General features: G+C 40.3%; 2 protein-coding genes across 2 annotated transcripts; one reads left to right on the top strand and one right to left on the bottom strand.

Annotated features, from left to right (window-relative positions):
- Positions 1-43330: 43330 nt before the first annotated feature.
- On the bottom strand, positions 43331-68009 carry slc9a8 (solute carrier family 9 member 8). Its single transcript, XM_037773098.1, has 16 exons — positions 67687-68009; positions 66290-66468; positions 63369-63449; positions 61975-62033; positions 57216-57299; positions 55790-55891; positions 55518-55552; positions 53707-53850; positions 50534-50675; positions 50318-50423; positions 50097-50213; positions 49915-49997; positions 49702-49813; positions 48341-48561; positions 47380-47526; positions 43331-44683 (listed from the first exon to the last, which is right to left on the bottom strand). Exons 1-16 carry the CDS (start codon positions 67896-67898, stop codon positions 44570-44572), a joined length of 1938 nt encoding a protein of 645 aa, XP_037629026.1. The 5' UTR covers positions 67899-68009; the 3' UTR covers positions 43331-44569.
- A 2452-nt stretch (positions 68010-70461) lies between these two features.
- Positions 70462-112122, top strand: b4galt5 (UDP-Gal:betaGlcNAc beta 1,4- galactosyltransferase, polypeptide 5). Its single transcript, XM_037772487.1, has 9 exons — positions 70462-71268; positions 99573-99692; positions 101858-101971; positions 102555-102682; positions 104599-104715; positions 105410-105597; positions 105688-105810; positions 106254-106355; positions 107658-112122. Exons 1-9 carry the CDS (start codon positions 71163-71165, stop codon positions 107803-107805), a joined length of 1146 nt encoding a protein of 381 aa, XP_037628415.1. The 5' UTR covers positions 70462-71162; the 3' UTR covers positions 107806-112122.
- The last annotated feature ends 8849 nt before the right edge of the window (positions 112123-120971 follow it).

Here is a 120971-nt window from a genome sequence, read left to right as displayed (position 1 = left end):
TCCACTGCCTTAATCGACATGTCTTAGTGGAGATAGGGGCTGGTTCACTGAATCAGCATGCACTACATACAGTATAATCGTTGTCATTTCCATTCCAGGAAGGACTCTATGTGGGACTTTTTTAGAGTGCTTTCACACCTGTAGTTTGGTTTATTTGGTCCAGGCCAACAGATAAAAATGACACATTGCTGACTTTTGGTTTGGGTCCGGATCGTTTTCACACTGGCATTATAAACACACAGTGTTAGCAGTACTCACTGTCAGAAACATCGGTGAAATACCCTTATTTGAGGTAATTTCCAAATAGCCGTATTAGTCGTTTGCTTTGACATAATCACTTGGTAATATAGTAGAGCATGGATTTAATTAGAGTAGGTATTTTGCTGGCGGTAAATTTGTTAGTGTTATAAGTGTTACAACAGGTGAAAAACACACTGAAGTCACGCAAGAAGTACTCGATACAACATCGGCGAAAAATAGGGATAGTCGCTTGCTTTGATATAACCACCGCGGTCATATGTAGAGCATGGATTTAATGAATGGAGGCGTTACTAAGTCCGCAGAGCGTTGAAGCCCCACCCTCGCTGCTGCACAGTGCGCTGGTCGCTTGTTTATTCAAAGTAAATATAAATTCATATTCAGTGTTTCCCAACAATTACCTAGACTCTGGCGGCCCGCTATAGTTTACTTTGTCCTGGCACAGTTTCATAATGAACTGACAATATTTTTACACTTCTTAACGGGTGGGATGGCTAAAAAGTTAAAAGCTAAAAGTAAAAAAGTATTAGCATCAAAATATACGTAAGTACTCATTATGCAGAAGGACTCATTTCAGAATAATATATGCATATATCATTGGATTATAATCATTGATGCATTAATGTGTTTATCACTTTAATGTTGCAGCTGGTTAAGATGGAGCTCATTTCAATTTCCTTATACTGTATACTTAATAATTATATACTATTTAATAGTTTATTTATATTTTCTTTTTAGAATCAGAATCTACAAAGTAGCTTGTAACTAATATTGTCAAATACATGTATTGAAGTTAAAAGTACAATATTTCCCTCTCAGGTGTATAGAAGAGGGCTATAAAGTTACATCAAATGGAAATACTCAAGTAAAGTACAAGTACCTCAAAATTGTACTTAAGTACAGTATTTGAGTAGTCTAAATGTACTTAGTTACATTCCACCACTGCTAGGTCACATTTTTTTTACAAGAACAAAATGTAGATAATAGAAAATATTTCTTTTGCTCGGTCAACTTTGAGATTCACTTTAATGAATAAATGTTTCAGGAAATGTTGAATTCAACAATAAAACTAATTACCGGAAATCTTAGAAAGAAAAGCTCAAATAAACTTCTTTAGTTACAGTAAGTTAATTTGCATTAGTCTCTACAACTGTCCTTGGAACAGCACAGCACTTTGACCACAGCAACCTATCAGGTGAAAGCATCCACGGAGCGATTGCAGCTTCATACCTTAATAGAAAAGTCTTCCAATAATAATAAAAAGAGCCATTTAAAAAAACTTTTTAAGCCAACACGTCATAGAATTTAAAGATTTAAAATACTTAAAGGCAACATTTAAATAGCAATTTGTTAATCATTTGTTAGCTGGTTGTTGAAGATGCGGAGAATGTTTGTGAGCTTTTTTGTCATAGTATTATTTTCCCTTTGAGATAAAGTGGGGAGTCAGTTTTGATGTGCAGAGCAGCTACTTGCTGGTTTTGTTTGTTTTGGGGTTTGCTCATCAGTGGGATGGCTTTCTCACTTCTCCGACCTTTCCTCTGCGCATGTAATTTGGTGAGAGCTACATGACCACTGTTCACATCCTAAAATTAGCCACTTTACTTGTTACTTGACAAATCCCATAGGAGTTCTAACAGAACAAGAGGTCACATCTTTACTGCACTGTCACATTGAATGCGTTTTCAGACCGGGCGCAGCCACTGTTTGCATACTGTGCTGGTGCCTGCTGGCTGTTCAGTCCAAAAATAGCACTGCATTGAGAAATAGATCTATAGGAAGTCCAGTTTGAGTAATACATCCACGAGTTTGAAGGCTTATCAAATGGCAAAACACTGCACAGTAGTTTATAATACTTTGCAGAAGAATTTTACAACTCTGGAGAGATGCCATGGCAACAATAATTATATCCTTTACCACCAAGATTGCAGGGTAGACCACAGTACCACATGAATGTATAGGGCTGTGTATTGGCAAGAATCTGGCAATAAGATACGTGTAATGATACAATGATTTTTTTGTCACAATAATCACGCTATCACGATAATGGATTGGTACTCGGTACTGGCCGATACCGCAAATTCAGGTATCGGAATTGGTATTGGGAAGGGAAAAATGGTATCGGAACATCTTTAGTTTTTGAGAATCGATACGGTATTACAAAACACAATATTGCAATATTCAATATTTTTTATATTTTCTTACACCTCTACAGAAACGTGGGCTAGCACATATTTGATTGGTCAGTCCAGTGCATTGTCGAATAATATTGCCTTACAGCCAAAGACTTGGCTGGCTGTGCCATACCAGTATGTGGGTTCACACATGGGAGTGCAAATATGTGTGTGTTTGTGTGTGTGAGACACAAAAGTATGCTGTATATGAGAGGAAGTGAGCCAGCTGCCAGCGGGTCGGTGAGGCATTTGATGAATGTGTTCCTCAAACTCTCAATGAAAAGGTCACAGGTCCAGCCTGACCTCCCTCGGAGAGTCTCTGACTCTATACCACTCTAATGGTACCACTCATGCCAATAGAGCATATTGAATGGACTATGCTGCCCACTCACACTGACTGCAAGAGTCATGTATTGATGTATTTAGAACTCCATATCGTTCTGTGCGGTTTGTCCAATATATTGAGCAATGGCTCGAAGAAAACCAACTGCCATTTGGCAAAAGCACTTTAGCTAAAGAGCAATAAGCTAATGATACTAAATAGTAAACAATGCCAACATGAATATAATGTTCTCCAATGAGCCATCTGTAAACACTATGAATAAATCCGTGTGCCGTTTGTGTAGAGAAAGAGTTTTCCCTTTTTTCAAGGCAACAGCTCAGCAAGTCAGTGTTTTCAGCACAATGCAGAACTTGAAGGACCACATACTGTTCTCAGCTCCAGTGTGTGTGCTGCTTTCGAGGTCATCCATAATGTTCCGGAAATATAGCAGACAATAGAACTAATGTTTCCACTACTACTTCCTCTACCAATTACCAGTGTGATCGGCACCTCAGCTGACAGGAGCAACTGAAACCATGAATGGCGCTCCACAATGCATCAGGCTTTTATCACCAAACAATTGCAAAGCACGCTTTCTTTAACTGTGTTACAATTGGTGTTTTCTTATTGTATAAACTGATATAGTACTGTGAGTTGCCATCCATCATAAAAGAATCAGTTTATTGTTTTGGAGCGTATAGTGTGAAGGCTTTGTTGGGATGTAGAGACACCTATTTGACAAAGAAAATGTGTTCAAGGGTGAGAACACACTAATGATTGTGTTTTTGTATCATATTTTTTGCCTAAACCTGCAGGCCAGACCTACATCCATTACAGCCGGGGGTTTTCTCAGTTATAAAAACACTGGTTGTTGGAAGTAATGTACACATAAAGAGGGCTTTCCCAGAGGGACACAATGATGAATTGGCATTTAAAGTCATCGTAAATCGTCATCGTAAATCGTGATAAAGTAGAGTAAGGGTAAAAGTCTCAAGTAGGGTTAAAAACTCTAGCAACACTTGTAGTATAAATAACAAATTTATTATGAGACCAATGCTTTTCAGCTTGAAAAAAGGTCCTGATCCATGAGCCATTGGTCTCAAAATAACGTAGTTCTTTATACCACACTCTATACGCTCTATGCTTCAAGTGTTTCTGGAGTTTTTACCTCAGAGAGCCATGTTTATTTCAGTGTTGCCTCAGGTGCTGCAGCCTCACAACATGGGGATGAGATGACATTGAAATCTTTAGGAAGACATACTGTATGTGTGATATTTACATTCAATTAAATGCCTCCCTTTAATGCCGAAGTTGGTACTGTGGATCCCAGTGAAAATCACCACCAAACTATGCAGCTTTGCACAGCTTTTAACCACTTTTAGAGGTCTTTACATAAAATGTGGTTCCCATTAAACTGAACCATTTTCAGCAACATGCTCAGACAAGCCAGGGATCTTCACTACTCCTTTCCTACGACCCTCTTCAATTATGGCCTATTGCTAACACTAATATGTCTCTCTCCAGCTCACTAACCTTAATTTCAACCAATACTAATGTCTTTACTATTTTACTCTTACCTAACATTACGCTCTACTTCATTTTATATCCTATTTTTTAAGCTAAATCCATTATTTCATTTATTTATATTATTTTCCTATTATTATTATTATTATTATTATTATTATTATTATTATTATTTCTTTTCTTTTCTTTTCTTTCGTGTGACCAAGACCAACATGGGGTGGGCGGTCCTCTTTCTATGTTTTTATTTCATGTCACAGACACTCAGTTATGTTCTGCATTTGATATGATGACCTTTGCCATGTCTGCAAAAAAAAAACAATAAACAATTTGGAAGACAAGCCAGGAGCTGGCACAGGAAGTATAAAATGAGTGACTGGTGGAGAAAGACATGCAGCTAGCATGCTGTGGAGACAGATATTCGTTTGTAAATTGCTGAACCAAACAAGACATAAACGGAAGTAAATATTGGATTTTTATTCATTAGGTGGCCAGAATCCCAACTGTGTTAAATGTGTGTTAAATGGTAGTCCACTATAAACCCTGCCCTGCCCCAAACTTCAACTACGATTATTGTCTCTTATGCAATGTCCTGCTTGTAAATCAATTGTGCCACGGGACTGCGCAGCGTCTCTACTCGTCTGTGCACGACTGAGCACTATTCCAACAGCTGTCAATATGAAGAAGAATCAGCAGACATTATTAGGTCGTTATTATTCACCGTCACTTCAATTATGTAATTTGTCAGTCACACGGATGCTGGAAAAGACTACGCAATACCACATGAGTTCCGCCTCATGCTGCTTGTCATCTAGTATTTAATGCCACCATTAGTTGGGATGATCCATGTGGCAGTGGCTGAGACAACTCAATCATTTGATCAGGTTCTAAACTGCAAATGGTCTGTGCTTAAGTACTTATAATACTGTCTATATAACATACAATATCATATGCTATTAATAAAGTCAGTTGCATAAAAAGTAACGCCGAGATTGAGTATCTGTATCGCACAATCAATGTGACAGATGCAGTGATCCATCCTCTTGTGCTTTCACTGTTGGATGTTTAATAACTGGTGATGTAACCTTCATTATTAAACCTGGCAACCGACTGGCAAGAGAAAGGCCCGTTGCATGAATTAGGTGACAAGTCGATTAATCTCAGACGATTCTTCAAGAATTCAACCGTCAACTAGATGGAAAATATTCTACGTTGTACAACAGCCAAGTTGATAAGGAGAATTTACCATACCATTGACCACATAGCCATTACAGTATATTATTGTCTCGATGAAAATCATAAATCATTTTGCTGTAATTGTTTTGCTGTCATATATATACACATATATAGTATTTTAAATGTTAATTCAGTCCAAATCCAATTCACCCCTCTCAGGAAGTAATGACGTATATTACTGCTCAGTGTTTCTGAAAAGACAGTATATATTGAACAATATGGTGCCTTCAAATGAAACTTGTGAGCTTGTGTTTATAACATGGGAAGTCGTGTACATGATATGCTTGGCGTTCAATTGGTTAAATCGTGAAGAACACCGCTGTTAAGCAATGGCAATATTAACATTACTGTCGGTGTCTAGAAGCCATAGAGGCTAACAATTTAGCAAGCATGGTAGCGTAATGCATTAATGCAAAGGCATAATGAGGAAAAGATGAGATCGTTGGGAATATCAACATTTTCCTAAGACATTTTATAAAATTACGAAGGAAAAACAATATACAACTAAAATTACAATATATTAACTTCTTATGCGCCGAAAAATGTACTTTCATGGCCTCCGCCATTTCAGACAACGTCAACAAACACGTCACAACTCCTAAACTCAGAGCTTTCAGAAACTTTCCACTTACGATATTGTGAATACCACAAGAGAGGGGCGTTCATATGGACTTTTCTAGTGAACACGGTAAACACGACCCCACTTGAAGGCACCAATAGTACACACAGGAAGTAAACATGGCCCCAAGTTGTTACCTAGCAATGCAACGCCGTTGAAATGGTCTATACTACTCTGTTTTTTCTCTGCTAATAGATAATAGATTGCTTCTCATGACAAAGTCTTTGCTACTTTTACGTTTGTGCATATAAATGTGATTTAGCAATTAGCAACATCACAATCTACATCCTATCCTTAGCCTCAGAGTGGACCATAAAGTGACTTGAATTAAAAGTATTTTATCAAAGAATCCATCCAGGAGAATAAAAGGTAGAGGAGTGGATGAAGCAGATGGAGGGAGGGAGGAATGGTATAAACTGAATGTCAGTCGAGTGAGTTGTTGAGCATAAAGAAGAGTAAAAGTAGTAATTAAAAGTGTGTGTATGATTTAGCCTAAGGTTTCGGCTCTGGCCAGTTTAATGAAAAATGGTAGTTTGATTAAAGAGAATACAACAGTATTACTTTTACCCTTAAATCCAAACCGGAGGTTATTCACTTCCACCCTGCGTTCCTCATGAATAATGAGCAGCAGATTTCATTTCAGACGTGAAGGTAAAGCAACATCTGTAGTCAATGTGCAGGTATCGGACCAAAAGGCGTAATGCATTTTTAGCAGTCTTTGAAAGGAGAAATTGATTCAATCATGCAACCATAAAGCAGTGTCGGCTGGGAAATGCATGTATGTGACACGGACATATATCATAGGCTTTCTCCTTTCTCCATCCCCATTACTCCTTCACACTCGGAACATATATACACAGTTTGCATGTTTATCGCATGCATCTCCAGAGGAATTCTGTAAAGGCGGACGCTGCTTGGTGGTTAATCGCTGTAAGGCACCAGCTGCTGAAGGCGAAATATAGAAATAGCATGCTTGAATTGCGTCCCAACCCTCTTTCAGCACATAGTGGACGCATTTTAATTATGGCACATTTTCTGTTCTAATCCAACGAGCGACATTAAAGGAAAGGCGCCTATACCGCCACATCAACTCTGAGACTGTGTCTATGTGAAAATGTGTGTGCACGTGCACTATATTATTATATACTGCATGTATTGGGCCTATACGTACATGGTTATGGCTGATTGAAGTGACAGACAGTGGGAATTCAGTAACCAGGCCACTCCGAGGATGTGATGACCTTTAATACAGCAGCCATGCTATTACCTACAGATGGATCGTGGGACTTTAATCAAAATGTAAGAGGTTTAAAGGGCTCTGGTGAATAAGGTGCAATAAGCCCTATCTCAACTGCCTCAATCACTTACCTCCTGCTACACCAAGCTGGTGTTGTACTGCCAAATAGTCGAATAGCTTAAAGGATAGAGGTCGAGTGTGTGCATGAGTGGTACTGTACACTTGTGCCTGTGTTTTCTACTTCACTTGAAATCAGATTTCAATTGCATTATACAGTACAGTGTGTCGATGGGGTCGGGTTTTATGCCTGTTTATGTGATGAATATGATATAAATAGGCTTGACGGCTGCATTGAACGTATTCCAAAAAAACATTTTTCAGCTTGTAAATTGGTTCTGCATCCTCTTCGTATTGTGTGTGGAAATGAGTGCGTCTATAAGCGACGCGCGATAGAGAGGTTCTTTGGTTGCAGTCATTAAAATAGACATTTTATTTAGCTGTTAAAAAAGATGGCCCACACCCGTCACAAGGTAAATGGCCAGGGGTGTCAAATTCATGCTGGCAGGTCGACAATCACGTATTCATGCAGGACTGGAATGGAGTCCTATTACGCTGGAGATTGAAATCTATTCCTCACAGTCAAAACTCCCTCTGGCCAATACAAATGTAGATGTATGAACATGCAGGTACGATCAATTTACAAGCAATACATGAACTGACGCCATAAGGTTCAAAAGTTTAAATACGAAATTTAAATGCAATTTATTATTTATTTTAATTTGTATTCATGTAAGATAAGAGCAAAAAGCACTGCACATTACTCCCGGTCTCTGTATAAAAAAATCTTTCTCAAACTCTCCTCATCACTATTTAAAGCTGAAGTAGGCGAGATTGGAGCAAATATGATTAAAAAAAGTTATTTTTATAAAACAGACGCTATATCCTGACAGTAGTACATGAAACAGGTAATCTGAAAAAAATCATGTGCCTCCAGTGCTTCTATCGGCATCTGCAAGATTTCACAGACCGGAGGAAAACAAGCAGTAAGAGCCGATCTGAGGTCCGCTGTCCATCTGCTGTCTATGAGAGCCAGCTGTCAATCACTCGCGAACTCCCACCAAACGGTCAAACTAGGCAGCGCTGATCAAATATGAATCAATATTCTGTCGCTGTAATGCCTATTTCTCGCCTCAAATGTTTTCAGAAAAAACTTGTAGTGTACTGTTTAGCGGTGAAATGAGAAAGTTTGGAAGCCGGAGTGACCGGAGCACAGCCAGTAGGAACGCTCTGTCAATAATGACCTGTGATTGGTCAAAGTCTTTCGTCACGGGCTAGATTTTTTAAAGCTTGAAAACAGAGCCATGAGGAGGTGCAGAAGTCTAGTCATCTCTCAGAACACTTGAATTACAATATGCTGAAAGGTTACTATGGAATTGTTGCCCAATGATGCCAAAAATATACTGCCTACTGTCACTTTAATTATGGCTGTATTATACTGGGTGATTATTTGTGTCTGTAAAATAGGTGAGGTGAACTTTTCAGGTCGATTTTACTTTCCTGCAGGGTCTCTGACAAACCCAGCCTTAATCAAACTTTCCTCTTTTTGCAAAGTTTTATAACTCCTCCAACGTTTACACCCCACTGAGTTCGGAGACGGATGAGGTGCAGAAATATTTTGATATCGAGACATCTCCCCACGTTGCTAAATATCAGTCCTGGAGGCAGGATATGTGACTCAGCCCCCGACCGATAACTCAAATTGAAAACCAACATGGCAAAATCCCTATTGACAAACTGTCACCTCTAAAATACACACTGAGCCAGCGTGGCTGTCTTGCTATTGTGTGCCAGTGCCTCGGGGCATCAATTGTTTCACATTTTATTAAAGCTGTCCACTGTTTACACAATGCCGATTTGATGTTTAGTATATCATTTATAGAAATGCATACAATATATCAGCACAACAAGACTGTAGAATACATGGGCATGCTGGTTCCCCTGCAGCTCAAAATCCAGATCCACTTTGCTCCAGTCTGTATTCAGTTCCAAACACACTCAATACAATACACATTAAAGGTGCTAAATTAGTTATACAGAGCATTCATATAAAGCCAAACAACTATTTGCTTTGTAAAGATATAGGGGAGTCATGTCTACCTGAGCAGAGAATGAAGTCGCTCTCCCTCTGTGTGTGTTGTAATGTGCTTTGCACAGAGAAGCTCTGAGGGAGAGCCGGCCACGTGTGCTTTTAGTCCATGTTCGTGCATGTGAGTGTGCCCCACTAGGTAGCTCACAACCGCTGCTCTGCACTGCTCTCATACAGCGGTTACAGCTGATAACATTGTCCCGACCGACGGCGTCATCGCGGAAGCGTAGCACCCACCCTGCGATTCTCCCTCAGGTAAACACTGTTATCACTCTGTCAGCGCTTTCGCCGTTGTTAGCTGCAAGCAGCCAGCTCTCTGTCGCCATGTTGAGAGCTGTTGAGAGGCAAAAGAAATGCTCCCAATCCCGTATTTAGCACCTTTAAATTAAGCCGACACTTACAGAACTTACTCATGCAGCACTGTAAATGTGTCCAACAAGTAGGGGAGTCACGATTCTCCAAATCCACAATTGGATTTAAACTTTTTTTTTCGGCCGCCGATAGCAATGCGAATTTCAGACTATTGAGTCTTGATTTGTATATATAAATAATTTATATAAAATGAATTCAAAATAACTTATTTCACACAAAAAGAAGAGGTACTTTACAACAACAGCTTGAGTTTCCTCACCTGCAAAAAGCCATCAGATCCTGGTGCCGTTGAATCAGTCAAATCTATTTGTTTGTGATGCCTGCAAATATGTGCTGCCATATTTGTCGTTGCCTGTTGCCTGAGGTATGGTATCCGCATGTAGCTTAGTCTGTTTTTCTGTCAACGACGCCTTCGTTGTTTTTATAACTCACTGGGAACGCAAAATTTTGCCACAACGGTGAGTTCAGAGTAACAGGAGAATTTTCCAGTTCTGTGTTTTTCTCCGTCATCTCCGACTCCGGCAGTGGCCACGATGTATCGAAAAGTGCAGCTGCAGGTTACCGGTAAGATACACTGTGTTGAATTTTTGATTTAGAATGAAAAAATCGTGGCACCCCTACCAACAAGCTTATCAGAGTCAGTTATGTGGGATTTCAAAATAAGCAGGTGATTACAATGTAATGATCTGAAGCACATTGAGGATAAATGGCAACTCAATAATCTGTCCAATCAACACGTTCATTATGTCCTCTCACTGCCTACAAGATCAAGACGCACAGTAACTTTCATACGTCTTTTATTTTCTGAGGAGGGAGGTGAAAAAACAGACTACAGTGGAAACACGGAAAGTGTGAAGAGGGTGTACAGAGCTGATTGGTCAATTAATCAATTAGTCCATCAACAGAAAATCAATAAGAAAACACTCGTTCTCACCTGTCAAATGTGAATATTTGAACTCTCTGGGAAATTGTGGTGGGCATTTTATGTTAGAAACAATTAATCAAGAAAACAATCTGCAGATTAATCGATAATAAAAAATAATGAATAAGTCCTACTGGTGTGCTCAGTGGGGTTTAAGATGGGAAATGGTATTCATTAAAGGGTAACTTCCGCATTTTTCAATTAACTTTCATGAAGTGGAAATACTGTGAAAAAGTTAAAGTTGCAAGACAAAAACACAAGCATACCCTGTTTTATGGTCTATTTGACTCTAAATGGGACCATAATTTACTAAATGAACATCATGCTGTATTGAAGAAGACTTGAAACTAGTGATTGAGACCACAAACTCATGTTTACAATGTTTACTGAGGTAATAAATCAAGTGAGAAGTAGGGTCATTTTCTCATAGGCTTCTATACAATCAGACTTCTTTTTGCAACCAGAGGAGTCGCCCCCTGCTGGCTATTAGAAAGAATGCAAGTTTAAGGCACTTCGACATTGGCTTCACTTCTCAAACCAAGAGGTAGCCCACTGTTTTGTGTGGAAATGTTCATGTTCTCAGCAGGATATCTGCTCTGACCCTGCACAGGGTCTAACCCTCAACCTTTATCATTTGAAATATCAAAAGAGGAGCCATCGTGACTTTTCACCCTGGAGAGATGATAAAGATTTCAATAGAGGCTTTACACAGAACTTGTGTTCTCTTCTAATCAGCGTCATCAATAGCAGCCATTGATGATTAATTTACTATAAGCCTACTTGCAAATTGAAAATAATTTTTGCATGGTATTTCTGATTCCCTTTTGATATACTGAAAGATTAGGGAGCAAATGAAGGGCTGAAAAAGCAGGCTTTGATTTCCAAGATGAGAAATGAGAGCATTCCTTGTGACGCCAGTCAGACATAAAACAAACTAACATTTTGTACATTATTTCTCCTTTGATGACCCCAGGGCCATAAATGAATAATCCTGCATGTTCTTTTGAATTGTATATGTACATTTGAGATATTTATCGATCTGTTAAAAACTGTTAATTCTGTGTGGGCATGTTATCATGCTGCCCTTGCTATTTATTTTTGTTTAATTTTTCATTCTAAAATAATATAATTATATATATATATATATATATTTTCTTTTTTTTCCCTCACTCTGTGAACTCTTTGAACATAGTCTCCTGGGGCTCCTATTAGTACGCCATGTGAAAGGAGAGATGAGGGGAAAAGAGCATCAAGGTCTTATGAAAATCACTCCTCTGTTGGTGAAAGGATGGAGAAGGGAGGACAAGACGAAAGAAGGCATAAGAGTATAAAGACGGATGCTGACAGGAGGAAACAGTTCAGGACTAATTAGAGGAGAATTCATATATTCTTACTCTGATTAAAATGAATAGATTTATATGCCAAGATAGGTTAAGAAAAATATGGTAAAAAGTAAATGAGGGAAAAAGTCATTAAGATTGAATGTGTACAAAAAGTAATGCAAAGTTCTGACACAGGGAGACGAAGGAGCTTAAAAGGAAATATTCATCCTCAAATTCTCTTATGGTACGTATCCACAGCCTTTCCACGCTTCCCATTCATTGTCTATGGAAGCAGCCGTGCGATGCATTCTGGTAGGGTAGCGTTTCAAGAGATGGACCGTCACGTTGGCTGCTCCTCATTTGCATAAAGTTGAGGTCTAGGCTACTGTATGCAAAACAGGGGCGTCCGGCACGACTGTGGGCACGTACCATTACTCTTAGAAACTCTTGTAATTACTATTCCCAAAGAAATACTCCCAATTAAAACTATTGACATTGAAATCTGCAGATTATCCATTCGGGATGTCCTGAGTCGATTGTACGGATCGGTATCGGGGCAGATCCGGGGATATTTTAATGGATCGGTATCTGCTAATATAAACATGAACAAATGCCGAACCTCTCTTTACTGACTTTGTTTTGTCCACCTCAGCTGCTCTCCTGGCAGCCGGGCTCTATATGGAGCGAACAGGAAACGCAAATTGTAATATCACTTGCACTTGAAGAGGAATTATGTAGCGTTTGAAGTCCGTATAAACGGAATATGAGATCAGGGTGTCATTAGACATGAAAGTCGTGGTACTATGTGAAGTAAAATATTACGTGTAAAGTTACAAGTTGCATTTTGTAGAAAACAGTGACTTCGGAGTGTTAAAAGATGGTCCATTTAGAAGGAGTGTGTCCTGCTTGGGGAGATGACCTCTTTGGAAAATAACCCATGTCTAGATGTAGGTTTGCTTCTAAGGCTTGCTTATCAGAGCATGTACCTCTCAATTTATCCTCATTCTCTCTCCTTGCCTCACTTCCCCCGAAATCCCCCTGTTTTTCCACCTTATTAATGTCTTCCTCTTCTTATTTTAAACCCATTTCATCTTTAATATTTTTACTTTAATCCCAGACTAACTGTTAGATCAATTTGCACCTTAGCACATTAGATAAAGCTGCAATTTGGTTTAACACTGACCTTATAATTATATATACTTTCAACATATTACTGTAATTCTGTTATTCACAATAATCATGAAATATTGATAAGCACCACAGAGGATAGTAGGGAAACTGAATAATAAGTCAATCTAAAAATCTCACCTAAAGTAACATACGTATGTGTGTGCGTGTGTGTGTGTGTGTGTATGTATACAGTGTGTACATACTTGTTAGTAAGCCCCACATGTGACCGTGTATGTGTGTGCTTTCTTGCATACAGTATGTGTCACTATAAGTCACATCTCTATCTATGCTCCTGTGAATAGAGTTACGTAATCACAACCCCAACGGAGGGAAATAAAAAGAGGGGAAAAACATAACAGAAGTCATTATGAGATGAGGCTCGTTCTCCTCCTGGCTTAGACCGCTGGTAAGGCTGCGAGTTACTTAAAATAGCCCCCTCTGTGTTGTTATTCACATTAGAGAGCCAACAGCATCCCGCTGTGGAATGAGGCCAAAGACAAATCAGTAGCCTGATGTGGGACATTCAGATTAGTGGTAGGCTAGATGCCAGGCTGCAGAACGGTGTGTGTGTTTACAGTATGTGTGTGTGAAAACAATAATATGGATATGAGCAAGGTATCAAATCTTAATCTTAATCTTTTTTGGTATAAGCCGAAATGTGTCTATACAACATAGCAGTATCAAGCCGGTATCAATATTTGACAGTTTAAAAAATCAGAGTGATATGTCAACTGATATTAAAGGTCTTACTGATAACATTTTTATGTAGATTGATATTTTTAAAAAAAATAATACATTCACAGAGCTTTTAGAAAGGTGCCGATTAAAAGTATGGCTTTTCCTGAAAAAAAATATTATGATTGTGAATTAATCATTTAAAAAAATGGTACAAAATGAATGTTTTGTTTATCACTGCTGAAAATATCCGACCACTTCTAACAAGGCTTGTGAGCCAATAGTAAAACAACGTTGGTATCACATGGTATCTCTGTGTCGTCAGTGATCAAGGAGCAAGTTAGTGTGGAAAAATACTGGTTGAGTTTGACGGTAAGTGTTTGGCAACCACTTGTTGTGAAGTGAAAGCAATGGAACAGAGGAGGGAGAATGCGACATCTAGTGGCTGAATGTTATCAATATTATCGATTGCACCTTTAATTAATCTACATGACCACAACATGAACAAAATATTTTTTTGTGCTCCCCTACATACACATTTCGATATTTGGTAAACAAACAAAATTACTTTTAAGCTGCCACATTATCGGCGACGGCACCAGAGAATTGTGATTGGGGGAGCTACAAAGGGGCTGGATTGTTAATAATAGGTGTTAATGAATTTAGACACAACAAACACTTACAAATAATACTACTACAGAAAACGAGATTGAATGATCCCGGGCTAATATGCTCCACAATTGCACGTTACTAAATGTTTAGCGTTATATAACAGCACAAGCACAACTAATTCTGTGCATTTAGAATGAACAAATTAAATGCATACAAAGAGTTTATGAGAACAAGCACAAACAAACGATGACAATCCAAATCATAGTCACCACAGAAAGCATCTGTGGATTTACAAAACACTGTAGTTGTGAGCCAAAACCACTGTAACACCAGCTACAGTTGAATGTGGTAACGCAGAGCCGTCTTACGTTACTGTGGAAACAGGAATACACAACTCCTGCTCTCAGCTGCCTGCCAGCTGTAGCTCACGATATGCTGCGTGAGCTAAAGGCTCACAGTGACAATGCTAACATGTTGATGCTAAGCAGGTGTAACGACTATGAACATCATCTTAGTTTAGCATCTTATCATGCTAACAATTGCTACAAGTACAGGCTCATGGGAATGTCATTTCTTTTGCAAGTATTTGGTAACAAACCAAAGATAAATAGACAAATTTAAATGTTAACCTAACAATGGCACTAGATGGAACGTGAATGGATCGCCAAAGTTATTACAATTCATCCTGATGGGGACATGAATGTATGTAACAAATTATATGGCTATCCATCAAATAGTTGTTGAGATATTTTGCTTAAAACCATAAAACCATAAATGTCTTAAACTGTGGGAGAGTGATTGGCATTACATGTGTAGAGCAGAACAAACTTCCAATAACTCTAAAAGACGGAGGGATTTCAGATAGAAGAATTCAATCTGTTTTTTTATTACACCCCATAAAAACACACACTTACACATAAAAAATGAACAATTGGGTGTAGCAACAGTGCTGGCGATACTGAGCGCAGATGAATGTCAATCACTCACATATTATCTGGTCATGTATAAAAATACAATCATTCTGGGACAGGGTTATTCAGATACTTGAGGAGATTTTATGCTACAAGATTCCCAGGGCTCCCAAGGTCAGGTACCTGGGATTGATACCCAGCGATATGATTCAAAATCAGGACATCTATTCCTTCAAAATCCTGATACTTGCATGTAAAAAGGCCATCACAAGGAGCAGTAAGGAGGGGTGTTATTAGTGCATTGTGTGATGTGTACTTTATTGTATTTCCATATTTGTAATGTATTGTTGTTTTATCATATAGAAAGCTGTATATTTTAATTACACTGTACATGTAAAAGCCCAACTAGGACAAGAGTTGAAAATTAGCAATAGCTATAAACTCTCTGTGCAGCACATCAGTTTCACGCCCTGTATTGGAACTATGTTAAATTGCATCGTCCCTACCAAATAAAAATAACATTAAATCAATCAAGCTGGTTGAAATGTGATCCTGCAAGACCAGGACAGTGGCTGGACATTGTAGAGGAAATATACTCCATGGAAAAACTGACTCATTATCTAAGGACTAAAGCAAGGACCCATGAACAACGCTGGGGAAAATGGATGTCATACAAGAGAAAAGAGGAGTCGTGTTCTCAGCTGGTCTGAAAAGAATGGATCAAAGGTTGTAAAGAGAGAGCAGTGCCGCCCTTTTGTGTTTTTGTTTTGTTCCTATTTTTGTTGTGGAATTTGTTCAGTGTAATAAAAACTGAAAAAAGTCAACCTAGAGGAAAAACACTGGAGGAAAATTCAGGGGATCACCTAAGTCTGTAGGATTCCTCCTTGCGGAGATATTTCATCCACCTATCCATCCATCCATAACCACTTATCATTAGAGGTTCGCAGGGGTGGAGTCGATCCCAGCTGACATTGGGCGAGAGGCAGCGTACACTTTGGACAGGTCGCCAGTAAATCAAAGTGCTGACAGAGACGGGCAGCCATTCACGCTCACATTCACATCTATAGTGGTAGATCGAACGTCTAACTATAATTTTGGCATTGTGTCAGCACTGCTATTGAAGAACTTGAACCATTATTCATCCATAAATATGAATGCAATGAAAAATACTGTTAGTAGATGGAACAAATGTGTAATGCCAGCACCGGGGCGCGGGAATAAAACCGGGGGGGGGGCGGGGAGGTGAAGCCACGGAGAGGAGAGACAAATCACAGAGCAGAGCAGTCCTTGTTCTGCCTGATATCCTCCTCTGTGACACCTTCTCCCTCAGGGTATTGTGACATCCAGAGGACATGTCCAAGCAACTCTTATCAGCCTTTGCAACACACACACACACACACACACACACACACACACACACTAACACATACTCACACAGGATGATTCCCACTCAGGTCCCAGCTTGAGGAGCCCTGTGTAGGTGTGCGGTGACTAAACTGTTCTGGGTGATTTATTAACGTCTTACCCTTTCAGTGCCGATCCATTACTGTAACGGTCTTTGACACAAGCTCACGTTCCCTTTTCAATTCCAACACACAATTAAGTAAGAAAGATAATGACCTTGATATAAGCTCTTTACAGTCCGTGCGGACTTGCATATGTGCGCCGCTTCATTAGGAGGCCCTCTCTATCTTCAGACTTCCAGTAAGCCAGGCGCTGTTCATGGTTCATTTAAAGAGGGGCTATTTCTGTCCTGCACATGATGCGGAAAGCCCTTCAGTAACGTATATGAGAGGGCACTCACGTGTGGCCATCATGTGCTCTGTACATACGACAGTACATGGCACTATGGGGACTATAAGTGCAGATAAATGTCAGAGCGGTTTTCAGGTAGCCTGCCATGTAGACGCGTAAGAGGTGATGACGAGGTGATAAGTAAAAGAGGCGAAGTATTTGTTGTTTTTTGTAACGCTGGAGTGTTTGCGGTAAATGGTGAGGGAGTGATTATACTAAAAATAGCAGGAGGTGGAGTCAATTGTTCAGCTGTTGAAAGCCGCGGAGTAGCTGCGGATGTGGGCTGTGAACAGTTTTCATTCTTCCACGCCGCATTGTGTAATCTGACCTTGTGGCCCGACTCTGTCTCAGCACAGTTCAGTCGGACGATCTGTTCGTCTTGAGACAGAGAAATCACTGTCCGCACTGGTTTTCTTTAAAGTAAGTCTGCATTCAGCCATATTCTGCATGCACACACAGCTGCATTTCCAAATCCAACACTGCCAGATTTTTCTACTGTGTGTGTTAGAGCAACTACAACAGCTGGAGGGAGCAGATGTTACATGGTGTCCCAGAGGTAGCACAAGGCCACGCACCATCTCGCCCTGTCAGAGCGCTAACACAGACAGGCTGGCTCAGGGTGAGGACTAGACAGGCCGGGTGCTGCGGGGCGTCGGGGCAGAGGAACCCGCTCATCACTGACGCTAATTAATACTGAGAGGAGTACTGCCGCATACTGTAACTTCAGCTTACCTCATTAAAAATGGTTGATCCCATGTCCTGTCTTGCTTCCTTCTGCTTGGTCTTTTTTTAATTTTTCCTCTCCTCTGTAATTATCAACCGTTATATTGGTCCAAATCTTCATTCCCTTCACAGCTTCATTTCTGTACATGTGCCTCTATGTCCCTCCAGTTCCAAGTATCTGCTAAGATTTTCTTGTGAACATAATTTTAAAGTAGATAATGTGGAATGAGAAGCTGAACAATGAAGCCTTTGCTCCATTTGTAATTTAATAGTTCTGAAAATCGACACAGCCTGAACATAAACATTAAAAAAGAAAGCAGTATATGTCATTGAGATTTTTTCCAGGAAAAAAAAATGGACTTCTTAGAACTCCTGGTACTCGATGTCTCCCTGCTATGTAAGTGTCTGTCTCCTACTTTGTCTGCTTTCCTGCATAAGGCTTTTCCATTCAGCACATTAGTCAAAACTGTCTCTTAGTTGCAAGCTGCTGCATGTATCCATCTCTCTGTCCGTTCTGCCTTCCTGGTGCTGTGTTGTGTCCTGCCCACCCATCTGTCCAGACTGCTGGGCGGCCTGTCCGTGGGGAGACCAGGTGGAGGGGGCTGGACACAGGAATTTTCAACGGACAACGTATTTTTCTCATCCACACACCTTATAGGGCAACTGCACACACCTACTGTGAACACACCATATGTCTAACGCATCACATACTCAAAAAAAAAAATATATAATCTTCTGAAATCTACAGCCCAAACCACCTTGAGCAAACTAAGTGAAAACATGTTGCAGCCATGAATCTCAGTAGCTGGGTCATATGATGTGACACGTTGATGCTCATAAATGCCTACTTTCATTAGATTAGATGACTAGCACACAACCCATCCTGGTAATGTGAGGCGCCAGTGCTAACCACTGCACCACCGTGCAGCCACCCTCCCTGCAGACGCCTCAGTTAAATTAATCAATCATTCCCATGTTCTTTGATCTCGCACCAGCTAGTGAACCTTTCGGCAAGTGAAGACCAGATTTTACTACACAAGAGTTGTACCCATAGACTGTGTATGAGAAGTGGACGTAGTCACTGCGATGTCACCCATTGGTGTGTGGATTACAGTTTTGAAGCCTCGAGTACGCTATTTTTAGCCGTCGCCAACTTGGTTTTTGCAAAGTACAACCGAACGCTGAATAAGACATTTTTAGGCGACCAAAATGTTACAACAAACTTTCATGAACTGAAAACACACTGTGAAAGGGTTTAAGTTCTGAGACAAAAACACGGAGCCATGCCCTAAAGCATACCCAGCTTTTTGAAGTAGGGTCATTTTCTCATAGACTTCTATTTTGCAACCAGAGGAGTCGCCCTCTGCTGGCTATTAGAAAGAATGCAGGTTTAAAGCACTTCAGCATTGGCTTCACTTTTCAGACCCCGGAGGTTGCCGCCTTGTTGTACCCCTATTGATATGACGCCATATGGCGCCGTGACATCTCCTTTAACCCTCCTTGATTCAAGTTGCCTGCAGGTAGAGATGGGAGGTGCCATCAAACCTGAGGTAGGCTGGCTTCAGTTATTTAGGCTGGTTCCTCTCTCTCACACACACACACAAAATTACATTCAACATTGCAACCACAACTGATTTACAGACTACAGATTCATTTTTTTTTACATTGCTTTGTCTTAGTTCCAGGTTTAAATTAACTGAAATTCTGTGTGGTCCCCCTCTTTAAGCTCACTGACCCTGGGTCGTGGCAGCAACGGCTTATTTCACACCAATTTTGCCTGGGTGGTGCCGTTCACAAATGTCTTTGCAAGTCTGTGCAAAACATGGGATCTCACAGTATAGTGTGTGTGTGTGGGGGGGTCGGGGGGGACTTTCTGTGCACCTGGCTTGTAGCTCATTGAAAGTCATGTCACACCTCATGGTACTTAAAGCCCGCCAGCACCCTGCACTCATGGTCAATTATGATTCCGCTGCTGCTTTACGGGGTGCTGTGTGGTAGGAATGCAAGGGGTGTTTATGTTCAAGGGCAAGTCCCTGAAGAGTGAATGACACCAATACCCCCCACCCATCCTCCCATCTTCCCTCCTCATTGATCCAGAGTGGAGGCAGTAAACAGCCGTACGGACTTCTCTGTGCCGAGTGACAACTTCCAATAAATCCGGTGGGGTATAATCTGACTTCAATGCAAATATGGGCCTAAAGCTATAACAGTCTTTATGAGCGATCCTTTAAATTTCATTCGAAGAAGGAAAACATTTTAACCCAAAACTGCACTTTTGTGTGAAAAAGTTTGAACGCAGCATCTGTTGACAGAAAAATTTCCAAATGGAAGAGAGCCTGACAGACGCATGTTATAGCTACTTTAGGGAAGAGATGAAAAGTCATTTCACGAGGGCTGTGTGATAAATGCCGTTGTTACGCTCACAAATCTGCCATAATACGAGAAATCTGATTGTAATTTACAGCACCGTGTGACACGCATGAATGTATTCAAGCTGTCTTCATGCATCTTTTGCATTGAACTTGCGTTGAGCTTGTTTTTGTGCAGTGTGGTCTCCGAGAGAAGCTGCTGTGCTTCAAGGATAACTACAATTCTAGCTTAATTTCCTCCTTTGAGACTAATGTCTTACCTTTCTCTCATAATTCTTTTCTTGAAGTGGGATTATAACACTTCAACTGCTGCGGCATGTCATAGAAATCGAGGTGACCTTGAGAGGAAAGGTGGCCTTGTTAGACAGAATAGATTCAGTCCTGTGTCATCACTAGCCATGTGTCCTTCCTGAGCATCCTTCAGCTACACACTGCACTCCTTTCTGCTCGATTCAATTCAAAAAGAGCATCAGCTAGTCCTCAATTATACATCCTTTCTACAACACTTTCTCTCACAGTTTGAGGACTCATTTTTATTTTAAATTGAGTAGATTAACCAGTGTCGAAATTTAACCAAGTCATAAATCTTGCTCTCCATCCCAGACAGGCCAACGTTGACACTGTACAACAGTTCATTTCATTTATGTTTGAGAGCGCAAGATAAAGAAAAAGCAATCCCAGAACTGGAGGAGTGTGACTGTTGGAGCAGTAATATGCATGCTGTTTGCAGTAGACTCTCACTTTCATTTAATAGAATGGGTCCACTGCATTACAATTTTACATTCAGTTACCTGCTCCTAAAAGTGAGAAAGAAAAATGCGATGTCACCCAGATGCAGATACATATTGATCCTAGCTGCCAGAAACAAATGGGCTACTTTCAATGAGCATTAACAGATTTTAATAGAACCGATTTTTCATCTCATTCAGACAAAAAAATTACTGGGGCCGACCATTTTACACTGTTCAATTCCAGCTTTTAATGGCCCGTGTTATATCAGAACCATCTGTCCTAACTAACCCGCTTCCTTGCGCCCGTGGAAAAGTGGTGAAATATTACTTCCCAGATCCACAGATATGAGGTAATTGCAATATGATTGAACTTTGCAAAGATGTCTCAGTAATGCCAGGTGAAGAACACTTGGACCGCGATAACGGATGTTGCAACATTTCTGACACAACTGTACAGCTCATCAAGCGAAAAGTAATAGCTATAGTTTTCGAATAAAGGTTCCCCTGAAGTAATAGGGCATGTACCAGGTTAAGGCTCTATAAACATTAAAGAAATCCAGAGTGAATCTTTATAATTAAAGTCACTGGGATGAAAAGCCCTTTGTTTTACCCACAGCCCTTCCCCAAGGGCATTCATGTCACATGTATTGCTGCAATCTGCACATTTTGTATGGGACATAAAAGCCTTTTTATTGCTGATTGTGTATGGGGATACTGACATCATGGTTTACAGTGGTCATCTTGTGACACTAGACAACGCAGAAAACGCTTACGGTTCGGACAATGTAAGAAGAAATGAGCCAAAGAGAAAACAACAAGCCTTGTGTATCGGTAACAAGTGTTGTCATGATTACACAAGTATGTGTCAATACATTTTCTTCTCTGCAGTTAAACCACAAATCAGTAAATCATTATCATTAGCCATTTATTTTTTAGAGCTATAAGAAGCAAGAATAGATCACTTACACACACACATGTGTACATGAACACCAAAACAAGTTTTAGGGCTGTAGTTTTTATGTTCTATCAGTAGTTATTATGATGACAAGTTCTCTACGAAGGAAACTCTAGTGCCAAGAAGGCCAAATTAACTAAGGCGCTCAGCAACCTACACATTCATCACTCACAGTATGTATAATGAAAACAGGTGCAGTCTATAATTCACTAACAAGCAGGTAAATAATCACACATGGCCAATCCCCAAGCTGTGGGCTAACCAGCGATGGAAAAGGTGCTGAGACTCAAAGTCAGATCAGCACCATGGACAGCAGCCAGTGAAGCCCCTTTGGCAAGGTTTCCCTAACATGAACACGGCAGCCAGCAAAAGTTTGCTGACACATCGGTGCAACAAAGTACGAGGAGAGGTGTAGCAGGGGGTGTGTCATTGGCAATCTAGTGGCAAAGGGTGATTTTGTTGCCAAAGATGAAGCATAACTAAACAGACCGGTCTAAAATCACATCAAATGCGTTTAATGTAGGCAGGTTATGCTTATCTGATTCATTTTGACCACTACCGGGGCCAAAACTAAGGCCAGCTGTGGGACCACTTATATTAACTCTGACACCAAATGCTCATTTTAGCTGTGGAGTATTTAAGAATTAAGCTATGAAGTGGGACAATGTGTAATTTTATCTGCAAAGGTAACAATTTCAGGTTTGCTGTACCGTTCCATTGGGGTGTAATACAACAAACATTCAAGTAGTAAACATATAGTAAACACATATACTGTTCACATGGTAGAGAAACAGTGCCTAGATAGATACAACCTGCCTGCATGTTTCTTATGTATTCTCTTAGCATATAAAAAATAATACAGCAGCACTACAAAGCTTATACTCTGATAGGTATAGATCAATGTTTTACACTGAAAATATCAATGCATGTATGAACATGACTTACACACTTGTATCTACTGAAACAATAACACTATTCTAGTTGGTCGTTAAATCAGGGCTGTTCAAATGGGGGCCTCGGGGCAAAAGTTGGCAGAGTGACACTTTGCGCAGGAAGTCAGTTTAGCACCAGTGAGATAAGAAAAAAAAGGAGAGGCAGAGACAGTAGCAGATGGACAAAAGGCATTTCAATTATGGGAACTTGGCATCCTAGAACCGTTTTGCATCTTAACAATACAACCGTGTTTGCTTTTGGCCCGTGGCCCACCACTATTAAGTTTCAGCTTTGGCCCTCCAAAGGAAAAAGGTTTGGGCATCCCTGCATTCAATTTAATTACTCATTATACAGCACAGCTTCAAAAACAAAACAAGAATGAAGAAATTTGCACAGGCAACCTGGCAGACATTCAACATGGGCTCATTCACAAATCACACACCCTCAACAGGTGACTAATGAATACAAAATTGGGGAAATCGCAACTTATTCTAAGCCTGGCAGGGTCTGTCCCTGACACTACAGGCTATCTATATGCAGACAGCACACTGTAACAGAATCACACAACAATAAGAGAAACCCTGTTATATGATATCCTGCTGTTAAATTAAAGAACACACCCTGTAGGCTGCAACATTAATTGCATTAAATGTCAAGGTATGTGGAACAACATCTTGCAGCAACATGAGCCCTTACATCCAAACCAACAATAAATCCAATTTATAGACAGGCACTTTGCAGCCTGTGCACACACACTTGATTAACAAACATAACTGGCTTCCTCAGTGTATATATAGCCTCACAGGAATAAACCAGAAAAGACACAACTCAGACAAATACACAAGAATGACCGACAATGAATAATAAGTTGATGCAAACCACAGTGGGTGCAATAAAAAGCATAATTTAGCCAAAGCAAATTAATTATATACTTCCTATATAAACAGCAGAATAAAACATAAGCAAAGCAGATAACTCAGAGATGTATTAAACAATAGAAACTCCACAAACACACATAACGCAGTGGTAGTTGACATTCTCATCTGTTACATTCATCAGTGAATGAATATTGTTGTACTCACTATTGTTGCACTGGTTGTTGTCTGTATGGCATCCTGGGAGTCCTGACTGCTCCTTCATAATGTCCCAGTCCACCCAATCTGTCTCTCTGTCCCACGGCGCTCCACCATGTCTCCAAAAAGTTTGGAGACAAGCTCTGCAGTCACAACACGACAGAAATAAACAGTCACAAACAGCAGAAAGTCTTCAATGAAGGTAAAAGTTCTTCAGTGAACGCAGAAGTCACCGAGCCACCACGACCATTTTAGCATTTAGCATCTTAGCCAGAGCCAACCTGTTGATTGCACCACCTGTGTTTGATTCACTCTGCATCCAATCAGTGATCAATATAGGTGGATGCAACCATAAAGCTGAGGTACAATAATGCTAACCAACCATAACTATGCTTATTCTACTCCACTACATTTCAGAAAGTCAAGAAATATTACACTTTTTACCCCACTATAGATTATACACTAGAAAATAGAAATAAAGCAGTAGTTAACATGTAATTTATGAACATGATGCTAAAATATAAACAAAACATATGAAAAGAAATATAAGTACTCAAATTAAAAAATAAGGAAATGAGAATATAAAAATGAAATACGTACAAATATTTGCATTAAGACGTGCAATAAAAAAGCATATAACCACAGTACAAAAAAGTAAATACAAAATGCTTATAAGTACAGAAAGCTATTCACTTTTCAGAGTAAGGTTTTATATTAAAACATATGGTGAATTTATAAAATAATTATGGTTGTCAATCGATTACAAAATTGAATCGCGATTCATCACATGATTGTCCATAGTTAATCGAGATTAATCGCAAATTAATCACAATTTTTTTTATCTGTTCCAAATGTACCTTAAAGGGAGATTTGTCAAGTATTTAATACTCTTGTCAACATGGGAGAGGGAAAATAAGCCTGCTTTTTTGCAAATGTATGTTTATAATTGTTATTGGAAATCAATTAACAACACAAAATAATGACAAATATTGTCCAGAAATGCTCACAGGTCGTGAATTTAGCATAAAAAATATGCTCAAATCATAACATGGTAAACTCAAGCCCAACAGGCAACAACAGCTGTCAGTGTGTCAGTGTGCTGACTTGACTATGAGTGGCCCCCAAACTGCATGTGATTATCATAAAGTGGGCATGTCTGTAAAGGGGAGACTCGTGGGTACCCATAGAACCCATTTTCATTCACATATCTTGAGGTCGGAGGTCAAGGGACCCCTTTGAAAATGGCCATGCCAGTTTTTCCTCACGAAAATGTAGCGTAAGTTTGGAGCATTATTTAACCTCCATCGCATCAAGCTAGTATGATATGTTAAACCAATGAATTCCTTAGGTTTTCTAGTTTCATATAATACCATTATCTAAAACTGAGCCCGGTACAATCTCCGGAATATCGATTACATAAATGTGTTAAAGAGATTAGTGGCGTTAAAACGAATTTGCGTTATTGCGTTAACTTTGACAGCCCAAAGATAATACATTGTTAAAGATTAAACCATTTGTTTCCAACCAAGAGAGCAGTGTATTTTTATTTATTTTTATTTTAAATTTTTGCATCCTTGTAACATCACAACATCGCTCTTGGGTGAATTATAAAAAGACAAAGAGTTATGACCTCACTCAGTCTCTAATGGCTTTTTTTTTTTTTTAGCTGCCGGATGATGGAGTTATGATATAATGATAATAATAAATCATATTTGTAAAGCACTTTTCGAGACCCAAAGCGGCAAAATTTTGAATACTGATTTATTACCGATGTGCACTTCGGTGTACGCCACATGACAGTAAAAGAATACACTAGCTGCAGGGGTAGATTCCTGACTTATTGCTAGATCCCTGATTTATTGCTCTGAAAAAAAAAAACCAGCTTTGTCTCAATAATGTCAGTAGAGAGTATGACCGTGTGACACTGTGGCCTTCAGAGTGAGAACAAATCTCTCTCACACTGCGTTCCTCTCTTTCAGTCTCATTTAGTTTTTCGTTATTCCTCATTCTGTCACTCTTCATATTCCTCTCTCCGCCACCTCTGCTTGCTACTGACTCAAATAGCTCTGCTGTGATGCACACTATAGCACTTTCTCATCCCGTTAGGTATGGGCAATTTGTTGATGATGCAATATCCAAGGTAACTTTACCTCTCAGGATGCTTGTCAGAGGACATTTGAAATATTCAGCTGGGGACACTGTTCTGGGGAAAAAGCAATGGATGCACATCTCTCTTAATTTATTTACATTCCTGTAATGCTACATATTTACACACACATACGCGCACACACAAATATTCTGCTTTGTGCTCTGGAAGAGAAGGTCGACATGCAATCTCCAGCATTGTGATGTCAGGGGGAATGAAAAGTTTAACATGCATTGAAAATGTGTTTGTATGCGTGATTACAAGCCTGTGCTCAACTGCACACGGGGAGTGGCTCATATTGTGCTGCTTTATTTATGTGCAACCATATAAGCCATGCAGCTTATAGCCATAGATTGGGGCTGCCGACCTTAGGAACGACTATGCATGCCAACCGTGGATGAAATTGCTGCCTAATCAATGTCTTACATGTCGCGCTATGTGCTCACAGAAGGACACAATCATGAATTATCCCTGTAGGCTGGAGATTAGGCCGTAGCTGGATTTCAAAATAGGAAATTGATGAATGTTTTCTGTCTGTCTATAGTGTTGATATCCCCCCCCCCCTCCCTCACTTACTGCCTCTTACTGCTGACAAGTAGGATTTGTATCTGTCGTGTTTCTGAACCAGAACATTGTTAATACATAATAAGACATTTACCGTAGACAGGGCGCTCCCTACTCTGCGATTACAAAATGCTGATTAGCCTGTCATGGTTTGTTGTTGCTAGATGTTCCCGGTTGTCAGTTACCAATAAGTCTGTTCAAAACAGCGCCGGCACACTAATAGAAAAAACATGTGGTTCAACTTAAAAACTTAAAAGTTCAAGGGCTGCCTTAAAGTTTCAAGTAAAGTCAAATTGGATTTACTAATTGTTTCAACTCATTATTTTGAGTTCACTTTAGCTTTGGATTGCTCACTGTACTGTAAGTTGACATGACTGTACTTGTTGTTTCAACTTAGCAATGCCAGTTCAAAATATAGGTCACTTATTAACATGCATTCTGTTCACTTGTCCCAATGAGTAGTTTCAACTTACTTATTTTAGTCAAAAGGAAGCTTTGACTTTACTCTTTTAGTTAAGATTATTTAAAAGTATGTATTGTTTTAACTTATAAATTGTAGTTAAAGCAACACACCATGTCGTGAGGCAAAAACCTAATTTTTTTTTTAGGATTATAATAACGTAATTTTCGATAAATTTGGAGGTAAATATTGAGGTAATTTGGCAGTAATTCCAAAGAAATTTCAAATCGGTTACTTGCTAATTATCACCTAATTACCATGAAATTTGCGGACCTGTAAAATGAAGTGTTATCATGTACTGCTGTAGTTATTAGGTGATGATCATCACCTACCCTATGGGAAGGACATTTGTGCTTTACATAAAATGAGCATTTTTCTACTGTTCTTCTGTTGTTTGATTGTTACTTTGTCTTTCCCACTGACCTCGTTGTCAATCTTCATTCAGATATTGATCAATCAACTATCTCATCGCCTCCTATCAACCAATCAGTTGGTGGATGCTGGTCTTTATAGATATCGCTGCAATTCTTTTTTCAGGCTCTGTATCATATAATCCTCTACCTCCGTTATAACCACCATCATCTTTTGTTTGTCTCCAGAGATTTAATGATGTCTCTGCGCCACTAACTGCACTGTACACTCATGCTCTGAGTGTGTTTATCTGTATCTTAATAGATGATAAATAGTGTTATTCACTTCTAGTTGATCTCTTCTAATCAAAATTTTGAAGTGATATTTGACTGAAGTGGGTATTCAATGACATACTCAGGCAAATAATTTACTTGGGAAGAAAATACCAGCAAATGGCTCCTTAGTTACTACAAGAGTTGGCATAGCAACCACTAAAGCACAGCAAGCCGTACTATACCGGTAGGTTAATTAACAGCATGGAATATATCAATAGACATCAGACTGCTTAGACAAAACTACTCACAGTACTATAACAGCTGTTACATGGCAGGATACATGGACATAGTCTGATTAGAGTCAATCAATATCATTAATTAATGAGAGGTGTGTTCAGAAGGGTCTTCAACCTGTTGATCCTAACTATTGATCCTCAAGGTATTAGGCGTCAAGTTCCATGAAAAGGTGACTAACAAGTGAGGTGGACAAATTGGAATTACGAAACTGGAAAAAGTAAAAAAAAAAAATCTATAATCTGAAAAAAAAGAAAAGAATAATTGACAACAAATTTGATTAATTTCAAACACGACTGCCTAAATTATAATCATTACTACAAGTGGAAACCTCTTGTAGTGATCACGGTTACAGTGATCAACTGCTTATATGGATCAAAAAGCTTGGGACAGAATCATTCTTGTATAAATGCTGTTAAATAATTCACTTATAGTGACCAAGTAGTGTGCTTACAGTGTTCATTTTGGATTTTTTTATACATGACAACACTTAACTCCCATGATAATTTGCCTCATGGTAACCCGTCTGCTTCCAGCTGGCTACCTGAGGCTGGTGCTGCATGCACATTAAAATTATGACGGGAGAAAGAAAGTCATTTTCTCTCAATGTTTTTCAAAACCGTAACCTCGAAGCTTATAAAAAAAAAGGAGCCAGTGAGAAACTTGGTGTTCCTCAGGCTACTTTGTGTGGTCTACTCAAACAACTGGCTAGTCATGGCTGCTAGTGATGGAGACTAATGCACACGGGGATAGTATCTGTAGTTGAAGCCACATTTGAAACAGCTATACTATATCTTGAAACAGTCAATAAAATTCAGTAAATAGCAAATAACTCTCCAATTCATTACTTCATATTCATGTAATAAATATACAAATATCAATAATCTGCATGAGAAATAAAGAAAAAGGTTATAATAATCATCTTATTTGACCCAGCGAGACGTGATCACTATAAGGTTTCCACTGTACTTACATTATGTTACTTATGACAAAGTACGAGAAACACCTTTCAATATAATACAAAAAAAATATGTAACAACACCACTTACTCAAAAATGAGTTGATACAACAGCTCTCTGTCTTCAAGAACTGAACATGACAAAGAAATGGTTTGTTGCAAAGATATACAAGTGTACAGTATATATTAACTCCTAATGTTGTCCTTAATGCCATTGGGTCATTGTTGATTGTTTCCAGACTGTAGTTTTAACAGTGTGTCTGGCACCATTGCCACTAGTTGACTATTCTGCCTATTGAGTGCATGTTGAATTGGTGACAGGTTGTGAGAAAGAGCTGTTTGTTAAGACATGAGATTCAGCAACTTTAATACAGATTTTGTTATTCTTTTGCTGCTCAGTGTTCTTTCTTCTTCCACAAGCAATGCAAAGTAAAACTGCTTTGAGTGCTTTTGTGGTTTAACCGACCACGACAGACAAAGATGTCTTTTGTGCATTCCTGATGCTTAATTAATTATGCAGACCTCACTCCAGGGCATCTGAGAGGCACACTGGAGCCTGTTTGTATATCATTCTGCCATTCAAAGTGAATTACATTATACGTTAATGCTGCTGCCTGCTGCTCTGTCGCCGGCCGGTAAATGAATGAGCAGCGACCTGCCGGATAAGAGGCACCTAGTTAGCTTGTTTTGGAGAACTAATGTGGCTTAAAACATTTCTGTTAACATTGCTCTCTACATGCTGCCTGTTCGGACATTAATTCACCAGGTGGCTAAAATGTCCGTGTATCAATATCACTGCCAGTAAATATCTCACAACACCTTATGTTCGAAAATCTGAACATAGCTTTTAGCCATGCTTGCGGCATGGCTCTAAGGATGGCAATGTCGGTCCACCACTTTGGTTCGGACTGAAATATCTCAACAACTACTTGGGTGGATTGACATGGAATTTGGTACAGATAGAAACAGAGGATGGCTTTGGTGATCCCCTGATTTTTTGCTTAACGCCACCTGACATTTGTAGTTTTAAGTCAACAACTATTGGATGGATTACCATCAAATTTGGTACAAACATTAATATCCCTCTAAGGATGAATTGTAATAACTTTGATGATTCATTTGGTGCCATCATCAAGTTCAAATTTCAATTTGTCCAATATTTTGGTTTATGATCAAATACCTGCAAAGTGAATGACAATCCGATCAACCTCAGTTATAGCCTGATTTGTGTTTAGTGTTAATTTGCATGTGTAAGCATGCTAACACGCTAAGCTGGTGGACATGGTAAACATTATACCTGCTTTGCATCTGTATGATAGCATCGTCATTCTGAGCATGTTAGCATGCAATGTTAGCATTTAGCTCAAAGAACTGCTATGTCTGAGTACAGCTTCATAAAACCGCTAGCTTGGCTGATTCTAATGCTTAATTTATACTTCCGCGGAAAAGCTTGCGCAGAGCTCCCACAGAGCCACAAAGATGATCTGCGGAGCTCGCACCGACTCCACAGAAGTTTGGTTGGACATCAGAGCCTGGAGGTGGTATTTCCAAATAAGTACCTCACATCTGTTACAACAACAAAAACAACAATCTTATTAATTTTAGGCACAGGAGCCCCTGCTCATCATCCAACTACTGTATTCCATATTTTTTTTCCAGCCATGGAGTTGTGTTGGACCAAACGTATATGGAATTTTTGAACCATGCCTATCAAATAAATCAAAGACCGCCTGACAAAGGATTTGAAAACTGCAGGTCCAAATCGTGCACAAGAGGTGCCCGCACCAGCCCGCACAGAAGTATAACTCAAGCATTAGCCTCATTGTTGAACCATTAAGAAAATACAGCCCATAATATCTCCAATGACTGGGCTTCAATGGTGTCTCATCCCAGGAAAACAGAGGTTATAGATAGCGTTAGTGATTGTGGGTGAGGGGGCGAAGACATTTATGTTTCCATTCAGTACACAACACACAGGGTGCAGCTATTGATGTTCCATATACTGTCGATGAATGTCCAATGAAATGTCAATGCGGTTAGTCACCATAAGCCTCTTAATCGTATCATCTAATGACCACCAAAACGTTAATTATCAGTCTGTACTGTGTATTATTGATTGCTCTCATTGCCACCATTGACTTTATGCCTCTTTTTGCTGAGTGGGCAATTCAACCCGCTTACATCCACTCCCTGTTGTCCCTCTCCAGTGTACATCAGTTTTTCAAGTGGGCACACATGCACACACACACATGAACACATGTGCTAACATGCTCACACACTTACACACATTACAGACTGGAAGATGTATTGGAAAAGTGACTGATGGAACAAACACACATTCACACATCACAAAACCCATGTCACCTTCAAGCCAGGGCAATTACAGTCTCACTCGGCAGTTTCCTCACAGCTTCTGTGAGACCCCTATCTGACAATAATGCAATACTTGTGTGTCACAGTAAATGTATTGTCCCATTTACAGCTGAACGTTTGTTTCGGTGCAGAACCACCATGTGAACCATAGACTGTTAGAAGTGGACGTAGTCACCGTGACGTCACCCAGTGGTCTGTGGACTGCCGTTTTGAAGCCTTGAGTTCGTTATTTTGGGTGACGCCATCTTGTTTTTTGCAACCAGAAGTGACACGAGAGGGTGGAGCTAAGAACCGAACGCTGAATAAGGCATTTTAGGCAACCAAAATGTCCCAATTAACTTTCATGAACTGAAAACACACTGTGAAAGAGTTAAAGTGGTAAGGCAAAAACACGGACAACTCCCAGACCGAACGACTCCGTGGTAGCGACCTGCCAATCACAAGGTAGTCAAGTGAGAACAGAGAAACCATTCTAAACAGTTGTTTCTACATGCCTCCCCCCAGCTGATTTTAAGTAATTATTGTGAATGCTCTAGTTAATAAATGTAGCCTAAACAAATAATGCTTTGTTCGTGATGACAGTTTTTTTTTTCTAGCACCTAGGCGTTGTCCAATGTGCTCTATATGCACTGTGGATTTCTGATGCATTCTGTGACGTTTTCTCTCCGCCTGACCAGCCAGAAATCCTCCGTCAGAAACCCATGTGCACGCACGCTTTGACTCTCAATAAAACTGAAACTCAATAAAATCTATTCTAAAGCATTGAAAATTATAAAGAATGGATGAAATGGATTGCGAGTTTCTCAAAAATCCCCAACAAACATGTTCTCCTTTTGTACATTGAATTGGTCAAAATTGGTTATCAGTTTTAACATGTACAACATTTATAAATTTAACACAATCTGATAAAGTAGATTTTACTGGTAAGTAATATTAATAAAACCACCCATGTAATATCTAGTATCACCCAGAACAGAAAACGCTGTGGTAGCGACCTGTCAATCACAAGGTAGCCACACCCTAAAGCATACTCTGCTTTATGGTCTATTTTACTCTATATGAGACCATAATTTACTAGATGAACATCATGCTGTATTGAAGAAGACTTGAAACTAGCGATTGAGACCATAAACTCATGTTTATAATGTTTATAGAGGTAATAAATCAAGTGAGAAGTAGGGTCATTTTCTCATAGACTTCCATAAAATCAGACTTCTTGTTGCAACCAGAGGAGTCGCCCCCTGCTGGCTATCAGAAAGAATGCAGGTTTAAGACACTTCCGCATTGGCTTCACTTTTCAGACCGAGAGGTTGCCCACTGGAACCAAAATAGTATTTTTAGTCGAATACAGTCTGATTACATCCCACAACTTGGTGTGAACTTAAATCCAAAAGTGCAAGTTCCAGCCTAACAGCTTTGGCAGCGTGTTGATTGTTGTCTGTTAGCTAAATAATCAGTCAGGTTGGCACCAGCCATGTGGCATCATCAATATGGAGGACAAAAATGAGAAGTGAGAGCTGAAGAATCCTCCCACTGACCTGGTCGGTGTCCAGTAGCCAAAACCAAGCTTCATTTGGCAAAGCCCTCCAGTCAGTCAATAATTCCTTTAAGCAAGTTTTTTTTTTGTTTTTTTTTTACAATATTAACAAAATGCCTAAATGGTGATATGTGCCAGGATAGTAAAATTATAATAATATTAAAATGTATCAATGCAGCACCTTTCAAAACAAAGTTACAAGGTCCTTTAGTACCAGAAACACCTTCCAACATCAACAAGAGGAAAAAAAAAACTCATAATGTTTTTTCACATTACCTTCTAAAATGAAGCAGCAAGTGAAAAGTGGTTTGTCTGGCTTCAAGCTGTCTGAGGCCGCTTCAGACACAGTGTGGGACCTCATCATCACAGACCTACATGTGTGGCAAACATTTCATAAAAGGTCAGACTGAGCTGTGGATTTGAGAAACAGTGAAGCAGAACAATGTATTTGGAATTTAAGTATTATAAATAATCTTACCTCTATAGCTCTCCACCTTTCTGTGTCTTCTGATGCTGAAGTCATGAAAGTTCAATTGGTTAGTTAGCTTTCGCTTAAAGCAGCAGTGGGTAGAAATGGAGCAAATGTGATTAAAAAAAGTTATTTTTATAAGACGGTCGCTATATCGTGACAGCATGAGACAGGTAATCTGAAAAAAACATGTTGCTCTGTGTCCTCTGGTGCCATGTTGAGATCTGCTGAGGAATTACCAAGCACCGCCCACCAGCCCGGAGCACAGCCAATAGGAATGCTCTCTCTGAAATGACCTGTGATTGATCAAAGACTCCCTTCATGTACTAGATTTTCTAAAGGCTGAAAACAGAGCCATGAGGAGGTGCAGAAGTCTAGTTTTCTCTCAGAACACTTGAATTACCATATGCTGAAAGGTTATTATGGAAATTTTGTCCAATGATGCTAAAAACGTGTTGCCTACTGAGGCTTTAAATATGTGTGGTCATTTATCATATCACATCTCAGAATCGTTGCTGAAACAGATAGAGCTAGATTTCTATTTAGCCACAGCAACGTATATATGTTTTTTAAGAGACCAGATGGATTCACCAAGCTTGCATCTCCCTGTAGGGTACAGGCAGTGAGAAAGACCCACTGTGATGAATTTGCTGGACCACTAGATCATGCAGCCCGGGAGCTGAATATGTAGTTTCTGAAAACATTTCATGCATACATAATGGGTTCAAATATGAATTTATGTGGGAAGAATTGCTACGCTATTTGATGTTTTCAATTACATTCTATGAGCAATGACGGTAAAATGTGGCTAAAGCATCGACCTCGATGCTGTCAGTCAGTACATATTCACAAGTTAGTGTGTTGAAATGAGGCCTTTCATGCTGTAGAATCTGTAGCTTCGGGCTACTGTAAGATGTGTCTTTGTTTAAATCCAAATCTTTCACTCCAGAATCTCCAGAGATCCATCGCCAATCGAGCGACACAGGGGTTCTGCTTTGGTCATCCCGGCTCCCCGGCTGTGCAGCAAGCCCCCCTGCAGATCCTCTCAGGGCGTACACTCAGCACTCCTCTGCAACAAACACTCAGCCTCTATAGCTGGGATTACACTAGTAACCAATGCATGCATTTGATAATATACTGTGACAACGGTGTGTCTTAGCCCCACAAAGCACACATTAAAACACCGCTAGATCCCTGCTATAGCACCCACCCTACCCAGTGTAGAAATATTCTTAACATTGTCATTTCCTGTGAGTCAGAGTCTGAACTCTATTTTATCTTCTCTTTGAGGCTGTACAGTTCTGCTCTCCTCCACACTGACAGAGAAAAGAAAAACCTTCTGCTCGGAGGATCACAGGAGGTAGCTGGAAGTAGTCGGACAGTTAGCTTTGCCTGATTAAGTTCACTTTATTGTGCCTCGATGGTGAGGACTAAGTAGTCCATTAAAACGCCCTGCATTAGTTTGCTTGGTAACGCTTTATATTAAGGTTCTGTAATAAGTGTTAGTTAATAGGTAATAAGGCCCTTAAAAGTACTTATAAGATGCTTATTAACATTAATGTGTTAATAACACTATATAAGTGTTAATAATAGCATGTTTATTGTTAGATTATAAGACATTTATAAGCACTTACTAAGAAACTTGTTAAGAGTTTATAGACTGCTTAAGAACATTAATAAATGCCTTATCAGTTTATTATAATTGTTCATATTAGCATTACAAACACATTTATTGAGTTTAACTAACTTACCTATTATATTATTGTTAAACCTTTCCTAACCTTTTTTGTTGCTTTATTAAGATTAATACACTCTTTATTATGCATTTATTAGTAATTAACTATGCAGGAATTAATCGTTAACTATGCTTTTTTGCAGGTACTGGATCTAAAGCGAGAACAATGCTTATTAAGGTTAATGAATCCTTTATTATGCACTAATTAACAGTTTATTTTAAGATTATTTTTGGGCATTTTTCTGCTTTTATTAGATATAGCTAAAGACGACATGCAGTACCTCAATATAAAGCGTTACTTTTTGCTTTATAACTTTTGTGAAACACAGTAGCATGAGATGACATTTTTGCTGGCACAAACTAAGGCACCGGTGGTAACAACCATGTCTAATGTATTTAACACAACTGCTGCAGATATAGATAAATTAAACTGAATCCAAAATTACGTCTATGAACCCTTTAACATCTATTTTTCCCCTTTTATTTCCCTTTAAGTAGTAGAAGTGAATCATTTTATTCCACATTGCATGGCAGTATTCATGCTGTATTGGCTTGTTCAAGTGCAATATTCAAACCCAAGAGTCCATGATTTAATATGGCTGCACCATTCCATCAAACGGACATATTCAAGATGTCATGATGTGCATCATTTCATTCACATTTCCCCAAAATTCAGCCTGATATATTTGGTATATTTGGTATCTTTGGGATCTCCGCTAAAATTTGCAGTACTGCTCTGGGATTCAAGCAAAGTTTGGCCCCACAATATGAGTTTGTGGTGACTGACCCACCGGCAGGTCAGTGGGGTTTCAGAGGTTAATGACAAATCAACATAAAAAGTATAAAAAAGTTTAGTAAGTAGAAGAAAACAAAAGACAATTTAGTCATTTTAAATTATAGGCAGATAGCTTCGGGCTAACTGAATTCCCAGCATTGTGCCATTGATTTAAACACAAAGGACGCCAGGCGGACAGCTCCTCTATTAGAATGAGCCTTTTATATTTATATATATAAATAAATTCCACTAACAGCAACATTCAGACAGCTTCAGGTTACCATCAGCAAAACAGTTTCAAACAACTCCCGAGACAAGACATTGTGCTGAAAGCCTCCTGTGTCTCAAGAGGAAGTGGCTGTTGACAGTATCCCACTCAAAAAAACGTATAACTGACCTCAAGTCTGTTCCCATGGCAACCTATTGGACTTAAATCAGAGAAAGTCTTTCACATCCTCAGTGTCCGCTGGATATATAACCGACTACATCTGTCTGTGGACATGGTGAGTTCAGCTCAGGGCTCGCTCACACACACACCGACCAGTCAGATATGCATATACTCAATAGGCCTACCATATGATATGATGACATAGTACATAGAAATCTCACAACTTCATTCAGTTACAGTAAGCTGCTCAGACCTCTGAATCAAAAATGAATGATGTGAAACAAAACGACAATTCAGTCTGAACATGAAGATACCTTGATGCTTACTTTCTGTACAAAGGGGCCCAGTAAGACTGTTTATGTTGTCAAGTTTGAAAGGTCTATACAGTGAACAGATTAGACTGATTTCTTGCAGTATATTCTTTAAAGGAAAAGTTCAACATTTTGGGAAATATGCTTATTTGAAGGAGGTTAACTCAACTTAGCGCAAAGACTGGAAACAGCCTTGCTCTGCCCAAAACATAACAAGAAATAGTTCGACACATAACCCCAGTAACCGTGAAGAAATTCAGTTTTTACACTTCGGTTTTGGTACAGGTTAAACAGACAAAATACTAGAATGGCACTCAGAGAGCGCAGACCTCCGCCCCCCCCTCCATTCAGCTTGCACCATCATCGACGTGTATTTTTGTTCATGTTGAGATCAGCTGCACGTAGCGGAGCATCGTAAAACACCTCAATCTGGACAGAGAGAAAATTAAACTCACCTAAACCGTCGTCGTTACTCTTTCCAACAATCACCAAGTGTGCTTTGGTCGAACTCAACTGTAATTTCACAGAGTTTAATGGGAAAAAACGCTGATTCTACAGTTGTTCTCCCCCACCAACCCACCCCCCGCTCTCTCTCTGTCTCTCTCTCTGAAGGAAGAAGGCGGGGTCATGCGTCATCAATGCGCCATCAGTTACACTGCGCATATGTTATACCCAGATGTCTTAATGTTCTGGCTGATCGTAATGCTTAAAAGATTCCTGAATCCGGACCATGATCTGGATCGCCACCAAAATCTAATGGATTATTCATTGTACCACACCCCACCCCTTCAAAAAAATGTCATTCAAATCCATCACGGACTTTTGGAGTAATCCTCCAAACGGACAAACCAACAAACCAACAAACCAACACCTGTGAAAACATAACCTCCTTCCTAGGCCTTCGGCCTTGGCGGAGGTGATAACGTGTTAATTAGTGACCTTTAGAGGTGCTGGTAGAGGATTTTGTTACTGTTGGACAGAGCGAGGCTAGCTGTTTCTCCATTTCTACTGTAGCAACCCGATCTCACGGGTAGGCTTACATCCATCCATCCATCCATCTTCAACCGCTTATCCGGGATCGGGTCGCGGGGGCAACAGCTCCAGCAGGGGACCCCAAACTTCCCTTTCCCGGGCCACATTAACCAGCTCTGACTGGGGGATCCCGAGGCGTTCCCAGGCCAGAGTAGAGATATAATCTCTCCACCTAGTCCTGGGTCTTCCCCGTGGTCTCCTCCCAGCTGGTCGTGCCTGGAACACCTCCCAAGGGAGGCGCCCAGGAGGCATCCGTGCTAGATGCCCGAACCACCTCAACTGGCTCCTTTCGACGCAAAGGAGCAAGGACTCTACTCCGAGTCCCTCACGGATGACTGAGCTTCTTACCCTATCTCTAAGGGAGACGCCAGCCACCCTCCTGAGGAAACCCATTTCGGCCGCTTGCACCCGTGACCTCGTTCTTTCGGTCATGACCCAACACTCATGACCATAGGTGAGAGTAGGAACGAAGATTGAACGGTAGATCGAGAGCTTTGCCTTCCGGCTCAGCTCTCTTTTCGTCACAACGGTGCGGTAAAGCGAATGCAATACCGCCCCTGCTGCTCCGATTCTCCGACCAATCTCACGTTCCATCGTCCCCTCACTCGCGAACAAGACCCCGAGATACTTAAACTCCTTCACTTGGGGTAAGGACTCATTCCCTACCCGGAGTAGGCAATCCACCGGTTTCCTGCTGAGAACCATGGCCTCAGATTTAGAGGTGCTGATTCTCATCCTAGTAGGCTTACATATGACACAATATTACACAGACATTCTACGTGTCACAAAGACGCATTTTAGCTTTTTCGTGTGTCATTTGTACAGTAATGTCCACTGTTAAGTTCATGCAACAAAACCACTTAGGTAGATTTAAGACAAACGTCATGGATGGGCTTAAAATAAGTATGTAAACTAAGTAAAATACATTCAGAAACAACGTAATATAAGTACGGAAAACACGTTACAAAAATCGCTCACGTAACTTACAAAACAAAACACCAGTTTCGAATACTGGTCTCCTAGTTGAAAGTCCTGTTTACTTTATATTCTACATCACTAGCTCTGAGTATGGCATATTCATGCGGATGCATTTACATTACAGTCAGACTACATGGTGTACAAATGACACGCCAAATGCAAGAACAGCGTTCTTATTGCGCGCTTTTGCCACGCGTATTATCGTGTCATTCATGCGCCTTTTCGTGCAAACCGGGCTGACTGTAGTCTTTGTGCAAAGCTAAGCTAGCAGGCTGCTCATGGTAACTTCATATTTACCTTACAGACATGAAAGTGTTATCAATCCCACAATGTTGAACTATTCCTTTAAACAAATACTGAGGTCCCCTGGTAGCTGGGTTAGAGTCAGGGAGTGACCATTGTTACCACATGAAGAGTGGAGGCGACTCAAATTTTCTAACTCCAGCTGCCTGAATTTCAAATGTCTGCTCTGCTTTAGCTGACACTCAATTACTTTAGCAGTTTTCTCAACAGTTAAACTCCTGACAGGCTCATTTATTGAGACAAAGCATTCATGAGAACATTAACGGAGTGAATTCAAAGATGATTCAAAGAATCAGTAAGTGAAAACAGAGTGGATAAAACAAAGACAGATGGCAAAGAGATGGTATTAGGAGGCAAGCAAGTGAGTGTAAAGGGAAAGAGAGAGAACTGGAATGGACTGACTATATCTGGTTGACTTTTGTGGTGACCATACTGGGTGCCAACAGTCAAACCATGACCCCAAAAAACAGTAAAAAACACTTTAAAAGTCATCACGCCACACTGAGAGTCTGGGCAGTACAGTGTTTTTTCTTTCCTCTGTGTACATACTGCCATCAAGAAAATGATCACATAGGGTTGAGGTGCAGAACTACTGCAGTAAATTCATGTATGACAACAAAGAATAAGCCAAATAATTGATCATCTTTATGGATGAAGAGTTCCATACAGGGCAGAGAGTCCATAGGTGTTCATTTCAACTGATCAATAGCTTCTGATTTCACAGAGGAGTTACTTATCTCCGATATAAGGCTTGTTAATCAGTGAAATCCCCTGCTGTTACTGCATATGTCTGATTTTAACCATAAAATCCATCACACATGCACGTTTGCATGCATATACAAGTACATGTTCATAATCAGAAGCTCTCCGGGTGCCAGTGTGAGATATTAATTCATCACCTGCGGAAACCAGTATGGCAATTACATTCTCTCATTTATTCAACCAACACATTTGCATATGCTATTTGGCAGGGGATCTGGCTGGATTCACTCACTGTGTGCTTCTTAATCTGCCATTTAATCTCTAAAAGAACATTGCAAGTTGTAAAACAAGCGATGATATCTTGACTTGTGATATTCGTTTCATCCATAGGCCTATTTAGGAGATTTGGCTCAGGTGAGGGATAGTGGATAGATCCTAGTTTAGGATTTGGGGATTTAAAGGATTACAAGAACTGCAACCCCAAAACATGATAACATATCTGTGTTTAAACAGGGAAAAAACAAACACCTAAACTGTGTGTCTTTGAAGTACAACATTAACATTCATTCATTTCAATATGATAAATGAGAGGAAATAAAAATACTTAACACCTGCTAGGAGATTATGTTTATGCCAGGTCTATTCAATAACTCCTTTAGAAGGGCCAGATATGAAAAACAATGAAGTGCCCAGGGGCCGGACATTTACATTTCCTATCTGATCTGCAAAGCTAGGAATTTAAATGTGAAACCAAAACACCTTTTTAACTTCAGTAGATTATTGTTTTAATAAACACAATGTTGCATTTAAGATCTTTTTTTTATTCTGTTTGACTCTTCCCTCTGCTTAAACAGCCTGCATTTTAATGAAATAAGTATATCTGTGCTTAACAGGACACGACTAATGAACGGGCTAATTAGCCTACTAATAAAATGATGATCTTCTAATAATCAAATAATGTAAACACCCATAAACTTGGTGTTATGTTAGCAGGTTATTTAAATAAGAACTAGTGCTGTCAATCACATGATCTTCCATAGTTAATAGATAATCCATAGTTATCCGTTCAAAATAAACCTTAAATGGAGATTTGTCAAGTATTTAATACTCTTATCAACATGGGAGTGGGCAAATATGCTTTATAAAAATCTATGTATATATTTATTACTGGAAATCAATTAACAACTCAAAACTCGAAACCCTCACAGGTACTGCATTTAGCATAAAAAATATGCTCAAATGATAACATGGCAAACTGCAGCCCAACAGGCGACAACAACTGACAGCGTGTCAATGTGCTGACTTGACTATGACTTGCCCAAACTGCATGTGATTATCATAAAGTGGACATGTCTGTAAAGGGGAGAGTCGTGGGTACCCATAGAACCCATTTTCATTCACATATCTTGAGGTCAGAGGTCAAGGGACCCCTTTGAAAATGGCCATGACAGTTTTTACTCGCTAAAATGTAGCGTAACTTCGGAGCATTATTTAACCTTCATCGCGACAAGCTAGTATGACATGGTTGATACCAATGGATTCTTTAGGTTTTCTAGTTTCATATGATACCAGTATTTTCACTCTAGCTTAGAGAGCTTCTCTGTAGCTCCCGCTACAACCTAAAAATTGCATATTGCATTAATGCGTTAAAGAAATTAGTGGCGTTACAATAAATTTGCGTTAACGGTTATTATCGCATTAACTTTGACAGCCCTAATAAAAACACAATAATACTGCTTTTACCAGTCCATAAAAGCCCCAATAGCGTGAGTGGCAACGTTGATGAAGGCGATTAAACTCTCTTATTGGAGGACATTTAAAAAAAAAAAAAAAAAAAATTCAGATATATAAATTATCAAAGGGCCGGTTTCAGTTTGTTAAAGGGGCGCATTCGGCACACGGGCCGCCAATTGAATATACCACAGTATACAAATCATAATGAAGAAATATGTTTTCTATGTGTATTATAGCTGTCTATCTTATTAGAAACTCCAGATGGGAAACTACACTTTCAGAGAAATGTGTCCAAGGTGTATGCGTATTGTTTGATGGAGGTACCGACCATAGAGTATAAACTTACAAAGAATAGAGTGACTTCACATATACAGTTAAGAGTGAATAAAGGCTGAGCTGCGGTGAATGCTCCATGACTGTAGTCACTGTAGTCAGTTCACTAGCCTATACACAGAATAGGTTGAGCTCTGTCAGTATATGATCATGCAAAAAATGCCTGGAAATTGTAATTAACTCATGCCCCTCCACTATTACATGCATTTCAACCATGTAGAATTACATATAATGGACAGTGGAGGAGTTACTGGGTATAAACGAGTAAATAATGTCACACTGTCATCTACTGGGATTATTAACTTTTCATGGACCAATGCTGTGGATTTAGACCTCCCCCTACTGGTTGTAAATTATTATTACAAAAATCAATTTACCAGACATAATCTAGTGAAATCATTGCGTATACTTAGCACCAAGTGCTTTACAAAAAAATAATAATACTGGACATACTGACCTCTGTAAGCATTCAAAGTCAGCTATGCACTGTTTTCAGATTGGTGTCCATTCAGTACGGGCTGGTTAGTGGTGGCAATATGTCACTTTCTTTAGTTACAGCAAACAGTGTTAACAGTGTTTCTAATTAACTGAATTGTTTTATCTGTGCTTGCAAAGCATTGCATTACAGTCTGCTCACCTTGCATAGACTTACTCTACTACCAACATGACCACTGGCCACTGTGATACGATTTCCTCCTTGAGTTCAACACTCTGGTCTCCTCATCAATATGCCTAATGAGATCCCACGGGACGCTTCAAGGATATGTCAGTCTGGTGTTCCTCAGGGTTGGACACGAGAGCTTTGCCTGCATGTTACAGGATACTGTCCCCAGCATGACCACGCATTAACCTTTTTATGTATTCCAATTACTCTCATGGACTGGTCTGGCTTCCTGTCTTTGACATTAATCTCCCACTTTACAATCTATGGACTAATTAGCTCATGCTGCTTATGGAATAAGTAGGAACTAGTGACATTATCACTGAAATCACATTGAAATTATGTTATATAATATAATAAGTGTTGTTCTAAATATGTTTGAAAGACATCAAAGTCATGAATATTAAACATACACCAGGTGATTTTATTTTAACTCACGTAGTATCGTATAAGAGGCGTTTTATGTTTTGCCTTTCTCTCTATCCTAAAGTGCTTTTATGGACTACATCCAATTTTAGTTTGTCAGATTTGATATATTTACCTATACACTTATGAAGAACAGACTTGTTTAGGTGATTTGCTGTTCCTGTTTATATTCAGTATTCTAGTACTCTTCTAAATTAGCTAAGGTTTATGCATAAAAACATGTAGTGATGTCTATATTGATTTAAAGTCCTCTTAAATGTGCTCTTATGTTGAATTTGCATTTAAAAGACAGCGAGACAGATCATAAATATTGTAACTACTTCTGTGTCCTTCAGGTATCTCAAAAATGTAAAGAACTGTTACATTTTTTCACAAGATATTTGTGAAATTTAGCAAAAGAAAGTTTAAGAGGTGTAGCCCTTCTCCCATGAAAATAGCGTCAGATACAACATATAGGATGTCAATATGTTTTATTATAGATTTTTTTAATCTATGGTTCTGCAGTGCTCATAGAGCTTGTATAAAAGCTTTTATCCCACAAACAACACAAACATTTTGATAAATAAATAGACAAAAATAGATCAACATTCACAGGACATTTTTCCCCACACATTCATTGGTGCGCCTATCTTCATTAGGAATCCAAAGTGAAAAATCACAAAAGCAACAATTTCAAGTTCTACTTTACACACAATCGAGTGGCATGACCCTCACCAGAGACTGAAAATAAACACAGGGAAGTTAATCTAGGGAAACCGAACTGGAGCCGCGAGTGGAAATGAGAGCAATTTCCAATTTTCTGGAGCATAATTATTCTCCTGTAAGCTAGGTGTTATGTTTTTGAAAATTATTAGTTCTACCCGAGACGTTTCATTAGCTTTAACTCTCTCCTGCATTTCTCTTTGTTTGCTTCTTTGCTGGAGGGTGTCGTGGTAGCTTGTGCGTCACTTCTGATATTTTATCTTCATTACATATGTATGAATATATGTGTTAGCTCAGAATCATTAATGCATACAAATGTGGAGACCCGGAGAGAATTAAATCTAGTTCAACAGGAAGCTAGTCAAAGCAGCAACCTGTGGCTTATTACAAATCCCACTTTAAAAATGTAACCTGTAGCGATGTTATGTTGCATCCTTCCCCTGACCAGACCTTAAATAAGCTAGTGCCACATAAAGAAGAACAATACAAAAGTGAAGAGAACAAAAGTGAAAACGTGCTCTAGTATTGCTTTACTTAGAAACTGTCCCTCTGGGCTTCTCTCTCATCCTCCCTTTAGACCTAAACCTTTATGAAAGAAACACCTGGGAAAAGATTCTCAGGATCAACGAAACTTCCTGTGTTTTGTTAGCCAGGAACAATATGGCATTTATATGGGAAATATTATTTTCACAGATTTTTGTTTAGCTTCATTCAGTGTTACAGTTTTCAAATCCAGTTTAACAGGAACTCCATTGTGATTTGACACATTCACGCTCACTTTGTGCACTAAAAAACGCACCGAAGGGGCCGACAGACTTCTCTTGTCACATAAAAATTAGTGGCAGGTGAACAAACAAGAAGTGCACGTGACTGACACTGAAAAGAGGGCTTGTCTACACACAGAGACAGACAGACAGACAGACACCCTCCGCCCAGGACACACAATGTCCATTCATTGTTTTTCTTATGAACTGAAAGTGTCTGTTCAGCTCACAGAAGTTCTGCTTCATCCTCGTCATTCTCAGAGCCCGAGGGTCCCTGGCGAACTTCTTCATACCACTTGTTGGTCAGGGTCTTCATCTGGATCCGGCCATGTAACAAGTCCTGTGAGACACCACATGACACGCACAAATCGGCACGTCAGCACACGTGAATGAACCTACAGGAATAGTCACATGAACGGGGCAGAGGTGTAGACAAAATAACACATCTAAGAATATAGTAGCCCAGCAGCTACATCCAATTAGGTGAAGCTCTTAATGTTCTGTTTTTCTTAATACCGTGAGAGGTTTTTGATTTAACATCTAGTTGAGGTTTTTTCTTTTTGGCAGAGTTTGAAACTTTCCCCCTTGCCAACTTACATCATTTAGCACTCTTGTGCACCAGCAATTTGGGCAGAAATTACTGTAAATCATAACTACAATAGCTGCTACACAAGAAAGTGATATTAAACTACAAATGGTATACTGTATGTACCCTCGACAATCACCATTTTACAGGTGAATTTTTGAAGTCAGCAACAGGAAATGAACAGAGCTGGCTACAAGATATTTGCTAACGATAAACTACGGGGGATATTTACCTTCAGGGACACAAACTTTTGTGTCACCACAATGCTTTTATTGTGAAAAAGTCATAGGAAATGCAATGTGTTGGTCGCCAAGTTAGCGGAGCATCGTTAGCGTTGCTATTCTTCACTTAAAAAAAGGTTTAATCAACCAGATAAGGACACAGTCAGCAAATCAGTTTATAATATTACAGGCAGCAATAGTACAAACAGAAAGAGCCAAAGTGGGCTGTAGGCGACAGGCTCTTACTGGGGTTTGTCACCAGCACACCTTCAACACAGTTAACAACTTCACCTTACCTTGTGGTGCAGTGCGACCGAGATTTGACACAGATTTACACCTGCTTTTCCTGGATGTTACATCTCACATGCAGTGTCTTCTGCCACAGTGGTCAGTCAGCAGGGATAAATTAGCTGCAGCTGATATTTCAGAAATTGACATTCTCTTTGCATATTTTTTGCTTCTAAACAGGAATGCCTTAAAATTAGAGGTGTCAAAGTTAACGCGATAACGCAAACTTGTTTTAACACCACAATTTATTTTAACGTATTAACACAAGAGGCTCCATTTTAAGGGTAAAGTGAAGATATTGGCATCATATGAAACTCGAAAACCTAAGGAATTCATTGGTGCCAACCATGTCATACTAGCTTGTCTCAAAGGGGGCTTAAGGGGTCCCTTGACCACTGACCTCAAGATATGTGAATGAAAATGTGTTCTATTGGTACCCACAAGTCTCCCCTTTACAGACATGACCGCTTTATGATAATCACATGCAGTTTGGGGCAAGTCATAGTCAAGTCAGCATATTTGTATGCTAAATGTAGTACCTGTGAGGGTTTCTGGACAATATTTGTCATTGTTTTGTGTTGTTAATTGATTTCCAATGGTAAATATATACATACATTTGCATAAAGCAAACATATGTATCCACTCCCATGTTGATAAGGGTATTACTTTACAAATCTTCCTTTAAGGTACACTTTAATCAGATAAAAAATGTGCAATTATTTTATGATTAATTGCGATTAACTATGGACAATCATGCAATTAATCGCGATTAAACATTTTACTCGATTGACAGCCCTACTTAAAATACATATTGCGTGAGCCCAAACAGTTACAGTTTGGGCAGTTACAGCAAAGCTGCTTTTCTTCTATTTTACCTGTTCAAAACCTCAATGCAGTCATTCTCTTCTGAGAAGAAGTCAGTCTTTGAGTGCTTAAAAAGGGGCCACAAATACTTAAGTATCCCTGTATGGCTTCAAAAGTTAGGAACGAACTGAACGAAAACAATTACAAAGTTCATTACGCAGTATTGACATTTACTGTGTGGTTATTGTGTTATTTGTGAAGCAATTCTGTTTATTGGATGTCAAACACAAGGGGCCCTATCTTATAACGCAGCGCAACTGTAATTGCTAATTTCAGACAGACGTAGTTGTCATTTTCACGGCCAGCGTCCACATTGTACGAGCAGCAAATGTACTTGCGCCCATCTGTGCACCCATGGGCGTGTTGGTTTTACAATGAGGTGTGGTCAGGCACATTGTTGGTGCAGAAAGCAAATGCACCATTGACCAACAAAAACCAGGTCTAAAGTCAATGGTGCAGTATTTTCCTGCTACTTAAAGGGCACATTATTCAAATAATAAGATGCATCTACATAGGCAGATTCCCAACATACACTCTGCTTGTTACACACTCAGGGACGTGCAGCAGTCCTCCTCCTCAATTAAATAGGTTAGGGCTGCATTTGCTCATACACGGTCATTTGCAGTTATTGATGGGACAGAGGATTGGGAGACAACGGAGACAGAGAGTCCACCAGCCAAGGACCACATACCTGTCCCTTCCCTCCCTTCACAATATGCCACAGCAACATTAATTCAGCGCACCCCCCGTCAATGGACCGCGACAAATAGTAAACAGAGTGCCCTCCCAATCAGTAAACAGAATAAGAAACTCATCAATATAAGACAATTCTAGGGCTCTACTGAATAGTTGGAAGCTTCATTCATAATGTTGACATATTATTTCTAAATCAACATTTGCATGACTATTCATTCTGTCTAAACCCGGTATTTCTGCACAGATGCAGATAAAGATCCGGCTACGCTAATATTATTAGTATTATACTATTTGTAGAAATAGATTCCAATGGTGGCTGCGTTGGATTGTTATTATGCGGCTTCCCAGGTGACTTATAGGATTTCTGTCTCCCTCACTTACCTCCTGGGTGAGCCTGCGAGTGAAGAAGGGGTTGAGGTATTTAGCATCAAGCCACATAAAGCCCTTCAGATCTTGTCTCTGGTAGATATGAGCCTCGTACTCCTCCTCTGTCAGCTCCGATAGGTGCTCTGACTCAATGGTATTACCCTGGAGAGAAGGGAGGAGCAGAGAGAAGGGAAGTCAGATAAATAAATATATAGAAAGACATGAAAGGAGAGCGGCCAACAAACGAGGCAGAGGTGAATGAGGTGGAGGAGAGGAAGGTGGGTGCAGGGAAAAGTCCAAAATGACGGGAGAGCGGTGAGGGTGATGAGGTCGTACAGAGAAGGACCAGAGTTGAGGAAGAAAGAGCAGCGGGAGCAAAGAGAGGGAATTACAAAGAAGGCATGAGAGCATAAGGAAAAAAAGGAAGGCTGATAGATCTAGCTGCTGGAAGCCCCGGCGTGTAACACTAAGCTTTGGAAGACATCAAATACTGTACACAAAACACACCACCACACGCCACCAATGACCTCAATGGTTTGATGTACTTCAAAAGAATGACCGAGAGCAAACGGAGTCATCTGAAATATTAAACACAATGGCTTGTATTCTGGTGTGTCTGGGAAATTGTATTCATTCTAGCTGTTAGGGTTTATTTATTATGTGCTTGTCTGAGTTTTACAGTCACTAAGTGTGCAGCTGTGATGAGGGTGGTCTGCTCCCCGCTGATTCAGTGTCCTTCACACAAAAACATCAATCGACGCTTTGATGTTTTTCCCTCTGAGGAGAACAGTAAGTCTGATGGCAGATGAGAGGACGACACAGCTACTATCAATGCAACCAATAAACTGTTCGTGTGCATGCGTGCGTGCGTGCGTGCGTGTGTGTGTGGGTGTGTGTGTGTGTGTGTGTGTGTGTGTGTGTGTGTGCGTGAGTGTGTGTACAGATCGAGGTGAAACCTAAGTGCTTCAGCCGTTACCATTTTCTCTGTCTTGCTGAGAGTGATGTCTTTCTTGCTCTTACGCCGCGACTGGCTTTCCTCAATGTCCATGATGCGGATGAGTGGCATGGTCCCGCCCCCCATGAGGAGGATGGTGAAGAGGACGATGATGATGGTGGTGGTGCCAATGAGTTGCCGTTTCTCAATGGGCTCCAGGTTCAGATGGAGGCTCAGCGCGTAGGGGATAGCACCTCGCAAACCTACCGGACAAAGAAAAAGATGAAGGAACGGGAACTATGAATCGGCGTGAATATGAGAACACGTACTTGTAAATGTTTTATCTTCAGAAACATTGTAAATGTTATTATGTACGGTGTACTTATTTCTTATTCATATTAAAGATATATAATGTAAACTGAAATCTGGACACTAGTACGCTTGATATGTTTTAATCGTTTCATTTATATATATATATATATATATATACACACACATATAGGGCTGCAAATAGCAATTATTTTTATTATCAAATAATCTGCGGATTAATTTTCTACTGATTGACTAATCGTTTTGTCCATAAAATGTCACAAAATAGTGAAAAATGCACATTTTATCAATGTCCCACATAACATACAGTATGACATAGAAAAGCAGCATTTTTTTTTACATTTGAGAAGCTGGTATCAGAGAATATCTGCATGCCAAAACAAACGACTTTTTTTTTTTTTTACTGATCATTAAAATAGTTGTAATTATCAATTAGTGGTTCCCAACCTTTTTCCTTAAGGGACCCCTTTTCTATCATTGAGTAGACTGATGACCCCTGACTAAATGACGTATTTGATGGATATTTCATATCATAATCAATACATAATAATAACAGAACAGAACAACTGTTATGTTTTAACAATCATACTTAATAGACTTCTTTTTTGACAAATGCACCGTTTTCTTCTCCCTGACGCTTGGCCATTGTTCCATTAGTTCTTTGGTTGTTTTAACTGTGCCCTTCTCCCGTGAGATTTGTTTTAAGTTTACATCTGAAATAATAATCTAAACTGTAAAAATTAACAATTTCATTTGGTGTTCTTCACAGAAATTAAGGAAATGCTGATATAGGCCAACTGTATTTTTTTTTTTTTTAAGTTTTCTTACACCCCTTAAAATTAAGAAGGCCTCGTGACCCCTTGTGAAGTTTAGGTGACCCCTAAAGGTGGTCGGGACCCCCAGGTTGGGAACCAGTGAAGAAATTGACTACTTCAGCTCTGGTTGTTATTATACTTTCATTTGCACCCAGAGACATGCACACTGTGTTAGGGCAATGATCATTCTTAGACAGCAACACATAGCCTGTCGTTCTTATGACACATTAGACAAAAAGGTTCACTGTATCATCTCACCACTAAACCACATGATGAACATCATTTTGGGTGTGATCTTGTGGTCTCTGAAAAAGTTCAGCAGGAACGACAGAGGGAAGATGTTCACTGCTCGGCCGAGAAGAACCAGGACCTACGGAGAGGAAAAACAGCCGTCACGCTGACAATCGTGGGAATGATCACCAGGAGTTGAATCAACATTCAGACATCATTTAAAAATGTAAGAGCACTTACTATGCACCAGATGACGAAAGATATTTCAAAGTTATGAGGGAAGCTGAAGATGGAGAGACCAAGGAAGGCAAACACACATGTCTCTGGAGAGAAAATTTGAAAAACAGTGAGGAGAAGTTATTGTAAAATGAAAACAATTAGGGGAGGGGAGTTATTAGGGGGAAGAGATTAAGTTCACTGACCACACATGAAGGCCATTGTGCGCAGTGTCTGCTGCATGAGGATCTGGGTGACAGGAGACAAGTTGTGATGGGTGTAGTGAGACATTGCGATTCCCGCAAACAGGATGGACATTATTCCTGTAGGTGGAGAGAAATAATGGCATTAAAAAAAAAGTCATAAAAGTAAAAAAATCTTTTTGTCATGCGTTGAAGAGTATGTGCCTGTGTATGTGTGCACCCACCAGACAGCTTGATGCCTTCTGCCAGACCGTATGGAAGGTACGCGAAGATTATCATCATACCAAACTCCAGTGAAGGAGTCTTCCTCAGATCAAAGTGTTTTAAAAACTAATCAGTGAGTTAGGGAATTCAAAACAAGATGAACACACACACAGGATTTTTAAAATTCTCTCTCTAACACACACACACACACATACACACAATATGAGTCTGGATACAAGAGCCGAGATGAGTCCAGTGAGGGTTCCCAGGGCAGCAGAACCAAAAAACATTTTAAGGAAATAACCCAACGCTTGCAAAAAAGTCTCCCAGCCTGTAACCATGGAGTTGTCTGAGCGGGAAAAGAACCCCTCCGCCGTGCTGAAAGACAAAAAAAAAAAAGAAGCCACAACATTACAGTTAAACAACCTGTGTTGTAGTATCTCTATCTGACCCTAGAGGGCAGAAAAACTCCACCATTGAATCCTACAAACTCACAAGTATGCGAGATTGCCTGTGAGAGATTAGAGTGTGCAGAGTTTGTAATCATGCTTGCTGAAAAGAGGTTGGTTGTGTTGTGTCACCCCAGTGACTTAACAGGAAACAGCAACATAAAGGGATTTATTGTGAAATTTGGCCACACAAGGGATACATTTAAATACTCTGAGTAGAGCTGCAACGATTAATCCATTAGTTGTCAACTATTAAATTAATCGCCAACTATTTTGATAATGGATTAACCGGTTTGAGTAATATTTTAAGATAAAAAAAAGTAAAAATTCTCTGATTCCAGCTTCTTAAATGTGAATATGTTGTGGTTTCTTTCCTCCTCTATGACAGTAAACTGATTATCTTTGAGCTGTGGAGAAAACAACACAATTGAGGACGTCATCTTGAGCTTTGGGAAACACTGATCGACTTTTTTCACCATTTTGCAGACCAAACAGCTAATCAATCAATTAATCGAGAAAATAATCGACAGAGTACTCGACAATGAAAATATCGCTAGTTGCAACTATACTCTGAGCCACAATAACTTATTTTTAAATGTCAAATGTACATCTTAAAGAGCAGCATGACTCTCAGGCACATTTAGACACAGTAATGCTCAAGCCTTTACTCGACATTCTCTCACTTGATTTATTCTTTAGGTGGGTGAAAAGGATTTATCATCATGTTTACATCCCTAAAAAAACTAACTTTTTGGATGTTTTATAGTTATTGATGTAGTAGGAACACAGCCAATCTATTTAATCGTACAATTTAAATCCTTTTTTATAAAAAACAGTTATTCAGACAAACAGCCAGGCCACATATTGTCATTAATAATCTAACTTATAAACAAGCTCCAAGCATGCATGGCTGTTATAAACAACTGGGCCAAACTGTAAAGGAGCTTTCTAAGAAAGGCGGTCTGTGAGGTGCTAACAACAAGCAAACTGCCAGGGCTGTTCAGCCTATCCATTATTCATGCGTTCATTTACTCTACGGGGGCACGCCGACACTTGAGATCACTTTGCACATTTAGCTGGTTGTGAGTAGGAGAGATAAGGCAGCAATAAAGTGAGTAGTACAGAGACAGCAGATAGGGTGACAGTGATGCAGACAAACAAGGAAATCCTGCCAGCTGTCTGTTTCCGTCAAACTTGTCTGTCAAGATTTAGTTTGTGTGTTGGTGTGTGTGGCTACCAGTTTGCCGATATAGGACAATCCTGATAAACACTGATGACGGAGTGATACTCGAAATATACTACAGTGGGTTTCGCAACACTTGTACTGAAACATATGGGCAGCAAAGGGAGTGTTTTATAGATACTATGAAAATAGTACTATACTAGATGCTATGCTTGCTGGTCATGTTTTGCTTTCTACGGTTCTAATTTTATATGTTGTGTGTTTTATTTGTTTTTTATAATGACCAATTTAACATCAGGCCGAGGGACAACAGTGATGTTGATCAATGGGGATTGTCCCGGAGTATAAAAACATGAAAAAAAACAACAACAATCCTCATCTGTGAATGTTCTAAATGTCATCCACATTCATCAGATCACCGTTTTAAGTGCCAGTTTTTGGACTTCACCTTTAGCAAGTTTCGACAAAACATGTGACCACATCCTCTGCATTTGAAACCATGGTTTTGCCACAAAGTGCACGTCATCGAAGGCGATAAAATAGGTCAGTGGTTCTTTTTTCTCCCCCTCACATCCTGTTATAGAGTAATAAGAAAAAAGCAGGTGGGGTTCAAAGGTTGGAAGATGCCTGACTACACTCCGGCTGACATTCACAATACTGAGGAACCGATGTGTCACTGTTTTTGTGTTTTTGTGTTTTTGTGTGTGTGTGTGTGTGTGTGTGTGTGTGTGTGTGTGTGTGTTTTACTGCACCAGAGCAGATAATTAAACCCTGAGGTGAATATAAGTCAGACACAACAGCAGGTGATGAAATAAAGATACAAATATAGAAAATTACAGAAAACCTTGGCCATGTCTTCATCGTGCTATTTAAAGGAACAATGTGTAACATTTCAGGGGATCTATTAGCAGAAATGGAATATAATATTCATAACTATGTTTTCATTAGTGTATAATCACCTGAAACCCCCAAAAATCGTTGTGTTTTAGAATGAGCTTAGAATGAGCCGTTCAGATTTAAATAGTGAGCGGGTCCTCTTCACAGAGTCCGCCATGTAGCCAAGAACAGACAAACCAAACACTGGCTCTAGAGACGTTACCTGAAGGCCACCGTAGTTCTCCGACACACTTGTGAAACTGCGGTAACGTGAGCCGTAGAATGCAAAACCGTGGTACCGCCAGCCCCCGTCTGTCTTCTGTTGCTCTTAAAGTAGTGTTATTATGGTACGGATGACCTCTGAGTGAGGCGAATAGTGTTACCACAGTTTTGCACACGGCGGCTCACGTCACCACAGTCTTAGAAAGAGAGGAGTGAGCGGAGGAGTACTCAGTTGGTCACAATCTGCAACCGCACCACTAGATGTGGCCATATCCTACACACTGTACTTTTAAGGCACAAAAAGGTAAACTGAATTGTAAACACTATGGTTCTTTAATTCTTAGATTAGAACTAACATGTAAGAAAGTATATTGGTGCATCACAGATGCCTTCTTCCACTAAATTACATCTAACAGGGACATCACAGAGTGTGCACGTACCTGTGACGTTGAGAGTGTTTTCCTGAGTGTGCAACATTTTGGATGGTGGTACCGTATGCCTGAGCCTTTCATAACTGATCTAATATAATCTAAACTAATCTGCAGACTTTGTACACATCGTCCTTAGGGTTGCTGGTGGTGAAAAGCTGTGTAAACATCATGCTTGGGCAAATGAAAAATGTGCCATGGATGAATAAACGAGAATAAACGAGCCCTGTGGGCCGGCTAGAGACTCTTACTTCGTGAGGACAATGGAGACGGCGTCGTTGAGGATGCTCTCACCGAACACCAGCATCTGGAGGACCGGGTCCACGTTGAGGGCGTTAAAGATGGCGATGGTAGCTACAGGGTCCACAGCTGAGATCAGTGAGCCAAAGGCAAAGCTACAGCAAGGAAGAGTGAAAAAGAGTTACACAGTAGTCATAAGACACTTTTTACAGGCATTAACATACTTACAAAGAATTTAGAAATAGACACATGTCACAACTTCTGTACAAGGTCAGAGGGAGGCAGACAGGAAATGCGTCACAAACAAGAAAGCACATGTGTTCGCTCAGGGGGCACAATCCTACAAATTGTTATTTTAATAATTGCCATGATTTTTGGAGAATATATAAATCCACTATGAAACATCGTAAAATAAAAAAATATGTATTTTTAATGAACTTTTAATGAAAATTTGGATTAAATTACCATAATGGGAGGAGAGGTTAAAAGACTGTTTTGTTACAAATTAAAAAATGGCAGAAAATCTGTGTGGGGGAAAAAAAAATATTTGGATGAAGTATGTTTGGGAACAAGAACTCCAAGAAAGAAAAAAAGATTAGATTGATACATCTAGTCTAATCATTTCTTTCTGGGCTCATATCCTGAATTCCCCCCAAAATGTAATTAAAATGTGTCTAGCAGTTTCCAACATATCCTGCTAACAAACACAAACAGAGAGACAAATGGGGATGGGAAACATCCTCCTCACCTCCTCGGTGAAGGAAATGAACAGTGAACGCGAGACACAAACACTCATGCTGACTGTGCACCAATAAGGATACACATATGTGCACGATAACAACCCCAAGCTTCTCTATAAAAAAAACAGGGTGTGGAGTAGCATACTGCTCGTGTGTCAGTCATCACTGGCAGCTGGATTATCCGATTGTCTGGAACTGGTAAATAGTTCAACTCTTAAGTTTCTGAGGGCTTGGTTCTTAAGGTGGACTGAAGGCGTCAGAGGGTGATGCTATTATGAAATATTGTTATATATATATATATATATATACACATATATTAGGGATGTCAATCGATTAAAATATTTAATCATGATTAATGGCATGATTGTCCATAGTTAATCAGGATTAATCACAAATTAATCACATTTTTTATCTGTTCAAAATATACCTTAAAGGGAGATTTGTTAAGTATTTAATACTCTTATCAACATGGGAGTGGGCAAATATGCTGCTTTATGCAAATGTATGTATATATTTATTATGGGAAATCAGTTAACAACACAAAACAATGTACTGCATTTAGCATACAAATATGCTCAAATCATAACATGGCAAACTGCAGCCCAACAGGCAACAACAGCTGTCAGTGTGTCAGTGTGCTGACTTGACTATGACTTGCCCCAAACTGCATGTGATTATCATAAAGTTGGCATGTCTGTAAAGGGGAGACTCGTGGGTACCCATAGAACCCATTTTCATTCACATATCTTGAGGTCAAAGAGAGTTTAGAGAGTTATTTAACCTCCTTTGCGACAAGCTATTATGAGCCATAGTTGATCCATTGATACCAATGGATTTCTCCGGTTTTCTAGTTTCATATGATACCAGTATCTTCACTCTAGCTTTAAAACTGAGCACGCCAAAACTTCCAAAAGCTTGATTGCGTTAAAGTGTTAAAGAAATTAGTCGCATTGAAACAAATTTGCGTAAACATGTTATTATCGCATTAACTTTGACAGCCCTAATATATATATATATATATATACACACTATATACAGTATACACTATATATAGTATATATTCCTTGAAATCCAATACTCACCTATCAGTCATACTCATCTTATAGATCACATCAGCCTGAGAAAAACACATACCAAGACACACAGACACACAGCGATTGTTAAGAGTTGCAACAAAGGAGATCTGGTTACTATTACTCTGAACAATGAAGAGATAATAATGGTCTTTTACACTCTGTATTAACAAGCTGTTCCAGGACAGTCAAAGGGGAACACTGAAAATATTTAATCACACTCTTTCTCTGAAGAGTTCCTGGCAACGGAAGCGTTGTCGACAGACTACTACGATCCTCACCTGGCCAAGGAAATAGATGCCTCCTCCGACTATGAAAGCAGAGATAGCTGTGCCGATCACAGCAAAGAGACAAATGGAGCCCATGTTCTGGAAGAAGTTACCCTGAACGTACATGAACACACAGCGTAGGTATACATGGGGTTTAGTAGCATGACATTTGAAGTTACATGGTGTTACATAACAAGAAGCAGACATTACAGTGAAAAGTAGGGCACAGTACAGGTACAGAGAAAATAGTAATCACTTCACTGTGAGCAATGGAGCAGAATGTATCTATAAATAATATAATATAATAAATAATAAAATGCAACCTTTTTGCATTTGCCAATTCAGTTTAGACCTCAGTTACGATAATATATGACAATACAGGAAAAACATAACTGAAAGAGAGCAGAGCTGCTTATGCTTTGATGCTTTCATAAAGGGGCAAAAGCAGACTTAGAGCCTGCTTAGGTCCCTGTTCATGTCTTAATTTACTGTGAATGGCATTGTGCTGCATTTTCTAAATACAATAAAAGTACTTAAATGTTTAAGCATATTGTTATTTTTTTAATTTCTTATTGTGGGTATGATTCATGCTCTGCACATTTAGATGTTATTTTTTTTAACTGTTGTGGGCTGTCAATCAATTAAAATATTTAATCGCAAACCTTTCAAAAAGGGAGATTTGTCAAGTACCTAATACTCTTATCAACATGGGAGTGGGCAAATATGCTGCTTTATGCAAATGTATGTATTTATTTATTACTGGAAATCAATTTATAACACAAAACAATGACAAATATTGTCCAGAAACCCTCTCAGGTTATATATAATATATATATATAATATGGCAAACTGCAGCCCAACAGACAACAACAGCTGTCAGTGTGTCAGTGTGCTGACTTGACTATGACTTGCTCCAAACTGCATGTGATTATCATAAAGTGGGCATGTCTGTAAAGGGGAGACTCGTGGGTACCCATAGAACCCATTTTCAGTTCAAGGGACCTCTTTGAAAATGGCAATGACAGTATTTCCACGCTAAAATCTAGCGTAACTATGGAGCATTAGTTAGCCTCCTTCAAGGCAATCCAGTATGACATTCCTTAGGATTCCATCGGTTTAGTTAGTCTAGGTTCATATGATACCAGTATCTTCACTCTAGCTTTAAAACTGAGCCCACTAACCTAAAAATCCCAAGTTGCGTTGAAGAAATTAGTGGCATTAAAACGCATTTGTGTTATCGCGTTATTATCGCTTTAACTTTGACAGCCTTAGAAAAAAAAAAAATATATATATATATATATATATAGTTATACTGTATATAAATGTTGTGTTTACATGCTGTTTTGCACTTTTGAGTGCATTACATTCATACTGTGTCAAGCCTTATTTTACATCTTGATCCGTGTAAATTCAGCTTCACGCACACACTCTGCTGTACCTTGTGTAAAGAGTATCCAGATTCGAAGATGATGGGCGGCAGCAGCAAAAGGAAGAACATGTTGGGTCGGAACATTTCCTCCTCCTTTTAGAGAAGGACAGGGACAAAGTTACATACAATCCAAAAAAAAGTAGCAATGGTCAGGTCACAGACGAGTGATTGTAACCTTGGCTTGGAGTTGCACACTGACCAACAGTAACAAATTGTAGTGGCAGAGGGAAAGTTCAACTAGCTGGGAGCTGCAACTAGCGAAAACCTTCAGAAATCCTTTCAGATTAAATAAATCACAAAGTACAAAAGTATTACAAAGTAGTAAAGTTCTGCCATCTTCAATGAGCCTACAATGCTAAACAGTACCGTTATACATGAGCAAATTATGTGTGTGTGACTGAACGATAAAACACGTGCTTGTGATTATTACGCAACAAATATTCCCCAAGATTCATCTGACTGATGAAGGCCGGTTCAGTGACCATCAGCTGACTTAATACTTAGTCATGGAAGAGGGGAAAGTGTGACGGGGGAGGCCATGCCTGAGCTGTTAGTAACAGCCCTTCATCTGACAAAACTATTTGGATGCTGACCTCGGGATGACAAGCAAACATACACACACACACACACACACACACACACACACACACTCATCAGGTGCTCATCGGGGGGAATGCCCGCCTGCAAGCCAATTCATGCATTCCAACACTACAACTGACATTTCTCTTTCTTGCACACATGCTGTAAAAGGACACGTGAATACCTATATATGCTTTTTTTTTTAAATCATTGACTCTCATTCACACGCACACACACACACAGTGTATCCCAGTGACCATAGCTCTCTGATTATTTCAGCGATATAATGAAATCATTGTTGCTTCTCAGCTAAATGGGCCAGCCTCCAAGATCAGGCGTAGGCATCATGTGCCCGTGCATTACGCTCTGGCTGCCAATGTGTCTGTGCATGATGTGCCATGCGTTCTTGTATAAGCCAGTGTGTGTGTGTGTGTGTGAGTGCGTTCTGTGCATAATCTATGTTAGTAATGTACAAGTCAATATACAGTATGCATTAGTGAATGTTCATAGAGAGGATCTATTTCTGGGCCGCACTGCAGTTGTGTCTGTCAGAGAGATGGAAGAGGGCAGGCCCATATTTACTCCATCAAGTCAACAATCTCCCTCATTGTATTATGGGAGCCAGATTTGACAGCTGGTAGAGCCCGACTCTCGACCCCAATAACCTCACAAGCAGATGGGCATTAAGACAATTACTTCCTAAAAAGTATTTATTTCTGGAAGTGCTGCAGAGATGTGGTTTGTTATAGGTTAGCAGCATTGAATTAAACTGCCGAGAGGTGAGTCAGATAAGAGCATGATTTACTTTCTTCTGGCGAACACAGTTTTAATCTGCAATTATCCATTATTTGACATGGAGTGCCAACATTTGAATACACAGCGTGACTGGTGAAATTAACTTTTCAAAAAAGGGCAATTTATCAGAAACACGATGACATAGTTTCATCATCTTCTGAATTTATAATCCATTTTTCCTCATCTAACCAATTATTCAGGGTCATGACCCGAAGGAGCATGATGTGTTTGGCAAATGAGATGAGACAATACCACAGCACATTGATTAATTCAAAACCGTACACACGACTTTTGACTGTCAAGATGGTAACTTTGGCTCTAATGATACTTTTCATGACACCGACCAACTCTATTCTCACTACAAGCTCTGAAAAAATAGGCCAGGCATAGAGGATAGCCTATACAGGATGTACGCTGGAGTAAAAGGCTGTGCTTCCGCTTACTTTGTCTAATTATGCATTCAAATTTCAGGAAAAGTAGGCCAGCAAGGACTGCTCCCAGTTTACCACTTTCTTGACATTTATATCTGCCCGAATTCTACCCTCCAGACCAGGTAAAAGGTCAGGAATGAATACGAGACACCAGAAGGTATGCTATGCATGCATTACAATCTAAAGCTGTGCTCCTGCATGCATGTATGCTCATGTTTTACTACCACACATATGATGATGTCTACTGGAGAGACTGAGCAGGCACACACAGACTTTGCATATGCACATCTACGCAGATTTAAATAAGCAGATGTCAGCAAGCCAATACTTTGCATTATTTGTTGATAAGAGACTAATTTTAGAAGGGTTGCAATTAAAGGTTCAAATTACTGTCAGTGATGGAATGTTAATTACTTTTGTGATTAACTGATTAATCATTCAGTTAATAAAAGCCCAAGGTGACGTCTACAAATTGGTCGCTGTGCCAGGCAAACGGTTCAAACGCCAAAGATATTCAATTTATGATGATAGAAAACGAAGAAAAGCAACCAATCATCACATTTCAGAAGTTGAAACCAGCAAATGTTTGGAATTTTTGCTTGATAAATGACTCAAATGATTAATCAATTATCAAAATCATTGCCGATTTAATTACTGTTTCGATTCAGCTGTAGATTTTCGGTCAGAATGCACTAGATTGACCTCATCCTGTTCCGTCGCCTCAGAAGGTGTAACGAGATTTCAGAAACACTGATATTGATAGGCAGCAGAGAAATATATGTTGTAAGAGCAGGGAAGATGAAATGGATAAAACCAGAGAGCAGAGGATGGGCATACTCTGGGGAAGTGCTGAGACAGGGCTTGAAATAAATGAGAAAAGATGAATGCCAGAGATGAAGGCAGCGCAGTTAAAAGACGTCCGAGAGAGAGCAGGAAAAATACAAGCGGGAACGACTGGAGAGACCTTCGCTCAGAGTACAGGCTCCCTGGAGGCTCGGCTTTGACACACAGTGACATCACCACATGGGAAAAAGGCCCCTGGAACCACAATTAAAACCGTTCTCCCTGTGTCGCTCTCTCCACGGCGTGGGAGAGATCTATTAAAAGTATGTGCTGCCCTTTGGGGCTTAAAACACACCAATGCGGCCATTGAGGGAAAACGAGGCAACATAATACAGTACAGAAAGAAAACTAAATCTGGAGTACACTGTAGATGCAAATATATTCACCTATGTATCTCTCCCTGTGCTTCGCCTAGGAGACAAACTGCTGCTAGCGTGTTACTCCGTACCAGCATGCTATTTCTTCTTCAATCTGTGTCAGAGCACAGGGGAGAGATGGGCAGATGAGAGAACAGGAAAAGCGCGAACAGTACCAGAAAACATGCGCTTTTCTGGTACTGTTTTAGTTCACATGCTGGATTGTAGGGAGAGGACTGAAGAAGAGCAAAGAGAGCAGATTGGTGCTGAAAGGCCAGTGATGACAGGATGCTGCTGCCTGAGGGGTTTGTACACCCTTGGTGGTTTGTGGGACAGTCCCGGAGGCTTGCTAGATTAACCACATGGGCTTGCAGCTTCAGAAACATGCTAGATGGAGGAGACGGCGCCAGCATTAAAAGGTTGCTACAAGAGCGAGGACTCATCCAGATTAAAACCTGCAAAATGTGTGATTGAAAAAAAAAAAAAAAAGACCGATGCACTGACTGTTGTGGTAAAACATGGACCTGTGAGTAAGTGCACTGTCTGCACACAAGTTCAAAAGAGTTGCAGTTGAAAAAAATGATGCTGACAGAATCACAGTTTTGCCACTGGCTGTTGCTCAGTGAACAGGTTACATGGTGCATCCTGCTCTAAGGGGCTCTCTCAAAAACAAATAGGTCAGACATAATGGATTTGCATCATGGCCCGGGTCTTTTGAAGTCTCCGACGGCCTGAGCACTTAGCATATGCATGCTCCTGCAAAGATGCTGCTTCCCATCCCAGTGTAACTTCATTACTCTCCACTCAGACAGTTTTTATGATGCTGTGTAGGAATAACAGGCCATGAAGCCACTGCCTACTATATATGGACAGGTGAGCCGGTTAGAGTTAAACACAAACATAGTGATAGCGGATCTAGAGATTCACAGGACAGGGGTAAAGGGGCACCGGGGGCTCTGGTTACTAGTAGTGCCGATGACTCAGCAACACCCTGGGGCCCCCAGGGTAAAAAACAATGGGCCCCAGTGTGCAAGAAAACATTGACACAACCTGTCCTCTTTTCTGCCCTCCCCCTCACTCTGCATTTCTCTCTGCATCTCTTGTTCATTCGTTCTCTCACTCGCTGGCAGAGAACAAGGAATGTTAATTAAAGGCTGTGAGAACCAGGAGGAAAAAAGGCGGGCTCATAAGGACGCAGAGGGAAAGATAGCGAGCAAAGAATGGCGTGTCACTATGGGTAGGTAACAGAGGGGAAATAGAGAGATGAGATTTGTGACAAAAGCGGGAGGCCAGGAAATGAATGACTGGGCAAAAAGAACAGCACAAAAAGAGAGATAAAAATCGTGCAGCACAGGGACGGCAGATGTTTATTGGGGTGGGTGGGGAGTTCCCGGAGAATTCGCTGTGGGATAAATAGCATCATATAAGAACTAGGAAAAGTGGTTATATATACTCTAGGCTTGATGCATTATGTTTTCAATAAGCAATGCAGATGTTTGTCCCCCACCCTCTAAATTGTGGTTAATATAAAAAATGCACTGGGTGTAGCTCTTTAGTTTATGGATTTGAAGCAACTCTGTCCTGTATTTTGTTTGAGTTTGTGTGGTGTTGTGGAGGAATGTGGCTGTTTTGCCTCATGCTAAATGAATTAAACCAAACTAAACACCATTAATTGTGTGTTAATTGCGAACAAAAATTGCAGGCCAGAGCGGTGTGGACACAAAGAGCTGTGAAGCAGGGTGTGAACAAGGAGTCAAACTATACCTTCCAGTTGGCCAGTTCCTGGAACTCGATGATCTTAATGAAGCCTCCCATTAGAATCCCTGGAGAGAGAGCGGGGAGAAACGAAAAACAATACCACTGTTTAAATATTTTACCCATTTCATATGAAAATTTCAATACAACCAGAACACAGATGGAGTGACAACCTGAGGCAAAGTGCTATTTTAGTGGTTAAAACAAACGGATGCCTGGCATATGTCCAAAAGAGGAGTGTAAAAGGGCTATTGTCTTTAGTTTTGTCTTTGAGAAAGTCCCCTTGGGCCTTCAGCTCTCTCGTTACACAGCCCAGGAGAACATTAATTAAAAGGGCGAGGAAAACACAAAGACGTGTAAAGGGCAAAGAAAGAGAGAGATAAGAAGGAAAAAGAAATTAAGCATCAAAGCATCGTGTAGGACCCAGCTATATGTGGCAGATGGAAGGGGATAGCGCAGAGGAAAAGACACAATGAGTAGATGAGAGAGAGAGAGGAAATGATGAGGAAGGAAGAGCAGTCCTTCCTGATCTGTAAGCAGAGTTTTATCTCTCTTCAGCAGAGCCCCCTACTCCAAACACTGGGGCGAGCTGTGTCTCATGTGCAGCATGCAGGTCAGGCAAGAGGAAAAGGCCTTCAGGGTCAAGACAGATGTGTGTCACTGAGTTTGAGTGAGTATAATTGCACAAACATGTAAAGAAGAGACAATGGGAGGCATTAGAGGATGTAGAAATAACCTAAAGTGACCTCACACAAGAAGCAAAATATTTTTTTTTACAACAAACCACTTCCTAGATCTCGGATAAGGCTATTAATGATACCATTGGGTTAGCCTTTGCTCTTTAGACGATTACTTAGTCTTATGACTTATGACTTAGTCTTATAACTTATGACTTGTGACTTATGACTTATGACTTATGACTTATTTCCAAGAAACCTATGAGCACATCTCTGGTAAACGCAATATCTAAAGTGGTGCTTTTGTGTGATTCTTTGTGGAGAAACTCAGTTTTACAGATTTGTTGATTAAATCGACTAATCGATCAGTCGACTAATAATTTCTTAAGTCGAGGACAGCCCTAAAACTTTGAGAAAAAGAGAAATCTAGATGTTTAAGTCACTGCTGGACAAACACACATTGGCAATAATGTTACAAATTTTCTCTGACACATAATATGTCTAAGAGAGAAAAACACAAGGAAAAGTGTCCGGAGTAAAAAATGTCATCATGAGATTTACATTTTATCAGCTCTGAAAAAAAAAAAAAAAATACTGGAAAACTCTCAAATCTCAACAATAGCCTGCCTTTTAACAGGATTTCCTAGAGAGCTCTTAAATACAGAAACAATGTACATTCCATGACCCAGCCTGTGCAGAGCAACATGTTAACTAAGAAGTACTCACCAAGAGACACGACGGCCACACTCTCTGGAAGAAAATGCAGTTTGAACTTGATGAGCAGGTGCACCAATATGATGCAGATACCTGGGGTGAGTGGGGAGAGCAAAGAACACTGAATGAACATTTGGGACAAATACATCCATGTCCCGAACATCATGTCACACCAACTCAAATCCGCTCCAAAAATAGCCCCCACATCATATAGTATTAAGATCTTTTCTCTGGCTGCTTTCCTTCACACAAACTTCTGTAGGCTGAACAGAGATGTCCGTGAATAATCCTGTAGCTCTAACGTTGTTTCCTCTCATTGAAAGGCTAGATACTTGAATTAACATCCCATTTAGTCTATGAAAATATTGCAAATGAGTTAAGGGCTGCAACTAACAATTATTTTCAATGTTGATTAATCTGTTGATTATTTTCTTGATTAATCGATTAGTTGTTTGGTCTATAGAATCTCAGAAAATTGTGAAAAGTGTCGATCAGTGTTTCCCAAAGCCCAAGATGACGTCCTCAAATGTCTTGTTTTGTCCACAACTCAAATATATTCAGTTTGTAAAGGAGTAAAGAACCCAGAAAATATTCACATTTAAGAAGCTGGAATCAGAGAATTTTGACTTCCTTTTATTAAAAAATTACTCAAACCGATTAATTGATTACCAAAATAGTTGCCGATTAATTTAATAGTTGACAACTTGGTCGATTAATCGATTCATTGTTGCAGCTCTAAATGAGTTGCTTGACATAAATATGTCTAGAAAGCAGTTGCTTGACATTTAAAATGATACTTCTGAGACTGTACAATAACGATAATTGCCCCCAATTAAAACATCAAATTAGGTTGTGACAGTACAATAGGCAACCATGTATATCAATGTGCTAAATCTGTGCTTATGCATATTAGCATAATTATGATGACAAACCCCAAGGCCACAATGAAGTAAATGGCAATTCATACATACAGCAGAAATGCAGTGCAGCAATTGAGACAGAGTATGCGAAGCAGAGGTCGCTTCATCAAAGCTGGACTGTTTTGTCATGAGGGAGATGTTAAATTCAAGCCTAATTAAAGCACATAAGCTACATAATGTTAATATGATTTCCCGGAAGTGCTATTTAGGACTAATGTGTGGTTTCTATATTGTACTCTGAAGTGGCCTCTCATTTATTGATCTCTACCATCTCAGTCAAACCACTGATGAGATGGTATTAACTGTAGAAGGCAAATGACTATGATTTTCTGCATGTTGTACTTCTTGCAACCAATCAAATGTTTGCTACGCTGAGACGTTCGGTTCAAGACCAAGTAACATGCTTGTGTGTCTACAAAGCGAACGAGTCTAATTGGTAACCTGATGCATGATTTATGCCACTTTGTTGGTACAAACATTCACAGTCGTAAGCATGTGACTTAACATGCAGTGAACTAAAGTGCATAAAGGGGCACTTTGTGTCTGAAGACGCTCTTCATGACCTTACACATACTGGATTAATGTGGAACCACATCCTTTCCTTTACCCACTTCCTTCATCCTGAATCACGACCAGCACATCTGATTTAACGAATCACTAGAGTGGCTATACATTTGCCCTCCATTATTAGCTGCATGATGGTCTAAGTTATGTATACTGGAAAAACAAAGTTTGGAAACTTGTGTTTGGTGGATTATTTCTCTGTTGTTACAATGCTAATTGGCATTGTATTTTACATCGTTGGAAAGCCTGTTTATTTACCTTCGCAATGATGTCCAACTTGTTAGGATCATGCATTTGTGGGATGAGCAGCACAGCTGATTATGTGGGGAGCGCCCAAGAAAAATTTGCCAAAATGCTCTGCCAATGGTAAACAGTGTATTCTCATAAGGGTACCAGGAAGCCTGCAATGACTGCCCTTCACCGTCTGGCCCGTTTGCGCTGGTGTCGACAACACAGACAATGGAACCTGAACATGTGGGGGAATGTCATGTTCAGTGATGAGTCCAGGTTCTGTCTGTGAAAGTTGGATGGCAGGGTCAAAGTATGGAGACGACGCAGAGAACGCTATGCTGATTGTTGAACCGATGGAGTAACAGCTTTTGGTGGGGGCAGTGTCATGGTGTGGGGCGGCATCTCCCTCACTGGTAAAACAAGGCTTGTCATCATTGAAGGCCATCTAAATGCAGTCAGATATCGGGATGAGATTCTGCAGCCAGTGGCGATCCCATATCTCCACAATCTGGGACCTAACTTCATCCTCCAAGAAACAACGCTTACCCCCACAGAGCCAGGGTTATCACAGACTACATCCACAATGTGGGAGTAGAGAGAATGGAACGGCCTGCCAAGAGTCCACACCTCAACCCAATTCAACACTTGTAGGATCAGCTTGTACGTGTTAGAGTGACTGACACAACCTCGCTGGCTGACCTGCAACGAATCCTGGTTGAGGAATGGAACGCCATCCCACAGCAATGTGTGACCAGGTTGGTGACTAGCATGAGGAGGAGGTGCCAGGCTGTTGTGGCTGCGTATGGATCTTCCACCTCTACTGAGGCTCCTGACGGTGTATTAAATGAATAAAGTGTAAAATTGCCAATATGTCTTGTTTGTTCCTTGTTACTGATAGAGAGTTCAATCATCCAATCCACCAAACAACTCAAAACAACATGAGAATACACTGTTTACCATTGATGGAGCATTTTAGCAAATTTTTCTTGGGCGCTACCCACATAATCAGCTATGCTGCTCATCCCACAAATGCATGATCCTTACAAGTTGGACATCATTGCGAAGGTAAATAAACAGGCTTTCCAACGATGTAAAATACAATGCCAATTAGCATTGTAACAACAGAGAAATAATCGACCAAACACAAGTTTCCAAACTTTGTTTTTCCAGTTTATATTGCGTGAACCACAACGATGAAGCAACAGAAAGACTACCAACCGATAACCAGCAGGCTGAAGAATATGGTCAGTCCGCTAGACTGCTCTTCTTCCTGGGCCTTGACGCCTGTCTGCACGGGCAGGATGGGCTTGGCGGTTGGGGGCGCCGGGGTCGTCGGCTTGACAGCAGGTGTTGTAGAGTGGAGCGTCTCGTTGCTGTAGTTATCGGTGTCATTGGACCTGCAGCAAGGAGACAAGGAGTCAGGAGAAAAAGCATGTTGATGTGATGCATTCAATAGATAGATAGATAGATAGATAGATAGATAGATAGATAGATATGCTATAAGCTATGTCATGTTTCAGTGGAAATGATACCATTATTTAATACTTCAGAAAACTTGCGTGATATCACTTCAGCTATTCGCTTATTTAGATTTTATTTGCATAAATAAGTTATTAAAAATACAGCATATTTTGTGAGCGGAATCTGTGCTTTTACTCTACATGTTTTCTTTATCAAATTACACTTTTGTGATCAGTTAGTTGCATTAACCTCTACCAAAGGTTGCCTCTTGTAAGCCATGCATACACTTCAGAGAGATTTTTATAGTTGTAGGTAGATAGGTAGATAGGTAGATAGGTAGATAGGTAGATAGGTAGATAGGTAGATAGGTAGATAGGTAGATAGGTAGATAAGTAGGTACGTAGATAGGTAGGTAGATAGATGGGTAGGTAGGTAGATGGGTAGGTAGGTAGGTAAATAGATAGGTAGGTAGGTAGGTAGATAGATAATAGATAGGTAGATAGGTAGATAGGTAGGTAGGTAGGTAAGTACGTAGATAGGTAGGTACGTAGGTAGATAGATGGGTAGGTAGGTAGATGGGTAGGTAGGTAAGTACGTATATAGGTAAGTACGTAGATAGGTAGGTACGTAGATAGGTAGGTATGTAGGTAGATAGATGGGTAGGTAGGTAGATGGGTAGGTAGGTAGGTAGGTAGGTAGATAGGTAGGTACGTAGGTAGATAGATGGGTAGGTAGATAGATGGGTAGGTAGGTAGATGGGTGGGTAGGTAGGTGGATAGGTAGGTAGGTAGATAGATAGATAGATAGATAGATAGATAGATAGATAGATAGATATTCTTAATTTTACACCTAGTCCTAAAACTAATAAAACATGTTTTATATTAATAATAAGGGGAATTAACTAGTAACTTCTGAATGTTACAACAACTTCATTTGAACCTCTCTTGCTCTAATCACAACACTTGACTGCACTGTAGGTTAACTTAGTAACGCCACGTGTCTTCTAGTTGTTAGTTAGCTAGTCTGCAGTAACCTTAGAAACCGGTTTAGTAACATGACATACATTGTGAAGCTACTGCTAGCTAGCTACATTGGGCTAAGTTCCTCCACAGTGAGAGTAACGTCTCTCCTAATCAATATGTGTTGCATCAAACCTGACAGACTGTCCATCTTTCTGTGGGTCGATTGGATCGTGTGAATCTTCTTTTCCATGGTTTGTTGATAGTTGCTGGTTTTCAGTATCCTTATGGTTCACAGCTGCTCCGTCCGCATCTCTCTCACGCACATCCAACGAGTTTAATTGCAACGGGTTTACTAATAACAGCAAAAAGGACAGCAGCAAAACCTTATAGTTAACGCCTATCATTCTCAAATGAGCGCATTTAAACCCAAAAGCAACGTTTTGTTATAAAAAAGACTGGAAGTTCCATGTCGACAGCTCTATCTGTTGACGTCACACAACTCCACTTCCGGGTACAGGTTTCTTGTAGGGAATTGTAGTTCTTTACGTTGCTTAGACCAGGGGTCCTCAACCTTTCCTAACTCGAGGCCCACTTTCGATTGTTAAAACATTTACCAAATAAATGACAAACTGGGCTATAAAATATGTGTTATGCCACTGTCAGGTGTAATGACCCACATAGATATTCAGCTTACCCTCACCTCATCACTGCCTGTCATTATGAATCCAAACTATTCAGGGTCATATTTCCTCACCACACACTTTTGCTGGTTTCAAAAATTGCTCCATTTTGTGTCACTGCATCTGTGATATATATGTATGTAAAGGGGAGACTCGTGGGTACCCATATAACCTAATTTCATTCACATGTTTTGAGGTCAGAGGTCAAGGGACCCCTTTGAAAATGGCCATGGCAGTTTTTCCTCGCCAAAATTTAGCGTAAGTTTGGAGCGTTATTTAACCTCCTTCCCGACAAGCTAGCATGACACGGTTGGTACCGATGGATTCCTAAGGGTTTTTTAGTTTCATATGATGCCAGTGTCTTCACTGTAGCTTTAAAAGTGAGCCCGCTATAACCTCTGAAATACAGAATAGCGGTTAATCTAACCATTTGGCAGCACCTTCGTGGCCCACTGGGTGTCTCTCTGAGGCCCACCAGTGGGCCCCGGCCCAGTGGTTGAGAATAGCTGGCATAGACGACGTGACAGAATAGCAAAGAAACACAACGGACACAGTTTGATGCAACTATTGTCAAACAAATATATATGTTACTGCCACAGTGGATAAGAATCCACTTTCAATTGTATAAATAATAAAGCATCGATGGTTCACAGCAATCCTTGTGTACTCCATTTCCCATGAGCCATTGCGGTGTAGCATCAGCCCGTCCACTTGCTGTTTCATGGATGTTGTAGTTTTATTGTAGCCTGCACTAGCTGTAAATTACCTGCAGGTGTAAGAAACACTAAAAACACCTGCCACCTTGTAATGAGTCATATTAGATGGATGCAAATTGAGATGTATATATTTATAAATTACATGAATAACATACACAAGAAATATTACACTTTACACTTACTTTACACTATACATCTTATATACCACTTTATAGAATGCACATATGTACATATTACATTTATTTATTGTACATACTTCATTTATTTATTGACGGACTGTATACACTATGTTCACCCATTCACTCTGTATCTTTTATATCTCTATTATTGTTTTTATAACTTTTGTATACCTTTACCTCTCCTGTGTTTCACTCTGTTTGCTGATGTTGCTGCTTTGACACCTGAATTTCCCTCCGGGGATTAATAAAGGTTCATCTTATCTTATCTTATCTTATCTTATCAGTGGAAAAGTGGAAAAGTGTACCTACATCTTCATTGTTATGGAGACATGTATTCATGAGCAAGATCAAAATCATACACACAGTGGTGAGTCGCATAAATGCCATAACGATACACAATAGTAGGCTATACATAACGCAGACAAATACACCAGTCCTGCAATAAATCCTATATATGCTATGAATCCAATAAAAATGACGGTTAGAGTTCTTTTTTTAAATTTTATTATTACTGAAACAGTTTTAGAGTTGTCGGTCATTTTAAAGGCTGTAATGTAGTTGAGTTATAATGTAATTGGGGAGGACAAAATATTATAAATGCCCCTTAGTATCACACAGCACGAACCATATGCATACATACACAAGAATAAAACATAAAACTGGACATAACCTTCACAACTCCCTTATTACAGTTCTCAGTTTATATATTAAACAAACAGCAATCAGTTTCAGAGTAAAACTACAGATAAATGCCATAACGTTACACAATAGTAGGCTATACCTAATGCAGACAAATACAACAGTCCTGCAATAAATCCTATATATATATTATATTTAATAAATCCTATATATATTGCATATATTATATTTATTATTATTGAAACAGTTTTAGAGTTGTCGGTAATTTTGGAGGCTGTAATGTAGTTGAGTTATCATGTAATTGGGGAGGACAAAATATTATAAACGCTCCTCAGTATGACACAGCGCGAACCATATGCACACATACACAAGAATAAAACAGCAAACTGGACATAACATAACCTTCACAGAGACAGGTTATAGCACCTTTATTACAGTTCTCAGTTTATATATTAAACAAACAACAATCAGTTTCAGAGTAAAACTACAGATAAATGCAGATTTTTTAAATTATTTTATTATTATTGAAACTGTTTTAGAGTGGTCATTTTGGAGGCTGTAATGTAAGTTATCATGTAATTGGGGAATACAAACCACACACACACACACACACATAGGCTACACAAGAATAAAACAGCATATCCTTCATGATGACAGGTTATAAGCACCTGTCACAAGTTTCAGAGTAAAAAACTACAGCTAAATGAGCTGGCAGAAAGATTAAATTGCCCCTTTAATTAGTCATAAATCAGTCCCCTGTGTAATGTAAATCCTGTTATGCTAATAAATAGCTAGCTTAAAAATAATAACACCATCTGGTCATAACGTTGTGACGTCGCGGTGCTTCGAGTGTGACGTTCCATTCGAATTAGTCGGTCGCCGGTGTTACGTCGTTAACGTTGTGACTGAGCAAGCAAGCCTTGTGGTGTTGGGTACCGTCGGTAGGTCGGTCGGTCGGTCGGGTACCGTTAACGCCTACTTTTAGGTATTGCTCATTTTTGCGGAGAGAGGCAGCAGCTCCATTCATAGCAGGGCTGGTCGGCAGGCAGGCAGCGCAGGAGCGGCCAAACACCATCACCCACCGACGTATGAGCCAAATGATGGTCTCTCACTGAAAAACACCAGGCCAGGTTGAACTGCGCTATCATCGTCAGCCGCTTCGACGTCGGACTAAAACCGAAACCACCACTCTCTCTCTCAGGAATGGAAATGTTAATGTCTTGATTGACTGGAGGTCTTCCTCTCCTGCGCTTTCGGTCTGCCGCCGCGGAAATAGCCTGACTTCCTAGTCCTCCTCCTCCTCCTGCCGCAGACCGGCCACCCTACTCGGCTCGTTTAACCCACCAGGCTTGACCAGGCAGGACCACGACCACTGGGGCTTTTTGGACACAACATACCGTCGTTTGAAGATACGGAAACCGTGTGTGTGTGTGCTTTTTTCTGCCGCCTGTATAATGCCGACACATTTGCGGTTCCGGAGAAGGTCATTCCTTGGGCTTTTATTCCTTTTTTCACTGTCCACCTCCGCATTGTACTTCATCTACTCCGCACCCGGAATCGGTAAGTGAGAATAAAACGCTATGGTCTTATTGTACATACTCATAGACGGTATAGGATGAAGTGGTGGTGGTTTGGTCATGTGTGACAGCTCTGGCTTGGAGGGGCCATGCGCCTCTGCTTTGCTGCTGAGCCTTGATCTCCTTCCTCCACCAATCGATGATGATGATGAGACTCAGCTGGATGCTGGAACTCAATCCCATAATATCCATGTACCTGACCATGATAATAATAGTGCCACTGATGGAGCATCATGGGCTGCTATAATCATGCTGATGTTAGCAGGCCTTGATTATAATGCTTATACTGTAGTAATGACTGGGGGATACATACACTGGCAAAAATATGTTTTTATTTTTGGGCTTTTGATTTTGGGGTTCATTATTGTGCATCCATAGAATAGTCAAAGCTGTGTATTTCACAATTCTCACAATGTCTGAGTGTTTTTTTGGCCGGGGCAAAGGTCACGTTATTATTAGTCATTGGCTTCATTAGGCCTATAAATGACATTTGTGAAGTCAACCTGAGCATATCATTCCTTACGTCATTTAAGTCACATGCAGTTGTGTTATATCGCATGTCCTGAATCCATGTTATCATTAATTCATTAATGTCTCATCATTCACTCCCTTCTTTTCTTTTTTTTTCTATCACTCTTTCTGGCTTTCATTGAATGTGTGTGTGTGTGTCACCTAGGGCTGCACGATTATGTCCAGAATGATAATCACGATCAATATTGATATCACAATTATTCATTGATTTTAGGGAAAAAATATTTTCATTGCACATTTAAATAAACAGAGCATTGCTTTTTCTTCCATGTTGGGCTTGTACCAAAACTTTTGGGGTTTGAGTGTTGTCCGTGTTTTCATCTTAGAACTTTAACCCTTTCGCGGTCTGTTTTCAGTTCGTCAAAGTTAATTATTGGTCGCCTAAAAATGTCTTATTAAGCGTTCTTAGCTCCGCCCTCTCATGTCACTTCTTGGTTGCAAAAAACCAAGATGGCAGTGTTCAGTTGTACTTAGCTCCGCCCTCTCATGTCACTTCTGGTTGCAATCCCTGTAATGTGTTTTATATTTATTAATTCTTTTTAAATAACACAGTGGCACAGAAATCCAACCATATTCCTTTCCAAATACTGCACTTTTTGAGTGGAAAAATTAATCTTTCAATTAAGAGCTGATAATCAGGGAATTGAGACATATGTTATATATATTTTTTTAGTATAGTTCTGGTTGAGCTTATGCTTCAATGTATGTTGATGGCCTTAGTCTATAATTACATCATATGAAAATGACAAAGCTGCATTTCTTGTTTGCACTAATTACTGTAGAAGACATTCTTTCGATTAAGATTTGACAATGAAGAAGTGTTTATGTTCTTTATGTAAGCCAAACTTTTGTTAAGGCAAACATTTGTTAACTTATTTTTGCCGAATAAATGAAAAGCATGTTGAAATCAGAACATGACCTCCTCGCTGTAACATAAATGTACCGAACCGAACACCGTGACCCCAAAACCGTGATATGAACCGAACTGTTCCACCCCTAGGCAAAAACCAAGAAGGCGACGGCCTGAATGCTGAACTCGAGGCTTCAAAACGGCAGTCCGCAAACCAATGGGTGACGTCCCGGTGACTACGTCCACTTCTTATACAGTCTATGGGCATGACAGCTCCCCAAAAGTGAACGTCATTAACGTTAAACGTCAACATTACAGTCGATCATGTTCATTTAATTGTGGCAAGCCAAAATCGGGATCGTGATTAATATTCAATTACTGTAATTGTGCAGCACTAGTGTCACCTCAGTCTTTCTCAAGTATCTCTGGTCTCACCCGTCTTTTCTTGGAGACGTTCTAGCCGAGGCCATGGTCCACTCATCCTATCAGTCTAGATAGGTAGGGCCATTCATGCTTGTTATTTTGTTCATTATCACCCATGTGATGCCCAAACATCAGTCACTTATTTGTAGTTTAACAGGCACAGCTTATCTTGATGCGTAGCACTTACTGTAAAATTGGGACTTTCACCTGACTCCGTCCTTGACTCTGTGCCAACCAGATCTATTATAACTTTCCACTGGGACCTTTTTCCTATTTACTGCTGAAGCTGCCGTTGGTTGGATATCCTGTTGTGCTTGCTGAACAGGCATGCTCGGCAAGGTTGGGCTTCCTTGAGACATTGTTTTGCAGTATGTGCTCCATTTAAGACAATGGCATGCATCTGTCTGTGCCCTAATACAATAGACCAGTGTCACAGTTTACATAAGAAAATCTAAAAAACATTCAAACACAATTATAATTAGTAGGTAATGGCTTTTTTTTTTACTGGCAAACATGAGAGCCTGTCATTACTGGAATGACTACGTGAGTGAAATAGTGTTCATGTCATACAAGTACAGCCTTTCAAAAACACCAAAGAAAGGGCTGGTCGCTCTTACTCATCAAAATGGGTATTGATCCGTTCACGCTTTTTACCTGCTGTGGACAACTTAATCAATAATTCAATCAATTCTCATGTGGAGGACACATTACTGACAGGAATAGCCTGTGTTAAGTCCCAATAACAGTGAGCAATGATTCCTCTAAATGTGAAACAAATAAACAAATAAATCATTGAGCTACCGGGACAAAAATAATCTTTCATTCACTCGTTCGCTGTTTTTCCAGCTCAGGTATTGATGGTGTCTGGTAACTGACTGAGAGCTGCTCTTGGCCGCATCCATCCTCCTGGGTGTCGAGGGCTGTAATGGCCACGTGGTTTACTGGGGGTTAGTTCAGAAACAGAACAAGGACCAGCAGCACCAGTCCATTAATTATAGATGGTAACCAGGAGCAATGTGGCTAATGCTGCTGTTACTAAAAGCTACAGTTTAGTCTTTTACACTTGGGGTGCCTGGTGGAGCTCTAGCAGCAGGCCCGAACCGGAAATTCAGGTGGAGATGGGGCTTAAAAGGAATAGTTCCTATTTTTTTGACACACTGTGGTGCAATTTACTCACTGGTAGTGATACTGATGCATGGGCATTAGCGGAGATTTCACATCCTGTGGTCAGAGATGCACAAGTGCACCGCAGCTTGTCAGAGAGAGACAAACAGCAGCAAATGTGGCCTGTTAACAAAACACATTTTGAACCACAGCACGGCATTAGCATTTGATTTCCCCAACAGGATACATCATCTTTAGTGTAGCATCTCCTCTCAAATCAACAAAGAACATAGTTCCATGATGCAGAGAGGTTTGAGAGATTAAATCAAGCATCAGGCACACAAGACGCTGTATTCTGCTGTGGGTGTTTTAAAAGTATTGGGTACTGTGTTGTTGTGACTCCATTTGTCGGCTATACTCTCATGGTGCCTTCAAATGAAAGCAAGCTCGTGTTTACAACATGGGAAGTCGTGTACACAATATGTTTCTTCCGTTCAAGAGGTTAAGTCGTGAGAACACCGCTGCTAAGCAACGGTAATATTAACGTTACTGTCGGCGTCTAGAAGCCACAGAGGCTAACTATGTAGGAAGCTAGCAAGAGGGCAACGAACTACACATAGGCTATGACTAATTAAATACATTTCTATATATTCAGCATATCTAATAAATACATTTGTTGATAGACACAGATCTTTCTGTAATCTATTTACATTAACACTTTTTGCAGAAACAATAAATAGCCATGAGGGCATGGGAGCGAAAATCTGTGGTTTTTAACATTTTAGTGCTTTCCAGATGGGAACACAGTGAAACATTGCTCAGTGTGTTCCCACAGCTGTGTGTATTATAAATAGCCAACGTTCTCTCTAGATTTAGGGTCTTTTGGGGCTAATGCTGATAAACACTTTCATTGGAAAAGAGTTGGTAATAATGGGCTCGGTTTTTCCGGCTGGATCATTTTGTAAAAGTCAGTGTACTCTTGCTGGTTTCTCAAGATCACCCAACCTGCCTTTAAGTTATCAACAAAATCCTCCCATTTGGAGTCTCCCACCTATAGCATTACACTATATATGCATCTCATCAAATGGGGAGTTCTGGTCCCAGATGTGCTATATATATCATTGTATGATGGCAGCCACACTTTGAAGGTGAACAAATTTGCTGAAAAGGGATCATATAGGTGGGGACACTGCAAAGAATTAGCAGAATAAGAAACAGAGATGGAAAAGGGCAAGAGGAGGGTGAATGGAGAGGGGAGGATGAAAGAGATGAGCCCATAGCTCCTCTCCTTCTGCTGGTTTGCACATCGGGGAACCCATCCAGAACACCTGAGCAGGGCTTCCTATGATACCCAGGTGGCTTCAGTGCAGAATGCCCCAATTTCACGGCTTAGTCCATTTCTCTCTCTCTTCCCGCCTGCCTCCGTCTCTCTCTCACTTTCTCTGCCTCCATGTACTCATATGCACTGACACCCCAGCCTCTGTGTTGCCCCCGAGCATGGATGCTGACTGATGCAGGCTTGGGATGCAGGGCACAGCTGGGCCTGATTGCAGCAGTTTATTTAATTAAAACATGAGAGAATCCCACTGGAGCGAGAGCTAGGGAAGACACAGGCTCTATTTATAGGTTCTGAACACAGATGCACTCACACACACATACACATACACACACACCTCCACATCCGGTGAGAGCAAGGAAGACAAGAAGCCAGGTGCTTCCCTTTGTCTCTGGAGACCAGGCTCGTCCTCCCATCTGAACGGCTATGTGTGCATGTGTGTGTGATGGGTGCAAGGCTTGTGTCTGTAATACTGTATATGTCTTAGGGTGTACCAGATTTATTTCTAGGTGTGGCCTGCTGGCAGTTAATACTTATTCCTGACAGTGTCTGTCAGGTTGTTTCCTCATTATTAAGCAATGCAGACATGTAGCGAGCAAGGACTGTAGAGAGATTTGTTCAACAAAGGCGAGGTAAGGATACACTTATTTTGCTTACGGCAATATTAGTGATTAGACATTTGGCTCTGATGCAACCTTACGGTACCTTTGTAGCTCCTTTTTTCATTTTATTGAAATCTGTTTCTCATGTATCTGTCATCCTTACCCAAAGAAAGGTGCGGACTGCCAGTAAGTACATGTCTCAGAAGCAAATGATAGCCAAAACGCCTTTGGATGCAAACATGCCTCCCCATCTTACAGCCAGGAAATAATTGCACATCTGTAGGTGTCATGTCTTTAAGTCGGTCTGCTTTATCAGCAAGTACTACACTGAGAAGAACTAATGATAAACATACTCTCTGCTGCCCAGGGCAATTTTGTGTGACCCTTATTTTCGGGCTTCTGAGAATATGCGTAAATACAGAATGATAAGCCCAGTGCGAATTCTGTCAGTAAAATAATGTGTATGTTATCATAAAGCGAATATCACAAAATGTAAAACTGCAAATTTACTTCAATAATTAATTAGACTGCTTTCCAAAATTGCATAAACTACCCGAGAAACCACAGCCTCTGACTGCTAGACTAAACAATCCCACTACTCTGCTTTTACAGCTTGCTATAACAACGTTGTTTTCAACTGTATCTGCAGAATATATTGTTGAAACCTGCTGTATGCAGAATGTTTTTGGCATCACTGTGCAAAAATTCCAAATGGCCAATTACAGGTAATTTCAGAGAGAGCCTTCCTATTGAGCATTCCTATTGGCTGTGCTCCGGCTGGTGGGCGGTGCTTGGTAATTCCTCAACTGATCTCAACATGGCTGCCAGGTCACAAACTTTCTCATATAGCTAAACGGTACACTAAAAAATGTTTCTGAAAACATTTGAGGCGAGAAATAGGCATTACAGTAATATTGATTCATATTCGATCAGCGCTGCCTAGTTTGACCATTTGATCGAATTTCGTGAGTGATTGACAGCTGCTCAGAGACGGCAGGCTCCAGCTCGGCTCTGATTGGTTGTTTTCCTCCGGATTGTGAAATCTTGCAGATGCCATTAAGAGCACCGGAGGAAACCGGAGAACATAGAGACACATGTTTTTTTTTTCAGATTACCTGTCTCATGCACTACTGTGATGATATAGTGACGGTTTTATAAAAATAACTTTTTTTTTAATCATATTTGCTCCATTTCTACCCACTGCAGCTTTAAAGCTGTGAAATATGCGCAGTGGAAACTTTAATAAACTTAAGTGTTATAAATCAAGGATGGGACAAATGATTTATTAACAACACTGGCACCAATACAGCAATACATTGTCTTGGGATAATGAAGCGTCCTCCCTTTGCCGAAGACACTTTGAACCTGTTCTGCTTTCTGGCTCTTCAGCCTATAAACAGTTTATGGCTCGCTGACATTTAAATTGTGTCACGTGTGTTTTCACTCGTTCATCGCAGCTGTCTATAAAACTCTGTGAAACTAAAGGCATTTGAGGGTTTTTTTGTGGTTGACTTTCTTTTTCTTGCAGACTTTTCCATGCAGTGATATGGTCATTATCATAGGCAGAATCTCAGTATACTATCATGTCATGAGTTACTCTGTAAGGCCTGATCCAGTCAAATTTAGTGTCATAATTGAATGCCGACTGCTCTCTCACTCTTCCTACCCCGCCTTAAGGGATTCATTTGTGTATACCAGCACAAGGCCCATGCCTTTGATTGAAGCTTGTGCCCTGTTATCACTGTCATGGCAGAGATATCACAGGCCACTTCTGTGCTATCACTCTCTCAGTCCTAATGGCACTCTACTTTGTTTTTTTCCCTCCTCACAGCTACTGGGCATGCCGGTCTCTCACCAGTGTATTCCCAGAGCACTTTCTTTTTTTTTTTTTTACATTTCCTCTGGTCACACCCTCCTAGCTGCACATGTATGATTGTCCATCTACTTGCATGTCTATTTGTTTGTGCAGCCACTTCCTGCAGACTTTCCAATGTGTAGAGTGGCCGCCTTTCACCAGGAACATTTGAATCCTAATTTGTGTAGAAACAAGAGCTTGACTCGGAGAAGTACTCAAGAAGGAAGGAGCTTGTAGAGATCAGATTAGATCAGATGGATTATGTTGGTGCAAAATGTGGTTTGGTGCTTTGCATGAGAAGGAAGTGAAAAAGTCCACGTCACATCAGTGTCATGTGTTTGTGACGGCATTGTTTAGATGTTAACTTGTTACCCTGGCTGATGCGGGTAAATCATTAACTTTGTTGAGGAGGAGGAAGTCATGGTGTTTAACTTACTGCACATGATGGAACTTTTGTTCATCATGCTGGACGGATTAGCTGAATCTGCACTCTGATGAATGAATAACGTTCGGTCTAATTTTTTTTACACCACTGGTAGGACAGAAAGTCCAAATCACTACTAGCTGTAGTTTAACTGCCTCTTATAAGTCTTAAAAAGTGTATAGGCATCAGCATTTATACTGTAGCATTGTTTGTGGTAACCATAGTGCTCAGAATTGGCCAGACTCTGGGTGAACTCTGGTGGAGAGTGAGTGTGGTTGTATTTATAGTAGGCGTAGGGAAGTACAGGTTGGTGTCTATGGCAATAGTTGTGTTTGTTTGGCTTGGTACTCATTAGGGATGCACCGAGACCGGATCGAATATCGGGCCGGAACTGACTCAAATAGCTGGATCGGGTATCGGTGATCTATTCAATTCAATTCGATGTTTATATACTATATACATTATTTACTGGAATTTGAATTCCTGTCTAAGTTTTGACCAATTGGTTGCTACATTATAAAGGTTTACACTTGAATTGTAATTCCTGTTATTTTTGAAGATTTCTTTACCAAGTTGATGGTGTACGACTTATTTTAATAATAAATAACAATTCAGTAAATATATATCTATGTATTTATTGGTCACATTTAGTTTTACAAAGTTGGAAAAGCGATGTTTTAGTCAAGCCTGATGTTACCTTACACATAAAAGAATGATCCCAGTCACCTCCACACTCTGAGGCATACAGCTTATTAATTAAACACTGGTATCGGCCGATCCCCAAAGCCCAGGTATCGCTATCAGAACTGAAAAAGTCAGATCGGTGCATCCCTAGTACTCTTGCAACGTCTGTGCTGATGCCTCGCAGTAGAGCTTCTCTGGCAACTCTTAAAGCCATCCATCTTTAGTCCCGACTGTAATGCTACCCCCCACCCGACCTCCCACCCACCTTCTGCTGCTTAATTGATCCATCCATTTCGCCGGCCTCTTAAGGCTAATTTCCAGAGGCCGGGGATAGCCAGGGTGAAATATTAACTTGGTGCCAGGCTGCCTCATAAAAGATTCCATTGTGAATAAACAAGCAAGGTACATAGTGATAAATTATGCAGCTTCTCTATTTAACTTCTATATAGTTCTTCAGCCATTTTAGTTTAGTGACAATGCATATAAAACTGTATGAACTCAGCATGAAAGGGAAACATGGAAAGCTGGATACACAGCAGTTCAATCGCTGAAATTCCTCCGGCGGGAGCACTTAAGGTCTGGAGTTTGACATTTTCACTGCAGTTGCCATGGTTCCCTGAGGGGCTTGTTCCCATCCAGGACAGACTCCTTTTTATCGTTACGGCAACCGCAGAAACATGCCATCCTTGTTCCCATGATGACCGAGGTGACAACAAATCCCAGAGGATACAGTCATTACAGTCGTTTGGGACAGAGCCACGGGCCGTCTCTTTGTCTGGGACATCTGTACACTGTAAAGGAGACCCTTCAGTGAAAGTCATTACAACTAGCGTAAATAACTTTAAATAACGGCAGACCTCTCTCGCTCTTTACCGCTGACAGGTTAGAACAACACTTCGTTGCTTACACCACGTTATTTAAACAATCACAATCATTGTTATTTCTGCTTCAGTCTCGAATTTTTACATTTTAAATCTGCCTGCTGCGGCGGTCTGCCACATTCCAGCGTTGTAAAAGTGTGTGCATAGTCCAAGGACATGTGACTCTAAATACTCTATTAACAAAGGAATTTAGTTAAACATCAATAGAGTTGGAGTTCATTGCACCTTGTGAGTCAGTCAGAGGCATGAGCAATCCTCTTAAAGCCTTTCATTGACCGTGTGATACCCTACCCGCTATCCCCCGTTACACACACACACACACACACACACACACACACACACACACGCACACACACACACACACACACACACACACACACACAATATGGTTTACTAGAATACACAGGAACACTGGGCGTCACCCCCAAAAGGACACAGATTACATAACCGCTTTGATTGTAACACTGTAAAATCTTTAAAGCATTCTTTTCCCCTATGATTGCAGACAAGACACTAAGTCCTTGCTTTCGTCTGAACACCTAGCTTATAGTGGAAATCACTTTATCCAATGTTTTCAAGACAATTCAGTTTATATTTGTGGATTTTCATAATTCTGCCATCAAGGCCAATAGCAAGAAACAAGAGATTAGTCTGACCCAAAATGTGACAACATGTTATGCACTGATCTATTGGGGATCTATTTTGAACAGATGGCTCAAATCTGTTGCTGCTTCTTCATTGTAATATTTATTTGAGTGTAAGCAAGCAAACATTATGTGGGGTCTCCAATCCAGAGTGAATGGATTTCCTACTGATCACCTTTAATAGTTATTTGAACTACATAAGTCAAAGACAAACTCTATAAGCCTATGTGAGGTGAGTTGGTGAGTTACACCCATATATACACATTTAAATACGATTGATTTAATTGATTTGGTCGTCCCCTTCAATGACGTAGCCACTCCTGTACGGAAAGTTCTAGACCTTGTGTACAGTGATCTATTTGCATCTGGTTATTTAAGGTCTTTACATCATTGTGTTTGATTAAAGTGTCTAATGTTTTCCTATGTTGTCATTTGGATAGTCAGCCAAAGGAATTATATTTGTGTCTGTTAAATTTTCTAATATATTTAAAAGTTGTGCAAGAATCCAAGCCCATTATTCTGAGTTCTGAACAGCTTATTCACTTCCCCTCTCAGTTTCATTATTATTATTGTAGACACAGAATGAAACCCATTCCTCACTGTATTTCATAGGGAAGTACAATGCAAAAAAAAAATACATGATTGCATATACGATGCAGTAACGCAACTTGCAAGTTTCAGGTTGGATCGGACTCAATTTTAAAGTTAGAGTGAAGATACTGGCATCATATAAAACTAGAAAAATATAGGAAATCCACTGGTATCAACCATGGTATACTAGCTTGACGAGAGGGAGGCTAAATAACGCTCTGACCTTGCGCAAAAGTTTGGCGAGGAAAAACTGGCATGGCCACTTTCAAAGGGGTCCCTTGACCTCAAGATATGTGAATGAAAATGGGTTCTATGGGTACCCACGAGTTTCTCCTTTACAGACATGCTCACTTTATGATAATCACATGCAGTTTGGGGCAAGGCATAGTCAAGTCAGCACACTGACACACTGACAGCTGTTGTTGCCTGTTGGGCTGCAGTTTGCCATGTTATGATTTGAGCATAATTTCACGCTAAATGCAGTACCTGTGAGGGTTTCTGGACAATATTTGTCATTGTTTTGTGTTATAAATTGATTTCCAGTAATAAATAAATACAAACATGTGCATAAAGCAAGCATATTTGCCCACTTCAATGTTGATAAGAGTATTAAATACTCGACAAATATCCCTTTAAGGTACATTTTGGAACAGATAAAAAATATGCAATTAATTTGCAATTATTTTTTGATTAATCGTGATTAAATATTTTAATCGATTGACAGCCCTAATTGCTAACTATTTTGATAATCACTTAATTGGTTTGATTCATTTTACAGAAAAAAAGTAAAAATTCTGTGATTCCAGCTTCTTAAATGTGAATATTTTCTGGTATTTTTACTCTTCTATGACAGTAAACTGGATATCTATGAGTTGTGGACAAAACATAAAATAATCGACAGTTTAATCAACAATGAACATGATTATTAGTTGCAGCCCTACTGCAGTGCCACACAGATTTCAAGCAGCTTCCTTAATTTTCAGATTGTATATTGTACTCGTAAACCCAGCTTCCCTCAAACTGAGTTCCTGTTCCTGTTCCTGTTCCTGTTGTACTGTAACTACTGGAGTCTGTTTATTCCACCTGTAAGACACAGCAAACAAAGGGGATTCATAGGTGATCCCTACTACACACATAGTAACCCTAGTCTTGTGTCTTATTCTGTTGTCTGTAAGATGACCTACAGTATGTCTCTCTGGATATTTGACCACAGACAGATGGTGGAGCTGAGTAGAGGAGGAGGTGAGGGGGGGTGGAGGTGTACCAACGATTAGATGGAGAGTCGTGAGTCATTTCAGATGCAGACTGAAGGTCTTGTGTTGAGTCGCTAATCATTTATGTAACCTAATCATCCTGAGGAGAATCCCAGTCTTTGTTGACCTGGTCTGGGCCTCCCTTTGTTATTGACACTGTTGCCATGGTTACTGTGGTCATGTGTTTTGAGGGCCGGTCAAACTGTTACTTGTGATGAGCTAGTGCACAGCAGGGATGATGCCTGAGGCATAAGCCAAACACAAATGTTGATAACGTACGGTTGGTGGTGGGGATGATGGGTCTGATGACTGCACCTGTTTTTAAAGTTTGCCCATAATAAGCGTTTGATGAAAGCAAGTTTACTGTCTAAACTTTACTTCTGGACAGGCACCGGCAACCTGTTTGTGTTCCATACAGACCTCGTACTCTTTTGCATGACTATAATCTTTTGCAAAAGAATATATATTCCTTTTGAAGCACTTTTTAAATACGCTTGATTAAGAATGACAGTGTGCAAAGCACCCATGTCTATCCTTAACAAGTAGTAATGATTAATGAATCCCCTTCATGCCGACAGACTGCCAGGTATTGTATTTATTAGGGGTGGAAAATATAATACATTCTTCTGCTAATCCTTGCCAAATGAATCACCTTGCTACAGTGACTTAAATGTCAATGTTTTCCAAAGACTCAATGATGCTGGAATAGATTAATACACATTTTTATCTGCAATTGTTTCTTTGTAAAAACCCCTGCAAATCCTGGGATGAACTCTCAAACACCAATGTGCAAAAATAGTAAGCCTGTGACTATGTGAAGGACAAGTTCACAGATTATTTTTCAAGTCTGAAGCAATTCTCACCTTTTATTCATATATGTTTAGTATAATTTTGTCATTTGGATTGTTTATACTGTTATTATGTTGGTTATTCTGTACACATGACATCTATTGCTTGTCTGTTTATCCAGTGAGATGGACCCCTCCTCAGTTGCTAGGGATATACCGATACCAGCTCGGATAGCTGGATCGGGTATCGGTGACAATGGGACCGATTTATTCAATATGTTTATATACTGTATATATTGGAATTTCAATTCCTGTTTAAGTTTTGACCAATTGCATTAAAAAGTTGCTTAACAATTTACAATTTTAATACAATTCAGTAAATTGTATTAAAATAATAAGTATTATTTATGTATTTATTAGTTACATTTTGTTTTACAAAGTTAGGAAAGCGATGATGTTGCCTTACACATAAAAGAAATGATCCCAGTCACTTCCACACAGTGAGGCATACAGCTTAATAATTAAACACGGGTATCGGATCGGTACTCGGTATTGGCCGATACCCAAAGCCCAGGTATTGCTTTCGGAATTGGGACCAAAAAGTCTGATCGGTGCATCCCTATCATTTGCTCTCCCTGAGGTGTCTTCCATTTTTTTCCCTGCTAAAGTTTTTTTTTTGGGGGGAGGGAATGGGGAGTTTTTCCTTATCTGAATTGAGGGTCAAAGGACAGAGGGTGTCACATCCTGTACAGATTGTAAAGCCCCTTGAGGAAAATCTCTCATTTGTGATATTGAGCTATATAAATCAAATTTGACTTGACTCTTCCTGTCCATACTGAAAAAAATACTTGGGGCTTCAGTGGTGTGGGTGTGTTCCTACAGTGCCAGTTCGACGATGAAATATGAACCGTAAGTCCAGGTTGAAGGCTTCCCAAATGTCAATACACTGCACAGTAGTTTATCCTTTACTCCTTTGCACACATAATACAAGCTACACCTGCAATGTGAGCTTGCACGTATTCGATTGGCCAGCGTACTGTAGCGTGTTGCAGGATGATGTTGCACCGCGCTTAGCCAGGATCTACATTTTACGCTGTGTCTTTAAGATGACCCCTCTGTGGCGGCATCCCCAATACGCCAATGAAGTGGTCCCATTAAAATGACTATGGGGGGCTACGTAATTTGATGCAATGTGCTATTGTCAGTCTGAACACAACCTAACTGACAATGTGGAAGTCATGATGCTGCCTTCTAACACGACTTATTCTCAAGTATCAGCACCTTAGGTTGGCCATGGCAGCAAACGCAAACAATCATCAGCCCAGAACCTACGTAGGAGCTTCATTACAAGGCTCCTCTAATAAAACCTCAGGAGGGCGGCTTAGTTGATTAACAAAGCACAGCTTTGCGGCCAGAAAGGATTTACACACACTGTATGATAATCGTAAATGCAAATTACAAGCTGCTTATATATGATACTGTCGTGTGGTCACTGTGATTACAGCCTAGGTGGTAAAGACGCACCATTTATATCTTCAGGTGGAGTTGATGCTGCACAAAATGTAGTTTTTAAACAGACTTTAGTGGCGATTGGATAAACTAGATTAAAAAAAGTTTTTACTTATGACTATTTTCTCACTAGGACAGACCTGCTTCCTCCTTAGACTATACTCTTATCAATTCATCCAGTTACCAGCAGCTGGTGCATGTTTAAACCTGAGGTCACCTCATTTCTCCTATGCACAGCAAATCTAACATCAACAGAAACCACCCGCCTTTCCTGTAAAACATGTTCTGCTACGGAGTATCAGCAGCATCGGCGCTATGACCTGGATTCACTTCGGTAGAAATTAATTGTTGTGTAGCTTAAAACTGGTATTCATGAATCCATTTACTACCACTTTGAGTTGTTTACACAACCCTCAGTGCATTAAAGCAGCAAATCTGGGCTTTCTCGTGAAATATTAAGTTCAACAACTTTAATGTCCTTAAGTGCAACAAAAGGCTGTGAAATTTCTTAATGTTTTCCAATGAATACACAGACAAATATTTGAAAAAGGACCAATTGTGCTTATTTTCAGTTACATACGTGTATTTTGGGTTTCTAGAACATAACATATTTAAATGCTTTAATGTTTAAAAAAATCGCTTTACTTTTCTCATACCGGCTTTGCTGCAGCACCTCTTTTCACCAGGTCTGCTCTGATTGGTCAGCTGGCCCACTCTGTTGTGATTTGTCAACCCGAACCAAACTCTTCGGACTCTGCTGCAGCTCTGCTCTAACTCGCTTTGTTTGAGGGCATGCCAAACTAGCCGTTATGCAAATATGTTACTTGGTGACATCACCATGTTACGGAAGAAAAGGCGGGACTTCAATCAAGGTGTTTCAGGCAGTTCAGGAGCAGTGAGAGTAACTCACTTTAGCGTGGACTTTGTAACTTTGCAGACCTATTACATGCACAAAAAACTATATAACACACTAAAGGAAAGAGGGAAAGGTACAAAAGCATAATAGGTCCCCTTTAAAGAAAAACATGCAGGCTGGGACATATACTGTTTAGCTTGTACTATTTACTATGTTCTTATCTTTCCCCAAGGGCAGCCACGTGACAGCTCATATTTAGGTGAAGAAGAATGAGGTTTTAATTTAGCATTGGTGTAATGAGTCAGATTTCCTTGTGATTCACACTGATTCTAGGTGTGCACTCAAACCACAATGTTCAGTGGAATTACCAAAGCATTAAGGTACAGCAGCCATGTACTGTAGGTCTGAGGAAATTTTCTAGGGAAGGGCGTGTGTGGGTTTTCCTGCATCTTGTTCAACTGTACGTAGCTACTGTGTCAGCGTGGTGTACTAGCTGCCTGCTCTGGCCCATTTGCTCAGTCAACAGGAGTAACCTCCAGCTGTGAAGAGACCTCATCTTTTTGCTGGGGGGGGGGTGAATAGGAAAATAGAGCGAGCGGGAGAAAAATAGGCAGAGGCAGTATGGTGTGTGTGTCTGTGTGTGTGAGAGTGGGGGGGTGTCATTAGGTACTCGTGTGTGTGTATGTGTGTACCTGTCAGTGTATGTCCTCTGTGGACCCCGTACACTGAGCCACTGCAATAACACAAGAATGTTCTGGGCAGCTGCCAAATATAAAAGCAGGCGGAAATGGGCTGGCAGACGGGAGCGGCGGGGGTACTGCAGGAATGAATTACTGTTCACCGGCCAGCCATTCCTACCAACACCACAATTGTCTCACTTACTGTAAGTCCCGAGACTGGAACAGGAAGTGATGCGCAATAGTATGAGGTTAACCGGTTTCAACAGCAAGATCATACATGCACAAGTGTAGCTTTATTTAATAACAAACTCTCTGAAATCAGAGATTGTGAAAGGATGCAATGCAGCTGGGTAACTAGGCGTAGGAGTTCTTTGGCAAGAGAAAGATTAAAAAGCTGTGGCGAGACAGGAAGAAGTGGAGAGGGCACATGGGGGGAAGACAGTGAAATGAATCTTCAGCGGATTTAACGACCTGCAGAGTAGTTGCATTTTCGGCAGGAGCTGAGTTAAAGGGCGATGAAACCTGCCGTTTCAGTCCTTCCACAGGGTTATCACCTGGAGGCACACTTGTTACAGCAGCCAAGAGCCACTAGAAAACCACCCAAGAGGTCAGAAAGAATCCTAAACTTGTTTAAAACTCATTGTTCCTCATCAGCGTCCCTGTATGCACCCGTGTCTGTCAGCTCTGTAAACTTTCAATGCTGAAGATTTATAATACATTTCTCCAGTGGCTGCAGATTATGCAAAAAGAAAGCCAAAACTATGGCCTGCAGTAATTATTTTTTCACCTGCAGCTTTGCTTTAAAGTAGCCCAGTTGGATGGATTGAACTAAAATGTTACTACAGGAAATAGGAAGTGAATGATAAACAGTTCCACAGAACTTCTGGGGGTGTTGTTCACAGCTTTAAAACCAGAAGTTATTTAAAACAAATTATAAAGAAAAAAGAGAGAAAGAGTATTTGTAGATCTTGAGATCAGCTGTTACATTGGCGGAGCATCGTAAAACACTTCATTCAAACTTGACAGAAACAAAATAAAACTCACTAAAACCGTCGTTGTTAGTCTTTCCAACAATCACCAACTCTGGTTATGTCAAAATAAACTCTTATTTCACCGAGTCTGAACAAGTTGTCTGAACAAGTTGTCTGAACAAGTTGTTTCCCCCCTGTTGTCTCTCTCTCTCTCTCTCTCTCTGCTTGCTGAGCAGCTGAGCGGCTCTCATTCTTCAGAGGCAGACCATTAAACCAGCTAAATAAAACAACAAACATTGCCCAACCCCAGACCACCTTTGGACCTCAAGTGGACTCGGGCACAGATCGGCGAACCGTGCCTGAGTACGGTACATAGCGATCACACTAATCAATCGAACTGGACTTCGGGAACAAGTGTACTCGGATCCGAGCCCGGGTCCCTAATGTGAAAGCACCCTTAAAACTCTCTTTCTTGCCTCCCTCAAATTGAGAACCCAACAATAACAGCGCTCTTTCAGACCAAAGTTAGGACCTGTAGGATAAACTTGCTATTGGCGTAAATGAGTCAACACTGAGAGAAATAACCCATAGATATTCTCTCATCCCCTCAGAAAATGATCAGTAGAATAGAGAGAAAGATGAGAGATGAGTGTGTGCTAGGAAAATAAATTGTAAACTCTCCAGCTAACACACACACACACACACACATATACACTATCTGTCTGTCTCCCACTCTCCATCCCTCACTTTCACTCAGATGTGTTCTCCAGTATTTGCTTGCAGCAGACTGAAAACAAGGGGTCCTGGCACTACTGTGTCGTTTATGTAATTCTCTTCGCCGCGTCTGGTCCCTGTGTTTCTCTGCCATGTAGTGGCACATGCACACAAACAGGCAGATATGTACATACACATACACACACACGGGACAGCAGAGCAGATGGACGGGCAGAGCAACTAGTGCAAGACCAAAATTGAACTCAAACTAGACCCCATGCTGTCCCCGTTGGCATGGCTTAGTGTATGCTGTGTCTGAGGGTGACGTGTTATTATGGAGAGGTTATCTCCTGCAATGCATTTTCCATTACACGCAGTTTCCAATTACATCAACAATAACATAACTTCTAAATGTACAGTATGTTATCAGCTCCACTCCTTTTCTTTTATCTTTGGTATTAAGGTGTATAAGTGGGAGAAGTTCACCACTCTTTACAGTGACGAGTGCACTGTTGTGTTTATCAGCTGAGACAGCAGCGCCGTTTTCTCTCTGTCTGGAGGTTAATCAATCGATTAGTGTCATTGATTAACCAGGGCAGTTCAGAAGAAGAAGGAAATCTCTGTAAGGAGTTTGACACTAAGAATATACTGTACAGTGTAGGGATGTCACAAGAGCCGGTACTTTGGTACCAAGTCGATGCCAAAACTCTGAAAACGTGATGGTACTCGAGGCGTCCCGTCGTTTCGTGGACGATAGAAAATGTATTTGGTACGCAGTTCACTCACTATTGACACATTACCCTATTTTTCCCCTGGTAATGCCACAGTACGAACAACAAATCCATGTTTAAATCAGCAGGACGAGAGCTAGTTAGCGTCAGATTTCAACTCGGGAGGTGCCATTGATTTACATTATGATGCGTTCAGGCTCTTTATAGTCAAAATGAGTATTAGGCAAAGGTAAATTATATCATTATCATGATGTGTTCAAATGTGATATTGTAAAATGTAGTTTCTGGTGAGAAACTTGAATAAATATAGTTGTTTGAAGGAGATGTTTTCACAGCGATATAAAATAGATATTAGAGAGGGAATTATGACCTGTTTAACTTCCTAACAAAAAACAGGATGCAAACGGTAATAAAGGAGTGTCGGTTGATTTATTGTTTTACTTTTGTTTTTTACCATGATATCGAAATTGGTATTGAGAATCATGGATTTTCACTGGTATCGGTATCAACTACTACATTGATGGTGTTATGATATCACTAGTACAGTGTATTCAGGCCCTCTTCCTCTTTTGAAACGGAAGCTGCTGCACCCATAGCTAAGAATACATAGTTAAAGTAGCGCTTCTGAGAAGCGGCCAACAGTTAACAGTTAATGCATTGCTGCCCTGAGAAGGGGAGTTCATTTTTAAAACTAGATATTCCCCCATGTTCACACCCCTTCCTGCGCTCACAAATGATGGTATGAATCACTATGAATGTACATGGGGTTAAATCTAACGTAGGTCAATATTCTCACATGCTCTTTTCACATGGAACTTACAACATTGTCAGGGAAGTACCTAAATTTCTCAACGCAGGTTTACCGGATGATTTGTCGTTTTTTTCTCTGTTGACACATGGGTGAATTATAGAGAAGATACTCTTACTTTTAGTCACTCACAGGAAATGAATAGAAAACGGTTTCAGAAAGTGCAAGAGTGAAAGTTTTGCTGATGACACATGGAGGATTTTCCTGTCTTGCGTTATAAAAATATACATAAAATCCAAGAAAAGTAGAAGAATGGGTCAGGAGCACTGCAAAAACCTGATGGTTTCCTTGAGGTTGATTTAAAAAAAACGATTAATCTTTTGCTCAGTTATCTGTCACATGCAGGCGTTTAACCCCGTACAAGGAGGGGAGAGGGCAAAATTAGAGCAAGATTTAGGAGATGGATGACAAATGAATGAATGAATGAATGAACTGAATTGAATTGACCGGCCAAGAGGAAGTGGGAAGCGAAGAAGAGGGGAGTGGGAGCATGCTCTCAGGACGTGGGCAGGATGCCAGAGACTGTGATAAGTGCTGACGTCATTCCTGTTGCAGTAAATGAAGAGCACTCATCCCGTCAAAGAGACATCTGCTTTGAGAATCTTGTCTTTCGTGCTTTTTCTTTGCAGTCATGGACTCTGGGTTCCTCTATCTCCATGTCTGTCAGCCAATCTGTACATGTCCGACGGAGAAATGGAGCTCTTGGGAACGAGTTTGAATTCCCGAGCATGTGACGAGGGTTCTGGTTAATGCAGTCATGATGGTTTCCTGTCATTGTAACTCTACACAGTAGTAACTCTACACAGTTTTTTTTTCCCAGAAACTCTGGGTGTAGTGGTGTGAAAGGGGCTGTGTGTGTGTGTGTGTGTGCCTGTGTGTGTGCAGTGCAGCTGTGGGTTTAGAGGAAGCCTCATGATCCACTTATGACTTATGAGTGCCATGTGACCATAACTAGCACTGAACTAATATTGTCCTTATTATCAGCTGCAACTGCATGTGCTCATGTGAGTATACTTTTGTAAATTATTATAGCAATTTACAGAGCAAAACAACATTTTTATTTGCTCAGATTGTTCACGGTCATTATGTCCCAAACTCCCCTCTGCCAGTGTAGTTAGTAGGTCACCAGTAATACATCCATCCTCTGCCTCTAACCTCTCCTTCTTCCTTCTTGAGGTGAGCTGAGGACCAAGTCCAGGTCTCTATAGCTGAGCTCAGAACAGAGAGAAAGACTTTCCATATAGTGTTAAAACTGCAGACTATACTGCAGATGCACCAAATTAAGTGAAGAATGGGTGAACTAACAAATGCATGTAAATATGTACAATGAGTAACTGGCAGGTGGATGGTAGGGTCGTGTGTATTAAGCATTCTCCTTAAGAGTAGGGCAAACACAAACACTGGTAATGTTTAGTGATTGTGTTACAGTAAGAAACCACTCCTTTTTTTTTTTAAATATCTAAATCTTTAATTGCATTTTGTTGTAGCTTACATTATAATTAGTGCTGACATGATAACAGAGGAACAGACAAATAATTAATAGCAATTTTAATGACTGAGGAGTTGTAAGAAAAGTGAAAATTTGTCAAAAGAATTTATAAATTAAATACCATTTTTTTCTATATTATCTTATTAAATAAAACAGATGTTGACATAATTTGCAGTTGAAAAAAAGGTAATAAATTGCAATATGTCTTATCGCAATACTCAACATAACGCAAGATGTATAAAATCGCAATAAGGTTGTATCGTGACTTAAGTATCGTGATAATATCGTATCGTGGGGCCTCTGGTGATTCCCACCCCTAGTAGTCATCCTATTTAGATATATAGAGGAGGCAGGGGTCATGAATATTGACTAATTCTACATTCATGTCAAATACTAAATGAAAATTGTACCAGGTAATAGAGTTGTGGCAACTGTGTCCACTTTGGGAAAGGATAAGCCATCTTTTTTTCCTTCTTTCATCCTTTTCTTCTAAGGACTGTGGGCCTGAAGTAAGATTATTAACATTTAAATAATTGTTACTGAGCAAAAGTGAGCCCTGTGTGACAGCGTATGAGCTTCATGCCCAGTTGCAGCATTGATTTGTACTTTTTTTTTGTTACCCAAAGAGGATGCAGCAACTTTATGCCCTTACATATACGTGTCTCTCGAGGTGTGCACAGAGTAGCCTCTTGGAAAAGCATTACACATGCTGCTTACATAACCTTAAGTTACCCATGACAACAGGAAATGGATGGGGGGAACATCTAACAAGACTAGTAGTATACTCTATGACATGGTTAAGCAATATTTGAGTCAAATAATTGAACGTTAATTCAATAAACAACAACATAATCATGCTATTTTTTCAACAATTTGTTGTTCTGGATTACTCATCTTAAGTGTTATTGTGTCATTAATGTCACTTTGTTAAACAGACCGGACCTACGTTGCATCCCATGACAATTATGAACATTTCCACAGCCTCAAATGTTGGTCCTGCGGAGCTTCAGCATTTATTCATATACAAAATTAAACCTACACTGTACATTTACTACCACTTGACAACTTTACTGCTAATATCTCCTCTGCTCCCATCAGCCAACACATGTCTGCTCTGAGCACATCAAACTGTGTCAACACCCTACTATTACAAGATTTCACCACGTTCGAAACACATATACCAGAATCTATACATTTACTACAGAAAAAAAAGCAATTGCACCAAAAAACACCCGCCCATGTATTGAGGAAGTGGATCAGCTGATTGATCACGCCTTAAACAGTGTCGAGACTATTAATTTTGAAAGAGTAACAGCCAGTGGTGTACTCATTCGCTGCGGTCCAGCCAAAAAGGAAGTGAAAAATTCCACTTTAGAGAGCAGTTTTCTCCTGAGAAGTGCAAGATGAGATTAAGTACTTTGTGTAATTGTAGTTCCTTCTCTTCTTGTAAACCTGAAGTAGGCTACAGTATGTAAGGAGGATGTATTTGCCAATGTTACCAAAACAATAGTGGCATCACACGTCATCACAGCGGCATCTAATCAGAAACTCAAATATTTATGAATACCAGAGCCGTGCAGGTTTCCTGGTGTGGCACAGCCTTACTGCGTTTGCCATGGTGGCGCAACATCAGACGTATCTACTTAAAATAGTGTGGATTCATGCAGAACATCCGCTGTACTTTTTGTCAAAATACTCATGAAGTAAGACTCTCTCTAAAATATTCAAATGAACTCTTGAGGATTATTGTCATACTGAAAATGCTCTATACTAACCCACAATGTACGGGGTCTTGTATTTCCATAAAGTGTGTCACACAAACCATATAGTTAAGAGGAAGCGTAAGTGGTTTTTAAAGGTGTGTGTGAGTGTGAGTGTTATTGTGTGTGTGCGCACATGGGCGAGAGCGCGCACATGGGCGAGAGCGCGAACAAACAGGATGTGAGTTTAGTTATGCGTGACCTGATATAGCCCCTCTGATGCATTGTAAAAGCGCAGTTGTCTTCATGTTTGTGCCTACAATCACTTTTACAGTGGTTTATTTATATTTTAAATCAAAGGCAGAGTGAAAACAGTCCAGATTGACACGGTGTTAGTTTGCACAGATGAGACTAATATTTCTGACAATAGTTTTTTTTTAATTCTCAAAGTTATAAACCAGAGAAAAAAACATATATTTTCCCTATATGGCAACACATGGCTTTGCCCACTGTGTGTGTGTGTGTGTGTGTGTGTGTGTGTTTGTGTATTGACGGAGAAGCTGCTGTGTTTGTATTGATCTACCACAGCCTCAGGGTTTTTCTCTGCATCACTTACTGAGGCTCAAAGGAGCTAATAACATGTTTGTCCATTCAGATGAAATCCAATAACGGTTTGAAAAGAACACACGTGTGTTATGTGTTTAAAAAAATCCACCTACATCTAATCAGAAATATATCTTTATCAGCGTCATGCCAGTCCTAAAGATCCTCAATAGATCAATGCACTCAAATTACAGCGCTTGTTCCCGTTAATTGTGAGGGATTTAGTGCTAATGCTTTGAGTAATCGGCCGTTTGCTCTCCAATACGGCATTGAAATGGGCTGGTAAATCACGTATGTCCAATTTAGAGTGTTACATTACTGATAGTGTCATTAATTTAGCTTTTACACTGACATAACACACACATTCACTGAGGAATGATGCATTTGCGCCCGTAGTGCCCTACTTCCTGGGTGTCGTTATGCATGTGCGGGTCCGTGGGTGTCACTGATACGCAGTGGCAGCAAAAAAAATGACCCTTTCTGAGAGTGACAGTTTTAAACCCTGAAAGCTATGTGTATGGTGTGTCACTGTGTGTGAGAGCATGCAGAAACCGTTTCTGCTGGGAGGAGCAGAAAAACAAACGGCCTTTCAGCTGTTATCAGGTAGCTACCAGAATGGGACTGATCACCTCCCACTGCTGAGCTATCAATGTGGAGTTAATTGCCTTTCAGAGGCAAAGCAGGGTGGGTTGTGGGAGTGTGCGTTTTCTCTTCTGCTTGTTTGGTGGCTTTTTCGATTAACCTTAAAGTTACAGTACAATACAGTACAGGGTCTGTGACTGGAATAGTCCCCCGTCAGCCTGCAATCCATCATTCAGGTTTATTTACTTAAACGTTAGGAACAAACGGACTTGACAGAAACTGATACAAACCACATTACACAGAGACAGCAGCACAGAGAGATGAAGAGGGAAGATAGAGGGAAGGACAGATAAGTGGAAAGAGGGACGGAAGTAGAGAGAGAGAGAGAGAGAGAGAGAAGAGAGGTGGGCCGGGCTTGGCATGCGGACAGCGTGTTCTGTGAGAGCTATAGAGGACAAGGTCGTTCAAGGTCTCCTGTCATGCTTGATGGGTTACAGTGTGGGTTTCTGATTGGATGAGGAGCATTAGGGGTGGGTTTGTGGGGATCCTTCTGGTCTGCATGCGTATCATGTAGTTGTGTATGCATGCATGCATGTGATATCCCTTGCCAGTGACACATCAGAATGCTGTGTGTGTGTGTGTGTGTGTTTATGTGCACCCCCTTACTTACACGCCCAGCGCTAATGGCCTTGTGTTGCAGCCTACCACCACGTTAGCTTCCTCTAAACTCCAGGTCTCTCATGTTTGTAGCCTCGAACACCCGGGCACCAGAGCTGGATTAAATAGATAGATTACACTAGGCAGACTGTATTTTTCTGACTCCCTTACATGCACATTTTGATATTTGGTAAACAAACAAAATGACTTTTAAACTGCCACATTATCAGCGGCGGTGTCGGAGGGGCTGGATTGTTTATAGCAGGTGCTGATGAATTTTGACACAACAACAACAACAAATAATACTACTATTGAAATTGAGATTGAATGGCTAATATGCTACATAAATTAAATGCATGTTACTAAATGTCTGGCGTTATATAACATCGCATGCACAATTATTTCTGTGAATTTCAGAATGAGAAAAACTAAATGCTTACAAAAAGTTTATGACAACAAGCACAAACAACGACAAATCAAATCACCACAGAAAGCATCTGTGGATTTACAAAACACTGTAGCTGGGAGCAAAAATGACTGTAACACCGGCTACAGTTGAATATGTTAACGCAGAGCCGTCTTACGTTACTGTGGAAACAGGAATACACAACTCCCGCTCTCAGCTGCCTGCCAGCTGTAGCTCACGACATGCCGCATACAGCTGTTTCTACGCGCCTCCGCCTGCTCATTTTGACAGATAATTGTTCATAAATTCAAAACATACACTGATAGCGCTATGTTATTATGTGAGTGCTCTCATTAATAGGCTGAATGTATTCTTTGATTTTTAAACGGTAGCCTTTTGTTGTTACAGGCTGCAATGTGGAGTCGCTGGACAGTAGCAGTAGCTCGTATAATGAGACCTTTAGGGAACATCGGTAAATTGTGGCGTCTACCGATTAGTTTACATATAAGTCAGTCCAATGTCTTCATATAGCTCTGTCTGGGCCCCCTAGTGACAAGGAAGCCATAGGCATGTGCATAGATCTGGCTCTGCCTGGCGCTAACCATTACTCCAGTCTCTAGCCTACACGTTTGATGAGAGAGGAATTGTATGCCCACTGCTTTGTGTACAGTAGATCAAGTGTTCACATTCTGACCCATGAAAGAACCCAACAACGGATGTTTTTGAAAAGAGAACCAAAAATGTTTCAAAGACGATATTTTACACCAAAGATGAGATTGAGGTTCTGGTTTGCTTTCCTCTGCAGGCCGAAGCGGTTCAGAGTGTATACGCTCATGTACAGTGCATACTGTATGTCCTGATTTGTCCTGTTTAAAAATATGCATAGATAATATATCTCCGTATGTTTGGCAGGCATGAGGAGGAGCTAACATGTCAAAATATATTGGTGCCTGCAGGACTTGATCAAACTCCAGAAGCCTCTTAGCTTTTTTCCATCATATGGTGCCTCAGAGGGGCATCAGTGAGTGTGTGTGTGTGCGAGTGTGTGTACGTGTCGTCTGTTGATCCACTTCTGCATTTGTTACAGTGAGAGTGAACAGGCTCTAGTCTGTGTTCTTATTTTCCCTTTTTATTATTATGATCATCCTTTGCAGATTTGCTTCAGCCGCACTATAATATTTGTGTGTTGCAGAGGTAAAACGAGAACATTGATTTCAGTTAGCGCTTAGCCACTAGTCTCTAGTCCTGCAACCCCGGCAGTTTGTATAAAACAAGATGAATGTGATGGGAAACTGTAACATAATTACTAATGACAAATCACATTCCCTGGATTTCTAGCTCAGCAGTATTACGCACATACACAGACACTTTGTGCATTCACGGGAGGAAGTGGATCATACTGGGACTGCTTTAAGATAAATGCTGATTGGATTAATGGTGAGAGATTGTGCAGTTGGATACAGATTCACTGAGGCAGAGATCCGTCAATTTGGCTGCATTGTGCTGGCATGCTGCTCCAAATAAAGTCAATTACCGGGAAGTTACTCCAAGAGTTCATGCTCTTTCCCTCTGTTGACATCACAAACTTGTGAGTCACTGTTCTAGTAAAAGTGGCCTGATAAACTAGAACAGTGACTAAGTTTACAGTGAAACCATTACACCATTTCTTCAGAATATGAGAATATTTAGAATTTGATACGGGTCATGTGAACAGCATATTCTGAAGAAGAAGGAGAAGAAGAAGAAGAAGAAGAAGAAGAAGAAGAAGAAGAATACGAAGAAGAAGAAGAAGAAGAAGAAGAAGAAGAAGAAGAAGAAGAAGAAGAAGAAGAAGGCGGCAATGGAGAGATGTCAGAGCTGCCCCTGACAGGCGCCCCGAGCAGTTGGGGGTTTGGTGCCTTGCTCAAGGGGACGTTGGCAGTGCCCAAGAGGCAAACTGGCATCTCTCCAGCTACCAGTTTACACTCAGTACTTGGTCCATGTTGGGGCTTGAACCGGCGACCCTCCAGTTCCCAAGCCAAGTCCCCATATTCTGTTGTTCTATTTGGATTTAGGCTTTATTCTGAATGGAGCATTTTCCAATTAAGACATGTGGGATATGCCGATATTATTTAGGTTGATGACCAGCTCTGTGTGTTGTACACAAACCAACTAGCCGACAGTTTACAGAGATGCACACCCAAAAAAAAGCACACATTTCTGGTCGGAAGGAGAAACACACCTACTTTTAAACATTATGAAAGACTTGGATATCAACAGTTTTTTGGATATGCACAAATATTGCAACTCAGACTATTTAAGAAGGTGGTTGAAGGAATGAAAGAGGGAGGCTGTGTTCGCACGGTCGAACAAGACCGCCATCGGTTACATTAATCGGAGTATGCACAGCTACATGTAAACGGGAATAGTAGTGAATTATTCATTGCCAATAGCCACTTTTTCGGAATAAAGGCCTTTGCACACCAAGTCTGTATATTTTATCCAAAATTGGCGCACGTTTAAAAATAAATACAACCTCATGTTGTGTCGATCCTGTTTACATACTGACTCCGAAACTTTGGTCTGTCATTAAAGTGTTCGGAACAGGTTCGATTTTCGGTGTTTTTCGCGTCCGTCAAAAGCCAAGACCCACTCAGAGTCCGTCCATGCAAACGTCATCATCCAAAATGGCATGATAAACATTCAGTTCGTCTCCCAGCACAAAGCACTTTACAGACCGGAAGAAAACAAGCAGTCAGAGCTGATCTGGGATCTGCTGTGTATGAGAGCCGGCTGTTAATCACTCGCAAACTCCGACCAAACGGTCAAACTAGGCAGCGCCGATCAAATATGTATCAATATTAGGTTACATTAATGCCTATTTCTCCCCTCAAATGTTTTCTAAATCATCTTGTAGTGCACGGTTTAGCTGTAAAATGAAAAAAGTTTGTGACCCGGCAGCCATGTTGAGATCAGGTTGAGATGGCTTGAAGGAACGCCAAGTTCCGGTCACATCACCGGAGCACAGCCAATAGGAACTCTCTCTTTCTGAAATGACCTGGGATTGGTCAAAGTCTCCCGTCACTGAAAACAGAGCCATGAGGAGGAGCAGAAGTCTACTTATCTCTCAGAACACTTGAATTACAATATGCTGAAAGGTTGTTATGGAATTTTTGCCCAATGATGCCAAAAATATACCGCCTACTGCCACTTTAAGGGCAAAAAACGGAACATTTTGTGCACGTAAACGTAGTCACTGACTCATACAAGACACAGCCATTTACTACATATCCTCATGAAGCGCACATGCGTGGTTTGAATGTAGAAGTATGAAGTGAGCTAATGGGTTCAGGTAACAGTAAGACCACATCCCCTCTTTTTGTTCCACTCTATATCTTCTGCTTGGTGTTATTTAGGTCAACCCACACTGAGCGGAACTGGCACTAAGCTTCTCTGGTGAAGTTCCCAACAGCAACTATCATGCAAATCCACTCAACAGTTTTAATAAGAGATGTCCAACATGATATAAGGATGTTGCGGGGTTGATTGAAGCAAGGCTGATGTTGCTGGTCATTGCTTAAGACGTACAAGATGGCAACATCAATGATGGGTATTGTGGTCATTGTGATGTTTCTTGCAGACAGACGGAAATGCGTGCAGAAACTCGTGGCTTCCTCTTTACATGAAGTCTGTGCTGTTTGTTGAACTCCCAGCCCGTTTGTACCCTTTTGTTTGGCAAACAAATGCATCAAAAAATTACAACCCATGACTAACAACGCAGTGGATAATGACTGAAAATGGGACAGCATGAATTATTACGCACAGAAGGCAGGAAGCAACCAATTATTTCTTATAATATTTCTTAAATAAGTTGTATCTTTCTCAGTTCCCCCTCCCCCGTCGTCATAGATTAACATTCTAATAGTTGGCTTCGTTGGAATGAAAGCCCCTTGATGTGTGGTAGGAAAATCACCCTCATTAAGTCACCATGGCAGATAATCAGTTTGGGTCAGATCAGGTGGAAAAGTGTGCTTACACCAGAGCAGGCATTAACCTTCTTGCGTTCAGTACATGGGTATTGTTTCTCAAGAAGGAGGAGGAATAAAAGGGGGAACATGTTGGTCATGAGTTGAACATCTTGTGAAGATGAGGATCTCTTTTAAATAGTTGTTTTTATTTCTGCCCTATCTTGGGTTACTATGCCTGAGGAGATGCTGTTTTAAACGGTTGACCCTCCCTGCTCCAGTTCATTTTTACTAACGTCTCCTCCAATCTGCTGGGTAGAAACAATATTGTGGCTCTTACAACTTTTACACACAATTGTGTTCAAGAATAATTTTTTTTTTTTTTATTTAACCTTTATTTAACCAGGTAGTACTCATTGAGATTAAGAATCTCTTGGCCAAGACAGCAGCATTTAAATATACATTAAAGTTTCAGACGCCACAACATAAAACAATTACAAAATAAATACATAGCATAATATCATACAAAACACATTAAAATCAAGTGTCTGAAGCAAACGTTAAAGTGAAAATATTCATAAACACAGACAGCTCCTGATTTACTCTGCTTCTAGGTCTTTCATGAATGAAAAATGGTTTAACTCTCTTGTCTTTTTCCCATCTGTCCGCAGTGAATGAGTATGTGTTCATGGTCCAAGCCAGAGGGATCCAAATCAGAGAGAACGTGAAGAACATTGGGGCTCAGGTTCTTGAGCAGGTGGTGAGAGGGGCTTACAGCAACAATGGCACAGGTAAGAACATACACATTGATGCACCGAGGTGTATTTGAAATGCTTAGCTGTATTTTTATGCAGTTATGTGGACGTGAATACAGCCTCCACCCTAGTTAAATACAGAAAGTAAAGAAAAGGAGCTGGCGTAGTGTTACTGTAAGTGCACACATGTGTAAAGAGTAGGCCTGTCACGATAACTCATTTTGTTGGACGAAATGTTGTCCCAGAAATAATTGCGATTAAGACCATTTTATGCCAATGATATAATGATGATATAATTGCATAATAATGCAAGTACAAGTAAAAGAGCAATGAACTTAATTCTTAAAGGTACAGTGTGTAGGATTTGGCAGCATCTAGTGGTGTGGTTGCAGACTGCAACCAACTGAGTACCCCTACGCTCACTCCTCCCTTTCCAAGACTGCGGTAACGTGAACCTCTGAGTGTAAAACCGTGGTAACGCCATTCGCCTCACTCAGTGGCCATCCTTACGATAATAACACTACTTTAGGAGTAACGGAAGTCAGGCGGCTGCGGTATCACGGTTTTGCATTCTGCGGCTCACGTTACTGCAATTTCACAAGCGTGTTGGAGAACTACGGTGGCCTTCAGGAAAATTTAAAAATGTGAAAGGCTCTCGTTAGAAACAGAGTTTGGTTTGTCCGTTCTGGGCTACTGTAGAATCATGGCGGAGCAACATGGCGGACTCCGTGAAGAGGACCCACTCCCTATGTAGATATGAAGGACTCATTCTGAGCTAACGAAAACACAACGATTCGTAGTTTCAGGCGATTATACACTAATGAAAACATAGTTAGGAATATTATATTTTCTGCAAATAGATCTACCGAAATGTTTCACACTGTTCCTTTAAATATATTCAGACATTGGAATTGGAATGTGAAAAAAATATTAAAATATCCTAAACAAATTAAACCACACAACAAAAACAAATAAAATGGACTATTGGTCTCTGTTAACAAAAAAATTGCAATGTCTGCACAATGCTGAAGTCTTATAAAGGTAGGGTAAACCTTGCTGTTCATACTGGCATCACGTTGGCTAAATAGTTGGTGACACTCTTATAAAATCAAACACACATGTAAACACAACGGGCAATATCGAGGTCAGCAAAATTGATTGCGGTCACGGCCATTATATTATACGATAAGTCGATATACTGTAGTAATTATTGTGACAGGCCGAGTGTAGAGTGGTGCAGTGATGATGTATTTTTGTAAGCCAACCAGGAAGTTAGCATCGCCCTGGTTCCCTCGACAAAAAGCCAATGGGATTTTTTCATTGGATTTTGGATTATTGCAGAAAATAAGCTCACGTAAACACACGTTTATGATACTTAACACGTTTTGTTCAGCAAGATAATCTTCACAAATGAACACCACTTTTATGATTTTTGAAGCGTGAATGCAATCGACAGAAGTAAAAAGCTAACGTTAGGCTATAAACAAACTACACCACGGTCACATGACTTCACGTCACCACCACTAACCCATAAGCGGACTAGTGTTCGGCGTGATAACGTTTAGTAGTCTCATTTAGTCACTTGTTAACAATCGTCTTTTTTAAGACACTTAAAAGCTTCAAAATTCATATGTGGTATTTTTACTGATATATTTAATGTTGTAGAACAAAATTTAAAAATCTCTTCAGCTCGTGTTAACCACAATTCAGGCATATTATTATTTTATATATTATTTCAGGCATCCAACTAAAAACACATTAAAAAAAAACATTGACTTCCAGACGAGGGAATCGAAAGTGCTAAAATGCTAACTCATTACCGGGATTTAGGACTCAATCCTGCAGCAATCTATAATGTTAATATAATAGCATAATAATGCAAGTAAACCCTTTTAAACTTAGTTCTTAAAGATATTCAGACTTAGTGTTATAATGGTAGGGTAAACCCTGCTGTTTATTTTGGCATCATGTCGGCTAAAATGTTGACATTCTTATGTAAACACAACGGGCAATATCAAGGTCAACAAAAATGATATGATAAGACGTTAATGTAATTATTGTGACAGGCCTAGTATAGAGCACTTAGCTTAGGCGGCAGTGAAAGAAGTGAAAAGATAAAAAGCATTGATACAAAACAATAGACCACACAGCCAGATAAAGACTGGATTGAGATGTTTCTGATTGTGATGTTGTTACTCCAGATTATGCCTATGACTACAACGTGAGCGCGAGTGATGCTCCTCCCACCACATACCTCCCAGACGGCTTCACCTACCTCCCCACTCAGGTTTGCCCGGAGAGGCTGCTCTCCATGAGTAAGTACTGTGTTAAAGTTTGGATTTAATGCTTTGATTCGGTCCTGGCTGATTATTCTATAATATAATGTAAAGCAGCCAAATGAGAAAAAATGTCTCCCAGTCCCTTTAGTCGACCTTTACGTGAAACAGTAGCTCTTCAGGTTTCCCTGGCCTTGTTTAATGTTCCCTTAAGCGATCTTTCATTGCACTTCTGTACATATTTGTTCTAATAATGAGTAGTGAAATGGTTGAGAGCTTGCGTTTTATTTCAGCTTTGATTGACGATCCATGCAAATATGTTCTACTGGCACAGAATAGCTTAACCCATAGATTTATGCCCCCAGATTGCTCAACTGTTAAAGGCTTTGTTGTTCTTTTTTCCCCTCCTCCCTCCTTCTCCATACCATTTTACATTGTCATTAATGTTTTCCTCATCTTAATCCCTTCCTGTCCCTCATTCCTTACTTTACTATTTCATCCTATTCACATGCACATCATGGCTTTCTCTCTATTTATTCCTCACTCTCATTGCTTTTTTCTGATTTGTACAATCTGACTCTTCCTCTTCTTTCTGCCCCCCCCCTCTCTTCCCCCTCCACAGAGGGCAAGCTGGAGTTGAATATGAGCGAAGTGTCTTTGGAGGAAGTGGAGAGATCCTTGCTGGAGGGAGAGCCTAACATGGCCCCAGGAGGCTACTGGAAGCCCAAAGACTGTTTACCTCGCTGGAAGGTAAGTGTGGATGTGACAAATCAAAAGGGCTGTTCACTGAAAAGCACCATCGAATACACACACGGCTGACCGGAGAAACACAATACAGATGCTCCCATTGAAGGCACGATGGGTGAATGGTTTTAGTAGGAAAATGATTTAGATCTCAACCCAGCTGAACAAACACATTCTCACTCCCAACTGGTCAAATACCAAAGTTTGGTCAGTGGCTCTAAGCTTTGAACTGTGACGCTCTAGATAGAGTTTTGGACGTGAAAACATCCAATACGGAATAACCTTCCGTTTTCACAGGAAGTTAGGTTTCGGCAACACAACTACTTTGTTAGTGGTTTCCAAAGTGGGGTCCGTCTGGAGACCCTCAGGGGTCCTTGAGGGGGTCCCAGGGGGTCCCCAGCAAAAATGGGGAATCATTTATTTTCACTGTAATTCCATCCATAACTAACACAATGGCAGAATGTATGACTATTTTGGTATTGGATTTCATACTTTCTGTAATAAAACATCTAAAAGCAAATCAAAAATCAAAATCTTATCGAATTTTGTGTCTAATTTGTGTCAGTTTTGGGGGCCTTGATGTGAAAAGGTTTGGGAACCACTGGGTTAGGAAACGAGGTTGTGGTTGATGTTAACTTGACCGAGTGCCTAATGTGACTCGTGGGACTAACAATGCTAGCGAATCACGTGACTAACGACTGACGTAACAAAGTAAGTAAATGTTTACTTTTAGCTTCACATAGCTTGAGCGTCAAACAGCGGTCTCCTGGTTCAACGTCCCATGTTTGCTTGACCCATACACCATCCCTCCCACCCGCCCTAAGAGGACTATCACTCTCTTTGATATTACATCAGTTGCTCTGACCGTCTAATAAGGCCGCGGGTGAGTTTACATTAGAGTTTGTTAAAAATCCGATGCGTCGCATACAGACAGGTGCCTCCGTGCGTCAGTATCCGATGCCGAGGGGCAATGCCCAATCTGCGGTATTTGTTGAGTTGGGAGTGAGAAGGGGTTGACTGAACATCTACGGGAGATTTTTGAGCAGTGTGTTAGACATGATCTCATCAAAACCCCAAATAGAAGACGTTTGAAGCATTCACAATCCAGTCATACAGTGCACAGTATCTGGCATGTCTGACACACCAGTATGTACGTTCAAATGTAAACAATGTACACCTCACGTCACTACAGTGTAAGTTCAAAGTACAAGAAGCAGTAGGGTTTCATTCTTGAACTAGCCTCCTCTACTATGTGCTCTCTTTTTTTTTTAATCACTCTTTTTTTGTCCAACAGAGCAATCTTGCCTGCCATCTGTGTGTCTGTCTCACATTCATTCGCCCTGAGGGACTGTGAATGTTCTGACAACAAAATCTCTGCCTCTCTCTCTCTCTCTCTCTTTCTCTCTCATTAGCCAGCAATCTTTCTCTCATCTACCTTTATAGTTTCTCTCTTAGCCACTCGTTGTTTTCCATTTCCATTGCTTTTTGTGGCTTCCTGTGACAGTTTGCTTTTTATTGAGCCTCAAAAGAAACTTAAAAACGGGCCTGTCTGTCATAGCTACCACTCTATGTGGGGAAATAAACACCTTTTATAGATATTTAGCACCTCAGTGCTGCTGTGATTGATGCATGCCAGATCTTATTTTGGAAAATGAGATTTCAAGAACCTGTCACTGTTTTGTCATGAGTCGTCATGGTAATTGGTGGTGGTTTTTGGTGACGTCTTCACCCACACTTTCCCATTTACCTACTGCTGAAAGATCACAGCTCTCAGAAACACTTTGTGCAAATAGCATGTTTTACTGTCGCGCAGATCAGGCTGCTCTGTGCCTCCCCATACATTTATATGCATCTATGTGTGTTTGTACATGCATGCCATCTCATATCTATTGTATTCTAATCAAATTTTGTGTGTCCCCTAGGTGGCAATCCTAGTCCCGTTCAGGAACCGACATGAACACTTACCCATTCTCCTGAGACACCTGGTGCCAGTGCTGAGAAAACAGAGACTCCAGTTTGCCTTTTATTTCATAGAGCAGGTATGCACACACCTAGTCACTGTCATAGGCCAACCCGATCTCAAGATAAGGTGTATATATGGCACGGCATTACAAGGACATTCCACGTGTCACAAGGACATATTTTAGGCTATTAACGTGTCATTTGTACGACACGTAACAAAACTACGATGACATCCGCCATTAAGTTGAGGTAACAAAACCACTTTGTTAGGTTTAGAAAAAACATCATGGTTGGGAATAAAATAAGTAAACTAAGTAAAATATGTATGAAAACAACAAAACGTAAGTACGGAAAACACATCAATACAAAACATATCACAAACGTCAATAACGTGACTAACAAAACAAAACACAGGTCTCCTGGTTGAAAGTCCTGTGTTTGTTGGACCCATCAACAATAGCTTTGAGCGTAGCATTTTTACGTGGATGCGTTTACATTGCATTCAGTACAGGTACAGACTACATGGCATACAAATGACACGACCAAAGCAAGAAAGGTGTTGTTATTGCACGCTAAATGCCGTGCACATTATCGTCATTCATACGCCTTTTTGGGCACATGGGCTAAGTTCAAATAATTGCAGGAAGTGAGTCTCCTTCTCAGGTGGTGATAATGTCTGTTTTACAGCAGACAGTGGGTGGAACTGGGTGAACATAACAAGCTTTTGCATAACAACCTACAAAAACAGTGCTTCTTTTTTTTATTCCAAAGGGGGGCACGGAGCCATTTAACCGAGCCATGTTGTTCAACGTGGGCTACAAGGAGGCCATGAAGGACCTGGACTGGGACTGCCTGGTCTTCCACGACGTGGACCACCTCATGGAGAACGACAGAAATTACTACGGCTGCACAGACATGCCCCGACACTTTGCGGTCAAACTCGACAAGTACTCCTACATGTGAGTCCTGATTCTGTCTCTGTGGGCATATATACAGTAAATGTATTCCTCACTTAATACGAGTTTAATGTGTGTAATTGTCCCTCCAAGGCTTCCGTATAATGAGTTCTTCGGCGGGGTCAGTGGCCTAACGGTGAAGCAGTTCCAAAAGATTAATGGATTTCCTAATGCATTCTGGGGCTGGGGAGGCGAGGACGATGACCTCTGGAACAGGTGAGGGGAACGCACACTCGGTATCGTTGACATTAGGTGTACTCGAGAGATGGGTTAGGTCAGTTGGCACACAGCAGGCTTTTGTATTAGCTTTTGTGTTTTTTTTCCTCCTCCATTTGCCTTTGCCGCACAGCGTTGTTGTCCCTCCCCCCACTTACACAGTTCACAGGCAGCTGTACACACTCAGTGCTCTCAGCATACAGTATACAGTGCCAATTCTGACTGATCGCTTCTGTATGCAATGATCCCTTTTGTGTGTCGTTACTGTAAAACCATTACCTCTTTGTATATGTCTATATCACGTTACTCAAGGTGTTTATATGATAGTATGGCTATCAGAGGAATAGTATGTGAAAATATAACAATGTGAGTCACCACTGCGATACTTGTTCTGCCTGCCTGTGTACATTATGGATTAATGATCACCACATCCGTTTGTGCAGGGTGCGGTATGCCAATCACACAGTAAGCAGACCACACGGAGAGCAGGGACGCTACAAGTCAATTCCACATCACCATCGCGGGGAAGTCCAGTTCCTAGGAAGGTTAGTGTCTACACATGCACCGCTCAGTCACACATACGCTTTGGTTAAAAGTGGAAGCTGATCATTTGAATGAGGCTCAGGCTCATGTGGTGTAAGCCGGTCACATGAAAAGCCAGAGCAGCAGTGACTTTGAGAGAATTTCAACTCTTTTAAAGACTTTGCATGTGATTTGCTTGTATGCTTCGGGCCCGAATTCCAATCAGCCTCTTTCCGCATTTTCAAAGTTACTTGAGACAGCCCAAGGAATAAAGGTCTCTTTTTCTCTATAAATAATTTCTCCTTTTCAAAATAAATGTCTTTGTAAATCTTTTATGAAATGGTCCTCTTGGAATGGTATTCTTGTGTATTCATGCTAACAACACTGCGGTGATCTGCTGATGGATCATTTCCTTGGAATGTAACTGCCACTTTCTGTCTAAACCACAGAGAGTGACGCTCTCAATGTCAGGAAATGTAACCATTTAAAGCTTAAGTAGGCAGAATGTTTTTGGCGTCACTGAGCAAAAAATCCTTAATAACTTTTCAGCATATTGTAATTCAAGTGTTCTGAGAGAAAACTAGACGTCTGCACCTCCTCGTGGCTCTGTTTTCAGGCTTTAATAAATCTAGCCCGTGACGGGAGACTTTGGCCACTCACAGGTCATTTCAGAGAGAGAGCGTTCCTATTGGCTGTGCTCCTGCTGGTGGGCGGTGCTTGGTATTTCCTCAACTGATCTCAACATGGCTGCTGAGTAACAAACTTCCTAATTTTACAGCTAAATAGTACACTACAAGGTGTTTCTGAAAACATTTGAGACGAGAAATAGGCATTACAGTTACAGAATATTGATTCATATTTTATCAGCGCTGCCTAGTTTGACCGTTTGATCGGAGTTCGCGAGTGATTGACAGCTGCTCAGAGACGGCAAGGCTCCAGATCAGCTCTGATTGGTTGTTTTGCTCCGGTCTGTGAAAGCTTACAGATGTCTTTATGAGCACCAGAGGACATAGAAGTGCATGATTTTTTTTCAGATTACCTGTCTCATGCAGCACTGTCAGGATATAGTGACCATTTCATAAAAATAATGTTTTTTAAATCATATTTGCTTCATTTCTACGCACTGCAGCTTTAATAACATGGCGTGGGATGATGAAACCTGTCCCTCTAAATATTATCTCATCATTTATTAACACTCAATGTGCCACTCAATGTAACTTGTCTAACCAGATTGACCTTTCTTTTGTATTGCACTGGGTGCAGAGCATACTGTTTTTTTTTATCTCTCCTCGCCTCATTGATTTACTGCTTGTTTGTTCTTGCAGGTATAGTCTACTACGCCACTCAAAGGAGAGACAGAGAGTGGATGGTCTTAACAACCTAAACTACTCCCCCCTAGTGTCCAGGAGGCCTCTCTACACCAACATCACAGTCACCTTGAGCAGAAAGCTTGCACCCATAGCCGACTACTGACGTAGGAACAGCTGGACTGCAAAAAAACACCTGGGAATCAAAGTCCTCTGGGACATCAGCCATATCTCACCAGTTGCAGCACTGCTTAGGACTTTTTAGTTGATCGATTCTTTGCTTTTTTTTTTTTTTTTTTGTTTGTATGCAAAAAAAAAAAAGGAGACTCAAATAAGTATGTTGGATAAATCATATAAAGAAATTAAGGATAAATGCTGCACTTGCTTGTGCCACAGTCCATCACTCCTCTCATCTGGGCTTATCTAGTCTTCGGTCTCCACATGCCTTTTGCACCATTTTGGCCTTCAGCATCCATTCATTCATTCATTCATTTCCTTACTCAGTCAAACAATTAGCTCAGCCCTCACTATTGTGCTTGTTTATTCAAATAAGCCACGCATTCAAGTTCACACACGTGCACGCACGCAACAGTTTGACTTACATGTGCTGACCTGGTCCCTGAGGCTTTGATTTTTTTTTTTTTACTTTGCTCTTGCACTTCTTATTTTCATAAATGCAGTAAAAGCATGTGAAAACATTTGCATGCACACCACGACCACACGCAGCGACTTTTAACTGAGTGGACTCTTGCAGCTGGTTCTGCAGAAGGTTTGCCAAAATCTACAAGTGAAGAGAGCAAGAGAAAATGATCTATAAAAGAGTGAGTGTTTTCAGTCATGTATACCGTATGTGAAATAGTCTATCCTAACTTTAGAGAATATTAAAACCTTAATCATCTCTCACCACAACTATGTTTTGTCCTGTGAACCCTACCATTTAAAAAAAAAAAAGACTGTGATGTTTGTGTTTGCATAGTTGCATTTGGATGTTCTGGCTAGCTGCGAGTGGCTGTATGTCGGAGAGCGATGCTCATCCTGTTAGCAATAAGCTGTAATATCAGACAGCAGAACATAGACCTGACTTCCTCACTATACAGATGCAATAGCACGGGTGCTAGCATACCCTTATTGGACGACAGAAAAAGGAGTGACTGCGTATGCAAACTTCACATTCAACACACCTTTGCCTAAGCAAACATGCCTCCCTTTTCAGAACCTGTGTGTGTGTGTGTCTGCGTGTGTGTATATAAGTGAGGGAGAGCTATGCAAATGGCCTGTATGTATCCTGTTGTCAGTCTAAGGTCGTCAGGGTGACCTCCAGGAGAATTCACCCCTGAATATGTGGACCGACTGACTTTTAGACCTCACTTTGTGTGCGGTATGCGAGTCCAGGCCAGGGAGAGATAAACGTTTTATTTTTAGATCCCACATCCTTAATGTTTACTCACCTTCATATTTTTTTTTTTTTTTTTTACGGGAGAGAATCGGAGGTAGAGAATACTTGATTGCTGTCACTGTCACTTGTGTTTACAGAAGCTTTTGCTTTGTTATTTTGTTCAGATTGTCTAGTGTTTGTAATACTGTTAGCCAGTTCTCCTCCACTGTGGGTGCTGTGAGAACTGTATCTCTTCAACAACCAATCTATCTATGGCTGCCTTTATTTTTTTAACTAACACTTCTTTATGTAGATGTGGAAAGGGGAAAAGCAGATGCTTATTTTAGACGTTCGGGGCGATAAACCACTGATTAGCTTTCTTAGCTTCTGGCCAGCGAGTTTGTTTGCGTAGATCAAAACTTCAGGATGTTGGTCTAAGGAAAATTTCCGGTTGGGCGGCATGCAGCCTGACACTGCTTTGACGCAGATTGACAGCACTCTAGCAGTACACAGCAGTTGCTAAAAATGTCCCTTCTCTGATTTGTTCTCTGATTTGTGTGTTTTGACAGTGTTGATTTTGAGTAAAATATCCCAATACTGTAAATGTAGTTCCTTTTAAAAAAAAAACACACAGACACTCTGTCCTCACCGTCTGTCCTCTAGTCATGCAGCTACTTCATTTCACACAAATCGCCTTGTATGCATTTCTTAAGATGTATCTTTTTGGGGGGGAAATGTGGTTGTTGTGTTCCCACAATGAAATAAGAAGTAAAGAGGCTGGACCTCATTTTATTTATTTGATCTTTTATGAATTACTTTCTGTAATTGTTTTTTTTTTTTTTCTTTGCGGTTGACGTGATGATGTAGTAGGTGACATATGACAGACCGTGTTAGATGCACTGAAACTCATAGTAATGTGTATTTATGTGGCATTGTGAGGTTCAGGTCTGTGTAAACGGGGGAGACGTTCCATTTCGTTTCGACGCAGACTATCCTCTGAATGAATGAACTGGTTTGGATGAAATGGAACGGGAACCCGTAGCCTGGTGTGTATTAATCTGCTGAACAGACACGTTGGAGGAAGGCCATTTTGTGTGACAACCACAGGAAGAGCAAAACGCCTAATCGAAAAAAATGCTAGTGGTCGCCGTCTTTCACTGGGAAACCTCCTTTATATATATTAATTGATAATCAATGGTGCTGACCCTTCCAGAGCTCCCTTTTGAGGGACTTTCTACTTGCTTATTGGAGCCAATCTTAACATCATAAAGGCAAAACATCCCTCCGACCTGCGTATAAGTGGCGTGGATATCCAGTGTTTTTACATCCGTACATTTGTAAACCTGCTGCCTTTTCATCCTGCCAGCCAGGTGAAGCTAATGCTAAGCTTATGTTTACCTCCTAGCCAATCACTCAGGAGGAGCCCAGTGGAAGTCGTGAACAGTAGCAGCATTTGTGTTAAGTTTTCCTTTCCGCGTGTGTTTGAGTTAAATGGCTAAACCTCTCAGGAGGTCTAACTGACCTCCTATTAGATTTTGAGGTGTTTTTTTTTTGTCATTTTTTTTTCCAGCACTGATGTGAAAATGATTTATAGCGACCTGGTTGTTAACAACTCACAGGTTGTTTTTTTTCTAGTTCTTGACACTTACATGATACACTGTATATTATCTTTTATTTTTTTTGTCATTGCTTTAAATTAAAAGCTAGATGGACATAAAGCAAAAGCCAAATGGTTTTAGTTTGAGCGTTCAGGTGAAGAATCAGACCCGGAGCGACTTCTCAGTATAAAAGAGGATCTCTGGGTGACGTAGACGTTATTAGAGTCAGTATTAGGCTCGATATTCCTCAAGAACAAGCAGCTTCATCAGCCAATAATCAACAAGATGGGTTTTTTCTGACTACTAGACAGCTTTGTCCACCATGACTTAACAGGGGCAAATCAGTCAGCGCTCTCTTGCTTTTTATTTAAAACAGGAAATGGATTGTTTTCAGTTTGTGATAAGAGCATGCTGGCTAGTCTTTGTCCCTGTTATATATAAATATATACCGTATATGGTCTCAATCCAGACCAAGACCAAGCCTGCTGCTCACTAAAGAGGCTTCATCGTACCATAAGCTCACCTGCTCTCATCCATTCTGTACCAGTTTAAATGAAGGGACCTTTTTTTGGGCATCTGACAAGACTGGCAGCCTTAAAGCTTCTTAATTTATTGCAGTGTTTTTTCACTTTTTTTGTTTTTTTTTATAAGCAAAAATATTTAAATTGAAAAAAAAGTGCATATCAAGAAAAACGATCATTGTAAATATTGTTGTGTGTAGTGTTTTAGAAATTCTATAAGGTCTTAAATCACTACAGATGCTAGCATAAAGAACAAGGCTTTGGAGGGATTCGGCTGCGGGTTTATCTGGTGCCATTTGTGAAGCTTACACAGCGACATCAATGTTTTTACATCACTGCTTCCCAGCACAGCCTCTTTTTTTTTATAAATTAAAAATATCCTTATCCCATGAATTTTAAGATTCCTCTCACAATCTGAGGTGTTGTGCATTCCCGAGGCCTCCCGTTACTTAACATGCTGCAGCAGTAGAAGAGACACATCATGGCAGACGTATAGGCAACACACTTCACATGAAGTTCAGTGTCCTTGTTTCTGCGTGTGATATCTCTTTGATAGCAGCAGCGGTCGGGGTAACGTGTAGGTCAGAGGAAAGCACAGCAGGATAGCGATGTGTCAGCCAAAAAACATCATACGCTTACAATGCAACGAAACACAGGCACCCAAACCAGCGACACAATCCACTCTCAAATCTACACCGATTTTCTTTTTGTTTTTGTATGAAAGCTAACTATTTCAAAAAAAAAAAAAGGATACAGATTGCTAAATTTAAAAATATATATCTTCTCTGATTGTAAGGAGAGCTGTTCTCCTTGAATTGAAGCCATTTGAAGCCACTTGTCAAAACTTGATGTCAGCCTTATGTGGATCTGTTTGTGTATCGGCATATTATCTTTTGATTATTGAAATTTGTATGATGGAGATTTTCTTTTATACCATCATTGTTATTGTCAAAGTACACCAATAAAATGAAACTTGTAAAGATACAGTACCCCGTCCCCCTGCCTGTGTTTTTTTTTTTTGAGGTCCATCTGCTTTCAGTGTGCTCGTCTGGAACCGCTGCCTCTGCCCAAGCATTTCCTCACAGTGTGGTCAGTGGCTCTATTTTCACTATTCTGAATAATAATGTGGTTATACTGCATGCTTTGAATACTGTACAGAGTGCAAACCGTAAAATGACATTTAGTTTACTCTTCATCTCTAAATTCAGGAGTCTCTGTCTGTCTGTCTGTCTGTCTGTCTGAATGTCCTTCACATATCTCGAGGACCGTTCATCCGATCTACTTCACACTTGGCGGGTGTATTGCCGGGGACCAAAGGGATTACAGTGTTGAATGTGGTACTATTTGACCAGATGGTGGCGCAATAACAATGAACTTTATGTCTTGGCCTGTAACTCACAGTATGAACTGTAACTTTCAGAAACAAAAATCTTTTTTTCTGGATTTCATGGGTCTAGACAGATCAGACCAGCACATACGGGTAAGAAAAGTCAACGCCACGTCCCCTTTTGGGGGATAGAAATACGAAGATCCCATAGACATATGTTTGTATTGTAATTTTGACAAATTCATATGCATTTATCTCTTGTTATACAAACGTTTGTTTTATACACATGTCTAATAATTATTTTGCGACCTTGCCTGAACCTGGTTCATTGCCGCCATGTCCCTTCAGTCTTCCCCCGTCCAACACAGTGGCCGGATGTTGCTTATCCAGACTTCTATACATATTTGATTGAAGCACATTAGGCTAACTGTTGTTTGTAAATAACCAACGTGTTAATAGCCAACTGTTTGATCTATAGGCTGAGATTTAGTTGGAGACAACAGTCTGATGATGCTTTAACGTTAATGCGTGACTGTATTTCTGCAGCAGCCTCACACTCAAACTAACGTTAGTCAGCCATGTTAGTCACTGTCACCAGCATCATTTAGCGATTTTCCACACTAACAGTGAATATTCACGTATCGTATGTGCCTCAAATCTCAGTGTGAAAGCCTCGGTTTACCCTCTACACAACAGCTTTTCAGCATTTTCTCTCATGTGACAGCGAGTTTCTTTCCCCCAAAAGGGAGCGCAGCCTCGGCGAATTTCACAATGCTGGTCTAGTCTATAGCTTGGAGCCATGAAGCCCCTCTATTATATATTTTCTAGGACACGGCAAGGGAACAAATTGGAGATCAGTGTTTTTTTAATTTATTGTTGGTACAGCCAACTACACAGCAACTCTTCGGCGTAGCGTTATTACTATTACCAGTTTGTTTAACGTAGAAGTTTGGAGACATGTTTCAACTTATTCTGTTTATGCTGTTCCCGTCTATGAGGGACTCAGGATTGTTCTCCCCCAAAAGGGGGCGTGGTCATGCGAGTCCACTCTGGATGACGTATTGCCGGTGTGATGTATATAAGCCACGCCCATTTACATTTTCCACCATTTTTAATTGTGTCCAATTCAGATTTTTTTTGCTACTCCTCGTCACCAAATTCGGTACAGAACATCTCTGGACCGAGCGGAAAGGTGCCTCGTTATTTTTTTGGAAGTTTTGATGTTGTATTAAAAAAAATGTCATGTCTCCAGAACGCTTTGTGCTATTGCGACCACATTTGGTGGACATATGAAGATATGATGTCTGAGTGACCAAGACAAATTTGGTACCATTTAGCCAATAGGTGGCGCTGTGGCAGCATCATCTAAACTAAAGGAAGCATTCTCTGTCTGTCTAGGTATGTATGTATGTAGGTATGTAGGTATGTAGATATGTATGACTGTCCTTTGCATATCTCGAGAACCATTCATCCAATCAACTTCACATTTGGCGGTTACAAGCGGCCATACCGTGGTTCTTAACAACGCTCCAAGCAGAACATCTGGGGGCCTAGCAATCGGCAACAAAAGACAACAAAAACTGGCCACAGTTGGAGCATGAGCTGCCAGTTAAAGGGCTCTACTGGGAGTACATATACTGTAGTTTCAAACGACTGCTGTCACTTTACTGCATGGCCTATAAGAAGTAATGACAGTAGGCAAGACTGGGTTAATTGAGTGTGTCCAAGAGGGTATTCTGCAAAAATTAAGACAATTTCTCTCATTAACTTCATATAACAACAGAAACTGTCCTCTAAAAATATCTATCCTTAACTAAGTTTCCTTACAGTCTGAAGACCAAATGCCTGCATGAGTACAGAGGGGCTCTGCACTGTAAGCACGGATATAGACAGCATCACGTCCCCTCTCAAACACTTTCGCCCAAACACAGGATTATTGTCTGCTTTTGGCTCTGACACCGGGGCTTGTGATCCACAGTCACCAACAAAATCCCAGCATCTCGGGACCAGATTCCTCTCTTTTTAGCACACTTCTTTTTATAGTCCCACTTTGCACTCTTATCATTGTGACACTTTGTGTGTATGTGTGCATGTGCACTTCCAGAGCCCCAGACAAAGATGATGCTTGTTGCGATTGTCAAGCCTGTCACCCAGAGGAAGAAAAACAGAAAAACAGAGTGCAGAATGAAATGCTTTGACGAGAGGTCACTTAAGATTCCCTGAATCAGAGCAGCTCCAGCCCTGTGGCATTTAGCACATTAACTCTGTATCTCCGCTAGTTAACAGAACGGACGGCCGATAATTTAATTATGCTCTCGGTAAAGGAAATGCTAAGTGGCAGTGGTGGAATATCTACATTGGAGTTTAAATGTATTCCACAGAATCGGTGCACCACTTCCCGCACTGTTTCTCCTCAGCAGAACTAAAGAAAAAAGGATGGCATGCAATGTGCTGCATTTGAAAGTGTGCTCCTCCATTTATCCCCACTGAAAATGCCCCTGCTTTCTGTCCTGCTGTGTAACAGTAGTTGCAGTGTGTGTGAGACGCTTGGCAGAGCTACAGAGCCCAGCTGGAGTAGCCACATCTTAATGGAGTCTGGGAAACACAAGGCTTTGGTATGCTAACACCAGTGTCACTTGGCTGTCAGACACACACAGAGGGCAGCTCTCTTAAGATCTCGAGAGTCGTCTCGGGACGTGTGAGCAACACACACGCCAGCCAGCGCGCACATACACATCCGTTATTAATGCATCTGCACGCAACTACGCAACCCCTTGAGTGTTGTGCCACTCAAAGGGCTTTGATGTCATTTGTGGCGCCTTTGCCTTTGTGTGCTGCTTGTGTGTCTGTGTCGGTGCATTTCTCCCTACAGAGTGTCTCAAACTGGAATCTGCATCAGGAAATAGCTGAATAACTAAATTTGTGGCTTTCAGTGGCTAGAAAAATCGTGTTGGAATCTTCACGCTTCCCCTGCGCTCCTGTCTTTATGTGTGTGTTCCTCCTCTGCACACAAGCTCAGCACTGAGACACAACCAGAGACATGCCCTTTAGCTTTCCACAATTTTTAGCTTTGTGCGTACCTTCTATATGATATATGTGCTGACATCATGCTTTCAAGGGCCCATGTTCTCATTTCTGGTTAAATCAAATGTTTGAGTAATACAGAACAGCAGTGCCTTATGGGATGCTGCATGCGTGTGTGTGTGTGTGTGTGTGTGTACATGTGCGCAGAGGTGGAAAGTGTAATAGAATATTGTACTTTAAATACTTTTACTCAACAAAAAGTAAAACTCATTGTGTAAAAAACTCTCAAGTTCTCAAGTTCTAAAAACTCTAAAGTAAAAAGTAGGTCAGTTAAAATGTTACCCTGAGTAAATGTTACTGCATTTTATGACAACAGTCAACATTCTTGCAGCTAATATTGCAGATTGATTTTTCTCCCCACATAAGTATGGTATTTACTGAGGATCGGGGCGATGGGGATGAACTCAGGATATATGTTATTTATTTTTTTCAAAGAAAACATCTCTCACATCCTTATATTTTTCACAGCACAGTAAGAAGTGAGATTCTTTCTCCACCTCTCTTGTACTTATCGTTCAACATACATACTGTACAACACACATCTTTTCGGACGCACTGAGCAGTAATTTATGTCGTCACTCCCTGACTCCAATTAGTCTCCCGTCCTAAATGCAGGACCTATAGGCTTAGAAATTCTTTTGTTCCGACTGCCATTGATTTCCTAAACAATGCCCTGTAATGTTGTACGTTGTAAGCTTTTGTATTTATTGCCTTTTACAGGCTATTTATTGTGTTTATTGTTGTTGTTGTTTGATGACTGTGTGGTAGTGCTGACTGTACAACAAATTGCCCCTAGGGGACAATAAAATGTTCCTTGACCTTGACCTTGACAGCCTCCTTGCCAGCTGGTTACGTGTAACCATGGTAACCTGTGCCAACCTCATGTGACCAAACAGAGGTTTGTGGGAATCAAATTCTGAATTGATTTTAAAATATATATTACGCTTAGTAAAGTGAAATCTTATATTTACAGTTAGTGACGTCACAGAGCTGTCCGTCATGAACGTTGTTGTCTGTAACGCATTACATTGTGGGATATTTATGCCACCGTAGTGTAAGGTTTTGCTATACTGTACTATTTCACCAGAAATAGTATGCAATTTGCATACTACTGCTTTTATACTAAAGTTTTGGACATACTAAAATATCTCACATACTGTTTTAGCGTACTAAATATAACGTTAGTATGGAATTTCAGACGCAATGTGTTGATGGTACTCACCTGACTGAAGGTCTGAAAGACCCGGAAGTCCACCACAATCTGGTCCAGGTTCAACTCCTCTGCTCCTTCATTCTCAAAGCTTAGCCAGTCCACTCGGCGTCTCTGGTCCCACTAGTCCATGAGCCAGGGGGTTGGTCGTGCCACTTTGGAGGGACCAAGTCTCATAGTGATTTTTTTAAAGGTCTATGTCCCTATTGTTGGAAAATGCATGATACCATTGCAGCAATGGTAGCTTTCTATGTGCTATCACTCCTTTTTTCATCCCTCTATCATTCAAATTTTTCCATATTTTTTCGCCATTTTACAAATAGATCCAGTATAAAAGAGGGAAACCAACACACAATATCATGGAGTTATATATCATTGTATAGCTTAGACTATAATCTATCCATCAGTCACATTGTCATGACACTGAGGTCAAGAGAATTTGACCTTTGACCTCTAATGCTGCAATTGGGCAAATTCTGAATGCCACAAAAAAAATTGACTTATAACTAACTTCATATTGATCGGATGTGCCCATGGATATAGTTCCAACATAAAGAGCACAAAAAAGAGATTTAAAATGATATATTATATGACTAACAACAATAACAACATTTCTTATGAGAATAAACGTAACTTTGTGCAGTTTGTATCTGATAGAATGTTCAGAACTTTGCATTGAACTCTGTTATTGGGATAGTTTGTAAATGGCTTTTTAAGCAGCAAAAACAAAATAATACAAAAACTCAAAAAACTTTCCCCAAGAAATTTACATATATATATATACACTGCGCTCCTCAAATTAAAAAACGTTTTGAGCTGAATGAGGCTCTATCATCACATCAGGGATTAAAAAGCAGTTTTCACACACCTTAATGAAGGTAGAAGCTCTTCAGTGGGTGTGTCAATTAGCCTTAAAATAGTTAATTAAGATAGATGCAACTTTTTTTAAAACCATGCCAAGGTAGAATAACGCTAATTATAACCACAACCCATATGCAATGATAGTGTTTGAAGTGCTAGCCCCATGGGTGTATTAGAAGAACGGCTAACCCGGCGGTCCATGAACGCAATCATTTATGACGTAACACTTCCGGATTGCTGTCTCGTCATTGGAGCTGGCGCCCTCCTGTGGCCGCAGACACACCTGCAGCTAATTTATCGCCTTTTTTTCTGTTCCATTATCACAGTTTATCAGGACTTTTCCATGTGACTTTTGTTTTTACTCTTTTTTATTTAGAGACAATGTGCTATCTCATGCATGTGCAAAAAAAAAAGCAGAAATTAAATTTCAATTCAATTCAATTTGCTTTATTGGCATGACTGTCAGGTGAACAATATTGCCTAAGCGTCAATTCAATAATAAATAAAAAGAACAAAATACAAACAAAAACATATATATATATTCATATATACGATTCATTAAGCAAATTACAATATATAGATATTTAAAAAGAACATGCATAAATAAAGAAGTAATTAATGTTTGTTGTGTCAATAAAACAAACAAACAAATAAAAAACAATTAATAACAATATATTGCAATATTAAAGGATAAATATAAAAGAAAAAAAAAAAGCATGAAGTAGAGGAGTAAATAAAAGGCAGAGTGTGAGTTACATCTATTGTGCGTTGTTGTGGTTGTCTCTTAGGCTGTGACATGCACTGACATATCCTACAGCTTCTATGGCGATGACACTATTTTCACCAAGTAGATGTTGTATTTTATTTTGGTCAGAGAGGTAATCAAAATCTTGGAGTTTACATTTAATTTTTGTAAAGATGTTTTTCCTAATTTCTTCATATGTGCTACATTGTAGCAGGAAATGTTGTTCTGGAGCATCTCTATTTTGTCTCATCATGCTCTCCTTTTCTGCTGTGTCTTTATAGGTCACCAGTAGGACAGTCCTCCCGAGGGACAGCAGAGCATTCAGCTGCTGTCCTGTCTGGCCCTATGGGGGTTTCAACTTGCACTGCTGCTGTTTGCCCTGTTGTAGCTTACTGTTTGTGTTTAAGCAGGGGCGGGTCTAGACATTTTATTGTTGGGGTCACCAGGCTGGGGCAAAGAGTCTGGTTTCCTAAAGCTGAAACGTGGCTATATACTTATTATCTCGAAACATATATTACATTTGGGTATTAATGTATTAAACATTATCCATTAACAGTATACACCTCTTTAATGTATCATTAAAAAAACAGGCATGTAGCGTTGGCAAAGTCAGTAATTGGCAGAACCATGCTCCTTTTGACAAAACAGTTTGGCCAGGGTTTTTTAATTGATGATATGATATACAGCACTTGTACCGGACCTGATAGTACTGACTTTATTAAAATGACACAGAACTGTTTTGACAGTCACAGTGGGGCTATACCTTTCTCTTAGTCTTAACTTAGCGTCCAATAACTTTCCACATTAAACGCTACACATATTAAACTTCAGTTTACTTACCTATGCCTTTATTTTCCTTTCCTGCACCAGCAAAATCGTCCAAAGAAAATTAGATGAAGATCCCCGTCCACCGACTTGTTAACTTTGGGTGCACTCTTTGATTCATGCTCCCATACCCAGTTGTTCTGGAAACAATTCATGGAATGGTTAAGAACCAAATCCACAGCAATGCCTACTATTGATCATAATAGTGTTATTTTTGGTGTTTTATTTGAAGACAAAAAATTGGACCTAATGATTAATGTTTTACAAATTTTAGCCAAATTCTTCATTTATAAGGCAAAATTCTTAAAGACCCCACCCATCTTCATATGCCAAAGATCTCTTTGTATTACTTGAAAACTATCTATAACCAATGATCGCTTAATCCCCCTATTTTAACTTTGTTTTTATTCATGTCGTGCTTTTTTAAAATGTATTTATGTATTTGTTTCATTTTATTGTCTGTGTAAATGTTTTATGTCTATTGTGATATCTGCTCAGTTTTGAGGATGATAACTTTGTTATTGTAATGATTTTTGCCTTACTGGTTGTAAATTCATTTTGTGAATAAAATAAAATAAATAAATAAATAGATAAATAAAAACTTTCCCTACTTACTCTGGTAACAACACGTCACTGGTACATTTGTTCCTCCCCAGTACGGAGTATTATGGCAGGCGCTCCACGACCACAACAAATGCAAATGTCATGCAGCATGCATACAATTAAATATAAAGAATCTGTTTTGTTTTAGTACAGGCCTGTGCATGTGTATCCGAGCAGGCTTGTATTTTCTCCAGCTCTTGTTGTGACTCCTGCCTGCTTTCCTGTCAGGATACGAGGGCCGAGGGACGAGGAGCTTGTGAACACATCTGCTTCCCATTCTCACATTCTTCATCCTCCTTGACACTGCCATGCTCCCTGTTTCAATGTCCATCCTTTGCTCTCCTGCCTGCCCTGCCCTTGTCACATCCCTGTCTATCAGAGTATCCCTCTTCAGCTACACTGGCTGTCGCAGCACATACTCTTCTCATCATCTCTGCTCATTTTTCCTCTCTGACGCCATCTCACTGCACTCTTATTTAAAAAAAAAAATCTCATTACAACTACTTTATTCCTCCCGTCTCATCATCATCTCACTATCATCCCTTAGCCAGTTTCTGTTCTCATCCATATTTCCCTGTGACCTCCACCCTCTCCATTCGCTCTGCATCGGCCCTCCAGCGTTCTTATTTTTATGTATAGCCGCTGGTTTTCATTATGCTATGATTGCTTCATCCTGTTCTGGTTACTAAGAGATGTTGTCTTTAACAACTATGTGCTGATGCTGTGCAGAGGACCTGCTGACGGCGCTTCAGCGGTGCAAGGTCAACTAATTTTTTACAGCTCGTTTCACTCAGCTTCATTCATTATCATTGAGTCTCACCCTAACCTCTAACGCTGCACACACACAATAATATCCTCTGCACTTTCACCTAATAACCTCACCTTATCATCTGATGCTTCATGTGACCACGGTCTTGTGGGCTGGTGTGGTTTGCTACTCTGCTTCATGCTGTTTCAATTACATTTTTACCAAATGAACACTGTTTTCTTCATGTATCAATTTGGTAAAGTCAGGGTTTTTTTGCACAAAAGTGAATTTCTTTCAAACAGAAGTGCTTACTCTGTGCAGTCACACCTCAGATTCTTCCACCCAAGCAGTATATATTAATGATACATTTCTGGCCCCCATTACACGCTGACAGCCAGTTAATCAGTGAGAGATGTTGCTGTCTTAAACTATGCG

The sequence above is a fragment of the Sebastes umbrosus genome, chromosome 6 (genome assembly GCF_015220745.1).
Source record: "Sebastes umbrosus isolate fSebUmb1 chromosome 6, fSebUmb1.pri, whole genome shotgun sequence".
NCBI classification, from domain to species: domain Eukaryota; kingdom Metazoa; phylum Chordata; class Actinopteri; order Perciformes; family Sebastidae; genus Sebastes; species Sebastes umbrosus.
The sequence above is the reverse complement of the archived record's forward strand: the minus strand, read 5'-3'. Positions and strand labels throughout refer to the sequence as shown.

Coding starts and splice junctions, on each gene's coding strand:
- slc9a8 (XM_037773098.1), bottom strand. CDS start 67,898: ATGATAGGCGTTAACTATAAGGTTTTGCTGCTGTCCTTTTTGCTGTTA. Junction 57,300..61,974: donor AGGAACTGGCCAACTGGAAG/GTATAGTTTGAC, acceptor CTTCTCTAAAAG/GAGGAGGAAATGTTCCGACC. Junction 55,553..55,789: donor GCATCTATTTCCTTGGCCAG/GTGAGGATCGTA, acceptor TGTTTTTCTCAG/GCTGATGTGATCTATAAGAT.
- b4galt5 (XM_037772487.1), top strand. CDS start 71,163: ATGCCGACACATTTGCGGTTCCGGAGAAGGTCATTCCTTGGGCTTTTA. Junction 99,693..101,857: donor TTACAGCAACAATGGCACAG/GTAAGAACATAC, acceptor TTGTTACTCCAG/ATTATGCCTATGACTACAAC. Junction 106,356..107,657: donor GAAGTCCAGTTCCTAGGAAG/GTTAGTGTCTAC, acceptor TTGTTCTTGCAG/GTATAGTCTACTACGCCACT.